General features: G+C 41.4%; 7 protein-coding genes across 10 annotated transcripts; 5 read left to right on the top strand and 2 right to left on the bottom strand.

Moving 5' to 3' along the window:
• The first annotated feature begins 6,723 nt into the window (after window positions 1-6,723).
• On the top strand, window positions 6,724-15,161 carry c1ql4a (complement component 1, q subcomponent-like 4). The gene is made up of 2 exons (XM_068733046.1): window positions 6,724-7,434; window positions 13,811-15,161. The coding sequence occupies exons 1-2, from the start codon at window positions 6,889-6,891 to the stop codon at window positions 13,988-13,990; spliced, it is 726 nt and encodes a 241-aa protein (XP_068589147.1). The 5' UTR covers window positions 6,724-6,888; the 3' UTR covers window positions 13,991-15,161.
• Window positions 15,162-17,828: 2,667 nt separating this feature from the next.
• Window positions 17,829-23,767, bottom strand: zgc:153867 (uncharacterized protein LOC337226 homolog). Of its 3 annotated transcripts, XM_068732621.1 has the most exons (7): window positions 23,684-23,766; window positions 23,247-23,274; window positions 20,894-21,037; window positions 20,563-20,736; window positions 20,122-20,199; window positions 19,432-19,467; window positions 17,829-18,454 (listed from the first exon to the last, which is right to left on the bottom strand). In XM_068732621.1, exons 1-6 carry the CDS (start codon window positions 23,684-23,686, stop codon window positions 19,439-19,441), a joined length of 456 nt encoding a protein of 151 aa, XP_068588722.1. In that variant the 5' UTR covers window positions 23,687-23,766; the 3' UTR covers window positions 17,829-18,454; window positions 19,432-19,438. The 3 variants fall into 3 exon arrangements, with proteins under 3 accessions (XP_068588722.1, XP_068588720.1, XP_068588721.1); XM_068732619.1 differs by lacking the exon at window positions 19,432-19,467 and having other exon boundaries at window positions 20,888-21,037; window positions 23,684-23,767; XM_068732620.1 differs by lacking the exon at window positions 19,432-19,467.
• A 12,526-nt stretch (window positions 23,768-36,293) lies between these two features.
• neurod4 (neuronal differentiation 4) lies at window positions 36,294-38,892 on the top strand. Its single transcript, XM_068733267.1, has 2 exons — window positions 36,294-36,399; window positions 37,295-38,892. The coding sequence occupies exon 2, from the start codon at window positions 37,301-37,303 to the stop codon at window positions 38,363-38,365; it is 1,065 nt and encodes a 354-aa protein (XP_068589368.1). The 5' UTR covers window positions 36,294-36,399; window positions 37,295-37,300; the 3' UTR covers window positions 38,366-38,892.
• A 16,639-nt stretch (window positions 38,893-55,531) lies between these two features.
• znf385a (zinc finger protein 385A) lies at window positions 55,532-106,262 on the top strand. Of its 2 annotated transcripts, XM_068733444.1 has the most exons (8): window positions 55,532-55,880; window positions 82,480-82,631; window positions 88,680-88,790; window positions 93,467-93,641; window positions 99,696-100,052; window positions 104,967-105,151; window positions 105,452-105,544; window positions 105,906-106,262. In XM_068733444.1, the coding sequence occupies exons 1-8, from the start codon at window positions 55,871-55,873 to the stop codon at window positions 106,161-106,163; spliced, it is 1,341 nt and encodes a 446-aa protein (XP_068589545.1). In that variant the 5' UTR covers window positions 55,532-55,870; the 3' UTR covers window positions 106,164-106,262. The 2 variants fall into 2 exon arrangements, with proteins under 2 accessions (XP_068589545.1, XP_068589546.1); XM_068733445.1 differs by lacking the exons at window positions 55,532-55,880; window positions 82,480-82,631 and adding an exon at window positions 85,440-85,926.
• A 21,988-nt stretch (window positions 106,263-128,250) lies between these two features.
• Window positions 128,251-130,486, top strand: tac3a (tachykinin precursor 3a). Its single transcript, XM_068733624.1, has 7 exons — window positions 128,251-128,463; window positions 128,853-128,968; window positions 129,250-129,349; window positions 129,558-129,587; window positions 129,669-129,722; window positions 129,853-129,919; window positions 130,188-130,486. Exons 2-7 carry the CDS (start codon window positions 128,867-128,869, stop codon window positions 130,204-130,206), a joined length of 372 nt encoding a protein of 123 aa, XP_068589725.1. The 5' UTR covers window positions 128,251-128,463; window positions 128,853-128,866; the 3' UTR covers window positions 130,207-130,486.
• Window positions 130,487-130,610: 124 nt separating this feature from the next.
• c1galt1la (core 1 synthase, glycoprotein-N-acetylgalactosamine 3-beta-galactosyltransferase 1, like a) lies at window positions 130,611-135,800 on the bottom strand. Its single transcript, XM_068733622.1, has 4 exons — window positions 135,461-135,800; window positions 134,383-134,644; window positions 133,235-133,899; window positions 130,611-131,926 (listed from the first exon to the last, which is right to left on the bottom strand). Exons 2-4 carry the CDS (start codon window positions 134,591-134,593, stop codon window positions 131,585-131,587), a joined length of 1,218 nt encoding a protein of 405 aa, XP_068589723.1. The 5' UTR covers window positions 134,594-134,644; window positions 135,461-135,800; the 3' UTR covers window positions 130,611-131,584.
• A 1,590-nt stretch (window positions 135,801-137,390) lies between these two features.
• On the top strand, window positions 137,391-143,942 carry b4galnt1a (beta-1,4-N-acetyl-galactosaminyl transferase 1a). The gene is made up of 11 exons (XM_068733671.1): window positions 137,391-137,488; window positions 139,514-139,725; window positions 139,815-139,997; window positions 140,720-140,826; window positions 140,965-141,002; window positions 141,116-141,296; window positions 141,636-141,728; window positions 141,823-142,010; window positions 142,111-142,251; window positions 142,687-142,924; window positions 143,077-143,942. The coding sequence occupies exons 2-11, from the start codon at window positions 139,514-139,516 to the stop codon at window positions 143,286-143,288; spliced, it is 1,593 nt and encodes a 530-aa protein (XP_068589772.1). The 5' UTR covers window positions 137,391-137,488; the 3' UTR covers window positions 143,289-143,942.
• Window positions 143,943-144,179: the final 237 nt, after the last annotated feature.

Below are 144,179 nucleotides of genomic sequence, written 5' to 3'. Positions count from 1 at the left end.
GGAAAAGCGCTGCGTGTTGCTCATTCCTCCCAGTGTTTCTTGTCGATCCTGCTTCTCACCGGCTGGACTAACAGGCTATCACAATTGACATCTCCATGGGAACGTCCCACTGCATCACTAATAAACAATTCACTGCTGTTTCCTTACATTCCAATAAAATCCTTCTGTACTGTGGAGACACTCAGAATCAGCCAATGCTGTTAAAGCGCCTTGGAATTCCACCTATTTCATAGAGAAATAAGCCCGCAGATCAATGCCAATTTTGCAAGTGGATAGGAATTATGCAGGATGAAAAGGTATCACAGATATAGAGGTAAATTATATATATGGGTGACATTAGAAATACAAGTTTTTGATTACACGATTTCTCGCCAAAAATACATGTGTGAAAGAACTGAAGGATAATTGAATGCAGGAACTGAAGGACTTGATCATGATTGAAAGAGATTATGAGGCAGATAAATGTATAATTTTCCCAACAGCATATGTCTTGGTTGGAATAGCTGGCCAGTCCATTCATCCTCGTCATGTTGCTGTCAAGGCCCCGCTGCATACGAGTGATGACCACTCTTGTCAAACCAAGTGCTGTCTGTCTCCCTTTGAATGACAGAAATGTAGAGTGTGTCTGTACTGAAGGACGGATCAATTTCTTTCACTCCGTCCTTTATGTCTCAGTGTTTTTCCATGTCATACCTTTAAAATCCCTGTAATATTTTCTACCCTGAAATTGAAGATATGGATGTTTTTTTTCCCATCACTATCTGAATCTTAATCCACACACCTTTCACACATCGGTAGGGTTTTAGCTCTGACATCTCTCCCTGCTGTGTGTCACTTGTCGACCTTTTCTCTGCGTGTCTGTCCATCATCTCTTTTGTCTGTGACTGCTGGCTTGGGTGATCATGTGTGCGGCGTGTGTTTATTTCACAGAGTGGCACAGGAGGGGATCGCCACCGACTTGGGGATGCTCTGAAAATGTCATTGTTTGGTTGTGCTCTCCTTTCTGACGCAGTTTATACAGCAGTGATGATTTCTCTTCCCCAGTGTGGCCTTCTGCTTTGTCTGCCTGGAATCAGGAATGGTAAATAAGTGGTAATGGGAGTGAATGGAAGGGGAAGTCAGCCAACGTCTTTCTGTCATCACTTTAGAAGGTTGCGACCCTAAAGCACTGTGGCACAGAGCTGCTAAATTATTCAGGCCGTGTCTCAAGCCCCGATCTCTGGAGAAGACGGGCCTGTGATTGCTTGGAGCGGACTGACTGACATTTGCACATGAAAATCGCCTCTGTTTCCCCCAAACACCCATTCTGCTCAAAGGAAACATTAGAGGGACCCTGGTTCTGTGTAATGGGGGCTCTGGGTTGTGGGATGGTTGGTGGCAAAGGAAGAATTGCATTTCAGATGTGCAACTGAGCATTGGACAATCAAACTCACTCAACTCCTGAAGAAACAAACTACAAGAAAAGTTCAGCTGAGGGGTGAAATTGCAGTTTAGGGTAAATGAATATCTAAAAAGTGTCAATATAATGAGCATAAATGCAGCTTGAAATTGGAGTGGCAGAGCAGGACCTAGGGGATTAGTTGACTCATAAATCATATTTCTGAGGTCAAGGGCCATTTGACTGAGACATGACCAGAAATGTGATTTTTAGTTTTCAGAACTTTCTCACCAATAATGCAATAATACATTATATCCCAGCACATTTATTGATTAAATGTCAACATTTTGTGTACATATAATTTCCAGATGCCTGGGATTTATGCAAAAAAAAAAAAAAAAAAAAAATAGAATCAATGTGTTCCAAAAGGCCATTGCAAGCGATTTCAGTGAGTGGTTGAATATCTCTATAATGATGCATTACACTGTACAAGGTTTATTCATGCTGCAAGGCTGGCAAAGAGCATTTATTATAATAAATCTTTAGTCGATTGTTACCAAAACAGTCTATACAATCCAAGTTGTTAACTGTTATTTAGCCAATTAAAGCTGAAGAGCTTTTAATTAATCAGACTCCTTCTAGAGTGCAGTTAAAGTGAGCAAGCAGGACAGTGTGTGTGTGTGTGTGTGTGTGTGTGTGTGTGTGTGTGTGTGTGTGTGTGTGTGTGTGTGTGTGTGTATGTGTGAGGGAAGAGAGTGAGAACATCCCTCTGTATGCTGGACCATGTCTCTGAGCTGATGGCGAACGGAGCTGGGGTGAGGGGTGGGAGGAGGAGAGGGTGGGGAGGTGCAGGGGATAACTGGCCCTGCTGGGAGGGAGGAGAACACAGCTAAAGAGAGGGAGGGTGGAAGAATGGGAGAAGGAGAGGGTGGAGCATCGGACAGATGACAAATTGTGATTAATAAATGTGGTTCAGGACAGCAGTGTGGAGGGTTGTTATTAATAGAGAGAATTAGAGTGGCTGTGCAACTCAATCTGCACACTGTCACTCTGCATCAGGCCCCATAATCAGAACTTAATGAAACAGCACAGCACCAGGATGTAGACACATCTGCTTACAAATCTACTGTACAGTAAACACACATTCCCAGGTAAGTCATGGAGAAAATATTACATGTATGTCAAGGTGCAAGTACAATGTAACGCATGGACTTGTGGGCCTGCATGAACAAACTTCATATTCATCTTTGAATTATCTTGCTAGAAACGTGGTATATTTTCCGTGAAGACCTTCATTTCTTTTGCTTTTACTCCATGATATACCCTACAGCACTCTTATTGTCAAGGGTCAAACCAAATACAATTAGCACATGTTTCTTCACAACTCTTCATGTACAGACATAAATGTAAATGCAGCAATGCAGATGCTTTATTCTTGCCTGAAATCACCTCTTTACTGTATATCCCTAATGACCTCTAAATTGTTTTACAAGAGATTGTCTTTCACAGCAAAGAATGGGAGCTTGATAGCTGGATTCTTGTCATTGTTAACTGTGGAAGACGTGAGCAGTGGTCCCCTGGGAGCGACGGCCCTCCGGCAGCAACGTGCCTCTTGGGGACTACATGTCATCATCCCTCAGAGCTGATGCTCAGTGTGTGTTGGTCACACTCCCTGCGCTGGTGTGGATTGTGTGACAGTGCCACAGTCTCAAAACAAAACAATATGTCACATATACCTATCACTGACTGAGATTGTTCCACCCATTACCACTGCGCTTGCAAGAAACATTTGTTTTGTTTTGTGCCAAAATCGTATAGAGTTATTTAAATGTTGCTGTGAATGGCTGAATTGAAGAATTAGTAGTGTCTTTAAAAAACTATGCAGACAAACCAGCCATAGCAGAAGAGAAATATAACATGAGTAATGTGGACATAAATAAGTTCCTGCTTCTCTCTTACTTGTTTACACAGAGCAGAAGAGAGCAAAGCTAGAGCTCGAATTATGCAGGCGTGAGCACAAAAGACAGAGATTTATTCTTGGTGTGTCATTATATATGAAATTAATTATTAAACAAACTGATTATTCAAAAAGCCCAGTACTGATTATCCTATGGCTCGTTTTCTATTGGTGACAGTGGAGACTGTGTGAGTCAAAGTAAAGTCAAGTGACACAATAAAGCAATTGCATTGAATTAAAAAAAAACAAACACATTTCATCAACATAATGCATAATGTTGAAATTTTGGCAAGTGTGAATACTAAGGGGAACAAATCAAGAAGAGAATAGGGAGAGAGGGAGACAGACAGCTGAAAGACATGCACATATTTCAATATTAATCACCTCAGTAATATTTTAACAGGCTTTAAAAATCCAATCCTGAGCATATTGCCTCTGACTGTTGGCAATGATTATCTGCCCCATGCTGCTTAGGACCTCTGAGCACTGTTCTAGTAAGACAGACTGACCGACCATGCAAACTGGGACTGACACAGCCTTCAACTCCCATCTACGCTGCTCAGCTATACCAACATTTCCCAAAGGAAATATCACAGGCCATCGCTCCCCAAACCTTCCCTCTGTGCTGGAAATTCTGTAATCAAGAAAAGATCTCTTTCAGAGTTTAATTCTTGAGAATCTTCTCACTTACAAGTGGGCAACAATCAACTTCAACAGTCACAGATACTGTCCAGGCATTGTGCAATGTTTTCATCTCAACAGTCCATCTTTATACACTCAGCAGTTGCTGAAACCTTATGATCGGTAATAAAGGACAGTGTGGAATTTTATGATCGTTCATTGGAAACTGATGAATTATGGCATTATGTTATTGCTGTTGAACTCACTATGTTTACAAAACTTTATACTACCCCTCACCAGGTAAATGTATGTCTCTAATACAATTAAAATAAAGTTTTTTGTTAACTTGTATTTTTCTACCCACACCAACTCATCCTTGGGAAATCACCTTAATGATTATCTGCCCCTCCATGTGCGGTGGGATCAGATTGGTTGATCCCTACATGGCCAGACAGTGGTCATCATATCTGAGGAGAGAGAGGTCGAAGAGGTGGTGGTTAATAAAAAGAGTGTCATCAAATATGTAGACCTATTCCCCTTGCTCCCAGTGCTTCAGTCATCAAACTTTAAACTCGCAGATTTGCGATTGAGCGTGTCAGACAGGTGACACAAAACTCTAAGGAAATGGTGATATGAGGTAAAAATCTGCCCAAGATGTAGCTGAAATGGAAGGTGATCAGGAAACATTTTAGCCCACATAGCATCACATTATTTCCCCACTGTCATTGCCACAGCAAGAAAACTGATACAAGAATACCAAACATTACTAATGGTGCAAAAACTGTTTTTCCATGTATACCTGTATATGTCTATGTGTGTGCATGCGTGTTTGTGTGTATACCAGAGTGCAAACATTGTATGTGTTTGTGTGTATGGTTTTAGGTTAAGGAAAAAGAGCAGCACAGCTTGTGGGGCAGGGTGTCTCACTAATGAGGCTTTATAGCTGTGGGATGCGAGTCACACACACATACAATGGTCAGGGGAACATTTAGTGTTTCCTCTCCATTCCTCACACATCATGCTGAGACATTTTTTACTTAGTCATCGTCCTCTGTCCTCCCTTCCACTGTGCACAGAAGATGAAAAACATCTGCCTCCATTCTGCAACACTTTATCAAACATTTTCTTCTAAGAGTTTGCCTCCAACAACAGGTGAATGTCAGGCTAACTAGATGCAGATGGGAGGCGTGTTGTCTATAGTCCACATTTGGCGGTTGCCAGTAAATGCCGACTTTGCTTGACACAACATAGCAAAATAAAAATGCTAGTATGATGTAAAGGAGAGAGCGAAAGACAGAGCGAGGGAGCGAGAGAGAGAGAGAGAGAGAGAGAGAGAGAGAGAGAGCGCGAAGGGGAGAGAGATCTAACAGGTGTCGACGAGGGCTGCCCATGGACCACACTGCGATAAGCGATACAGTCACAACCACTCTGGATGGGAGCGTCTGGTTGCCGTGCGCCCCTCATTTGGAATTGCGTCAAAGTGTTCTAACAGGTATTTTCTGGGCTTAATTTCCTCTGAAGTTAGCGGCATTTAAACTCTATTTTCTACCTGGAAGGAAAAGCGGGGATTAAGCGCTGATTAAGAAACTCTCATCACTTTCCTGGCATCTCCCGCGCGCCCGTCGGCTCTCCGGCTCTCCATTTAAAGTCCTTCAGTCATTTTGGTGGGACGTGGACTGAACGGATTCACAGAAAAATGTTATCTGCTTCAAAAATATTTGTGCATCATAAAGAGCAGATGGTGAGTTTTCTTTGTCTATTTCTGTTTCTTTTAACTGTTTCAAATGCAACCAGAAACATGTTCATTGTGCATTGTAGATGATCACGTATTTTATGTAATTTAAATCTTGGCTCAAAAGAAATACAATAAAACTAAATAAAATGATAATTTTCCTTATTTAAAAAAATTGAAAAAAGAATACCATTTTCATTTAAAACATACGTTTTTATTTTCATCTTTATCATTTGATTTTAATGATTCTTTGAATGACTGCAAATATATTACAGTTAAATGCTGTATATAACGATAAGGACAAATCAATTTAGGGTGTCTGTGCTCTCTTTGCTCTTTTTTTCCAGATGCAGATATAACCAGTGAAGGAATCTATTAAAAGGGTTATTGGCTTCCTGAAACGGCACATTTTTAATGTGGACAGTGACATGTGAATTGTGTCAGGAAAAGATATCTGATCTCTGAACTTTTGTCACTTACAGACATGGCATTAAGTGAGACATCCACATGAAGTGAAATCCTGTGCTTTGTAAGGAGGGGCTTGAAAGATGATTTTTCTTTGAAAAAACTTTAAATTACACTTCATCCAGCAAAACACAATACAACAATACCTCCACCCCCTCTTCAATGAGCTGAATTTGGCACCATCCCTTGTTTCAGCATACTTTTAATAAGCTTGGCTTCCACAACAACCCTCTCAGTGCCAGTCATGGTTTCTGTCTGATGCTGAAAAATAAATTGAACTGGAGGAAAACGAGGGAAGTCAAAACAATTTGACAAGACTTAATCAGTTAAATAGTTTTTTTTTGTAGTGTGTCACCACAAATCTGAGAAATCCAGATTTTTGTGCTTATTTCCTTGAATACGGGGATGTGTAAAGTTTTCATCTTTTTAGGCTTTGAAATATTGTGTTCCTGGTCCCTTGGACGTGTCTACCATTTTTCAAGGATCCTCTCATCCGCTTGTTTCCTTCCTGGCTGTCTTCCATTTTGCACTCTGTCTCATATAGCGCAGTGATATACAGTTTTCCTTCCACTCCTCTCAACATCCTTCTGCACCTCTTCACACCAAACTGGTTCTCTGAGAGGCTTCATCCTGGCCGGCACTATTCCAGCCAAGGGGGAAGAGGACTTCCTGACGCTGGCCGCTTCACGGCTCAGCCGCAGGAAACGCGTCATTGGAGCTGCTGTAGGTGTGGCCATGGTTCTAATTCTGTTGGTGGCCATTCCCCTGCTGGTCCATACAACCAAAGGGGGGAACGCCGAAAATGCGGGGAGCCATTTTGAAATGCTTGGAAGCTGCAGGATGGTTTGTGACCCCTACGCTACGTCTCAGCCTGGCCAGGAGCTGACAGCTGTGTCTCCACCACCCCAGGATTACTCGGGGAAGAAGATTAAGCCTGGGTTTCGTGGGTCTCCAGGGATCCCTGGCCCTCAAGGAGCACGTGGACCCCCTGGAGAGCCAGGCAAACCAGGGCCACAGGGGCCCCCAGGTCCAGGTCCTGGTGGCTATTCTCCCTCATTATACACTCCCAAAATCGCCTTTTACGCAGGGCTACGCAAGCAGCATGAGGGGAGTGAAATACTGAAGTTTGATGACGTGGTGACCAATGTAGGCAACTACTATGAGCCCAGCACCGGCAAGTTCACCTGTCCTCTGCCGGGCATCTACTTCTTCACCTACCATGTTCTAATGAGAGGTGGTGATGGGACCAGCATGTGGGCAGACTTGAAGAAGAACGGACTGGTAAGTAAATGTGTGTGTATGTGTGCATGCAAGAAGGTGTGTGTACAATAGAGGGTCTGCATGTATGTGTTTGTATGTATGCACACACACGACCATGCAACAGATTTTTTTTCACAGTTGACCATCCTGTGTAACCATTGACTCGCATTCACCTCAGCAACATTGAGCTCTTCAGATTCGGAGCACATTCCACTTAGCAGGTGGCAACATGACAGCCAAAGAATGAAAGAGCAATCTTTCTCCTCATTAAAGGAAATTCATGCTATACAGTCTAAAATCACAGCTACGAATATTTGCATTCTCATACACACTTTGGCTAAATGACAAGTGGCAGAATGCCACAGCCGCCAAAAGGAACAGTCTAATTAGTAAGTATCATACACAGAGCTTGATTATCGCCTAAACAGAAGTGCAAAAGAGCACAGGAGAAATGTCTGTCAGTATGTGGACCAGTCAGTTTACATCTCAGCTAAATAAATAATGAATGTAAAATTGACAGTCCACTCATCCACTCGCTCATTCCCCAGACACTAATTAAAGACACATGGGCTGATGGGGGGAAGAGGATAGGAGAGGTGGGATAAATCACAGGGATTTCATCAGAGGACTCCAAATTCAGGAAACATTCTTCAAGTTGTTTTTTTACATTCATTCATTCATCAAGGACTTCAAATGCAAATACTCTCTGCTCAGACCTCCTTTTCTAGACATGTAGTGCACCAAGGACTCTAAGGCCGTGCGCACGGTCTAATACACGCTCATACATACTGTATGGTTTAATTCAACAGTTGTAAATAAGGTTGATTTAGAATATTCCATTTAGATTTGGTGCCACAAAGGTGAATATGTTTAAGTCTGCCTACTTAATGTCTTGTATTATCATTCAAGTCATCTTAACCTGCTCAATAATTTTACATTTTAAATTAGATACCATGAACACGAGCTATACTTTCCTCTCCTCACTCCTCCCCAGCTTGTTCATTGATTCTCCATTAATTATCCTTTTACTCAACTCAATCATTTAACCCTGGTCTATCTGACACCCGTCAGGTGTCCTCCTTAAACAGTTGTGTTGTAAAGCGCTCTCCGAACAAGGATCTAAACAAACAGTGCTTCTGGTAGATGACAACGGAGTGTCTATAAAGCGTTGAGGCTTTCTTGGATATTTTTTCTGCCCACTGGGTATGTTTTAAACCCTATAAAGAAGGATTGCCATAGCCACAAATTGCCACCTTCCCTTTTGGCTTGAGTCGTAACTTTTACACCATAACAGATACGGCCGTTTGTAACGTTGGGTTTGTTAGGCAGCTGGTCCTGCTGCACGTCTCGGACAGGTTCAGCAAGAATGAATGAAACACAAGAGACTTGACATGACATAGACATGCCGAGGCGTCCACTCTGAGACGGTGAAAGTGAGTAGCAAAACAAGACAAGTGAGTTGATGGGAAGATCAGGGGTGGAGCAGAGGAAGATAGATGACTTAATGGAGGCGTGGAGACAGTGGGCTGGTAGACGAGGCATCAGGGAGGCTGGTGGTGAAGGCCGCGATGAGATCAGGCATGATGACCAATGGACACCCACTCAACATGTCTCGGCTTGACAAGTGGTCAAGGTCGGCCAGAGAAAGAGAGAAAATTGGTTTCCAAACTATATTTATGCACCAATTGTAGATAGGAAGTGTGAAGTGAAACAGTGAATTCATTAATTCTGGATACCAATAGATTTCCTCTAGGACTTGTTAGAATTCCTATATCTTTGCTAATGATGTTTAAATAGGCACACTGCCTTAGCGTTGGACTCATCTGACATGAGTGTGGTATAATGCGATGCCAGGATCTCAGGAGGATGCACTGACTGTGGCAGGGCTTCTATGGGATTCCTAGATCCAATACTTATTACCTTTACTAAATCCCCACTCTGTGAAGCCTACCTGCTCACACTTCAATCTAACTCTCACAAATCATTGCAGCATCATGACAGGGTTTCAGAGTTAGGGGATTTGTGATTGAAGAGGTTCACACTTAGTTGCTTCCATGTTTGTAATGCAATGGTAATTGACTTACAGTACAATTCCAATGTATGATGTATGACTGTTTGCTCAACAGTGTTAGACCCCATTCACCCCTTTTAAATGTTGAATGTATAGTTAGGAAACAGAGGGCACACAATGCCAAATTTGATAACCCAGTTTGGAAAGATGATGCATTCATATATCACAATAATACTCAATGATTGAATATTGATTTATCCTTACTCAAAACAAATAATTATAAATGTACTTCCCGATTGGTGCCTGTGTTATTATAAATGTGTTTAATCACTCTATTCCTAAATCACTGTCATGGATATATGCGTTGTATGCTACTTAATATTCCAGATAGGTGGCAAATGTTATTAAGACGGTCTATGCTAATGTGGGCATGCTGGATGCTATGAAGGTTGGTAATACGTCATGCGTTCCTTCTCAACAATCCCTTCCTTTCTCCTCATTAACTGGTTGGCTAAGCTGTTCACCTACTCATTTATATTCCCATAGTGCATCACTGTAAATCTATAATAAATAATGTATTATAATGTACAATGTAGACAAATAGATACTGGTTCGGCTCCCATTTAATTTTCCCTTCTTTTTTTTTTTCAACAGACTCTTTTAATAGCTCAGTTAAAGGTCAAGTTATTTCACACAGTATAGTGTTAAAATGTCATCACTTGCTGTAATGACCGGTACCTGTATTACCTTTCCCAGTACAGAGACATAGATATGCTACAGGTGAAAGATAATAAGCCTCAGAGTGTGGGAAAGTGTTAGCTATATATAACAGAATTTGCTCTAAGAAGATAATTCAGACAAGAGGATGTCTTTCAGTTCATTAGAGATCTAAATAAAATATACAAATGTGCCTCTGATGAAACACATAATTCAAATATATCAATCCCTTTCACACTGTCCAAAGGTTTTACCATCATAGCGCAGCAGACTACAGACTGTAACACTGAATGGCAGGTAATAGCAATCTAAGGTACGGTTCAATGCTACAGTCGCTTGTCACCGCGTAATCCCCAGGCTCCCAAAGGAGAGGGAAAACCTATTCAATAAATATTCTATTTCCACAACATCGCCCCCCACCACCCGTCACCAACCCTCCTGCCATGTGCTGGAGTCCCTTAGGTAAGTTTAACAGCTACTTTTCTATTGTCTCCACTCTAAGAGGTCAGTATATCACAGTGAATGAATCTTGTCAGTTTTATTACCAGTGGAGCACAGACCCACCGATAAAAACAAGGCTTCATATACCCCCACATCTCACCGGTCTCACAAAATAGCCTCGCTTGATCAGTCTGTTACTCTAGGCCCCCCCCCCTTTCCTCAACCCCTGGCCCTTGTTTTTGTTTCTTCCCCCTCTCCCTTCTTTTTGTCTATCCTTGTCTGTCTTCAGCGCTGCAGCTCCCCTTGTATAGACAATGACACTGCAGCTACTCCCCACACCTCCACCACCCCTCCCTACTCCCTCCTCCTTGCCTGTGGCCCCCTCTGCTCCCAGGCGTGTTTACTGGAGGCCCTATAATGAAAGGGCTAGGCAGAGACAGAGACAGCCACAGGCAAGCCCTGGGGGCCCCTGCCTCACGGCTCACAACCCTTCAAGCTCCAGGATCAGCACAGTGTGCTGCCTGGTTCACATGGATCAGGCTGTGTCCTCCAGCCGTATCCCTCTCCTCCGTCGGCTTCCTGTCCTAATCCCACCACGGCTCTCTCATGCCTGTCTGTCTGGCATCTGCATTAATGGACGCCTTGCATTATTCCTTCACGCACAGGAACATCAGCTGAAGCACCAATTCACATACTGTATATTGGCAAAATGACATCTATGCTGACTAATGAATATTATTCTCTTGTGTGAGTATTCAGCCGTCCATTCCTGCATTAAGTCGAGAGAATCTGAGAAGACCCGAGGAGGGAAAGATCTCCCTACATCTCCCTCGGTTACACTGTTTGGATAAAATAATGAGCAGGATGACATATGCCTTATGTCGATAGGAAGTCACAACAACAGCATAGCTGTCAGCTGCAGCTAAAGATGCAAATTTGATATTGGCTGTCACTACACATGTCAAGCAGAACAACAATATAACCTTTTCAGATGACAATGGATTGGTGTCGTTATTTGAGAGATGGTCCAGGGGGCTAAAAAAAAGAGTAGATTAAGTTCATTGTTTAGTTATATTAATTGGGCTGCCTGGGTAACACAAAGGCACCCAAAAAGCACTCAAAACCGCTTCAGTGGATTACTCAAAGATCACATTTTGCCGTGATGACACACATACAGACTCACAAGGGGAAAACGATACCAGACACACACTGTCATGGATATAAAGGATGTCAAATAACAGAAGTGATAAAATGATTCAACTGCCAGATTTATTGGTCAGCCTCTTAACCACAGGACGATGTAGTGTCTACACACAGCGTCATTTTTGTTCATTTTGTGACTCTACACCAGATAACCACTGGCACAAAACACAGAATATATTTATCTCTAGGACACGGGTGCATTGAGCATGTCTACATTCCATATACTGTATCTCATACTGGTTTTATATACAGATAACCATACCTTGCACTATATAAATTAATTATTTATGTGATTTGAATAATATACAGGTTTCTTGTTGTATGAACAGGTGCATGCACAGGCATGTCTTTCACTTCTCCACATCCCAGATACAGTATATCTAGACAGACAGGTAACTGTAACTAACTTTTACTTCCTCAACTTTTTCCCACTGAGGCAATGTTTATTCCAATTCTATTTTTGTTTAACTTTTACTACATGATACAGCTACAGTGTACACTTGTCCATTGAAACGATAAAAGCAGAGTAGCTCCGCAGGGAGAATTTAGGCAGAGGCAGCCTAGGATGCCTAAAAACACCCCTGTGGACTACAGAATCTTAAATCTAACAAAAAAAAGACTGTTGTAGTAGTGTAACGAAAGCTGTGGTGGGTTTTTATGTGTGGTTATTGAGCTGTGAAGCCTCAGCAGATTGACTTCTCTGCGCCCTTAATCAATCTGTTTTAGACTGAACAGGGAGATGCTTAACCACTGGTCACCAACATGCAGTATCTCGGATGTAACATCCATGACCTGCATTTAATTTAAGGAGAAGACCTACACATAGTGTCCATGAAATTTAACACAACACCAGGGTAGATAGATGGTGAACAATATGGCTGTCAGACAATGGCAAAATAGATAGGTGCACAGGGATAAGAGCATACTTTTTCTGTGACAGTAATTCAGGCTGTGTTGCTCAGTGATTGACTGTTTTCAAATTGATGCATGCTCGTTGGGGAGAAAGAGGCCCCAGTGATGGGAATGACATGATGGTAGTTGAGTTGCAGATCATATTCTTTGGCTGTCATGGAGATGTGAGTGTCTTGTCTGGCTGCTGACACGGATTGAGTGCTCCCACCGTAGATGGACAGTGAGCCAGACACAAGGCCACTGATGGCTGACATATGTCTGATGATTCGAGCTGCTACACCAGAATTATTGATACATCCTACTTAGGAAGTTTTTAGGAATGCAACTTTGTGTACAATTAGACTTTTTAATCTATTTATCTATACCTATTTACAGACACTATTTACACTAAGCCCCTTACATGTACGTGGCAGGTTAAAAAAAAAAAGACATGAAATAATGCAGTGATATATGCTTGGTAGGTTGCAATCCAAGCATGTGTATTTAAATTTCTACATGAGTAAACCCAATTAAATGTGTTAACAAACAAGTAAAGATCCACTTCTGCTGGGTCAATAACACCGAACCCACACACAGCATGCAAATGTGAAAATGTCTGGCTTCGGCATAGCCACTCAATATCATGCATATTGAACTGGCCCTAGGATCACAAGCAACAGGTCAATAGCTGATGTGGATAGTGATGCTGTTTCTCGGCTGAGCTGGTTTCCCCGTGGTCAACCTGTTGTCCCCAATGATTCCGCTTATCTCCACAACCCAATCAGATCTCCATCCTCCATTTAGCTGTGAGCCTCAGCCACAGCTGATCAATAACAGGCAGAGTGGTCGTGTTCTCATTTCACCTTTGGGGTCACAGGTCACAATCCCATCCATCTGTTTATCCAGCCTGAATGCAGAGGTGATGTCATACTCACAAGTGTCTCATCTGAAGGCTGTTAATAATTGATCATGACCCAGCCTGGAAAAAAAAATGTGATAAAGGAATGAGATAGTGGTTTTAAAGAGCTGCTGAGCTCCTGGAGCTGTTGAGAAAGTGGCTGTGACATTTGCAAGTGTTTGTTCAGTTTCCTCCATGTTCTAATTGTCAATGCGTATGTCCTCTGTGGGTGACAGGTAAGAGCCAGCGCCATCGCTCAGGACGCTGATCAGAATTACGACTACGCCTCCAACAGTGTGATCCTGCATTTGGACGTGGGTGATGAGGTGTGTGTGCAGCTGGATGGAGGGAAGGTCCACGGAGGGAACACAAACAAGTACAGCACCTTCTCCGGTTTCCTCATCTACCCAGACTGAATCTAATCCTTCCTCACGGAGAATGGACACCAACACACACTTAGACAGAATCATACTTACACAGACATGTACGTATGCAAATCAATGCACATATACAGACATGCACACGCTCGATAACTACATGGACAGACAAAAATATACACACACCAATGCAAGCAAACACCCATACACACACACACACATACAGACATGCTGAGATTACAAACAGACTACAAAAGCGCGGATCGAGCGAAAGTCAAATATAAGTGGAATTAAGTGGAGTTGCGTGATTTTGAGCCAGTCATAAGCAACTGCAATTAATGGGGCCCTTTGTGCAAATAAGACTAACAGAAGATGTACAGTATAGGTGCACATAACAATTGCACGTTGCGGCTCGGAAATATCTAAAATACTTTAATGTGTTCCATATTAACTGACATTGTGAAAACTAGAATATAACAATCACTATCAGCATAATTGTTTTTTAATGCAATAATGGTGTTGAGGGTGCCATTAATCACAATGACTAAGCTGAGGCAAATGCATAGACTGTATTCCGGTCTTTACCTTATACATTTCTGCTCTCCATTCCAGTGACCTCTGACCGAATGGCCTGCCTATGTTTTGCAACTCATCATTGTGAAATATTTCTTTCCCTAAAGTGAATTACACCAGTTGAAATGAAATCCCTGTTGTGATTCACCCTGCATTGAGGCCATACTGATCAAAATAAGGCCATCTGAATAAATACAGATGTTTGACCTCTCTTTCCTGTTTCCATCATAACGCAGAATATCGCAGCAAGACATATAAGGCATCGCATTTTATGGATGGCACTTGTGTGTGATGAAGTTTTAATTGCCAAGTGCATTATTGACAATATTGTGTGTGTGTGTGTGTGTGTGTGTGTGTGTGTGTGTGTGTGTGTGTGTGTGTGTGTGTGTGTGTGTGTGTGGGGTCAGTAGTATGAGTGGATACATAGATATTGTAATATGAGGCAGTGAAAATTAACAGCTGCAGTGTTTTACTTACATTAAATGTTGTACAATACATTACAGGCACGTTACTGTAATTACACTGCCATACCTACTTAGTACTTTATTTTTGAGAGACCCTGTCAAAGTATCATCATATGTATCAACACAGTAATCCTGGGATGGGCTAACTGCTATGTTGAAAAGGCCGAGTAGAGAACTGCTATTAAAAATATCTATACCTACCATGTCTGTGTTCTTGCATGTTGTTTTGGCATGGTGAAGGTCAAGGCTAAATAAAGGTATGCATGTTCAACATAAATCGTCAGAAATACATGCAGACCTTTGTTCAGTTTTAATTAGAGTGACCACTTGGACCGACTGTGGAGAATTGGATATATGACATGGCTTCGTGGACTTACAGCTGAGATCGAACCAATAGTGGCTGACCACAGCCTTGGTCTGCTACAACATGGATTTCCAATATGTCGTAAGACACTGTTAAGACACAAACATTAATACCGCTATATTGATCTCTGCTCATAATACACCCAGGATCTACAAAATCCAGCCGATGTATACAAGTTTAATCTTAGAATAAAGTCATCAATTGTACAAACAAACCAAATTGGTTCAGTGTTTGATGGATGAGGCTTGACATAGTTTATCAGACTTTGGACCCAAAATCATTTGTTGACGAACCCACTAACAATAACAAGAAATAAATCCAGGGAATCTGTGAAAACTTCCTTAAATAATATTGTACATAATATAGTACATTTCTCTCAATTTACTGATTATCCCACGCTGATTTTATGGAAGTCAAGCTGTGCTCGTGTTCTCTTACACACACACACACACACACACACACACACACACACACACACACGTATCCAGCCTCTTAGAGAAAGTATATTTTTGAATATATATATATATATATATATATATGTATATATATATATACAGGGCTAAAGAAAATGAAAAAAACAACTTTATCACTTCCTAAATTAATTGTCGATTAAAATGAATGACTTTCATTATTGATTCATCGAACAATCATTTTCTTGAATGATCTGCTTATTGTTTGGGCTATAAAATGTCAGAGAAAAAGTCAACCATGTGCATGACAATTTCCCAGTGCAAGGTGACTTTTTCAAATATCTTGTTTTATCTGAAGAACAGCCCAAAACCAAAAGACATTCAGTTTAATACCATTAGAAAGAAAATAAACAAATCCTTACATTTGAGAAGCTGGGACCTGTGGATGTTTGGATTTTTTTGCCAATGAAAATTAAATGTTTTGATAAATGATTCATTTTCTATCAATTATCTGACTGTTTTGACAATGTGCTAATAATCAGTATTATAGGTGTATTTTTTTCCAAATTAAAGAAGAAAGGCAATATGTATACAAGATAGGTTATTGTATATTTAATTAACTCACCATTAGCTCTTTATTTAAATTAAATATTTGTAATAAATTTAGTCTTTACGTTTATGAATGGTCTATAAATGCTACTTTGTTACACTTGGCATGAAAGAACTGATGAACACTGAGTATTGGAACTGTGGGTGTGACTTCCTATTTCACATACATGGGCAACATTCTCTATACTATGCGAGATACAAAAGGCAGTTGATGAAAATGTTGACACTATGCATTGTTTTCTAGTTAATGTCACCAGTTCATTCAAAGGATCCCAATATCACCACTTTAACAGCTCCTTAAAAACACACACACAGAGAGAGAGAGAGAGAGAGAGAGAGAGAGAGAGAGAGAGAGAGAGAGAGAGAGAGAGAGAGAGAGAGAGAGAGAGAGAGAGAGAGAGAGAGAGAGAGAGAGAGAGAGAGAGAGAGAGAGAGAGAGAGAGAGAGAGAGAGAGAGAGAGAGAGAGAGAGAGAGAGAGAGAGAGAGAGAGCTCCATGTTAAAGAAAATGAATCTTGAATACCTCTTAGATTACTGGCAAAAAGTAAAGTGTCTAATTAGAGAAGAGAGCTGACGGCATTCTAGACTTAAAGGATTTGGTGAAGCTGTTGCTCCTGAGCGGAGAAAGAGGGATGTAGCCCGAGCCATGCCTGGGCACAGCCTCCGGCTCTCTCTACTGGCAGATTCCAGTTGAAAGTTAATTGGACGGGGAGAGGTCTGAGACAGGCTGCGCTGAGGCCCATTAGTGATTCCCCTGTCGAATGCAGAGCCACGAGGATCACAGACTCACAAATAGGAGGATTAAAATAATCAATAGCCTTGACTTCCATCGACCACACACATACACACCGAGTAATTAGTGGACAACCTATTCAGCAGTGGACTATGACACCCTCCTGAACCATACCCCACACACACACGAGCTGCACACTCCAAACGATGTGCCGCCTAATGAGAGGAAATAGTTGTGGCTGCTTGTGAGGAAAATGAAGAAAAGGTCAGGAAGCCACCAAACAGCCTTCTACTGCCAATATCTTGGTGCTTCATCACCGAATCATTCCTTGGACAATTTACAGCATGGCCACGAAAAATGTTTTTGGTTGAAATTTGAATTTGTAATGTCCCCAAACAATGGCAACCAATTAAGAGATGCCATAAAATGTCTCAAACAGCTAATGAAAGAATATTGACTTGAGCCCCAAAGCTTACATTCATGATTTACTTAAAATTATTTATTTAGCAAAAAAAACCCAACAACAAAGCATTAAGAGCAGATCAAGATATACCTCTTGTACTATACGCTGAACAATAATTTGATCCGTCTGACTAGCCGATTCCAGCAGCAACACTGCCCTCTTGTGTTGATGGAAAGGCATCACTATCGTGCAGAACCTAAAAAGACGAGGCAGTAACAGAGCTCGCACCTTATTCCATCAAATCATCTCAAAACCACCCAAATTAGTTTTCAGGAAAAACATTTATTTAAATGCAGCAACAAAATTGGGGTGGATTAAAAACATGGGAACCCATTTGAAATGTTACTTTACTTCATGATAGTATGGTTTTGAATATATTGGTTTACCGCAGGATTAGAGGAACACATTCCTCAGCCAAAGAAATTCTTAGCCAATGATACAGTAGGTTGCTGACAGCTGTATACCGCACATGTACACATTTATATATTTATATATATATATATATATATATATATATATATATTAATGTCCCATCAGAAATTGACACGCTAGTATCAATATTTACAGTATATCATTATCAATTTATGTCATCTTAAATGCTGCATCTTGGAATGTTATTGCAAACAATGCAAGCATTAAGACTCTTGAATGCATATAAGTTGGTCACATTTGTGAATGTCTCTGGCAGCAATAGCCAGAACCATTTGTGGTCTTTGTAGGGAATGTAAAGGCACTTCTTAAATCAAATGAATGTGGAAAACCAATCCATGGAAAAGGTTGGTGGGGCAGGTGTTGTAAAAGCTATCTGAAAAAAGAGGGTACATGTGACAGGGTAGAAAAAGTTGGACGATCTTCGTCTTCACCCGTTCATGACCATCCTGACCAGTTCTGTAAAAGAAGACACAAGAGAGACAGGTGTGAGAGTCGTGCTCTAGATCCTGGAGGCAGATCCCCCATATTCTGTTCACCCGTAGGAGAGAAGGGTTGAAGACGGTACTGAGAGAAAGAGGTGAGATAATCGTCTCTATCTCCTATTTAGCCAAAGCATATGGCCATGTCTATGATCCAAGAAGAGCTGGTTAGAGAAGCCATCCTCGCTGTATGCTTTCCTCTAGTTGAGAAGCAGAGAAAAGGGGAGACGGTCAAGGGAGCTAAGTCCAGTCAGACAGCGGTCAGCTACAAATTCAGCTTCCATAAGTAGAGAGGAGAAAATAATCAGCACAAGAGCAACTCATTGCATTTCTCTGGTTAGTAGAAAAAAGGGACTGGTCCACTCTCCCAAAGCTGGTGGCTATATTCAAATGTAAAGAAAATGTCTGCAATGTAATGAACCGTTTATTTTATCTGTTTGATAAGAGCAGCACCTATAACACCAACAGAGGAAATGCCTATTTTAATAGCGTAAATTACATGCAAATGAGACTAGAAGAGCTTCCTTGTGACATCCACGCCCATCAGCTCAAATAACTCGACAGTGGCCACCAGGCTTTCCCCTGAATGAGACCAGTCACTTCCCTGTGTGTCCATCACATCCCCTTATAAACTGAGGGGAGTCTCAGACACATGCAGAGGGGCATGCGGCAGCCAGGGGCCAAGACAGAGGGCTGTAGGAGAGACAGAACAGCAGGAGGCTACACATGGGTCAAAGCCTCAGGACTAAATATGAGAAAGACCACAAGGCTTTCCCACAGGCACCTACAGGTCAAATCTACTTCACAATAGCACACTGTTCCTGTTTGCAAATTATGAAGAGCAAAACTACAGCCAACAAGCATTAGGGTGGCATAATGGGAGAGGATTATTTTAACAACTAAAATGCAGGAAAGCCTGGAGGTGCAATCTCATAGTATACCAAATGCCTTTACCGGCCCCTCAGCCTGACATGATGTGGCGGACAAATGCTGTGGAGGAAGAACAGTTAACACACCGTTATACACGGCCTCAATTAAGCGGTCAATTAACCACAAGTGTAAAGACAGTAAACAGGATGGATACCCACATCGTAAGACTAAATCAAGCATTAGCTTACTGTGGTGACAGTTTAGTAGTTAAGAAAGGTGCTTCCAATGACTGCCTTCAGATAACTAGGACAGTATTTTCCCTGGGCGACTGCTTTTAACACCACAGAAGAATGTCAGCCTGAAAGAACGTTTTTTCAGCCTAACATCATTGAAACAGAGCAGCTGATATTGGTAGTGGGGCAACAAGTTAGCGGGTAATGTTTAAATGCCATCTTCCTGCTCACATAAACACACGGGGTGTGTAGAGCCCCGTCCTCAGTGAAACAAGAGGGAATATAAATTATCTTTCAGGGGGGCAAGAGGACCCCTTGAGGGCAATGGTAGGGGAAACACTGTAGGTTTCATAGAAAACTGAAACCCATGATTCCCATGTAAACACACCGCACAGTATAATGCATGTGCTGACTGTAGTTTCATTACCAGATTGCTAAGCCTAGGTATGAGTATTCATTGACAGTAGCAGGTATGTGGCAACAGGATTGTCACACACCATCAGCCAAGTATCCCGTTGTTGTGTATTTCTTTCCCTCTCACCTTCATAATTGATGCAGCCATTGGCATCTTCGTGTCCCGCCAAGAGCGTCTCAACTTCCTCCTCTGACATTTTCTCACCTGAAAAAGAAAAACATTAATACATTTTACATGGGTGACATTACCATGATTTAAAAATTAACAAGTAATAAAAGATAAGTACACAGAGAAGTAAAAGATAAGTAAAAACTATGAAAACAACAACACTAAAAACACACTTACACACTTGATGATGCCAAATTAACATTATTAACATGCAATTAATTTACTCTTGATACCATGTATATTCAGTTTTCAGCAAATACATTTTGCATTGATACCATGCATCGTGGGGATTAAAGTATTTTTGTGTAAGTGAACATTTTTTAAAAAGTATGTATACATTAAATCAAAATAGTCTTCCCTTCCAGCTGTCTGTTCAAGGGTGAGAAAAATGCAACTTGCCTAGCGTGGTGAGGACGTGACGAAGCTCTGCTCCCATTACGGTGCCGTTGCCCTCCTTGTCAAAGACACGCAGTCCCTCCACAAAATCCTCCATGGAGCCCTGATCTTTATTCTTAGCGATGGCCTGGAACATGGGCAGGAACTGCTCAAAGTCTAGCATCTTGCAGTTCATCTCTGTGAAAATAAATAAACATACGAGGAAAGTCTCTTAGCCTCCAGCTGCAAAACACACTACTGCCACCGGAAGATTAAAATCATAAGAAGCACAGTGACAATGTTATCATGTATGCACAAGAGATAACTCTCATTAAGTTTATTTTATTACCCTCACCCTCAGCCTTGGGGTTGCCCAGGACCTTGAGCACCTCAGCATTGACAGGGTTCTGTCCCAGGGCCCGCATGACATCCCCACACTGGCTGAAGCTAATCTTTCCATCTCCTGTCCTGTCGAACAGCAAGAACGCCTCCTTAAACTCTGCAGGATACACAGACACAGAACGAGTTAGGGTAGGGATATGAGTTATTGTAAAAAATGAAGAGATCAGCAGACAGCTATGAAGGAATGATATGGAGATAGTAAGAGACCTGGAAATAGATGAAATTAGAAAAGCCAATAAATGACAACAGGCAGACAAGAAAAGCAAAGATTTTGACATGATCTGGTTTGCTGCCGGTAGGCCTACATTTAAAGTGAGCAGACAGGACACGCAGCACTACACTCACTAACCTGCGTATGTTTCATATACCACTCTAGGCACTCTTTCTGGTCTCTCCAGGATAAAAGATGTATTAATAAAACTGTACAAATCTATGGGCAAACCCAAACTCATGGCCACGCTTTTTTTCAAATGATCCAAAAAACTAAAAGTCTTTTATACATCTCATTACTATAACCGTTGCATGGTAGACTGTGGCACAACCATTGAAGAACAGCTTGCTCTCTAAACACTCTTCTAACTTCCTCAATTCAGCAAATACTGCATATCCACATTAGTCATCTGGTTGGTCTATGACTGTCACGACACCTTGACAAAAACAAGTTGAAACAGCTTTACCAGTGCAACACTACATGTTCTGTCATTGTTGTTGTAGTTTGAACATGCAAACACGTGTGCAATTAGTTTCCAAAGATATAAAATATGTCAGAATATCATGGAAATGGGTTAAAATTGTAATGTAAACTATGTATAGCATGCCTTCAATAAAGAACCAAAACAAACGGATAAGGATATAGTATGTTAGATTTAAAAAAAATAAAACTCTAAGATAATGGTTAACGGAAGGGAAATTGTAAATGCCAATAACCTCCTGCTTTAGAACTAAACAGAAGCACACATTTCCTGCAGAACATCAACATCAGATAAAAGCTTCAAATGTATATTTCAAACTCTTAGATTACAGTAAGGGGTGCAAACTCATGTTCAAAGTATTTTAAAAAGTTGCCTCAGATCTTAATGCATATTTTGTGTGACCAATGGTAAAAAAAAAAGAAAAGAAGAAAAGATATTTAAAATGTAAAAAGCAGGCAAATCTCAATTGAAAAGCTGTAAATAACTAAATATTTGACAATTTCACTTGATAAACATAAAATATTGAACGATTAAACTAATTGTTTTATGTTAATTGTTGTCTGCCAACGCCTTTACTCAAGTTACTATGTATTAATAAGAAATAGGCTAGGCTTTATCATCTGTAATGTTGTCAATGATCACACGGTTGATTAATGTAGCTTTGATCCAACATCAGGCATTCTAGTTAGACTCAACAGTCAAACAATAAGCTTAGCTAAAATATAGTAATCAGGGAGACATGGAGTCAGATTACACAATACCCAGGCAGCAGTCTTGTCCAAATGTTATGGGACAAGCAAGCTATTCCCCAAAAAGCTCAGGCACTGTTGTGGAGTTTTTTCCTGTTCTGAGGAATGTGACTCTTCCCTTCAGGCGTGTGAGAACTTTTCCCAACGCCATATTTGGTAATAGAGGAGTGGAGCAAAGTAGGTGGAGAGTGAGAGTAGCTATAGCCCATTATGTCAACTGCGATTAAACAAACCAGCCCGAGGACAAAAACATGCACCACTGTATCCAGCACCAAAAAAGGGCACACTGGAAGATGCGTAGCTGGGAAGATAACAGGCAAAGTTTATGGCAAACTGACACAACCAGGACTGACTTATAACAGATGTGAGCTTTGGCTACATATGTACCGCTAATGCATGATTGACCACATACAAAAACACTGCAGCACACGGTTAAAGTATTATAACGTTATATGCAAAATGTGACGGACCAAACAACAGTGCAAAGCGACTGTACTTCACGGTTGAAACAGGTTAACGTTAGGTTTACCCAAAAGTAACATGCAGATCACACCCTAAACACTCCGATCGAGATAGCCATCAATTCTGTGCTAAGGCGGTCCCCTTTTACTGACTTACCATGAATCTGATCCAGGTTAAACTCAATCTGGAAAGGACAAGCAGTTGCAAGTGGAAAGTGATGAAACAGTACAGAAATTAAGAAGGATAGCCTAAAGTTTAGCCTAAAAACCACGACATGACAGGCGGGCATAGAGCAGGGTGATAGTGGAGATACAGGGCAAAGTGTCATCTCAACCAAGCAAGAATGAAAGCATGCAAAACAAGAGAGATCTTCAAAATGTCACGACACAGAATCAAAACTCACCAAGAATTTGATCTTCCGAGAAGTCAGACTGTTCAAAGAGAAATTGGGCTACATGATTATGGTTCCTTTTGCTCTGCAGTAAGCTAGCTTGGGTTAACTTCAAAGGCGTTTGCACATATTTTCGGATAGTTAGATTTACTCAAACAATACATTCCATAACAGTAGCACATTCAGCAACAGGTAGTATACACGCGGGTATTTAGACGACATTAATTAGATTGTCGTGTGAATGTTAACTTTAATCCATCTACCGAGCGAGCTAATGTTAGCTTCTCAAAAGTTGCACTTCCGCTAGCAACCCGCGAGCCAATTCCGACATTCAAACTCAAATTATCATATTTGAAAAGCTAAACTATTTTCTTGAGACAAGAAGCTAATTACGCAAGAACAATGTCGTATGCGAGTCGAGTCGAATCGAGGAAAGGTAAAAAACCCACCATGGCTGTGTTGGCTGAGGTGTGTCCGTGGAGTCGACAAACCAAAGAATGTCTGACGGTTCTCAGAGAAGGGCTGGGTGGGAAGGAGAAAACCTAAACTATGGCAGCTGTGCGTCATGACGTAGGACGCACGACGTCAACGCATGAGGCGAACTACACTCCATATATAGGAATAGAGCTCAAGGTATGTTTTGTGATATACAGTACATTAATTAAATGCCTTAACGCATCTTGAACTGCTCACTTTATGGTTGAGGTAACAGGTAGGCTACATGGAATACGCAACTGTATACTTTAACTGTTTAATTCAATTTAAGACCTGAATTTACTCCTTAATAGACAAAGTCAAGAAGGCCTTGATATAACATATTCTGATCAACCTGCCCTTACATTAATAATGAACGGATTAAAATATGGATTTAAAAGCCTCCCTCCTCTCAGAAATACGTGTTGCTTTGCTTTTGTGTTGGCCTTAAATCTTAATCTTAAATCCAAGGCAAGTAAGATTTTGTGATATCACAACTGTGTTAATGAGAAATTTGAAGTCTCCAGTGCACATATGGAGTGAACTAGAGAACGAAATCGGTGAAGTAGGACACATCGTGTGTCAAGTAGGTAAACGCTTTAGCAATAGGCCAGTGCATATTCATGGTTTCAGGGTTAAGAGCTTTTATCAAAGGTTCACTGTTTTTGTTAAAAAAAACAAAAACATATCAGACACAAATAATCATTCCAAAGACAGTATTTTATCTCAGAGGGGATCTTAAATATATATATTACTTTTAAGCAGCCTGCCCTTAACCTTATAGGCAGAGAGGCAATGGACCCAATGTTAAGTGATGTGTGTTCTGATTAGGACATGATTTTAAAGATGTTTTAAAGAATCTTTGTCCCTTTGTGGTGTGTGTCTGATCCGACTTGGGTAAATTGATGCATGATTGCACTGGATGACCTTGCTAGGCTTTGCAATAAGGATGTGAGTGTCTGGCCGTACAGGAATGACAGATTACTTTAGGCCTGTGAGATCATGGACTGATGCCGTATCTCTTCAGAGCCTTGGCTAAAGCACTGTCTTTGTCCAGCAGGAACTCTGGCCTATATTGCCATGTCCGTGGTGCCACTGTGAGCAGAAGTGGATGTCTTAACATGACCCACAAATCCTCACAGGCTAAATGGAACAGTCTCGCTCCATAAAATCGTGCAGTAACAGCAACACAGTGTAACACTTAAAGCACTAGATGGCAGCAAAGCTGAAGCACGAACAAAGATAAAGCACATTAGTACAAAGTCTAACGTGGGCATCAGTATAGTTTGAGTTTCTTCAAGACATCTTTACATTCATGTTTTGTCTGATTGATCTATTCTTGCATTTTACCTGAGAACATCAATAGCTTGGACTTATGTAATGTTAACACTATTTATTTGGTCAAGGTACTTACTTAGTTCACAAAATTTCTGTATTTATTACTGTATTTATTTAATTTCCAGAGTATACAATATAAAGGACACAGTTTGTAAAGAATCACATTATCTTTGCTCAATGCCTTATTGCCTTATGTGTTGTATAACATAAGCAGCCAACATGTGTCACTACAAAGACAGACTGTACTATCTCTGTAATATGACAGTAGACAAAGTGCCACAGATTGGTCAAGTCATATCTGGGATGCATCTCACAAACTGTTATTTCAGTCAAAGGACAGAAGTATGAGGAGGTCCATTTTCTTTGCAGCCAGTTTTTAGCTTTGAAAAGTGGGGCAAGTAAAACCTCTCTAAATTATTAATCAAGTGAAGAATAAAAAATGTCCTGACTTTGAGTTTTGAATTAGTGATTTTCTCTTGTTATTTTGATTCTTGTAATAATGATAATATGAATAGGTGTGTAGGTCACATTCATTTGTTGGAATCTCCTTCTTGATGAAAGAAATAGCACAAACTGTGGCAGAAAACAGCCTCTTTCTCCCTAAGGAGGCCATTGACTGACATTTTCACTTTCAGTGCCCCATTTCTTTGCTTAGCTTAGATTCAGTCTTATTCCAGATTGAGTCTGACAGTTTATTAGCATCAGTATCGTAGAAAGCTACTTAGCAACTAATCAGCATATCATGTTTTTACAGAACTAAATGGCAAACAAATTACTATTTTGATTCACTATCTTGCTAAAGATGACTAAACACTGTTCATGAAATCATTGATGAGATATATAGTTCATGGTGTTTCTAAATATAGTCCTAATTTATGAATGCCCCACATTAGCTTTGTCATAAAAAGGTTACTGTAGTCTACTCCACTCACCTCCAAAGCAGTGGGGTCGAATGGTGAATCCGAAGGACGCAGCATCCTAGGTTTCTGCTCTGGAGCCGGTTTTGGATCTGCAGGAGGCACAGGAAGGCAGGGGTAAGGAGGACCCAGTCTGGGCTGGGTCACTGGTGAAGGAGACTTCTTAATGGAGGATTCTCTTTTCGGAGCCATTCCTAATGTCGTGGGCAGCCAAAAACTTAAAATCTCTGCACCAGCTGCTGGTGTGGCTGCTGAGAGGAGGTATCAAGCTATGAATAAAGTGTGTCAGTTGTGCATATCCTGTGGAGCTGTGGGGAGGGGAGGAGAAAAGCAGGTTGATGATGCCGATGATGCTCAGGGACTGGCAGTTGGATGAGGCAGAGGTGGACGTATCAGCATGGGAGTGAATTTGTCAAGCAAAGCGTAGGAGTAGGGATGAAAGCTCAAATGTATGAAGAAGGGGATCGATATATAGAAAGAAGTTGGCTCAGCTGTATGACTCCAAGCCCATGCTTTTATTTGGGGCAGAAATATGTGTTTGTGTGTTTGTGTGTGTTGAAGGGTTTCTTTGTCCAGCTCAATAGAAAGATTTTAGCCTATAGCCTATGTTCAGACATGTTATAAGGAGTGTCATATATTCTGTGTCTCATTACAAATCAGCATGCAGATAATAATAGATTGTTCTAGAATAAATAAATGTTCTCTTTGTTTCTGCTCCCAGATCTACTCTCTTCCTCCTGTTTTCTGCAGACTTGGTGACACTGATGCTACATGCTCATGAAAAAGAGAACCAGGACACTAGGTGTGAAACGGTTCCCAGCCTTACAGCCAAATTTAGACTCGAACATGTGCTTTTCTTTGTAAAGGTAGTAGATTTAATTCCAATGATTCATGCACAATATATTGCCGAGAAAGTGCACGATGAACTATGAGTGGCCGGTCATAATAAATGTCCACACATGGATCATTTGGAAATCAAAGCTTATATTTTTGCCACATAGAATGATTAGCAGTTATGTTTTATACCGAAATTAGCAAGCTACCATTTAGCTTGTTGCGAATGGATCAAAATGGATCAAAAATGTTGGAAGCATCTCAGGAAAAAAAGGTCATAAATATTTATATTTTTTTTGTCCTCTGATGTTTTTGTTTGGATTTCCTCATTAACCCCTTGTTTTATAAATGTTATGTTATGTGTATGTTGTTTATGACAGAATGATACACAATACACATTTATTGTTATTGTTTACATTTAGGCAACTGTATCCGTAACTGTAACTGTAGTCCCTTTAACTGTAACTGTAGTCCCTTTAATGGACTTGAGGATTTACATTTTATGCTATGTTATACTTCCACCTCACTTTATTTCAGAGGTAAATTATTATTTTTACTCCATTATATTTATTTGTCAGCTATATAATTACTCTGCAGATTAAGATTTAAAATGTGAATGATTATATATATGTCGATTATCTTTAAAGTATGATCCACAATTACAGTCTGATTAAACTGTATACAAAAATTGTATAAAAAAAGCTCCATCTTAAAAGTTGCAACATTACAATGCTGTTTACATAGTAATGCACATAAAACAATGTACAATTCATATATGTATACTAACACTGACAGTGTCATTCTGCTGCTTAACCCTCCTGTTATGTTCCGGGTCAAATTGACCCGTTTCAAAGTTTGAAAATCTAGAAAAAATAGTTTAAAGTACTTTTTCTGTATGAAACTTCTTCTGCTTGCCTTATTTAGTGTAATCAACGTTTAAAAAAATAAATAAAAAAATTCATGCATTTGCAACCACCCCCTGCAGGTTTCTATAACAGAGATGATGTTCGGGTCAATTTGACCCGGCAGTGAAAATGGAGGCTATAAGGGGTCAGAAGTGTCAAGTTTAGACCACTTCTTTCTTTGAAAACGTGAGACAAAGTATTTCTTACTCCCTCCCACCATGTTTCACCCCATTTATCTCTCTCACACACACACACACACACACGCACACACACACACACACACACACACACACACACACACACACACACACGCACACACACTCTTTCTCACTACCCCATCTGTGCGAGAAATACAGATACTATTTTGACGGGAACCTTTTATAAACTCTACCCACACTTAGCAGGGGAGGGTTGCTTGAGAATCCTACCAACATTACACTCTGCAGATGCATACAACACAGCAGAATACTGTAGGACAACATGAGCAACAGAAACAAAAGGATGACAGCCCTGGAGGCTCTGGAGCACATCTTTGATCACGACAGTGAAATAGAGGAGGATGTGTCTGAAGATGAAGACCATCTTGAGGTCAATTCAGATTATAATGGTACTGATTATGAACCATCAGATGAGGAAACAAGGAAATAAGGAAACACAATCACACACACACACACACACACACACACACACACACACACACACACACACACACACACACACACACACACACCTTGTTCATTGTTCTCATCTCTCATTCATTTTTGTAAATTTCTGTTTCTTAACACTATAAATGAACATAAATGAAGTTTACTTTCAATACAAATCATTTTGTATTAATTTGGCTTGATTTTGAGTGAGCGGGTCAATATGAACCTGAACAGCAGAGGTTTCTCATCTCTATTTATCTACATCACTCCATGAAAAAAAGAAAGTTTCAAAATGTACAAAAAATTTAGAAATAAATACATGTTATGGTAGACTAATGCAATTTATATCTAGGTTTTTCCAAAGTACCTAAAAAATTGTAAAACATGTGTTTTTCATGAAAACGAGTGGGTTATCCTAATTGAACTATGATCTATGGAGGGGTGAATAACTCCATTCCACTAAATACTGATTGAATTGTTAGTAAGGGAGTTGGTGATGAGGTACAAACTATATTTATTAGGATTTTTTGGTTTCTGACCACATTTGAATGATTAAACATGCACCGGGTCAATTTGACCCGCGAACATCATGGCTGTACCTAAAAAACGAACATAACAGGAGGGTTAATGAGTATATAATATTTTTTTAAGTAAACTTTTGAATGTATTATTATGGTTTATTTTCTACTGGTAATGGGGTATTTTGGACATGCTATTAGTCTACTAGTTCTTATTTCACCAGAGGTGGAATGCAGTACATTTACTCAAGTACTGTACTTTTGAATTTTAGGTTGTACTTTGCTTGAGCATTTTCTATTTTATGCAACTTTATACTTCTACTCAGAGAGGCAAATATTCTACTTTTTACTGCACTATTTGTCTGACAGCCTTATTTACTTCTCAGTTAATTTCTTTTTCATACCCTTTCTGTCCATTGAAAACCATGTATCTCCAATCGGTGATTTTGAATTTGTTTATATCTGATAAACTGAAAGATAGGGTGTTCCTTTATTGGTTGAGAAGATCTCCCTACTTCTTCAGATAAATAAACAATAAAACCCCTCTTGGACTGGCTGTAAAATGCATGGTCACAAAGCTGAAAACAGAGCTGCTTTCTGAGCTCATGAATAGTTGATTTTTTAGAGATACATGTTTTTTACCAGAGGGTGACACTACAAACATATGACGATCTTTTAGAATATAATGTGTCGCTGTAGATTTAACTGCTCAGTAGTGTATAATGGAGTTCAATTTCCCATAACCGTAAGCAGTAAAATGCAACAGATATATTAATGCAGCAGTAATATAAATCCAGAAACACTGCACAATATGTACAGCATGACACAGCCAAAAGGAGACAGTAGTTCAAAATAGTGCCACTAGATGTCCCTATTATACAGCAGGAACGATCACTAACGTTCTTGGCTCCAACTTGCTTCAACTCAATAAACACAAATCCGTTATTTAATTGAGTTGCAGATCTACCTCATGCATGTTTTGATATCAGAGACCCCGTGACTGAAAAATCGTATTTGTAACGATAATAACGATGATGATGCATTGCATTTCTATCTCTCTGTCTAGCCATCCAGTGGTTGAAAGTAACTAGGCTACATTTACTCAAGTATGTGCTTAATTAGAATTTTGAGGTACTTATACTTTACTTGAGTATTTATATTTTCTGCGACTTTATACTTTTGCACCACTCCATTTAGCGGGAAATATTGTACTTTTTACTCCACCATATTTTGACAGCTCTAGTTACTTCGCAGACTCAGATAATAATACAAAATATAAGCAACACATAACTTATTATGTATCGATTATAATACTATGATATAATATGACCTACATAATTAATAGAAATGGGCCATTATGCACAATCCTTTTTTACCTGTCCTTTTTCTTTTGTTATAGGACTAATTCAAGTTGACTATATTTCTATGGTAGCCTGATACTTTTGTACTTAACTTCAGTAAAATGGTCTAGGCATATATCTGTTAAAGAGTGACGCCCTATTTCGATGTTATATGATTGAATTTAACGTCACTGCAGAGTAAACAGATTTACAACTTCTGGCGTCACTCTACCGGTTCCTCCAATAATCAATGCTCCCCACTCCTCAGTGGATTTTGGGAACAATCCATCGCGCGCTCAATGGGCCTTGAAATTACCGTTTATGTGGGTCGAGCGTCAAAACAATAGCGACATAAGACCCTTGCTGCGAGACCAACGGCACTCCTGGCGCTTTAATAGCGGATCGAACATGCAAAATGAAGAGAAAAGACACCCTTAAAAAGTAATTCCGATTATCTACATAACGTTAAAAAAAACTAAAATATAGCTTTTTATTGTTTGGTTTTTGAAATGTTAATTAGATTCTGTCAGCCTGCAGCCCATTGCCAGCTGATTGCTGATGAGTCTGCCGAGCAGACAGCTCAGTGGCAAGCAGTTTAAGAAGATTAGCAGTGCCTCACGTTTTCCTCATCATTTGCAACAATAATCCACCACAAGAGGCTAATAATAACAATAGGAATATACTAAATGTCTGCTTTCAAATAGATTACCTACAATAGCATACCATAATTAGCAAATTGAAATATTATCCTATCCAGGTGTCTGCATAGTTCTTAACATGTCTGAAATTAATTTTCTAAATTATTAGACACTTAATTGGAAACATTACCATCATCGTTTTCCCTTTCTGTAATTTTGTGTGCAGTGTTGTGAAAGCAAATTCAATTACTCCAACTTAAAGGAAATGTTTCAAGAGATCCTTTGAGGGGCCCTACTGACTAATGAAATTATGGCAGTTCTCCCACTTTAATGTCATTCAAAGTCCCCCATGCTACAGCAAATCTCCAAACCACCTGATTTATTTTTAATGATATTACACCCCTCAGTCGGCTGTGTCATGGTAATAATCGGGGCTGCTCCAGCTGCCTCTAGATCACATTAGCCAGGCTTAATATTGACAGTGCTGGGCCCACTAAACAATGAGGCTATGGGGATAGGCGGCTTAGAGGCTGCCTAGCCAATGGGCATACTGCAGGAGGTAGAGGTGGTGCAGGCCAGGATGCTCCAGTTCCCTATGCCCTGGAGGACTGGCACCATCATTAGGCAGCATCTTCTATAGTCCTGTGGAGCTTTAAACCCACCACTACCAGATCCAGACCCCACCCAGACCCCAGACATCAAAACCATACTGACAAGGGACCATGAAACTAGTGGCAACTTGATTCCCTGCTATTCTTTTATCAGATGGAAAGACCTGCCAGTACAATAACTCAGCAGCTGCACCTTGTGTAGGTTCCTGCTGTTTCAAATGCTTTGGGCGGCTCAGGGAAAACTTTTCTGCAGGGTTCACCTTGTGACAACGTGAAACCAGCTGTTGGAGGTTCATCTTCAAGACTACAGACAAATGACAGCAATTTCTGATTCCTGTAAAGAAATGACAAATAAAGAAATGTGTGAAACACTCATGAAATGTTTTTACCATTTCTAATATTTTGTTATTTTGGGTCACGTCCGCCAAAAATGCAAGAAAAACCTTTTGCAATCTGATTTGATTAGAAAAGTGCTTTTATCCGTTAGACTAATTTATGTTGCAGGCTTGCCTAGTTTTTTGTATTTGCATAATGGTCACACTGGGAATCAGAGGCCACTTGTGGGACACTTGCACCTGATCACAGAGACACTATGGCTCTTTGCCAATCACACCTCCATCGTTGAGTCTCCCAATTAAAAATCACCTGGATTTGTCCTTGGATTTGTCAGGTTGTACGACATCAGTTAGATGCCCCTGTACGCTGAGGTTTTTTCTTCTGTCCCAAATTGTTATTTGGATCGGTGGGGATTTTGCACGGGGGCCCACAGATTACCGTCGTTGATTAGTGGTTGGGTGTAATCCTTTCAGCCCCTCTCTCTCCAAAACACCCTTGGGATATGCCCGTCTCCCTGAGGACCGGCAGCATGGCAGATGGATCCTCCTCCCCCTCTTCTGCCCCCTCTAACAGCACACCCAAAAACACTGTTGATGTCCTGGGACGGAGGTTGTAAAGTATCCTGAATATGAAACCACAGGCACCTTTGTTTAGTGGCTCTCTCCCCACTTAGTGAGAATTGCCCTCAGGCCTGATTCCCATTCTGTAGCTACATTTCTTCCCATTTGGAATGTTTTCCAAATCCATTAGCCCAAAGGAAAAGGAATAAGATGCACAAAATCTGCTCATATTGCCTGGATGAGATTCTGCTAGATCTTATCAAGACTCACTTTGTAAACCAGACAACTCTAAGTTGTTAACATCTTAGTTTTATGGCTATGGAAAGCCATTTGACAAAAAAATGCATATGCTGGTGTCAAGTCAAAACATGGGATTTTCTTCCTACAAAAGGATATAAAGATAATCGAGTCTATTGTGCATCTTGTGTGTGTAAAGATGAACACACCAATGTATTATATATATACATATATATTGGCTGCATATTGCACGGTGAAAAACCTGCCACCGTAAACTTCAATTTATGTTGTGATCTTAATGATTAATATAGTTTGATCTCCACATAGAGAAAAACGGATAACGTTATATTTAGGAAAAATAATTGGCTTGAGGTTTCACTTGTAAAAGGATTCAACATTCAGACTTATTTGAAATATCTCACTTAAATATGTTTTGCAATGAAAAATAAAAACAAACAAAGAATGATGGAAGAGTCAGTTAACATCAAGAGATTTAATTTAAGTATATATCATCAACTGTCTGTGTGTGTTTATGTGTGTGTTAGACCATTGATGTTCCCCTGTGTGCAGAAGAGTCAGTAGGCTGTCAGTCTCCCTCAGCAAAGTCTGCTACAACCATGTTCAGCCTCAGTGAGCAGCAAATGGAGAGAACTGAGCCCTGGGACTTCTTAACACACACACACGCACGCACGCACGCACGCACGCACGCACGCACGCACACACACACACACACACACACACAGTTTAGCATAAAAATGGAAAAACTTGAAAACAGTCAGGTAAAATGCATATGTTGAAGATAGACTTGCTCAAGAAACTTTTCTGTTACAGACAAAACTTGAAAAATGATTGACATGAGCAACTTTTATTTTTGGTTTATCAACAATGTCATCTCTCTCAGAGTCCCGTGCCACATGACCCCCACCCCTTACCACGCCAACCCCTCTTGCAAATCCACGCTCCCTCCATCTTTTATGATCACTACAAGGGGCTCAGCTTTCAGAAGCGGTCCAGGGAGCATGTGTGTAAAGCTTTAATTCCTATTGTATTCGTGCAGTCTTGGTGTGTGTGAGTGTGTCTGTGTTTTAGCGAAAGAGGGAGAGGGAGATAGAGATGAAGAAAAAGACAGGAACAAGGACCCATCTGTCAGTGCAGCACACGAATCCCTCCCATTCCACTCTGAGTCCCAGGGGAGCAGAGCGAGAGACAACTCACTTGTGGCAACGTTTTTTGGAAGGACGGAGGTTACCCCCATTAATAGCAACAACAGCACTGAAATAGCTAATGTAAGACAAGTGGGCCCACTCTTTTGGTCTTAGACTTATTTCGGACAGCTCATGCCTAAATGCAACATGCATCTTAGCAGTCTTTGCGTCAAAGACTCAAAACAAAATACTGGAAACATTTTCTTTGGAATCTTTTATTGGCTACACATCAAATATCGTAGCCAACATGTTAAGTCAGTAATTGGCTATACATAACTTTGAGAAAACTTAAATTTGTTCGATAAATATTTTGGAATACCCAGTTTATTAAAATCATGCAAACTCATCAAAAGTTGGTTCAGATCAGATGTGTCCACCGTGACCTCTTCCAGAAGGCTGGTTATCTATGTTACTGCTTAAATGGGAGCAGGAAGCAATTCCCTATCTGTTAGTCAGTCAGTCATTTGGGAAACCAATGGGGATTGTGGGAGACTGCGAGATTCCAATTCCCCATGCAGGCTGCAGGTGTGGTGGAGGCCATGCTCATACTCATGGGACAGAAAGTAGTGCATGTGTGTTGTGTGTTGTGAGGTGCATATACCTGGGGACCTTTAGACACATCACATTAGAGTTGTTGCTGTACACATCGCACACACACACACACACACACACACACACACACACACACACACAAACGGCAGGGCGGGCTCCTCTTTCTCTCTGTCCACATGCCTGTATGGCCAGTGCATTGACCAGGAGTGATTAGGGCCGTTAGCGAGGTGGATAAATGCTGTTTCAGCACGAGACATCATCTTGGACAAGCGGTGACGCGTGAGCATCCAAGCAACAGATGCCCCCCCACCCCCCACCCCCAACGCTTCCTATATCCAGCCATCTGTTCGGGTCTGTTCAATTAATCGTTGGATAAGTGCCTGTTTTTACGCGATGTTGCAGATTAGCCACGTGACCACCTCTTATTTCTCAGACATGCAAATACGTTGCACACTCAGAAACACGGAGAACCAACAGTGCAGTTGGCAAAGTTCAGTCTAAGTCTCGAACACAGCTGTGCGCAATCGCGCGCACAATGGTATCAATGCGGGGGCACGTGCGGCTCGCGAGACCCCGGCTGTCAATGCAGTGATGACAATAGACCCCCACTGCGCCGCGGCCCGCCACGCACGAGGACAGGCGGGCGTTTATTATGCCGCGGTATTTATAGTCAAAACTGGGGAAAATGCTCAATATTGAGAAACGAAACAACAAAAGCCATATAGTCGTTTCAATTGCATTCATTGTCTCTGTTATGCTTAACTTTTACAACAAAAACAATAAAAAAAGATAAAGAAAATACTAAATGAATAAATAAGCATATCCCGTATTGACAACTTATTTATAATTGACTGTATAGTAGAACATATGGAATTACTGTGTTTACAAAGTCCCCTGCCTGGGTCAGTTGTTGAGCCTACCATAAAGTACCTGTCTGTTCATTATTGCTCCAATCGATTCAATAATCAGATAGCCCTTGGGGACAGAATATGACGCTAAAAATGGAAGAAAACAATTGAATAAGTGGGTGAACAACGCACACACCTGCTCTCTGCACACTAAGCTGTCAACATCACTTAAATACGCACACATGGAAGAGCGTCTCTTTACTCAGCGAAGACCAGGCCTACACTGTGTTTAATTAAGTGGAAAATTCCAAATCCACGCGACTAATGAATAGATGGACAATCGATTAAGATGGTTAACACATAGACTTAAACCAGAATATGGGATTTTTGGGGTTAGTGCCACATTTCCAAGTGTGGAGATACATGGGCTAATAACGCATGGGGGGACATTTAATTCAAGTGCTGTGCAAGTGCCGTGAGTAAATACTGTCCCTCATTTCTGCTTTTTGCTAAAATTGCGTCCAAACACCTGCACGACTCAGCTAAACTTCTTAACCAGGTTACATTGTGTAGCCTAAATATTTTTGATTATATGTGTGATGAAGCTAAGCAAGTTGGCGTTTGTGCGACGATGGGCAAAAATCTGTGGCTGGTATAAAGTCCCATGAATATGGGTAGATATGTGCGTTTGTAGCCTACTGTAGGCTCCAATGAAAGATATACTATTTTACTCATCATTTATGATGGCCATATTTAGGTGTTTACTTAAGTGTTTTCCAATGTGTGCACATTTTCTGCACTGACCCAAACCCTCCCAATGTTTCAGGAACTCATTCTTTACTAATACAACTCTGTCTACACGTGCACACGGGCGCGCACTCTCTCTGTGTCTCTCACTCATTTGTTGGATGAAACTTCTGGCCACGAGCCCGCCACGCGCGTTTGGCTGAGTTGGTGGTGGGCAGGGCGCCTAGGGGAGGGGCTTACCCGGCTAAAGGCCACGATATCAGACCGGTCGTGTCATTTGTAGATGAAAGTTCCACGCGCACTCATGGTTATCTGAGAAAGCAGAGGAGTTTGGGACACTAGCGGATGATCGAAGAGAGAAACGCAATTACTCTGGACAAATCACTCAGCTGCTGATCTTTTTTAATTAGACCGGTGTTTCTTTTATTTTGCACAGAGCGAGCGGTAAATACAAACAGGTGAGTTTACAAATGTGTTCATCATCAGTTCAGTAGAAAGAAAAAGGTACCAAATGGATGTTATTAGTGATCAAAGGCTTGCTACTAAATTTATCTCATGCACTTACGCTGTCCTCTCAGGGGCAGAAAACAATCTACAGTTAATTTACTAAATGTGTTGTCGATTTCAATAAACTGAAAAAAAGTCTTATATTTGCTGTGTTCTAGCCTAATTATGTTTAGTAGCATATAGTCTAGACACAATTGCCTGTCAAAAGTTCTGATTTCATAAATTACAGTAATTTGTCCCACTTTTACGCATTAGTGCACAATAATTAACTAGGATAGTTTTTTCTTTCAAAACAATAGCAAATTATTTGTCTGAGGAATCTATTGAAACAATCTATTGCTTTTATTTCTTCTAGCGTTTGGGCTATATGCATTATTATTACATTATTCTTTAAGATGTTAAAAAAAACATGTGTGTTGACTTGTATGTTGCCTATTTAATCTTTGAGCTTTATGGTGAGTAAATCCCGTTGTGTCCCAGATTGACAGGGTCTCTAGAGATACAGATCTGTAGCGACTACAGTATAACAGCAGGGGGCCATTCATTCTTAAAACAGTCTTCCTTAATATCAGAATATCACACTATGATACATTTGAGATAATTATGGGGCTTTGGTATGTTGCCACCAGCTCTTGAAAAGAGGAATGAGCTGTTCAGAATTCAGTGCTGAAATGACAGTGCTCATTCTGTTATTCATTGGACAAGAGTTGTCAGTCACTATGTCAGGCACTGCTTCTTGTTCCTGTTCCATCACAATACAAAATATGATCATTAAATATGCATTTACATTTAGCCCTTAAGATATTACACACTTGAGGTTGACAGGCTTTTTGTGCTGTTTTTCAGATCAAAATGATGACCAAACAATTTGGAAAGGGTGGGGATGTGAGTGAGCTAGTGAGCTCCCTCGGCTGGCTGGAGGAGGATGACGGCAGCTCTCAGGATGGAGAGGAAAGCCATGGCCTGACTGTAGGTGGGCGAATCCGCTCCTGCACAGAACTGGGCAGTGAGGATATGGAGGAAGAAGAGGAGGAGGAGGAGGATGAGGAGCAGGAGATTGGACCAAACGGAGAACAGGCTCCCAAAAGGAGAGGCCCTAAAAAGAAGAAGATGACCAAAGGAAGACAAGAGAGGTGTCGTACCCGGCGAGTCAAAGCCAACGCCAGAGAACGTTCACGTATGCACGGGCTGAACGATGCCCTGGAAAATCTGCGCAGAGTGATGCCCTGCTTCTCCAAGACACAGAAGCTGTCAAAGATTGAGACTCTACGGCTGGCACGCAACTACATCTGGGCTCTGTCGGAGTCGCTTGAGAGTGGCCAGTCCCCTGAGAGTCATGGCTTTGTGGAGATGATGTGTAAAGGTCTGTCTCAGCCCACCAGTAACCTCGTGGCCGGCTGCTTGCAGCTGGGGCCCAGTCCAGTGATGCTCAGCAAGATGGACGATAAGTGTGGAGGCCCGGGGGTGGGTGGTATGGGAGGTCAGGCTAGCCATCCCCTCAGCTACCCATCTCCAGGCCTTCCCAGCCCCCCCTATGGCTCCCTGGAGGCTTCCCACCTCCTCCATATGAAGGGATTCAAGGGGCCTGTATATGACAACCCCTCCCCGAACGACTGCAGCAGTGGCACTCCACCATACGATGGACCCCTCACTCCCCCCCTGAGCATCAGTGGCAACTTTGCCCTGAAGCAGGAGCCTTCTCCCCGTGAGTCAGAGAGGAACTACACATCCCACCCTGGCCACCATGCCCACTACCTCTCGTCCCACCATTACCCCACTTCCACGACTGGCGGCCTACCAGGAGGGCCTCAGGGCCACCCACTTTTTCAAGCTTCACGCTATGAGCTGCCCCTGGACGTGGCCTTTGACCCCTACACTCCCTCTCACCTGGTCGCCTCTCAGATGGGCAGCATCTGAAATGTGACCATGAACAGTTAAGAGGCCCAGTGATTGACTCTGGTGTGAAATTGGCAGGGAGAGAAGCACTGCTCTTGAATGAAATGCTGTAAAAATGATGGTATAGATAAATGGTTTGCATTATGTTGTCTAGTACTCTGGGAGAGCAGTGAACGCTCAGAGAGTCTCACCACCTCAACTCAATCTACCTGATACACACACGCACCCATAACTTTTAATATTTTATTTATTATTTTTTGCTATGATTATATTTCATTTTGATTTTAATTATTTCTGAAGAAGTTGCCCCCTCAGTTGTTAGAGTGACTAAAGATTATTTGACCAAATCAGATATCCGCACTGAAGCATTACACAGATGTTTCAAGTGTAGAAAATGAACAAAAAGGGCTTTGTTAGATGTGCATGTCTGCATATCAAAAGAAATTGAACAAGTCATAACCTAAATTGTGTACTGAGGCCTACAGCCAATGTCCCCCTTGCCATAAGAAAACCCAATGCATTTATTTATATCTGTATTTAATATTTATTTTGATGTCTCGTCCTTTTTTATATTTTTTCAGCACTGTTTTTGTTTCACTGTTTTCTTGGTTTTGTTGTCAGTCACTAGCAGCTGTACTGTATTTAATTTATTTATTTGAGGTCTTTCAGGTACTTGTTCATTTGGTGTCACAGTTTTTGTCATATTGTACTGTTGTAAATATTTTACTGTTTCGCACTTAATTGAATAAATATTCTTATATTATATGCTATTTCCATAGTAACAATATTTGCCGTGTGTTTTCTTACGTATATGCTGTCATCCCGTACCTACATTTCAGTTTAACAGAAAGGGCACGTCTCCTAATATAGCTGAGGCTACCTATTTGCAGCTACATCAATTCAAGTGGACACCAGTTTAATATTAATAATGTAGTGAGGCTTCCATAAAAATAAAGCTCTTTTTGCATTTCACATTGAACTTATGTGATAAGTATTATGAAATACTTGGCAGCCCCCAAACTATACTTAAGGCACCACAAGTCAGCAAAGTAATTTCGATCATTTTCAATTCCACATAAAAAATCCAAATTAAGTAAATTAAGTTCTAAATATTGTAATCATATTAACAAGTAACTTAATGCCAGCTCATATATCACACTCCCCCTTCGAAAATTCCCTTTGCACACATTCAGTTTCAGGTGTTTTACTGAATTCACACAATAAGAGCAGCATATGATTAAGAGCAGGCTTCTAATGTTAACATATGTAAGAACATCTCTCAGTACTTTGATATGAAGGTATATCGTCTCCAATACATAAACACAACAATAAAAAACTAAAAATAGAATCTTGGACTAAAGAATATTAAATTTAAGTGGCCCAGATTCTTTTCACAATAACAAACACAAAACAAATCTCAAAAATGAAGACGAAGTTGCTGGAATAAAGGAGATCTTTGTGACAATAAGTCTGTTGCAGGATGTGTTTGTGTGTATGTGTGTGTGTGTGTGTGTGTGTGTGTGATGTCATTCAGGGGGCTTTCTCCGGGGTTTCTATCAGGTCAGGCGGGACACTGTTGTGGGCCATGGGAAAACAGCTCTGGGGAACAGGTGAATGTGTCACAGAGGCTTTTTTGAGTCTCTGCCTTTCGGTCTCTCTCACACATGTCCCATTTTCCCATCTAGTTCATGCCAAAACACTGCAGGGCAGAGCTCATTTTCAAAGAATTCATCTACATTAACCCAGAGAGAGAAAAACACCAAATGTCTGTTCAGAGACACAGCATATGAATATGGATGTTATAAATCAATTGGTCAGATCATTTTTGTATTATTATTATTTAGAAAATGTAACCTCAACGTGCAAAGTACATATCATTAAGTTGAAGAGTAAAGTTGCTACATTGATTCTGATGCCGATTTCCAGATCAGCTCAAACTGGCGAGGTCCATTTATATCACTCATCTAATGACAAAAGACTTCATTTTGACTGTAATGATTGTGCTGAAGGAAATGATTGTACTTGAAATAAACAAAGAGCGGGGTGGCAGAGTGTAAAGATGAAGAGGTGAGAGCAAGAGCTGGTGTGTTCGAGTGTGTTTGTCATTATGGTCCTTTAGGCAATTGTGAGAAGGGGAAGGTGCCTCGGAGGCTGTTGTCCAAGAGGACTTCCCTCCTCTTCAGCTAGCTCTCCAAAGGTTTGTCTTTTTCAGTCCTGGCAACAGGGGAGAAAGGCTGGAAGAGAAAAAGAGAATGATTGTTTTACTGGGCGCCACTGGTCCATTGTGAACGCAGCCTGTTCTTTCTCTTGACCTGTGACCTGTATTGTTGTGGGGTTTCTCGTTTGGGGCGGGCAGACAGCTGGGGGAACTGCGGGGGGGCTGATGGACAGCTGGGCCAATTTAGGGAGAGAGAGAGAGAGAAGAGAGTGAGAGCATGAGAGAGAGGGATGAGAGAGGGAACAGGGAATTAGTGTTGGGGGAAAAAGGAGAAGAGGAAAGAGAAGGAGAGGGCAGAAGAGGTGACCAAGGTCCTTGCTCCCCATTCACAAGTTTGTCCTCTCTGCTCCTGTGTGTCAGCCTTGGCATAGGAATGACACATAGCTTTGCACACAGGCAGACATTTGGCTTGTGAGAAAGTACTGGCAGAGTTAGCTGGCGTTCACCCTCTTTGTGTCTTTGCTGTTTTGTTATGGCAAAAACGGTGGGGGGCAGGGTATGGGGATTATCCTTCTGCGCCCAAATACATGAGTGGGTGGATATAGAAATAATCCACATAAATTAACTTTGGATACAAGATTACAAAACACAGAAATGCAGGACAGTCTCTGGAGATTTGGGCATAGTGCAGGAGAGGAAGTTTTATAGTTACATTCAGTTTAATACAATTCAGGAAGATATATGTATTTTTTTTAGCTCAGACATTTTTTTGTGTCAAATTTGTGATAATTTGTGAAAATGCTGAAAAAAATAATAAAACTATGTAAAATATCTTTGAAAAAGTGCAACCACTAATCCAGTCGTTATGTAAATTACAGTACAGGCCTCAAACACAGATTGAGTGTATCAAGTGGCTCTCATCTCTGATAAGGGCACAAGGTCTGGGAAGGGAACACATGCTCTGTCATGCCATCTTGGCCGAGACAGCATGCAGCAGAGCGCACGACCTGTGGCTGAATCCCCTGGGAGAGTGAGGTCATGTCAGATATCAGCCCACAGAGAATTAATGGTGCAGCACTCCAACTCTTGATTCCTAAACTACTGTGTTTTTTGTGGATTTTATCTTTATATACATTAAAAAGGTAGATGTCAATAGCACAAGCTCCAATGGCAACATAAAATGATGACGTTTAAGTAAATTCGCTTTGGCAGGGGAGGTTGGCATTACCAACAATAAAAGAAAAAAATAGTTCTGAGACAAGTTATTAAAGTGCAGATTGAAGCCTTCTCTTGGCCCCCTTCTCTTCATCTCTCTCTCTCCCTCGTGCTTATATTTTAGTTTCTTTGTGCAATACATTTAATCCACTGGCCAAACAAGAGTGTCCCCCACTAAAATGAAAAGGCCCTGATCCATAGGAGCTAGATAGAGGGATAAAGCATTGTGATTAGGATTGTATTAATGGGGCCATAGGATGCTGGAAGGCTTTAATCAGTGTCTGTGTGCCGGTAATCCCTCTGCCTTTAAACTGGGGCCGACACAGTGATCCCCCCACCCCCTCCCCCTTCTCGGGCAACAGTGCGCATGCACACATATGTACACACACAGGGACACACGAATGCCTCTGTGGGCAGCATACGAGAGCACAGGTTGAGAGGTGGAGCACCCCGAAACGGAGACGCCCTAGACTTAGAGGAGCAGCTGGTAGAAGAAAGACTGAGGAGATGGATGGAGAGAGAGAGATGTGGGAAAAGACTGAATCAAACAATAAAAGATGGCAAAGCTGGTGTTATGAGAAGATATAGAGACTGGATTGGTCACGGTCAACATGGTGGAAGTGATTAAATAAAAACAAATACAACTTTTTCTGAATTAACCTAGTTCCATCTATCACCACATCACATCAGACTAGACTATCATTTATAAACTGAACTCTAGTGAGACAGGAAAAGAATGAATCTATCCAAGCTCCATCAATAAAAACACCACGTCCCCGTGTAAACATATGATGGAGGTTTAAAATAATGTTGCTGTTACGGTAAGGAAAATAATGCATCGAAAAATGGCATAACTTGAAAGCTTGTTTTACCAATGCAAGACAGGAAAAGATGTATATGGGAGGGGGGGAAAGAGGGCCATTCACAGACTCATTACCAATAGGAGTGGGTGTAAAAGGTGACATTGTGTGTATGAGGATAAGGGGTGGTCCTTCTCCTCCCAGAGTTCTCTTAGAGCATTAGGGTATAGGAGTTAAAGAGCTTCTAATGGGATCTGGATGCTGTCGTGTTTACCCTGCCCCCCTCCCCCTCCTGCACGCCCACTGCATTGTGGAAGTTGCTGGGCTTTGGGACACCACAATGGGCTGAGTGTAGGGACAGATGGAGGTCCCTTTCGAACAGGGCACAAAAAACATCCAAGGTAGGAGGGCCGTGGTATCTGAGAGAACAAGCAGCCAGCATGCCTTACTGCCAGAGACGTGAGACAACATTAGAGGTGGAGGAGGAAGAGGAAAAACTGAAAAGGGGATTCGTAGTTATAATGCAGTAGAGTGCAACGCTGAGAGTCCATTTTCCCTGGTAATCTGTCGGTAAATTCAACGTGATCTAGACACATTCACATGGCTTTGGTACAGGTTCACAGTAGCTTCTCTGACAACTGGCTTTCAGTACCTTTCAAAGTGGAACAAGCTAGCAAACTAAAAAGATTTAGTGAGAGAATTGTTTTATTCTTGGTGCTAATATGTGATATGTCGTTGCTTTAAGCACTGTTTATTAAGGGTTAAACCAAGTCAGGCTGGAGGGTCAATGCTGATGTCATTCATTTAGAGCAGTGCAGTGTATGAAGCATCAGGGGAAAGGGTTTGGTGTTGGATGCTGATGAGAAGCATTGGAGGAGGGTAGAGGGAGGTACCAGGCACAGGAGCAACAGATGGGGTCTGATGGAAAGCTCAGGTTGTAAACTTTCTGTTGGGAACATCTGTCCACTTGTCCATCTGCTACACTCACTGTTTACAGTTTGTTTAGCAGAAACTCATTAATTAGAAAACTGCAGTCGAAGCCATTGTTGCCTTTGTCACAGTATATTAATTAGATCAGAAAACAACCAAATCCATGTGCAGTAGTGCAATGCAGATTCCTATTAACTTAATGCCTAATTTTAAATACATTTTAATTGGGTTTATACTTGTAACTGCTATAAAACTGGGGTTGGGTAAAACATATGAAGCCAAACTCCCACCCCAGTTATGATCCAATCAAATCAACAGTTTTGTACCATTCCCACAGATAAGCCCAGCCATCACATCTGTGCTGCTGTGGGATAGAAGTCATGCTGTTCATTTTCTGGAGCACACATAAAGTGGATTGATATGGGAAGTGGGTATAAAACCTGATTAGAGATACATTAGCAATTACTGTAAACACACCCCTTATAATCTATGTATTTATGCAAATACCACAACAGCTAAATGTCAAAACCAACATCTCCTCGGTAACTGCAATTAGTATCTGGTACATTTAGTGGACGTTCCTCTACATACAAGACAGCTACATGCATCTAAAATAAAAAATTCCACCCATGAAAGCAAAATGTGGATGACGGAATAAATAGCATTGATTTAAGACCATAAAAAGCACCCTGTAAAACAGAAGCATAAACAGTTTGATTAGAAATGTTGCATCACCTGAGTATTTTACTTTTTGGGGTAAAAATAGTCTTCAATTTGCTCTGCAGGGAGCGGATAAAGGAGAATTAAGCAGCTGATCTGGGCTCAGTGGCTAGAGTGTTACATTAGACAGTAATCCAGAACAGTGGATGGTTGGAGAAGGGATAGCATCTTTTAATCCTGCACTCCATCCAGCCAACCCTCCCATCACCCATCAAACTCAGGGAGAGACACACACAAACTGAGCCCAACATCTTCTCTTTCTATTACATAAGACATTCAAAATCTCAAGACTTTACACCAACTTTGGCAAATAATATTAGTTATAGTGAATTGCAAAATAAGAGCAGTATAGCTTTACAGTGTGACGGGCCTTTCTTGTAGTGTTTACTGCATGAGCACCTTTTCCACAATTTCCATTGTCAGCAGCAGCATCCTTAAGGTTTTCCTAAATTCAAGTCCTGGTCACAGGGTTAGGCAAGTGTCCTGGTGAGCCCTCTCAGTGCACACTGTCCCCCTATATGTAACAGATGTTACTGGGGCAACAGTTGGTATTAAAAGGGAGGGGCTTCAGGCCATCTGTCCAGGGTCAAGGTTTGAAAAGGGGTGGTAGAGATGGTGGCACGTTCAGGAAAATGGTAAGTATTCGCTTGAAAAGAGGGAATATAGACTACATTGTAATCCTGCTCAATGTGAGCTTTCATTTAAGATTGTCTTTGTGAAGGTTTTGAATGTGAAATGTGAAACTCCAGAAAGCACCTGAAAGGGGAAAACTGCAGCTTCAGTGCAAAGGCACCATCTTGTGGTGAAATACAATACTACAAACAAAGTGCAATATTCCTCACAACTTTATTGATATTTTAAATTGCTATTACATCAAACTATTATTTAGTCAAGAGTAAAGGCTGGTGCTACACCCTTATTATTAGTGTGGCAATAAAATCACAATATATAAACAGGAAGTTTGTTTTCAATCATATCACATAGTGTCCAACTGCGATGTAAGGCTCTCAAGCGTATGGTCTATGCCATCCCGCAAATATGCTATCTTCTTATGACAAACCTTTCAAAAAAAAAAAGAAGCAGGATTTGTGAACAACCACAAGTATTTAAACCTCACTTTATTAAATACAATCTACACAGATAGGAGGGACACTCACAAGGTAGACCTTTAGCCTCTCTTTTTTCATTAGACAGTAGTCAGCCACAGTCAGCTCGGTGAAGTCTTTCTTCATGGTTAAGAATCCACAGTTGGGGGAACGTTTTGAGAGTTCAGTCCTGGGCAGAGAAAATGTTATGGAAGAAATTAGTGGAAGGGACAACATCTGAATGTGGCACACGGAGCAGTGCAACATTATCATTAACCCCTAATTCCACGCAGAACCCAGAGGTATACCTTTTATCAATCCAATTTGTCATGACTTTCATAAATTTGTTCCAAATGACTTGATATCATTGTTTTCTGTTTTAATTAGTGCCTTTTAAATACCAAGGTATCAGGGTAGCGGGGGACCCCAATGTAAAACACCCATTTTCAGCCAATGCAGTTTTAATAGAATAGATCAAGGAGGTCTCATTTTACTAAATGCATGTTGCTTGAATCCTTTGAATCCGCTCACATCTCCAATGGGTAGGACTAAGATGTGAGGAGAGTAGACGAGGAAAGATGATGAGACACTTAATTAGCTTAACGAAAAGCACCCTCAAATTTCCTCATGGACACTGCCTATATTTTTGTTTTAATGTGAGCCCCCTTTAAATAAACCTATTTGAATCCAGGTAGTTATATAAAAAATACATATAATCAACTTCATGTGGCAGCCACCTTTTCTTTTCATTGTCAATGGTCTCATCTCATCTTCATCCGCTTATCCGGGATCGGGTCGCGGGGCAACAGCTCCAGCAGGGGACCCCAAACTTCCCTTTCCAATTTCCAATTGTCAATGGTGATGTACTGAAAATGAAGCGAGTCTTGCAAAGGGAACAGGCAGCACTGAGTATTAAAGACAAATACAATCTCAGATCTGAAGCTATACTATACCCACTTTACACTACTGGCATAACATTCTTCAGTGACTCAAAGATTACATGAATGTAAGTTAGATAAATGTCAAGGCCTGAGGAAGTTGACATGCTTTAATTACCGAGGTATGTCATCTGGCTCCCAGCCCTCAAGCTCAATCAGACAGAAGAAACAGCAAGCAACATCAGGCTCATTCTCACTAGGGCAGTGGACAAACCCAGACAAACCAAGTAGCAACAGATGTTTTAATGTCTGTAATAAAAAAACAAAAAACAAGCACTACATTAAGGAATTTTATGAGCTGACAACTTAATGATGAATATGACAAATGCAAGAACAAAAGATCATAGCTGCAGGGAGATTAGAGTCAGTGAGAGAAAAAAACCCAGCAGATGATCTCCTTTTGACTCTTAGGGGGTGAGGAGCTGGTAACATGGCATATAGTGTTGCTCATCAAGTAGGGTGTCGGCAGCCCATCCATCATGACAAGGGTGAGCAAAGGGAAGGCTCAGTGCACTGGACACCTGGTGGAATGAAACTGAGTCTGACACCTGCTTAACTGTATATCACAAGCTGTGACAGCCTTGGATAAAAGGCTGGAGTATAAGATTACGCAACTTGAAGTGTAAACATGGTTGGGTTAAATCAAGTTATTTTCAGCAGCCATAGTCATATAGGTTAACTGTAAGTTAACGTCAATGTTTTCTTTTCAAAGTGCTTAAGAGTTGTGTGAAAGAGCCTGAGTAAATTAAGAGGAAACATCCCTCACATTAACCCAGTCTGACCTCCTGCTGGCCCTGTCTCACCTATGATGTAGTTAGTGCCTTCCAGTAGTGGAATGTAAATAAGTACATTAACTCAATCACTGTACTTCGGTACAATTTTGGTGTACTTGTTTGTACTTATCTTGAGTATTTAATTTAATGCTACTTTACACTTCTATTCCACTACATTTTGGAAACCAACATATTAAGTTAAACTTAACTAATACAATATGATGTATTATCATAGATTAAGCTTCCCAGCAGTATATTAATTGTTAGCATGTTGAGTACTTTTTAATATATTTTGTTACTACAGTTTTGGCTGATTAAAGTGTGCGCAGGTTATAGGTGGGTGGGACTCTGATGGGTCACCGGACTACATCGGCAAAAGGTCAAATCAAGCGAAGTTCAGCAGGGCAGGGCCCCTACTGCAACCACATTTTTATTTCATTTATTTTTTGTAGATGTGCGTTTTGACACAAATTGCACCGAAAAACAGTTAAATACTTATATAACACACATTTTAAATCTTTAAAAATGCATCCATTATATGTTTGTTTTTTATTATTGTTACTGTGATTCTAATCATTCTTTATTGCACACTAACTTTAAAATAATAATATGTAGTCCTTATGAAACTCAAGGGAAAGTAGATGAACTTAACTCTCCCTGTTGGTATTGAGAGAAATTCAAGGATGTTGTTTACTGAAATGATTTTTGATGTTTTATTGTTTCTGTACTCCTGTCTTGTTATTTAGTTAAATTGTGAAACTAGGGTTTAAACAAAGGGTTTTACATGTGTGATGACATATTCCCTTTACTCTGCTCTTCCTTAATGTCATACAGTCTATATTAAAAGCCGTGCCACATCCCAGATGTGTATAAGTAGGCCACAAACACAATCAAGCGTTCTTATTAAAGAGTATTCTTATTCACTTTTCAGGCTGGAATTGCAGTTTCCAGCTAAATATTTCTATGAAATGTAAACATAGACATAATAGCCAGGAAGTCAACTGTCCGATTTAATGGTTTGTGTTTTAAACTTTACAAGCCTGTGAGAGACAGGGACAGTCCTGGTGAGCAGTGTGTCCCTGTAACACTACCCCTCGGCCCCTTGGTGCTGAAATGTGCTTACAACTGTAAACTGCTGTCCTTTTCCCCTTCTAACCTTATCTTCCAGCAGAGTGCATGGGGGAGAGCTGAGATGCAGTGTGCCTGCTTATAAGGCTGAGAGTGTGTGATTTTTATACTGCATACGGTGATGCAGTGTAAGGGCTTATTCAGCAGTAGGCCTAGACTAAGTTGGACAATACATTTGATGTCATGTTACTGTATAGCTCCAAGTGGCCTGTATGGTGGGTGGCTGCTTACTGCAGACAATGCGGAATAACATCTAGCTCTGAATTTACACATGTGTGTGTTACTGTCAAAATCTTTCCATATACGTTAAAATGTTTTTGTTGTTTTTGGACGTTTCTTTCCACACTGCTGCACCATAGGTGGAAGGTATACCAGTTTGTCCTGATTCCCAAATTTTGTGCAGAGAGGTCATCTATGTTGCCCCAGCGAAACGTTTGTGTAGTTGAGAGCTTCAGCAATAATAGCATTACAAAGGTTTAACATTTGTCTTTAATACTTTCCCTCTCCAACTGGGTGGTCCTTTATGACAGTTTTGCAACTGTTTTGACTGTTGGACAATTTGTGTAATATGTTATACCACAAATCATCTTTTCATACGTTGATATTTCTCTGAGTACTGCATCTCACTTTTGCTCCTCATGCTGTCGATGACGTTTATTTCTTCCCTGCTACTGCTTCTGCTCTTCCTTTCTTCTGATACAACTGCCCTCACTTATTAAGGTGCCACGATTAGCTACTTGACCCCCAGTTTTGTTTTCACACGGGGCTGAGAGTGAAAGAGAGGGAGGGAGGAGATGAGATGTAGAGAGGTGGAGGGAAGGCGATAGATGTGTTTGTGGTCGCTATTTCCACATGTCCATTACATTGCCAGGCATAGGGCTATGCTGTTTGCATAGACAGCTCTTGGAATCTTTTCGAATTAATAAAAACAGTTGAGAATCCTCTTGATATTTTCTTCCATCTGACCAGTTTCATGCTGGGAGGGATTTCACAGTGGAAATAGTTGTTTCTCAGTGTGACTGGATAGGAGATTGGACTCACTCACTAAGGAGCTGCAGGAGGACTAGAGGTGCAATGTGGAGCACAGGTAAGAATGGAGTTTATTACCATCTGATACTACGGTATCTGTCTGCTTCTATTACTGTCTCTGTGTGTAACAAGAAATACATCTTTTTTTTGGACACCATTAGTGTATATGTAGCTACATTGAGTTGATTATTGTGTGAGTTTTTGGTGATATAAAATGCCTGGATGCAGCACAAAACATTACAATTGTTTCAATGAATGATCGGACAAATGTGTGTAAGCAATTGATCTTCATACCGAGTCTTCATTCTTGACTCAAATATATGCATGTCCCCATGCAGCTGACAACTGTCCTGACAGCTCCACCTGTCCTCTGCTGCCCTCACACAGACTGAACACCCCACATTTGGGGTGAAGCTGATCTTAACTTGTGCATATGTGAGCACAATGTGTAGTTTGTTCTCCCAACAAAAAAGGAGACAAACCATTTAAGCAGGTATGTAGTTGGCTTTTGATTTCCATGGTGATTTTGTTCATCTGCCACATCACTCTCAGCTGAGGAATGTCTGAGCTTTAGAAATAGACCGTGATCTACTGAGAAGATAATTATTCGTTGTCCCTTAAAATACACACATCATTGTGTAAAAGGAATGTGTCAGCCTAAAGTATTTAGTCAAGTAGAAGCAACATAACAGAAATTACATAACAGAAATTGTAGTGAAGTTGCAACAAGTATGAACTGCAGTTATGTGTGGTTGGAAAGAAAGACGTCCTGTCCTCTGTGGCCGGTGTAAAAATGTCAGGGACGTGTGAGAGTGTATCAGTCAACATCAACATTCTTCATCTCTATAGGCAGGCGTGGATTCACAAGACAGTCACACCCACCTGCGTACACACATCACGAGTCCTCAAAAACCTGCAGGCTCTCTAAATCTTTTTACTTCTGTGAAGCTTTATGAATATGGCCTTTTCATCAAAAAACATGTTGTTAAGGCATAAACATAAAGTAAATGGGCTGCAACTTCTTTTCCGTGAAGATTCTTTTTGTGATCGGTGGATTAATCGGATGACTTAAAAAAATGTCACAAAGCAGTGAAAAATCACAATAGCTAGACCAAAACACTTTGAATGTTTTGTTTTGACCGACCTACATTCAAATAAAAAAATAAATAAAAAAATGTACTATAATGTAAGACCAAGAATTGCAACAAATTCTCACATTGGAGAGCCTGAAACCAACAAATGTTTAGCATTTGTGCTTTACAAAAAACTTAAATGAAAAATTGATTATCAAAATAGATAAATATACTTTTGATCGACTAATCAGTTAATCATTGAATTATTGTGTATCTTATACAACTTTAATAAAGTAAGAAACAATCAGAAATGTAGAGCTGGAAACATTTCCTGCATATGTCAACACCTGATCAATAGTCTAAATTTAGTGAGACGATTATTCCTCACAGTTGCAAACTGATATGCTCAACTGTCAGCCTTGCAGACTCAGGCCACTGCAAGGGGAATGCAGAGGTCTTTTTGATCATACTAAGCAGGCTTGTTGTGTGTGCTATGCATGCTCTTAATGAAGCCATTGAATAGACTGTGTGCCGCAACATTATTTGGTAGATAGAGAGTGATAATTCCTTTTATTAGACTTCATAGTATAATAATGTAATTTATTGTCTGGTTGCTTTCTTAAATGCTTTGCCACATTATGACGGACGTGCATGTATGCTGATACCCGGGGCTTACCTCACCCCCTCACCTTTGACATTCATAGGCAGCCTCTAAATTCACCACCACAGTGCCAGGAGACACCCAACGCATGATATACGACCAAGGGGCGGACTCTGTATCGACAGAAATCCTTTTCATGACGCCATGCAAACAAACTCTAGAAGAAGAAAAAGGATGAACTAACGTTTCTGGAAAGTCACATACTGTCTTTGGGCCCGGGGTCATGAAATATGACTGGAATTTATGATCAACAGAAGTTGCATTTTGATACTGCTTTTGAGCTGTTGTGAGGAAGTGAGTTACAGTCTGTCTGGCAGATTTCAGTGAGTGTAGATTTACTGTTTTTCCTTTGCAGGAAAGAATGACAACGATGGATCATAGCATTATATGAATGAAGGCATTTGATTTTGCTCTCTCTCAGGTTTGATGAATCTCTCACAGGCTGTCGCTGCACATCAGCAGACTGAGTATTTAGTCCTTCATACTTAGCAGTCGTTCCTGTCACATTTGACCTGCTACACTCAGGATATGTGCACTTCGCCTAATTCACCATTCTGCTCATAAAAACAGTTCCAGTAAGGAAGCTGGCCTCAGCAGCTTAGTCAAGTCTGTTGTACAGATAGCTGTCTGCATGAGTAAGGTATTTCTGATTCAGTCTGACAGTCCATCAATACTACCAGCTGTGCCTCATGTCTGTTTGATTCCCTTATTTAACTGTGTGTGTTCATAAGACTCTGGGAGCATATTAGCCTCTCAGTTTACGTGTCACGGTTTTCACTCCTCCAGACTGCTGTCTATTAGACTAAAGCTAAAGTAGCTAAAGATGGAATATTTAGACAGATTACCAGAGTCCTGTGTTTACAGCTTTACACCAGTAGAGGGCAGCATAAGTTAACTACCAATCACCATCCAGACTCAGCAGTGGTGTCCAGAATTAAGTCCCCTCTCTCTCTCTCTCTCTCTCTCTCTCTCTCTCTCTCTCTCTCTCTCTCTCTCTCTCTCTCTCTCTCTCTCTCTCTCTCTCTCTCTCTCTCTCTCTCTCTCTCTCTCTCTTTCTCTCGTTAAATTTAAAAATTAAAGAAAGGCCTTATGATACTTAAGGTCAAGGTGGGATAAGCCTCAAGAGGATGAATTTGTATCAATCCACAAATAACAAAAACAAGTTTGTCTGTGTGGAAGGGTGACTGACTGCAGAAGAGTGAGAAGTCATGTTTGAATCCACTGATCTTTCCCAACCTCACCATCATCGTGTACGGTGGCCCTGAGGTTCAGATCACAACAATATTTTATATAACACAACAAAAAAATAGAAAACACAACAACAGGAGTTAAAAGTAGACAATATTATGTCACTCACAGTTGGAGCACTTCTTATTCCTCTCTATTTTTTTTACTCTGATTTGTCTAGCGTTGTTGGGTTCTTCAATACATTCTCACACAAAAACAATCATAAAACTACGGTATAATAATACCAACATTGACTTGGTTCACACAGGACACAAACAGCGACCTCTTGGGTGAAAGGTCTGGGTTTGTTTGACCCATCCAACTTCCAAACATATGCAGACTTTCTCGCTCCTTATACTAACTCCGGTGCTATGACAGTTTAATAATGATGCGGATGGGTTTGAATTGGAGTTACTTGGAAGTCTGTTGCATCCCACACAGACGCTAAACGGTGCCTTAGTGCGTCGATGTCAGACCCCGAGAGGCACTGACCAAGCTGCAATACTTGGCGAGTTGAGAGTGAGAACGGGTTGTGTCCTATGTTGCTACAAAGCACTTCATTTATCTGGTCTGCAATGTCTGAAGAACATCTTAATAGTTGCCTAAATGGTTTCCTGAAAATAATTATGCAAGTTTGTACTTTTATATGGAAAATATAAATAGTTTTCAATTGCACACTTTCCCTTAATTTATTCCAATTAGTTGCTGGTGTATCCAACAGATTCTTTTGGCGAGAGAACAACAGTACAGCTGCAAAAATGGAAAATTTGTCTTTATCAATCATACAGTTCATATGAATGATAAGAAATGAATGGTTTCGCAGTTCCTTATGTTCCCTATAATTAGCACATTACACAGACATTTTTCAAGGAAATGACCTGTAAATTACAGACCTGTAAAATAAAGCTTTACCATATACTCTATTTCTCCCTTCACATAGAGGCATTTGTGAGTGAAGTACCTCTAGCAAGTCACGTAGATTGCAAAATAAACAATGTTAGTTCTTTATTCACTAAAGATATACCCCTAGTGGTCACTCAACACGTGCCCCATTATGCCCTTCCATCTAAAAGGTGATAGAGGTCATCCTAAGAATGATGGATCTGTAGCCAATGGCAAACAGAGGGACCTAATAGCCTATATTCCTTCCCTCTATCCTTTCTCTTCTTCCTGTTTCTCGACACCACCGCTCTACCCTCATACCTGCCATCTGTTTTCCCCCCAGTGGCCTTCAACCCTCCTCTGTGTCCTCACTCCTCTCCTCTGCCCTGTCCTCTCTCCTTCTTCTTACCTATGGATGACACAAGATCTCCGTGCTCCGATTTCCCCCTCTCATCATGACATCCATTAAAGTGGTGCTGGGCCCTGGGCCCCCGTTGGCCTGACAGCACATTAGCACTCGGCCCATTGAACGCCAACAAGGACCGGCTCTGAATTATTGATACCAACACAACTAATGAGGAAACCCTATCTTAGCTCTTTTGCTGACACACAAACACACACACACATACACACATAAATGCTCATGGAACGACTTGCGCGCATCGCCGTATTGATGATAACTATTGTTCCAGCTGCTGGTGTCCCATTTTCAAAAACTAATATCCTCGGCGCTCAGTCCATTTCCTGCAGACACTATGTGTGTTTGTGCGTTTGATCCAAGGAGCCACAGGCTAAAATTCCTTTTCTAACCTGTGTGTTTGTTCTTTTGCACTCTAAAATGTTTGTTCCACATATGTGAGTCAATTACTCTCTGTGTATAACTGCTTATTTTTATTACTGCTGCAGGTGCTAAATCTTGGTGGCGGTTGTGAAAGTGGGAGGATTTTTGTGCACCTTTGTTAAGAGCCACCATATGTTCCATAACACCAGTGTATTTTACCCAAATTTAAATTTACAATTCGTAAAAATTTGTGTGGGTCTACCAATGTATACTGTACATGCAATGGCTTAAATGTATGCAGTGGAGCTGCTGCGCAGAGAGGTACTGGAGGTGTCAGCCAGCCTCCTTAGTATTCACTCCAACACCCTGTGACTCACAGCCTCAGCCTGAGAGCCTGAGAAGGGGGGGGTTAGAGATAGAAAAGAAAAAGAGAAAGAGAGAGAGCAGGACAAGAGGAGGCAATATGAACATCAGGCAGCATTTTCTGTAGCCCCAGGCTCACGTGTTTGTATCTGTGTGTTTGCAAGCATACCCGCCCAAGGGGATTCATTTTTTGACAGCTTTGTTAAGCCTTCTCTTAAGCGCCGTGCTTCTCAACAACACCGTGATTTTCAAAAGTCTCACTCTGGCTATCTTGACTCTTCACAGGGGAAAGTGTAGACACACAGAGAGAGAGAATAGTGGTTAGACATGACAGGAGACGTTGTTTGAGTGGTTTCTTGGTGTGGAGGAAGTGGACCTGGCTGCATTGCTATGGTCCACACAGTTTAATTCTCTGCAGCCGTTCTCCTGTGTCCGACTGTCTTTGTCTATGTATTCCATCCTCCTGGTCATCTCCCCTTGTCACTCCACGTCTCTTCATCCCTCTGTCAGTTGTATTTAGTTTAATCTCTGCCCCTCCTTCTTCTGTTTCCTCCGCTCTGTCGCTTTCTATTTCATCTCTCCTTTTTGCTTGCCTCCCCCACTCCACTCCCAGTCTAAATTCCATCCCTTTGACAAAAAAACAGTGGTTGATAAAATGCGTAACCTTGCCTGGGCAAGTTAAGACATTGAAGGAGAAAAGGGAGAAGGACAGAGCCACAGAGATAAAAGGTTAATCCTTTAACAAGTCCTCATACACATGGAGTCAAAGGACAGAGAGAGAGGGGGAGGGGAACAAACACAATAAACAGTTTTGACAATCATGCTCTCCATAAGGGGGAGATGGGTGAGAAGAATTTGGGAAATGAAATGGAGAAACAGTGGTTGAGGGAGAAGGCATTTTCAGTCAAGCTCTGTCGCTCCTTCATGACTTCCACTCTGCATGATGACAAGTGTCTGCCGCTGTTTCCATTGGTCGAGGCTGCCACCAATCAGAGCAGAGGCATGTAAGGCGCCTTTAGGTTATACCCAACCCCAAAAACAAGAAGCATAGAGAGGGAGAGAAAGCCAGAGTGCGAGAGGGAGTGTGCGTTTTACTGGGAGAGACCAAAGCAAGCGCAGACTTTACAGTGCGTTGAAGTCCTACCCTCTGAAGCTCCCTGTGAGATGACACCGTTCAGAGGACATTGCTTGTCAGCTTTTTGTTGGAGACCACTACAATTCCTCCTGGCTGCTGTGGAGAAGATCTTTGCTCTGTAGCCTCCCCCTATGATTGTCTGTCACACTTTAGGCTCCCCCTCCTCTCTTTGACACCCCCCACCCCTATCTCTCTCTCTCTCTCTCTCTCTCTCTCTCTCTCTCTCTCTCTCTCCTCTCTCTCCCTCTCTGTGCTACTTACCCCCTCCATACAGTCCTCAGGCTTACCTGAGCCACAACTGCAGAAACGCTGGATCCCCCCTCCACCACACACACACACACACACTCACACATACACATACACCCTCGTGCTCTCTCTCTCTCTCTTGCTCTCTCATACTCATACTCAGCATTTTACCTGGAGAGGGCAGGCGCAAGGGACGGCATGTGCACAGCAGCAGCAGTCTCTCCTCACATCTAGTGCTGCCTATCTGAGTTGGCTCTTTCTGGAGAGTGGAGACGAACTCTGAAAAGAGATTTTGGAGCCATTGTCCCTTGGCGAAAGCAGGCAAGACGGGGGCAGTGAGGGAGCACTTGTCAACCCAGGGACACCAAAGGCAACGCACATCATGATTTTGGGTGAGTTGTCGCTTTTTGGTGCATGGGATTTTGGAGAGGTCAATCATGTTGTTGGATCACTAATCCCTACTTAAACTTGGCCGCCAGCAGCTCTTTATTAATAGTGTGCTCTGCTTGGTTTCCATTCCACTCAGACATCTGTCAATACTGACCGCTGGGATGAACCTTTAAATCTTGGTTAGTGCCTGTAATTACGATAATAGTGTGCCATAAATTCGCAGGTGTGAGCGATGACAGGGAAGGTCAAAGTGTTTGGACCTGGACTATATCATTATGGTTTGTTTGGTCACGTGACCAGGCTCCACCATTCTCACGTCCTGCGAGAAGAAGTGAAGTGACAAAGGTTGGTTTCATACCAACCTACTGATAACTGATGGAACGCTAATGTATATAAAGAGTCAAAACAGAATTCCTCAAGTATATATTTCTCTCAGGTATTGGCTACCCCACCACCTAGTTTCTACATAACATTTCCTTTTCTAACCCAGCTAACCAATGATGACCAAACAGGTTATCACACCAAATGGCATTTTTTAAACAAAAGATTCAGTCCTCAGTTTGCAGCACAGTATAGCTTTAAGTGATCATACAGGGCTGTTCTGTTCTGAGTCAGCCAGCACTTTCTCCTTTAGTATTCTGGTCTCATAGTTGCATGTCTGAGAGAGGGGATTCTGTGTGGTCTCTGTGCTCTACATAGTCAGCTTGCACATACATACAGAGGATGGGAGCTTGCCACTGTAAGTCCAGTGATGTGACCGATCCTGGTGTGCTGCTGTGGATAGGACAGAGTGTGTTTAATAAGCAACACAGTGCGTGTCAGCTTGTGAAAGTTTTCTGTCTTCTAATTTGTGTAAGTCTGTGGGACGATGTGAGGTTATTGTGCGTCCAATTGTTTTAAGTGTGTGTGTGAGTTGCTATGTTCTTTGCCGGAGAGGCCGCTTTGTTTTAACGCATGCCTGGGCTGATTCAGGAGCAGCTCTGCTCCTCTGCTCTCCCGGCAGGCATGTTTTTCAAGCAGACATCTCTAATGATTATAGGGAGTCATGTAGTCTGAGGTGTGCACATTGAGGGACATGTATTCCTGTGAGTTTAATGCTCCAAGCAAGACAGTAAAGTTCATGTCTGTGAGAATGACTGTTAAATGGGTAACTTTCTCACTCTCTCAAGTTTTTCTTTTTTGTGTTTTATATGGTCATTTTGTGTCTGTCTGTTTCGGCATTGGCTACATTTCCACTTTTATGCTCTGGTAAAAAGGGAGCAATTACCTGACTTTATTTAACAGTAAGACACACACTGTCTTGCAGCTCTAGTAAATGATATTTTACCACAGCCATACCACAGCTGTCTCACAATAACTAACAGTAGGTAGACTTGCTCATAAGAGCAATGGTTTGGGCTTAGGGTAGTTATTACATTGCATCTATTTTAACTGTTTAGCACTACAGTTGTGGTATGAATAATAAAACATGGAATGTGACTTCTGTGTGCTTCTGGAGGCAGTATCATGAATTCTGCATTTGCAGGAGCACTGAATGCTGCCACTATCAATTGACTGCATGTACTGCTGATTTTTTTACGGAAGACTAAATGGTGTTCAAACAATAATAATGCGCTGTAGCTCGGATATACCAAATCTGTGTGTTTTTCATCACATCATGGTCTATAAAATCTCCCCCCTTCATACCTGTCAAAAAAGCTTACCTAGACCTATCCTCATTAAATTGTCACTCAGATAGGTATCTTCCATTATTTTTGTCTGATCATTGAGATTTTCCAGTGCTTAACATTCTGCTCCATTTGTGTTATGATGTGGCTGCTGAGCGATTTGACATTTCTGGCTTTCCTCCTCTGAAAAGGGTAATGTCATTGTAATGACCTTTACAATTTTGACGCTGGCTGATCTGGACCTCCAATCAGCAAATTTCCTGATTTTGCCCACTGATATAAATCTGCAAGGTTGTGATAAGATATCTCTGACAAAAGGCAATATATACCATTAAAAGCAAATAGATAATAAAATTTGATATGTGGATGATGTGAGTGCGGCTGTGTAAACCACATTACCAGCCGTGTCTGTTTGGCTATTAGTCTTTTTCTATCCTTTGTTTTGTATGACCTTGAGCAAACAGCCGTTCCCAGTGTGGCTCTGTCCTTGACGTTGTATTCACAAGTCCATAGTAACTAGCTTCGTAGGCAATCCGGGCCCCTGGCACAGGTCTTTGGCCGCTGTGATAGCGATGACAGCCCTGATGCTGATAATGGCAATGGATGTGTGGTTGTGCTGTACAGTGAGCTCTTTACAAAGCCGCGGGCAGTCAGCTTAGCTCTCTGCCTGACATGGGCTCTGCACCAAGTTAGGGGTATGGGGCTGCTGCTGATGCTGTTTGTGTATTAAAATGTGTGTGTGTGTGTGTTATCTGGGCAGAGAGCAGAGCATGGCAGCAGGAGAACAATGGCAAGCTAATAGAGAACATGATCACCGTGCTCCCGTTGACGTACAGGCTCTCGATTCACTGTGTCGTCATTGTGATCAGCCACCATGTTGTCTAAAAAAAATCCTCCTACGCTTTCAGCACAGTGATGCCTGGAGGGAGTTCCTGGTATGGAATCTGCTTTTAGATAAGAAGTGTCTTTCCCGTCACTGTCACCCAAAATGCTGCATGATGACAAGCATTCCTGGGACATTCCACTCTGTTAGTTTTATCTCAAAGTTATTTTGGGGTAGCCTTAGCCATGTTCATCAGTTCATGTTCGGATGTTGTCTCATCCGTCCTGTCTGTTTGAGTCAGAGCTGACCTCCTGAGTGCAGGGCCATGCAGTCTATCTGTCTCTTTGTCTTTGTATTTGTGTGCCCACTCCGGCCTCATCTGTCTTCATGAAATCTGTCTCTATGTTGACCTGTCTGCATAGCTATTGCTCATTCCATTCAGCGAGCTCTCCACCCCCCTTCCTCTAACAGCCTGCACACACTCACCTGGTTACACAGGTCAGCTCAAAGAGACACCGGAGAATGCGTCTTTGAACACATCAGCAGTTTTCCCCCCATTTTCTCCATGACTGCTCTGCTCTCTTTGTTTATGTCAAAGTGACACTGTAATTATAACTCCTTAATGAGCCAGATATTTGGTATGCATGGCACAGTTTGTTCCGTTCGGCTTTTTTTGCATATCCAAGATATAACTGGAACGCTTTTATGCAGCAGCAACCTGAGAATTCTGCAGTTTAACATGCTGAACAAACTATGCATGGCTACTGCTTAATGCTTTGGCAACACTCTTCCATAAGTGATTAGCACCTGTGAAAGCTAAATCTCTATCTGCAAACTCATAGATAAACATTAGTTACAACTCAATGTGCCCTCTTTACATTTCTCTAGCCACTGGGCCACTGGCTTCAAATTTCATCAAGTTGTTTTGCAGAATATTCTTTTTCCATTCAGAGGGAATATTCTTTTCTGGCAAGTGGGGGATGGCTGTGACATAGTGCTGTATGATGATTAGATAGTTCACTTAACCCAGTTCACCTTTCTATTGCTCCTCTATGTGGCAAGGAAGACTTATTCCCATAATTGTAATTAGAATAGACCACATATTTTAGGAATGACCTAGGATAAAGGATTTATGTGACATTCATTTGAAGGGGGAATCTACTGTGTGTGTATGTGTGAGAGAGATGATGAGGGTCTATGTATGTGGACTATTTTCTCTTCTTCCTCTAAGTATTGCTCTTTCCTGGTTTGCGTAGGTGACTCCTCAGTCAAAAAGCTACTGTAACAGGTCTCTTCCCCTCCCTCCTTTGCTCTTCTCTACTGCTCCATTTGTTTATGCTGGAGTGACTGTGTGTCAGCAGGTTGTCAATACCGTCTGTAAGAGACTCTAATGAATAGGCCTGTTATTGGACTGGTGGGAAGGCAACCTATTGTGTTTTTGAGTGCATCTGTGTGTGTGTGTGTGTGTGTGTGTGTGTGTGTGTGTGTGTGTGTGTGTGTGTGTGTGTGTGTGTGTGTGTGTATGTGTGGCCCATCAGTGTGTGTAACACTGCAGAGCAGAGGGAGGTGGAGGTGTCTGTTCTGCTCTGACTCCCACTGCTTCATTGGCCTCACTGCAGTGCCCTCTATCAAAGACCATGCACTAAATAGTAAAGGCCAGAATGGCGCAGGAAGCATGCATGGTTTAATTTTGTGAGTTACATTGATGAGGGCTTTTCTTACTCTAAACACACACTGAATGTATACATGATGCAACACTTGCATACACTCGAATAAAACGCGCAGTTTATGCGACACACACAAGTGCCGACACCTGCCACCACCAACAGCCCACCGCTGTTGCTCCGTGAAGCAAAAAAATGCACCTGTCTGTGATTATGGTGTCACATTAGTGCATTCACCAAGGCAGCCTGGCTGAAAACTTACTGGGTATCCTCAGGCTACAATACACCTGGGAGATAAAGCCTGGAAAATGTTCTGTATGCTTCAACAGTCACTCTGATCACAAAGTGGAAAGAGGCACAGATGATTCTTCACACTGCAGCTCTCTACTGTTTGCACTGGTGCCTTTATCTAATTTCCTGATGCCTTTGCATTACTTACACACTTATAATTTAATTCTGATATATCTTATTGATATCTTGATAATCATTTGCTTTTTGTTTTGTTCATGTTTGGTGACATTGTTCTTTAGGACTTCCCATGGATTTCGATCTTGAGAACTATACAAATGAGTTTAAGTATATTTCCCATGTGTACTTCCATGAAGGTGCACTCTTTTGCCCACACAGGTGTTGGATTACCTGTTGACAAAAAATTGCTCTGACGAAGGTCTAGAGTCTGGCTTTATAAATGCGTGCATTATACTTAAGTGTGCACAACCTCTTGTCACTATAATAGAATGTCATTATACAGAGTGAGACAATTAGAATAGTGCAGTGACATAACTGATACTAAAATATCGCTCAAATACTGACTCAGATATAGACCAACAATGTACGAGTGGAGGTCCACTGAACGACGGATCGGCTATCTTCAAAGTACCCATGCTTGATCACTTTTATTTGTATGTTACACTGTCATTTTATGCAGTCACATTTTAACGTTTTAGTATTGAATGCAAAAATCTGCTGCTGCTGGGCTTGAAATGGCAAAGTGCTAAATCATTCCATGTCAGATTTGTGAAATAAGAGGTACATGTTCTGTCAATGTCATATCCAGCCCTTGTGTTTTCCTCTTTCCTGCTCATTAAATTTAAAAATTCAAACTGTTTTATTGATCAATTAAATGTGATAATTCAGTAACAGCGTTTGAAGGGGCATGAATAACAATTTCCCAAACAGCAGCAGAGCATAAAAAGGTTGAGCAAAGCTACCGTTTGGCGTCAATAGATGTTGCATTAATCATGCCTGCTCTATTTCTGTGTGCTCAGAAGAGAAGAGGGGTAGAAGAGGAGGGGGAAGAGAAAGAGAGCGAGAGAGAGAGAGAGAGAGAGAGAGAGAGAGAGAGAGAGAGAGAGAGAGAGAGAGAGAGAGAAAGAGAGAGAGGCAGACAGATAAAATGGAGTCAAAAGTGTCCTCATGAAAGAGAATTAGCTCCATCCAACTCTGGGAGGAAGAGGAAATTCCTCTGAGTGCCGTTGAGATATAGGTTTCATACAAAGACCAAAGAAAAATCAATTCTCCTTGAGATGCAGCAAGGTCAATTCATTGGGGCATGGCTAGAGGAGAGGCAGCTAAAGGAGGAGGAAGTTGATGAAGCAACCAAAGAATGGGAGAGCGGGATTGAGTGAGAAGTGTAGGAGGAGAGAGATTTAGGAGAGCATTGAAGGGATAAAAGCAGAGAGGAAATGAGCAAACAGGGTGACGTGCTTTCAGTTAAAGATGGCCGCCGGGGAGGAATAGATGCTTCCGTCCATCAGCAATGCATCTAGCTGTAGTCTCTCTGTATCATCTGACTCATGCAAAGGGGAAATGTGAGCAGTATATCTGACACACTGTTGGGAATGTCACCCTACAGCCCTGCATTAACTTTACTTATTGCCACAAGGACATCTCCTCACTCTGTGACCTCATCCATCCAAACAACTCTCACCTTACTACCACAGGGTTGCAGGCACACAGACTGAATGAGTAGTACTAGCGTTTGCTTCCAAGAAGCCTTGAGCTAGCGTTTAATCCTTAATGTTACATGAACAGCTCAAAATAGCCTAAATCTCCACCCCTAACGCCTTCCGCCTGCCAGCTAAATCTGTCCCAATGTGTTTTGATGGTGTGTGCATTGTGGCTGAATGGATGTAGACAAGCTTGGTGATATAAAGGTGGCAATAGTTTGAGCTCAGACCTGCCCTCTGTGGCATCTTTCCCACTGACAGCGACTGTATGCAGCTAGCAGGTGGGGTTTAGTTCAATGTTGGATAAGAGTTGGGGAAACCTCGCTAGCAGGTAGTTATAGGATCTGCGTGGCGCAGGGCCTAATACAGGCGTCTGGTATGCACACCTGTCTCCACACAAGTTCTTCCCTGAACAAGCAGCACTACCCCTCAGCGAGAGAAAGAGAGAAAGAAAGAGAGTGAGAGAGAAACAGGAGAAGGAGCTCTGCCAGGACCTGCACCACAGCTCCCTGCACCTGCCTGGAGGGAGTGGGGGAGGAGAAAGGGAGGATCGAGAGGGTGAGGTGCCAGAGGTGTGGATTAGCAGGCTGTAAGGGACACAGGGGTAATGTGGTATCTGAGCTCATCCATTAACAGTATGTTGCTATGTTTGTATCTTGTTGCTGGTTTGTCACATGTTGTATTTTGGGCTCTTGGTTTCCTTCAAGGTCAGTTCTTGCGTACATTTAGAGGAGAGATTTTTGTGCTTGTGGAATCTGAAAATCTAAGTGTGGAGATTGTAGCCTGGACTGACTTTTCAATCCCCCACTTTCAGTGTCTCCTAATGTAGTAGCAGTCTGTATGATACACGGGTGGATGAACTCCTGCTCCAACACAGCTCTCAGCTAACACTGAAACTCAGACAGTGGCTGGTAATGTGGTTCAAAAGAGCACTGATGAAATGGAACAAATCAGAGGCAGAGAAGAAGGATGGAAACAAGCATTTCCATAAAATTAGCATAGCCGGTATGTGCAATTGGTCCGATGAGACAGGAAAAACAGCATAAACATAAGCGACTTCACATTGAATTCTTCAGATCTGAATAATGTCGGTTAATGTTTGGGCTTGTAATGGGATTGCTTATTAAAGTAGCATCAGGAGTATGACAGCGTGTCAGAGCACAGCAGTAACATATACAATGGAACAGCAGTGGTTCTGCCTCCATCCTAAATTTTCTCATTTGTGCCAGTGATGGCTTGCGTAAATGTGAGAGATTGTATTTACAGTAGCACTGAAGATGGTTTTTGACTCTGTGCTGGACCAATAATCACCAGCCAAACAGCACCACAAATCTTCATTAGGGGATTAGCCGGCAGGGAGACAGCTTGTGTTCTTTTGCTTTTATTGGTGGCCCGGCGTCCAGTCCTTTCAGCCTCGGCTTCTCCTCTCCCTGTCTCCTCTGCTTAAAGCTGGGAACATAGCTGCTTGCTCACTTGAGAATCACACACTCACACCCCATGCACACTATACATACACTATTTCTTTGTCTCAATCTTTACCCTCCTCTTTCTATTTCATTCAATCTCTGTCTGTCTCTCACATATGCTCAAACCCACATGTACCTAATGCTCAAACATCCTGTCAGTTTGTTCCCTCGAGGTGCATCAGCAGCCCGGTGGGCACTCATACTCAAGACAGAACAAATTAAGGTCACAGCGGGAAAGCCGAGCCAGTAAAGGACAACGGGATCTGCCAAGTGTATCTGTGTGTATGTGCGTGCCTATAGTGTTTTGTCTCTTCTGACCTCTAAACAGTGGCATGACTCCAGAGAAAGCTGTTGTCAAATGGCTCCTGTCCCACTCAAAAAGAAAGTGACCCTCATTGCACCATTTTGCGTGATAAAAGGAGTCATGCCCTCTCTTTGAATTCTGGCTAGAAAACAAAGGGAAGAATGACTCTTTGATATCACCTGATGAAGACTATGGGATGAGATTCCCTTGTGTGTCTGCTGGGAGTGTTGTTGGCCCATCAAGGCTGCTATGATGTCTGAGGGTTTCTTTCTTTTCATACACTTTGGTGGTGAGCATACGGTACACAGCAGCCACGGACACTGAGATGGAAGACACTGAGATGGAAGATACTGATGTCTGTTCTTCTTTTCACCTGTACCACATATATAGAAAGATATATGGATAGATAGATAAACAAATAGATATAACGAAAATTATATTTGTATATGTCCTGTTGCTGTGCCTCTTCTGCTCCTTTCTACCCTTCTACCTTTCATCACTTGATGGTAGCTATACGTTATCATACTGGCTGGTCCCGGTGGGGTCCTGAAGTTCCATAGGGCTCATCTCTTCCAGTCTGGGCCTCAGACCTCCCCTCAAGGGCAATATCGTATTCTGCCTGACTGTGCTCGCCTGTGTAATCCATAGCTGCAGGGAGGGTGACCTTCACAGCAGGCAGCTTCATAGCAGGCTGCGACACACAGGCACTCAGGGAAAAGGACAGGTTGGGCAAAAAGGGTGCTGGGGGCAGGACATGGCAGTTCTTAGATAATTACCCTTTCATATTACACTCTCTACATGTGGCTGCACTCTCTTCCATGCCACAGCTAGGGTATGATGAATATTAAAGTGTTCTTTTCCAAAAGACTGTGTTTTGATTTCAAGAGCAAAGGAACATCTGCAGCCATTTAATGTCTTAATAGCGGATTCATTTTTTAGATATATTGTCATTATCACAAACATAGATTTAACTTGTATTTCATCCTTTAAAAAGTTTTCTATCTCAATCATTTTGTAATATTTCTAATGGAGTATAGCTCAATCTTGATGTAGTCTTGTTCGTCACCAACCACTGTTAAGAGAAAGAGAGCTATTTAATAATAATAATAATAATACATTTTATTTATAGAGCGCTTTTCATGGTACTCAAAGACACTTTACATTAAAATCATCATATATAAAAGCTATACACTAAAAAACATAAAACACACAACAATGGTCACACATTAAAAGCAGTTTTGAACAGTTTTATCATTGAACATGTGCTGTGCATCCAGTACGCCCGGTTGCTGGAGTAAAGGTAAAGTCGGAGACAGAAAAAAGTTATTGACAGTTAAGTGATGAGATGACGCAGCCAAATAAGTCCCTGCTCATGAATGATGCATCCACCGGCCCTGATGGAGAAAGAGAGCAAAGCTGGATGACAGCTGAGGTGCTGTGTGTGCATGGTGCAGAACAAGGTGAGACTCTTTATGGTAGAGCCCTGCTCTTGCTCACTCCCTCTCTTTCCTCTCCTCTCCTCTCCTATCTCTTTCCCTCCTCTCCTTTTCTCTTTCCCTCCTTTCCTTTCTCTTACCCTCTCATGCACAAATGTACACAGAATCAGGAGTTCTCAGTAGAGCTGTTACTCTCTACAAGTCTCCCCTGAGCCTGTATAGCCTTTAGAAATGGTTTACTCTAATGCGCTGTCTTTCTCTCTCCACCTTTCTTCTATCAACTCTATCATCCTTTGAATCCCTCTTTCTATTTTTTCTCTTTCTTTTAGCATCTCCTTCTCACTGAGCCCCTCTATTTTCGTCAAAAACAATCACTGTATTTTCCGTCTCACTGCCCTGCGCTGCCGCAGTCTGAGACTCTGATAGCAGGACGAAGAGAGAAGGAGGGAGATGAGAGTAAAGGGGGTGGGCGATGGACGTGTGCAGCACGCAGGGCAGAAACAGGAAGGGCTACATAATGGTTTGTTGTCGTCGTCACTGTAGCGTCACATCTGTCTGTCCTTTCAGCAGCAGTGGAGCAGCAGCTAACGCACACTGTCGGGCATCACCAAGGCTTTCCGCCACAGTGTCAGCGGTCTGTCCACATGTACAAGCATGCAAACTGAATACTACACCATTGCTTAGAGTTGCTGCCACAGTGCCTTTGGTTATTTGGCTACATATGCCATGCGTGAGAATAAAAACATCAAGACCATGCAAGCTGTACACAGACGTGGTCACATCTGGAATCCCTCCAAGAACTACCTTTGCAGCCTGTGATAGGGTATGAGCACAACATTTAAGCACAGTACACATTTTCAAAATCCTGACAACTGGGCAAAAAAAATGGGGAGTGAAATGAAAATGCTTGATTCCTGCGGCTGTTTGTATCATTGCAGATACAAACCAGTCTACCAGCTCCCCCTCTTTGTCCTCTTCTTTGGACACTTTCACAAACATATACACACACACACACACACACACACACACACACACACACATGACATCATTGGCTTTAGGGGCTGCATCAATATTCATTGAATCTGAAACTCTGACTTGTCCCATTTGCTTGGTCCGAGACGAGACGAGAGATGGTATATTACTTGGAGAATAATTGCTCGTGATAAACTCAGACGCGGCTAGATTGATTTGGATAGAGCATTTGTGTAAGGGAAAGTAACAGTGATAGATCTCAACACTTTACCAACGGACCCAGCAAGCATTTGAATAAAACATTGTGCATGGGAACAACATCGTTGGAGAAAGCCATTAAGTCTGAGATTAGTAGCAAGTGGTTAATGCAGTCAGTCGGTGTGTAAAGCTGTGTAGCTCTGCACCAATCAAACAAACACATCAATCTGACTAACAGTGTGTGTCAACATGCTCCATGATTACCATGCTAATCCCACAGCAACGCACGGGAGACCACAGGAGATCATTACAATCCAGTGAGGGGACTTGATGATAATCTCAATTTAAATGTAGAATTCATTCACTCACACACATTAATATTCTCCATTTTACGGGCCATTGGTAAAAGGATGTTTTTTGACAATCAGCACAATGTAAATGGGTGCTGAAACTCCTGTTGTGCTTTGCTATCACAAGTACGCACATGCACACAAACAATGCATCTCTGGAGTTGCTATTCAGGCACCAATTTTATAGCACTTCAGCATTAATGTCATGTAAATGTGTTGTGAGTGTTGGAGATTTCATGGTGTGTTAGTGGAGGAGGAGGTGCCTGCAGGGGTAGCGAGGAGGACTATGGTGTGTGCGCATGTGTGCATGAATGTGTGTTTGAATGCACGTAGTATATGATGATGATACGATGTGATGCTTATAATGGGAGCAATTATAAACTTATGAAAAAGAGAAAAGATGTATGATAGTGAGATGGGGGTTATCCCAAAGATGTTTGCATGAATCTAATGGATCTTTTTTAAACTAGTGTTTAAGGGCAGTGTGACCATGCTCCTCTGCGTTCTTCTTGTGTGAGACCAATATTGATATTGACTTGATAACCCTCCAGTTTTGGGAGCCAAAGTGAATTAGTGATGGTGTGATGGGTTAAGGTTTACTTCTGGTGTGTGGTTTAGTTTGTTTTTATCCTGTCATAAAATATATATCACATAGCCCACTTTCCTATCTGTTTCATACTTTGTATAATGCATTATGTACTTAATGAGTGAGTGGCTTTACTATGTTTGTCTTCCTCTGTCTTGTTTCAGTCAGATCACTAAGGCAAATGTCAGGCAATCACGTTGATATGGCAATAAATTATTAAATATTGAATTGAATCTGAATTACAGCATATAAAATATAGGAGTTATACATAAAATTGAGGCATGACACAGGATAAAAACCCTAAATGTCTGTCTATTTCCATAGTGGTCCTGCATTATCGTGTCAGGTTTTTATTATCTCTGCCATGATGAAAAGCGTATGGGGTCAAACAGTTGTCATTTTAAATCATGAGTATGTCTGACTAAATACTGCCATTCAATCCGCCTATACCTTTTCTTCTTGCTTTGATTACTTTTGCTTTGTTGGTGACCCTTTTTTGTCATTTGTCATTTTGTCAAGAGTACTTTTCTTGGTTTACTGCATGTGAAATTAATTGGCCTCAGCACAATATAAAATTAAACTTAGAAATCCATATTTACTCTCCAATGGCGCACTGGCTCTGACTGAAAACTCCAAAGAAGAACAAGATCGTTTTTAGTTTGTCAACTGAGCTGTATGTGTGTCAGAGAACCCTAAATTAAACAATACATTCTCATAGCAGGACTTGGCAAATAGACAAAAAATGATTATTATTGCAAAAAATATCTGCGAGAATGGCGATGGCTAGTGTTTGTCTACATAAAACACATTCGTATTAAAATGAATCTCTGATAGCAGCCTGTGGTGGATTCATTATGTCATTAGTAAATCTATCCAGTCTATTTCAAACTGACTTTGTGAAATAATGTGCTTTGTGCATTGTTGTTTCTGATGTGGAAGCCCTATTACTCCCACATGTCGCTGCACAATACTATATTTCATTCAAATGATATCTGGACAGTTCATGCAGCACCTAACATGAACTTCCCTTTTGCAGTGTTGGGCAGATTTGGGATATGAGTACTTCTATGTGCTTGACATCTTTCATTGTCACTAATGGAAATGTGCTGGCGCTGCACATCCCAGTTATACACACACACACACACACACACACACACACACCATGGTACCATTGGGCTGTCCTCCAATATTAATGCACAAGGCTGACAATGCTGTGGTACTGCATGCATGTAACAGTGTCACAGCAGAGCAGAGGAGGACAGATCGAGGGGGAGAGACAGAGAGAGAGAGAGAGCGAGGGAGGGGGCTAATTTTGGATGCATGGCATGTGGAGTTAGGATAACCATCTTTTCTGCAGCTCTCCACCACCACACTGTTTGTTCAATTACCATTTACTGCAGAGAGAAAGAGAGAGAGAGAGAGAGAGAGAGAGAGAGAGAGAGAGAGAGAGAGAGAGAGAGAGAGACACACACACAAAGAAAGAGGGAGATGAAGAGAGAGAATGGGAACAGAGGAAGAGAAGAGGAAGAGAAGAGCAAGGGCGACGGAGGTTGGGGGGGTGTTCACTGATGCAGGGATAAAGAAGTATATGTGAAAGAGTTTGTGAGAGTAAAGTGAGTTCAAAAACATAAAGGGGAAAAGAAAAAGAAAAAACATTATGTATACAGAGGTGGTGAGGGGTAGAGAACATGGGGTGAGATGTGCAGAGTTGACAAAAAGAGCAAAGTCACATAAAGGTGTCAGGCACAGTGTCACGTTGTTACAGTACAGCGGCATATACAACAGAATCTCTTGTGTGCTTTACTTGGGCCGGAACATTAATAAATAAAATATGTGCAACATAATTTCCTTGTATAACAGCTTCTGTACATGCAGGGTTTCTGTTACGAAACATTACTGTTGTTACTTTGATAAGTGGCATGGGCTGCAACTACAGCTTTAAAACAAATACGTATTCAAACAGAATATTCCCAGCTCTCTGCATGGGGTCCCATCCGTACCAAATTGAGATGTACAGAGATAGCTTGGTTCTTGCACCCCCCCCCCCCCCCCCCCCCTATTTTTTTTTTTTTTTTTGTAAATCCTAATCCCTCTCTCCCATATCTTTCCTCAACCCCCCCCCCCCTCTCTCTGTGGCTGGCTCTGGCTCCAGTATACCAAGCAATTACAGAGATGATATCCACTGTCAGTCAGCAGCTCACAGATGAAGCTGGGCCTCTTTAACATGCTAATGGAACGCCAGATTCAATCAGGCCTTTGTATGGCAGAGGGGAGGGCAACGCTGCTCATTAAAAAATAAATCATAATAACAATGAGGCCCAGGCTGCAAACGCAAGCAGCACCTAAGCCACAGCATTGAACTCTTCCTCTCTCCCCCTCTCTGAAAACACTCCTAGTCCGTCGACCCTCTTTTCTACCCGTCCTCCATCTTCTCTCCGATCTTCAGAAAAACCAAGCCGCCAAATATTGGTGCTGCTGGTGTGCAGGGTGGATGTTAGTGAGGAAGAGGAGGAGGTGGAGAACTGGCAGGATGCATGAGGGTGCAGACTCCCTGAATCATGATTATTTCAACTCAGCACTCTGTCCTATCCACCGTTCTCCCTCTGTTCTCAGTGTCCAATAAGGCTCCTGGCCACAAACCCTCCTCCATACAGGCTGACATGCACACACATTCTACAGAGCTAATTTGTATTCTTTCACTTCTCCATTTAGAGCACAAGGTCATCCACAGGTCTTACATGAGGTCAAAACCCCGATGCATTCCTGCATACGAATTTTAGGATTTACTTGCAGGAACAGTTATTTCTTCACCCACTGAAACACACTTAAATACTATAGTTACTGTGTGTCTGTAAACACTTAATTAGAGGGCACGGAACTCAGTGACAGCCATTTGCTTAAGGGTTAAAAGAAAAGTTTGACATTTTTGGATAATAGATTTATTTGCTTTTCAGCTGAGAGTTAGTGTTCATATCTGTTTAATGTAATGCTACTGCCAGTAGCCAGTTAGCTTGGCTTAGCTAGTCCAGCTAGCAAAGCTGACATGTTATATTTTGTTTGTTTAATAATCGGTACAAAAAACGACAATCCGCAACCACCATCTCCATAGAGTCTGTGCTGGTTGCCTGGCAACTGCTCAGAGCCAAGATATAATGAAGACTTAACTCCTGTAAAATGGCAAATTGACGTTTTTCACTTTCACATTTTCCTATGGATTAAAGTCACAAGATATAGCTTAATGTGCTTATTAGTAAGCTTTCAACGAGCTGATAGGTGGAATTTGTGACCACTTGACAGAGCAATGTTTCCCCTATTTCCAGTCTTTGCGCTAAGCTAACCCGCAGCTGACTGGAACAGATATAACAGACAAAATGGTATCGATTTTCTTGCCAAAAAGCAAACTCAAGTGTATTTTACAAAGTAACAAACTATTGTTTTAATTTCAGTATTTTGTTTAAAATAGCACTCCAGTGGTTTAATGTTTCACTTCCATGAAGTTGGGGGACTTAAATTAAAAAAGAATAGTCAAAATGTATGTAGTAGAGTCATCCTGACTTTTAGTCTTTAGTATCAGTCCAAAATATATTTCTCCCATAATGCAAATCAGTCATCCCTTCATTAGACCCTTTCATTATATCTTTCAAAGTCCATGCTCCAGTCTCTAATCTCGCCAAACCCAAAATGAGATCTCAGACTTCCTCCAGAACCAGAGAAAATAAGTTGTCTAGTCAACTTATTTTGATCCATGAATTCTGTGGAATTGTCCTCCCTTTGAAAATATGTGATCCTATGACTGCGGACAAGTCTTGCCTATCGCCAGGTGTGCCTGCTTCCCTTGTTGTAGGTTATGAGTGTGAACTCTTCTACAGTAAGGTTTCCTTAAATATCAGTGTGAGCTGAGGAAAGTTTCGGCCATGGGACAGAATATTCACTTCTGGGGTGAACCTCTGATGTAATTCAGCTGTCACATTTAACAAGCATATTGCACCATGCTCGTCTGATATCCTCATTACTCTCATTACCATGCTGCTTCAGATAGCTCTTCAAAAGCCCAGAGCTCCTTTCATCCACGGCACGCTTTGTTTAAGATCTCTCCATGGCGGTGTGATTCATAGATGCTCACTTCCTTTTTTATTCATCATGCATCAACACTGGAGAATGCAAGTTTGTTGTGTGTGTGAGTGTGTGCGAGTTTATGTCCACGTGTCTATAGACCACGGATTTATTGCAGCCAAGATCAACCAGAGCTCACTGAATAATGCATCACCTGCTATCATGGAAAAATACACTGAATACACTTCAGCTGAACTTGAAGGTGTGGGAGGAGGTGTGAAATAGCATAAAGCTTGCTCTTGACTTAGCTTCTATGTATGAGACAGGAGAGAGAAACATTGCTCTCTACTTTGACAAACGAGCTCAGGTCTGGTTCAAGGAGGTTTCCCTCTTTCATTTAATGAGCTAGGAGAATTAGCATCGGGTGGTACTTTGTGTGTGTGTGTTTCACTGACAAAGTCTCAATTACAATATGTGCACAATCTCAACACAGCATTTTGCATTTCAGATATTGTTTTAACCTTTAAAAATTCTCAATGGCTTGCCCTGATTCTCTGAGTGCGCACACCTCTCCAGCTGCCAGAGGTTCTTTGCAGGGGGAGGTGATGGATGCTGATTTAAGCAAAAGTGTCATTTGTGGTCACACCAATGACAAGTGACATTACAGAAGAGACCCCCAAGCACTTATAGAGATTGGGCTGTGGTTGGATTGCCCTGGGATGAACAAAGAGCACCGTGTTAGAGGACATGCTCATTTGTTGGGTTACTCCATATTCATAGACACACTGCAGGACTGAAATGAAAGCAGTGGCCGCCAACCACATAACGTCTCCTCCCCAACTCTATTAGGCTGATAGCATCTTGCCCTCTACCCTCCTTGGAGAATGGAAGTCAATGAAATAGACTGTCAAACACTGGGCAGCGGTACATTATGGTTGCTGTTCTTCAAAGAGCATGTATATTATTTTCTTACACCTCCTACAACCCCAGTTCACCAACCTCTCATGCTTCCTCCTTTTCTCTTCCCTTAGAGCGGCGGGTCTAATCTCAGAGAGAATCTGGTGCCTTTGTTGCCATCCCCTGAAGTGTATTTGGGTTGATCCACCTGATTGTGACTAAGTGATAGAATTCCATACCTGAGGGCACAGGTTTATGGGATGTGCGTGGGAATGAAGTTGCTGGCTATTGTTGCACATGGGTGTGACCACCGCCCTGAACAAGGGAAGAAGAGAGGAGATAGAAGAGAAATGTGGGTTTGGGAGGCGGCTGGGTGGCAGGGAACAAGTAGGAGTGGATTTGAACAGGCTGCAGAGAAGAACACAATGGACATCAGAGGATAGGTGGAGAGAAGCAGAAAGGGTACATGCTCTGCTGTGCTGCCTTCTCAGGCGAAGAATGTCACCTTGTCCTTTTTCTTTCCCTTTCTCGCTCTTTCCGGTTTTCTCCCTCCATCTCTTTATTCCTCTGTTCCCGGCTGCAGTGCACTGATATATAGACAGCATTTTCCCTGCTCTTTCTACCAGTGCCATAAGTCTAATGTCCCTCCGCTGCAGTGGATCACCGTCTTTCAACAGACACAACAAAGCAATGCTTTGGTTCCTCCTCATCCAACAATCTATCCATCACTGGCTCAGACATCGCCTACAGCCGGAGACATTCAGACACATCTCCACTGGACAACTCTGTGATCATCTTACACACCTGACTGGCCCTCGGCCAAGGGAGGAGCATTCATTACAAAAGGAAAATACATGAAAAGATAGAAACCTGAGAAAGAAAGAGAACAGACAGCCGGGGATTTAAAAGAAGACAGGGGAGAAGGAGTTGAAGTTGTTTACCATTTAGTGTTGTTAATTAAACCAGTTGCTTGATAGTTACAGTGAAACCAAACCATCAACATGTAATATAATATGTGAATATACAGTTTTTTGTTTTTTCATTTGTTTGTGTGTGGCCTCTACCTCAGTGCTCACTAGGTTGTCATAAGTGTGGAAATATAACAGACCTAAAGGAAAACTCCACCAAAAATAATTTGCATATCAAATACTTCCCACCTGTCACTTACTCCTGATGGCAGCTTATATTGTCGGCTTAAATTCACAGCAGCGACAATGTATTCCAGCAGTGAGTCACAGCAAAAAGTGTCAAATGTTCATAGAACCGTCTCATATCACTCAGCACCACAGCAAGATCCATTTTCCTGCCTCCTGCGGCTGCAGTCGTCTCGGAAAAAGAAAGCTACAATCTTTTCAGAGCTACCTTTCAAGCCTACAGAGAGTGAGTATTTATAAGAGAATCATAGCTTTTTGACAGAGAATTCCTTTAAAGGCCCAGGTTTACATTAGATTTAAGGTTACATAAAATAGGGTTAGGGTATGACTGCTAGTGCCCACACAGGGGTGTGTGTTTGCGCATATTTGTGTGTTTGCTTTATGCTCTCATTGTGACCCTTCTCTGTGTAAACACTGTAGCAGCGCTGTATGCCTTGTTTCCACAGTCGGACTGTGTCGAGCTGCGCCGTTCTCCGTGTTCCCATCATCCCTGGCTGTCCCCTCCCATTAGCCCTGACAGCTATTTGTCTGTCATTACTGACCTCAAAACAGCACAAACACTCTCCGTCAGCACACACACACACACACACACACACACACACACACACACACACACACACACACATGCACACTAGTGGAGCCTTGCAGTGCAAAATCATTTTGTGCCTGTGCTGTAGTTCAAAGTTAATTATATGGTCCGGTTTCATCACGTTAGGTGCTATGGAGATAAATATCACATTGGAATGTAATGACACTGAGGCCAATTCAGACATATTTCATTAGGTACAATAATCCTCTCCTGAATGGGCTGGTGCAAGTTGTAACATAACCCCAACACACGGCTACTCTCCCAAAGTATCATCATTATTAGAGCCGTCATTGATTTAAGGTGGACCCAGAGTCAAACAGGAGATCTGTCATGTGGGAGGGAATTTAGCTGTATCATTTTACCGGCCCACATTTACTCCTTGGATGGATAGATAATATAGATCCAGAGTAAAAAGAAAGGGGAAATTACTGAGTCATAGGATTGGGCTTCGCAAAGCTGATCCCAGTGCTGCAACATATCTACAGCATGAATCAGGAAGGTCACACAGAGAGATCAGCCCACTAGATCCGTGTGCATGTATGTGCATGTCTCTGCGTTTGTGTGTTCTACCAGCACACAATCCATAACCCCACAAGTAACAAAAGCCAACAGCCTCCAAAAGTTCAGTTGCTACCAGACGAGGAGCCAGCATGAGATTTATCTGAAAGATTAAAGGGGTGTGCATCTGCTTCTGTACCTCAAACACGTGCAGTGGCCCTGGTCTGTATTCTGGACACTGTCTATTGTGGAGTTGATGGTTGACAGCAAGGTAGGCGTGGGCATTAGAGGCAGGCTATCTTCACCGTCATTCCATCCCATTATTTCTGCATCATACCTCCTCCCTTAGCTCCCATCTTTCTTCTCGCCGTCTCTTTTGAAATCCCCAGTCAGCTCCGCTGTGTCTACCAAAGAGACCAACTGGCAATTAAATCTTCCCAGCCTTGATTTAAATACTTAGATGAGATCAAGTTAAGATCTTTTGGGGGGCTTTTTGGGGCCTACCACTGTCACATTATCTCACTAGGGTGTCATTACCACCTCATCTACTCTCTCATTATGCACAATACTCCCCTTTGGAATAGACAGAAGGTTTACCCTTATCTGTGTAGCGTGTATATGAAGAGCTGGTGCGTGTCTGGTGATGTTTGTTGTATGCAATATTTTTTGGAAGAGAAGCAGTTCTTAAAATGGACCTGTCTGGAAATAAGTTCTCTGATTGCAAAGGGCAACAAATTGAGTTTCTGGTGTGTGTGTGTGTGTGTGTGTGTGTGATGTGGAAGGATGGGGATGAAGAACTCACACTTGGTTGTCCCCCATGTGTGTGAGACTTCAGATTTGTGTGGCATTGATCATTCATTGGGAGCTTTTTCTTTAACTTTGTTTGACCCTCTGCTGCTTTAAAATCCCAGCCACACTCTGCAGTCTGTACTTTACTTGTACCTTAAAGTACAATTAAATTAGAAAAATTGCTGTTCTCCAAATTGTTAGGTTGGGTAAATTCTTAAGGACCTACAATTAGAGGGGAACGTTTAACACCCTCCTACTGATGCAGAAGCATGTACACAGACACAAACATGTTGCCTGTGCAGTAAGGCTACACTGACGCACACAAAAATGATTCAGAAACTGGCACAGCACTGTAGGGTTATTTGCATTTTTGTGAGTGAGTGTGTGTGTGTTCATAAATCTCACTATAGTGCGTATTTGGATCAAGGGCCGAGACATGTTCTGACTAATACCTAGCACTGTACCGTAGTCTTGAGCAACTCTCATAACCTTTTTACACTGCCTGGCATACACACACACACACACACACAGACACGCACACACACAAACAGACACGCACACACACAAACACACATACCTGACAGGCAACATGAATGCAGACAGAGAAGCCAACTGGCATTTGAAGCGAGGAAACAAGTTTCAGCTTTCCTTGCTTTCCCCTACATAATCCTCCCATTAAAGTGTAACACCAGCAGTTCCAGGCAGCAAATCAAACAGATCTTTATCTGCATCCTCCTACCTTGTTTGCATGTATTAACCTTCATAGGAAGCTAGGAATTAGCATACCATGATTAGAAAAGATGGGAACGATAAAGTTTAATAGGAATGTTCTTTTTTTATATTTCATATTCATTTTCTGGCTCCAAAAAAAGATCAAGAATTGACTGCTTTGAAGTTTACAAAGGGGGGGGGGGGGGGGGGGGGGGGTCTCAGCAGTGCACCCTTGTGGACAGTCCCACTTACTAAGGTTTTGTGTCTTTTTGCATGCATTTGTGCCTGTGTGACTCCTAACACTATGTGAGCCTTGTTGCACTCTGTGCTTTCTCTGATGAAGCACATTCATCATATACATAACATAACATACCTACGATTCAGAGGCTGTGAGTTCATAATTCATTCCTAGCAGAGGCTGAGGCAGCTATCTGGTGGAAGGCTGCTGCTGCCACAGCTGTTTGTAGGGAGCATCCAGGAAAGTAAGCAGCTGAGGATACATCCGCCAGACAAACACTCAGGGCTTATGACCTGCATAGCGTTCTGTTTTGCATCTTGAGGTGACAGGTGAGGCATTAGGCTGCTTTGAATGAATGTGAGAGAGTGTGTATATACAGTATGTGTGGGCAAGACTGCTTCACGGTGGACACAGGTAAAGGCAGAGAGACCTGTCAGAGGAATGTTGCCTTTCACTGGCCTGGCTGGATAATCCTCTGTGTGTGTGGAAAGTGGGTGCATTGAGGTGTAAGTGTTGGAGAAAAAGTGAATTAAATCTTTTCGAAAACGGTGTGTGTGTGTGTGTGTGTGTGTGTGTGTGTGTGTGTGTGTGTGTGTGTGTGACTGCTTTTTTTCTTTGTGCATTTGTGCAGGGCTTTTGGTTGGGCTTGTGATCCTGTTGATGGTGCTTGTGGTGAGGTGAAAGGGAGGCACACAGTCCTGCTGAGCCAGACTGGAAGGGAATACTGAATGACCAAATTTTCATTCTGTGTCTCCTTCTTGTACCCTGTGTCCAAATGCTGCCTCCACCGCTGAAATGAATTGGCTATTCCTGGAGGCCTGGGCACAGCTGTGTTCAGCGCAGAATACACACTGGGCTGATCATGAGGGAGGCAAGGAGCGAATGAGACCGAGATGAGAGAGAGATGGTTGGAGAAATGCAGACAGACAGACAGATGGCCAGTCATTCATCACACACTACAACCCATATGAAAAAGCACACCAGCAGGGACAAAACAAAGAAGTCCGACAGCTTCAGCTGACCACAAACAGTGTAATACTAATAATTCATGTAGGTCTCGGGAAGTCTCCTCCTCAGTGGTTATGAGATAGTGTGCATGGAAAAGAGAGAGAGAGAGAGAGAGAGAGACATAAAGAAAAAAAAGAGGTTTGATGAGGGAGAATATGTTGGGGAAGGTCTCTTAAAAGCATCTTACTGATTCAGAGTTCCCTCAATAATGTATACATAAGCCGAGGTCAGGTTTTCTCAGGATTTAGAGCCAGCAGTTATCTCAATCTTAATGTGCCGCACACTCTAGGTCGATAAAGTAAATTATGAACACTGCACAGATAATCACGAAAGCTGCTGCGTGGCCCAAAACTTTTGAGATGCCAAAAAATATATCTTAGTTGTCATTTGATTTTGTTTATCCCAGTTGGATCCTGTATTATCTAATGTATTCCATCTTCTGTCAGTAATATTCCCATACCAAACGTATCAGCAGCACTAACTATAAACTGATGTCACCCTCCCCTCTGGGCCATGTGGAGGACAGGTGCCTGCTTCACGGTCCGGCAGAAAGGCAAGTTGGCAGCCTGACTGTTACCTCCTCCTTCTCTCTGCCTCTGCTGCCAACAACCCTGGCACATCTGTGCCTGTCCAGCGTGCTTGGTGCCAACTACCCTGCTGCCATTGTTCTCCCCTGAATGCACCCAACGCCCATGGGAAAGAAGGCTGAACACAGTGTGGCACAACCTACACAGCCTGTTAGATAATCTCAAGACATGAAAAGATTCTCTTAGCCTAGATTCTGGAAACAGCTTTTTGTTCTGGACCGTAAACAAGGAAAACACCCGATGGAGATTTTTCCTCTATCGGCTTCAGTTTCTAGAGTTAGACATTCACTGGAGAGAACACAATCCTGAAAGAGCATAACAACTTCACATTGATGCAGTAATATACAAAACAGTACATTGCCTTTCATTTTAAAATCATCATGTGAAACCCCTTTGTTTGATTGATGAATAGATTTTGGTTGATGGATCATTAGGTTGATTCTTTGAAATAGTTCCTGAGCTTTGTTTGTTTTTTACAATCATCATGCTACATCATCAAATCATAATTATTGCATGAGGTGGGAAACACAGGTACAGGAAACACTTTGCTTATGTGTTATTTTCATCCATTTGTTCAAACTCAAACACACAAGAAAGAAAAGGACTGCAAGCACTGATTTGTGTGTATGTGCATATATATATATATATATATATATATATATATATATATATATATATATTAAATTTATATATTCCCAAGTGGAGACGGGGATGTGGCCAAAAGCAGATTTATCAGGACCATGCAGGCTGGAAAATTATTCCAAATAGGAGAACCAGTCACTCTCGCTTTTGATCTTTCTACTGCCTGCTCTCTAATTTTAACCCTCCTACTCCCCCCCCTATGCTCTGTCTATACTGCACCAGTTTTCATCTTTAATTCTCTCCCCTCTGCCTCTACCTGCAAATAGCCTGTTTTGTCCTTTGTCTCTCTTTCTTACTGTTCTAATTTCTCTGGACAGTGTGAACATGTATTTTTTATGCTCTCTTTATTGACTTTTATAGAGAGAATTAACAAAAACCATATAAGCATTAGTGCTTGTACACAAACACGTATAAATACTTCTATACTTGGGAGAGTCCTTAACATGCATTCCCTGGCCCTCAATGCTGACCATTACAAATAAAAGTCTAACGCAAACCCTTACTTTTACCAAAGAGCTCCTTATTTTCAAGGTCCAAACTCAAAATGGCCCTCACAAAGATAGAACCCTAAAAACTCACGCACAGGCACACTTAAAGCAAGCCACTGGCTGCAACACAAAGCTCTCTGGTGGTGTCCCGCAGGCCGTTTAAAAGCTCTGATTATGGCCCGTGCGAGTCTGGTAGGATTCCTGGCGTGTCAGAGGGTTTAACAACATCCAAATCACTGTCCGAGTCCTCTCAGCTCTTCCAGACTGGCCTGTCTGTCAATCTGTGGCACACAGACACTCACACATACCGGGCTTCATAAGCCCGTATAGGGTTGCCCGGGTCCAGACCTTTGAATCCGCCCTCTTCGCCAAGTTTTAGTGTAACGTGTTGACAATTCTATCTGAAATCAAGTATAGCGAGAAATGAAGAAGGGATTAGAGCAAAGACACTGTTATGTACCAGCTCATTTCTATGTGACAGTAATACATATCTGTTTGTAATTGTTTCGATCAGTGTTATCAAATAATAGAGAAAAGTGTCCATCATAGCGTCCTTAAGATCAAGGTTATGTCTTGAAATTGCTTGTTTTGTTTAACTGGAGGTTATTTAAATTACAATGATCTAAAAGAGAGAAATCCTCACATTTGAGAAACAAGAATCAGTGAATGTACAATTAATTATCTGTTGATTAATCAAAGAATTAATTCGGCACTGTTACAGATGTGCACGGTAGCAAACTTTGGCTGTGGTTTTATTGTGTCATGTGATTATCTTGTTCTGTTTTCAAAAATTTTTAAAAAATATAAGAAACACTTACAGCACATCATTTTATTAGCTCTAGCTCTAATGCAATATGTTGTCATTGTGCAGAGTGGAGTCTTGTGGGACCACATACAAGCATGCACTCACACACACACTGCTCCAACACACATATGCACAAAAACAGGTCACACAGGCAAACTCCGGCTCCACACAGCGATTTGTTTGATTTACAGTGTGGGAAGGTCCCCAAAGAGAGGTTTAAATTAATGGGGTAATTATACACTGGCAAAAGAAAGCAGTCACACTCTGATTTATGCCTCCATGCACACACACTCACACACACACACACACACACACACACACACACACACACACACACACACACACACACACACACACACACAGTGGCCCTGATGGGACAGATTGTGTCTTTGCCCCAAGGACGACCACTCCTCCCTGTTCTCTCTGGTCCTTCGCTCCAGTCACTTCCTCAGATCTCAGCTCCTCATGCTGCTGCAGAGACACGTTCTGTTCCATGGTCAGCCACTCTCTCTGCTTGTCTGCCTGCCAGAGGCTGGCTGACCCAGTGCCAGCATCAGTCTTCATGTTCAAGTGCAGACACACTGGGGAGCTGCAAACATTACTACTGTGCAACTTCAACAGAGGCACTCCTTCCAAACAAAATGCACACACACATTCCTGCACAAAGAGCCACGGAAACGAACGCAGGCCATGTATCAACATGTGGTATAGTGTCATGATAAATGCAGTCAAGAGGAAGTGTATTAGTCATGTTGTTAGTGGTGCAGCCCCAGAGGAGGAGCTGCCTTCATCAGTCATAGAGGTAGAGGAGGAGAGAGCAGCTACAGGACCTCCCGTCCTCCCTCATCACAACAAACAGCATTTAGGAGGAGCTCAGCTTAAAAGACTGCCTGAGGAAACTGGATGTTTGTAATTCTGAATTTCTTTTAGTGACATTTACTTAAAAATGAAGTTTAACATTTTCTAATTAGGAACAACACACAGAGATGCATTACTTTTCGATATTTATACGGATGTTTGACAGTGTTTAAGAGTGCTGAGTCAGCCTGAGATGATGAGACGAGTACAATCCACCAGCTGGAAAACCATCAAGCACTTGTTTTAAAAATGGTTGTGTTTGTGAGCATGTGTTTCTGCATTCATACATGTGCGTTCATATGTATATTTGTGGTTTGTTCAGTGGAAAAAAATGTAATGTCCAACTAGAGGTAATGATGCAATACTCTCCACCTCGAGGCCCACAGATGCGCAGCAGAAGGCAGCTGGGCTTCAGCTGAGACAGCACTTTCTCTCAGTCTGACAGCCAATCTCTTTCCCTCTATCTCTTTCTCTCCCGCTCTCTCTAATCCAAACTTTGGAAACTGCAAAGATCTGCTTACACCATATACACTGATGAAATTCAGTTGACATAAAGCTTGATGAAAATGCAGAGGTGTCAAATAATGCTCAAATTACTATGTGACAGTGTCGAAGCAGGTAGAAGCGAGTTTGAGCAGGAAGCAGAGCGAGGGACAGCAAGTAATGGAGCGAGAGAGTAGCTTAGAGCAATCCCAAAAAGGAGAGCGGCAAAGCTTTAAGTCTCGAGGGAATTTGAAAGCCACAGAAATCCAGTTGCGGATATTAAGAGGCTTAATCTAAGAGCTTGGTGAGGCTGAGTTTTGCTGTGTGGGCCCCATCACTATCATCCTTGACAGAGGTTAAAGAGGAGACGAGGAGGGATAAGGAAGAGAGGGAGAGAAGGCAGATTGGAGCAATGACGAGAATAGGGAGCCGTGTATCATTCGAACAGCCTTGCATGCTTTTATAGGAGAATTAAACACTGACATTGTGGCGCGGGTGTTTGTGTGTGTATACAGGTGGTAGGATACCCTTGCAGTGACTGTGTTTTTCAACTCCTTTGAAAATCTGCTCAAACAGCATGTTGGATGCAGTCAAAGCCAGGAGCGTGTGTCAGACGTGAGTAGGGGGATCACAGTCCATGATTCATTGATTCCATATTTGGAAACATCACTAAGTGATCCAACTCTAGTGCACAAGGCAGGATGACATAAAGCAACACACGCTGAGATGAAACTCATTATCATCAAGCTGCAGATGCCTCCCAGGAGAGGAGAGGAGAGGAGAGAGGCAGGTGGATAAGAGAAATCCCTTCAGCCTCTGTGGTATTCTTCTCTTCTCTGTGGCATTCCTGCTTCATTTGATGTGAATGTTTTAGTATAATGAAATGCTTCGTTGATGTGAATTCTACAAAACCCAGAAACCCCTCGGTATCACAGCATTTATGCACAGCAGTGCTGCTGCACTTTGGCATGACAATCTTTGCTAACTTGTCAGGATAAAACATAATGTGTGTCCACAGCAATCATTCAAACGTCCTTAACGGCTCAAATGCTGCTTTTTCTCTCAGTTTAGAGATTACATGTTCCACTGGGGGTGCCACATAGTTTTGCTTTGTATGCAGAGAAATAATTGCTTTGCAGGGCAATTATGGCTGATTGTTCATTTTGGAATTCAGTGGCAGATTCCAGGAAACATGTTGAAGGCTGTAATAAGCTATTCAATTCATTTAATTATCTCTGTCCGTCTATTTCTATTTTATACTTTATTTTATTTTATAGCCAGTAGTTATCAAAACATGCATGCATGCACGTACAGCATGGAAGCTGTTTTAATTCTGTTTCACACATATGAGCATGTATATTCATCTTCCTCTGTCTTTGTGTGCAGGAGGCATAAACCGGGCCGGGGCGGCAGTGCCAACATTCTTGCGGACCCCCACAATGATCCAGCCCCACATGGACATGAAACCCTTCCTGCAATTCCCCATGGATACTGCCCCTCCTCCGCACAGCATGAGCCTCTTCCACAACTTCAACACGGTGAGAGTTGATGCTGACACACAGACAGAAATAAATCCAGATGTCTGCAGTCATTTAACTCAGGAAAAACACACAAGAGGGGCCAATTTGTCCACAAAATCTGGGAAACCAGGAGACATGCCGGACATGGTGATGTCTGTGTATTTATCTCCATAATACAATGTGATAACTGCCCATGTGTAATAAATACTTTCAAATGCTTTAAATTGTCTTTACATTTTTTAGGTGCTGCTAACATCACAAATGCATGTTGTGTTAGACAGGCCTCACTACAAGGAAAGCAGTGTATTCCTAAGACTGTGTTATTTCATGTAAACACACTCTGTCCCATTCCTTAATTCAAAGCACAGAATGAAAGAGCAGTTCTAAGGCCATCCTTACAGCTGTGTACTTCAAACCCCAGTTTGTTTGATGTGGTGTTTAATTCAACGGAGGGGGCTGTTCCTCTTTCCCCAGGCCCTGACTAACATCTTATCATTTAGATTAGACCATAGAGACACTTTGCATTTCACCAACTCAGCATAATGTGCCGCCTGTTCCTCCAGACTCCATTAGGGAATGTCAACACATTTCTTGTCAGCAATACGTAAACTCTGTAAACTTGGTATATACTGTATGTGGGGCAATGCTATTCTTGGACAACGTCTGTTATTCTCTGCATGTGTCAGCCTGGTATTTTCGGCTGTGGTTCGTAAAGGTGCGACATAGCAATCCACTGTTACTAATTGGAAATATCTGGCAAGTGCTTTCACTACGTATGATACAGGGATAGTAACAGGAGTCCAGACACTGTTAAACACATTTTAACGATACATTTCTAATAGCCCTCCATGGGCCATTGCATAAGTGGAAGAATTCTCACTGATGTTAAAACTGCAGAGTACCCAGCAGACATGGATTAATAGAGATACTGAAATTACGCAGGCACTCAGTTTCCACTCTTGCGTCTGCTAGCGCAGCCCTGAAATCAGTCTTGCTTGCTCTTTCTTCAGTCTGCCTCTGAAGGACTCCCTCTAAACCTCTCTCTCTCGCCCTTATTCTGTAACATCCCTCTGCTCCCCATCTCCTTATCAGAACATTAGTTACGTCTGAAGGTCCACAGGGATGCTGTGAATGTTAATAGCTGTTGCTGCTGATGACTGCGAGCCAGCACTGAGTGGTGTTTTACAGCCCTGTGGCCAGGAGATGGGGCCATAGGAGAGGCTTGGAGGACAGTCTGACCTTATAGGTCCACTGCATATTGGCACGTAAACATGAGCAGTACTTTCATGCTTTTACTGCATTGCATTAAAAACAATGGATAAATGACTGACCATGATAGTACTGTTGATATTTAACTGAAAGGTCTAGGCGAAGAGCATGTGATGCCTGAAGTGTCGTGCACAGTCTCAGTTGTTTTATCTATGGCATGTATAGAATGCATCTATGATCTGTAAAACTGTTAAAAATCTAATACACAACTTTGGTTGATGCTAATGAGGGCTCTGCCTTGATGCTTTCCTACGGAGGCCCCTCAGGTTTTTCCTTAATTTAGTTTACAGGAAGACCTAGAGTAATCTGTTTATATTAGTGACAATACCTTATGACTTGTTGGGCTTTTAGGCAGAAGAATGTTTAAACAATCAGAGCATGACTGTGCTTGGGTCTCATCTCTTTCATTCAACTATGAATAGAGGGTGAACTAAGATGATATGACATTAAAAAGGTCCAGTGTCTTAGATGCCTCCTGGTGCCTTTCCGCACTAACACACTGATATAAATGTATGATTTGCACACTATGGAGACACAGCATTATAGCAGCAGTAACACTGAGAAATGTCCCTGCAAGAAGATAGCAGCATTCTCTCTTATTAAGTGATCTGTGCGGAGTAAGTCTTAATGAGACTCACATTGAGGATTATTAGCCTCATAGCAGGCGAATGGCCTCTTCTAAAGCCATATACAGCTTTAATGGTCAGCTAATGTGATTTGTCCTCTACCTTCCTGTCTCGCTCAATGTGCCTCTATACAGTGACACGGCTGAATTATTTAACTGCAGCAGCTGGTCCTGACATACACGCACCCGCATACACCTCTGAGCCGAGGTGCATGCCCTGACGTGGGCTTGCTCGGGCTGCAAAGGCAGGAATTTCCAATGAAAGTGTCCAATCATACAAAGTCGTGTGCAGACTTGTTGAATCTCACCTGCTGTCCCAGCTCCTCTTATCTCTTTTATCACTCTCCTCCTAAACAAACAACTCTTATTCTGTGTGTCTTATGCCAGCACTAATGTCACCCAGAACAACGACTGATATGTCGTCACACCTGTTGCCTCCTCGGGTTTCAGACTAATCAAAATAGTAAGTGTGTTTTGGGGCTTTATCAGATCTTCTGTGCCCCAATGTCTGGCTGCAAGGCATCACGCATGCCTTCAAACCGGTGTAGCAAAAAAACAGATAAAAGGGTAGTATGTGTGTGTGTGTGTGTGTGTGTGTGTGTGTGTGTGTGTGTGTGTGTGTGTGTGTGTGTGTGTGTGTGTGTGTGTGTGTGTGTGTGTGTAGTCATATGTGGTTTGGTTGGGGATTGATGGGGCAGGCAAAAGCTCTAGTAGCTGATGATGACATTTGGTAAATGATGTGAACTTGGTGAAGAGGGGGAGAGTCGAGCAGGAGGGGAGTGGGTCACCCGATCCTGGCTACATCTGGACAGATCTAGTATGCATGAAGAAGGGGGGGAGGGTTCAGAGGGAGAGACAGAATGAGAGAGAGAATGAGAGAGAGAGAGAGAGAGAGAGAGAGAGAGAGAGAGAGAGAGAGACAGAGAGAGAGAGAGACAGAGGGGAGGAGAAAACTGGAAGGCAAACTGAGGGAAATGCACTACAGGGAAGCGTGAGGCAGAGAGAGAGAAAGCAGCTGAGAGGAGGGGAGAAGGAGGCTGATCAAAGGGGACAGGCACTTGTTAGGTGATGTGTCAGTGAAAAAGAGAGTAAGGCAGAGATTTAAGAAAATCCTTAAAGCAGACACTTACTTCCTCTCATGCAGCATTTCAAAGAGATGCAGAGAGTGTGCCAAAAGGGGGAAAACAAAGAAATTGTAGCTTGCAATGCATCACTAGGAAAAAGTGAGGGTTTTTTTTCTTAGTGAGTTAGTTTGTATTCAGCATTGACAACCAACCAGGGGGCTGAATGAGTGAGGAAGGTGCACCACACACTCTCAATCTCACACATGCTGAGGCTCAAACTCACACCTCGGTCAGCAGCACACACACGGAAGGACCAATGCAGCTCCAAGCTTCATCAGACACAGAGGAGAAGACGGTAAGTACCTAAATGCTTGGAGTTCTTTTTTTCACCTAATTGTGTCTTCATGTGGGCACAACTCAAAAGTACTGTAGAATTCAAAGCTCCAAAGGCTGTTTTCATCTGACACAGTGCAGACTTTAGTGTGACTGCCAGAGTGGTCCCACCGAGAGTCACAGAACAGTGCATTCCTCGTTGCTGGAATTCAACCCTTCCAAACATTTTGTTGCAGAGAACTGATCAAACACACCAGAAGAAGAGAGCAAGCAGAAACAGAGAAAGGATGAAAGACTGAAAAATAAGCACTGGAGAGAAGTGAGAGTTAAAAGAAAAAGACTGTAAAATATGGGGATGTCGTGAATTTCGGTGCATGTCGTTGTGCAGTGCGCTGAGAGATGCTTGGTTGCTCTTTGGTCTGTTTCTCCTCAGAAGAAACTCTGTGTAAACAAAAGGCAGTAAGGGGTTTGGGTCTTAAGGCCTTGTGGAGTTGTTGATGTGACCGCTGAGTGATTCTTAAGTCAGTGGACTGTGTGCTTTACTAACATCTGTTGGAGCTCTCATCACATATATAAACAGCTCGAAATGACATGTTTCCAAAACTCACTCAGTCTAATTTTATCAAGGAAAATGAGAATATACTGGGCAGATTTTAGACATTGAAGGGATTTAAATCATGAATAACTGATACAGAAAACCCTGCCAATTTGAAAGACAATTGTTGATTTTCTCAAAATTGGTTAAAAGCGACTTGAGTGAGTTTTGGAAAATCCCTCTTCCGTTACATCACAAGGCTCAGCTCCTATTTCATGAGGTCATGTTTTGGAGAACAAATGGATAGAAGCCATGTGAGCTGCCATCCAAAAAGTCTTATTGGCAGCTGGGCGGTGTTTTTAACAGCTGAATAGACTGGATGGATCCTAGCTGACCCACACCCAGAGCACTGTATGACAGGCTGGGGAGAAGCCCATGATTCATGTGTACAGTTACACCACCAAGCCCTTGTTAAACTTGATGATGGGTCACAGTAATGACACTGACATGCAGTATTTAACATTTAGTATTTCAGTTATCTTTGCTTGTATTGTGGGAGTTGGGGTAACGTTGGGCAGGAGTTCGAAAAATTTCACAAAAAAGTTGAGATGACTTTTCTTCTCTTCAGCTTGCTATTGCAAAGTCACAGCTGAGGTATTCATGCAGTTGCTCAGGTAGTATTCATCCACCGATGTCATTGCTCAAAATCCACCCCTCCCCTTCCACCCATTTGAATTCACAGCAGCAGTAGAGCCTACTTTAGGCTGTTTCTGGGGAGAGAAATGCAGGGAGTCATGGAACGTGGAGTATGGGAAAGAGAGCCACATGAGATAAGAATGTGCAATGTGAGGATGTCCGGCCTGGGCCTCTTTCTCTCTCTCTATAGCTGGGTTCTATCCCATTTCTCCCTCCCTTTCTCCCTCTCTCTCTCTCTCTCTCTCTCTCTCTCTCTCTCTCTCTCTCTCTCTCTCTCTCTCTCTCTCTCTCTCTCTCTCTCTCTCTCTCTCTCTCAATCCATCTTCCTCTCCCACTCTCTCACTCATTCGCTCCTCCAGATGGTGTGTTTCTGTAACGTCGCGTCACCCAGCTAAATGTCTCGGGCCTCCTCCCCATTTCATTCTCTCTCTGTTTACCCTTTCCTTGGAGTTGCCGAGTAACATGCAGATATTGAAATTGTTAGTGCTTGAGTTATAAGAATATTCGTTTTAGCCGCTCTTTTGTCTCTGTCACGCCAGAGTCTTGAGACATTTGGCTTTTAGATGAGACTATGGTTCTGGGTGCAAGATAGCTTCAGGGAAAGTTTGGTAATTTGCCTAATTGCACGTAGAGATGAGCCAAATTGAGTCATTTACAATCTGCAGCCCTCTCCAAACCAAGAGGCTTGCATCAGACTTGGAGGACTGTCTGGAACATTCCCCGAGTGCCTTATGAATTCAAAACACATAGCATCATATCCATTGTGTTCTTCAGCCCAGGATTTTTCTTTCTCTTTATTCCTTTTGCATATTCATAAAGTGCCACATCATCTTATACGTTTTGCCTGCTTTAGCTGTCGACATAGTGCCAGACAATTGTTTGTGGTGGAAATCCTCACCATGGACTCCAGACTAATGCTAAGGTCAATTAACAATGGTCACTAGATAAATGGAGCTTCAAACAGATAAATAATTGGAATGGAGCCCTTTTAGATCGGTACAGGCAGGGTCTTTTGTGTCTGGGACAGAGTTTAAGTGGGTGGCTTAGCCACCAACCCCCTGCAGAGCTCCTAAAGCGAGTAAGTTAAATTTACACGAGGTGCTGAACACAATGTAGATGATGGACGTCCCAGCTGAAACAATTAACACAGGGTCAGTATGAACTACAACCTGGTCAGGATCAGAGAGCTGAGCTTGGGTAGGATGCAGCAGGTGTCTCAGTTGTAGCATTATAACGATAGTTGACCACTGTTTGCTGAACAAAAACACAGACATACAGCAAACATTGCATTGACACTATAAATACACATTGTATCCACCCATGCATGTGGTCAGTTAGACTTTCAAATTTAGTCTCTTGGGCAGAAAAACTGTGGGCCTCTCCAAGCTACACTGGTCTCTACCATCCAATGTAGAGGGCATGGGCAGGCCTGTTGACTTGTAGCACCGAGACTTCTGGAGCACAGGACTGTAGTAAAAGAGTATGAATTATAGCTCACAGATGCCGCTCTTCTTTGTCTCTTCCCTTGTTATTTTCTCTCGCAGATGGATCCGGTGCAGAAGGCCGTGATCAACCACACCTTTGGAGTTCCACTGGTCAAGACAAAGCGGCCAGTCATCTCCTGTAACGTTTGCCAGATCCGCTTCAACTCAGAGGTACAGAAAAATACAATAAATCCATCTCTCGGGATGTCTGCATTTCCCAAGTGTCATTAAATATGCCGTATCTTGCTGTGTATACGCATACACCTCTCACCTCATACGTCTGTTCTGTAGGAATGTGTTGGAAGGCTTTCTATCCTGTTTGCTCTCCCGAGAGTGGGTGTTGACTCAGAGTATGTAGTACATTTGTTTGGGCTGTGTTTTGGCAGTTGCGACCCCGTTGGAATTTAATTTATTTTAACTCGGTGTGGAGTTAGTAGCAATAATCACTGCAACACAAAGCCGAGAGAGCTGCTGTGGAAGCCTAGAGAGAGAAATAGGATTTTCTCTTTCGACCATCAACGTCGACAAAGCTTGAGTAAGAACTTCAACAATTAAAGTTAATTTCACTCAAGCAATTCTAATTCTAATTTAAACAGTATTTTCATCTCTTTGTTCATATGGTGTAGTTTATATCTAAACTCAGAATGGGAGTTTAATGGCACGTTATACCCCAGTGCAACTTGCATATACATGACTAATGATAAATTAAAGAAAACAAAAAATATGGAAGTATTTTATGTGTTGCCAACCCATTCTCAGACTTTTCTTCTTGCTGTGGACAAATAGGATAGACACATGCCAAAATCAATGCCAAATGTCATGTGTGCAGTGTATAATTTGGCTGTGATGCTCCCTATTCATTGGTACAGACTTCAGAGCCAGGGCGTAGATCCATCCACAATACACAACATTAAGGAGTGGACTGGTGCTATATATACTCCTCAGGTCTACAATTATGGTTTCCATGTGGTCAGGAAGCTGCAGGGCTGTAATCCTAAGCCTACTCTTTGCAGATTTCTCTGCTGTATATCTTCACAGGCACAAGAAACAAATATGTTTATATCATGAAATACTTTGAGCCCCACAGCTAGTGGTTAACAACATGTCCTAAAGTTAGGATATACAGTAAATCTGTGAAGAATTTAAATATCTAACCTAATGGTTAAACTGTTGTTTTAATTTGTCATTTTCAATATTTGGCCAGTCATGGACAGATCCGTCTTCCTCACAGTGCCATTAACACTATGAATTGTTTGGTAAACTCTAGGTATGACTGGCTTAATCTACATTTTTTCAATTTCAAGAGAGATTTGAGACAACAATAAACATACTAAGAAAACTGTCCCAAACTGTGACATGCATAAACAGCGAGGATTTTCCAAAACTATCGAAAATAAAGAAAGAAGAATAAATGTTAGAGCATTTATTTTCGGTTTCATGAGAATTTGATCTCTTCACTGAAACTCATGTTTATTTGTGGACATATGAAACCGGTAACAGCAGCTTTGTCTTCTTCTTCTAGCTCCTGAAAGGACATACACCTCACACATATACACTTGAATCCTCAGGATTATGAAATGCAGGACTACACCACCTCTCTGCTGTCATTGTCACTTTTGCTTCCGGTGTCCAGAAGAAAAAAGCGGACGCTGCAGTATACCAGCAATGTCAAACTTGAAGCAGGCTGTATGTAATTTGTGCTGTCCTACTTAGCTCGGCTGGAGACAAAATTGTCCTTTACATCACCATAGAATGACTCCCCACCCACACTGTTCTTTTACATAATGTCAAGTCAGGATGCATATTTCATGGGTGAAAATAATACAGCGGGAAACACTTCAAAGAATTCCCCTCCTCATTTCTCCAGTGCGGAGCTCTGTCTTGTGAGAGAACAATCATTTTGCCCTTGATGCTGACATTTCTCAGTTTTCATCTGCCATCTGTGAGTTAATTGGGTTGTTTAGGTCGAAGAAAGTGATGGGGCTTACCATGTAAAGTCATGACCAATGTATTTGTCTTCAAAAGCATCCAGTTATGCCTTCCTGCTCGCACCCCGTGCTGCCCTCATTTCACGCATCATTTTGCCATCATCCATGCGTCCCCATTTGATCTTTCTCTCTCTGTCTCTCTCTCTCTCTCTCTCTCTCTCTCAGCAACCTTCTCCCCCTCTTTCTATCTGTCTCCCTCTCTCATGCTACATTATTTACAGTGTGGAAATGCCTAAAATTGCCTGCCACTACTTATTATAAGATGCATTTGTCAAGGGCATGGATTAGTGTCTGGCTCTGACAGCCCCAGTGCATCTTGGGAAAGTGGGAGCGAGGAGACATGGAGGGGAAAGAGAGGAGAGGAGGAATGGATCAGGGGAGGGTTTGTGCCTCACTGGTGTGGTGGTGTGAGGTGTTAAACGGTGGTATATAATAACCTTGGTGGCATGCTGCATTAGTGACATCATAGGCTCTGTCCCACTGCATTGACCAACGTCACAGCTGCTGCAGCTAGACTATTGGCTGATATACATGCCTTATTCTATTCCTCTTCCTCTCTACTTCCCTGCCGCCTCCCCTCACTATGTTTTCTGCTTGTTTATCTTGCCAGTATATCCGTCATTTTTTTTTTACATTTAACTTCCTCTCCTTTTAATCTCCCATTTTGTCTCATCTGGAGCTGCAGCTGTAGCTATGCTGTAACATCACGGCTTTCCCCTCAGAATGATAGTCATGCTGGAAAGCACTTTCTCAGTTTGAATCCATTGCATAATGAAACACAGGCATCACAGGTTGATGTGACGCAGCTTTTGCTCTCGCTGAGATTTGTGTCTCTTTTATATCATTCCCAGAGTCCAGCTCTTAAAATAACCTTCTTTGTCTTGTAGTTCCCTGGCTGTGCACCATATCGCCTCCATGTCCCCTCCACGCTCTCTCTCTCTCTTCTCTTCATCCAGGATCTCACACTGATGCTCAGCTGCTCGGCAATTTATCCACTTGGCTTGGTGGGAGAGGTTAAGAGAGCCTCTGTGGCGGCTTCGCCGTGCACCATCATGTACCCTTCTATCTCCCCTTATTCCTTCTTTCATCTAAGAGATCACATCTCTGTCAGCATGCCCTACCATCCCCGCCCCCCTTTGCACCCACATCTCTCTCTACCTTGATCTGCAGGCTTTGCTAAAGCAGCTTCTTAAGACCCATTTGACAGGGTACAGTTACAGAGGGTCTGCTATATCTAGAGCCCAGTTTGTCATCATGATTTACAAGAAACATGTGATCATCTAAATCACTTCAGCCACAGCCCCCTGGTTTACCGTGCCAGCTCACGTCCCAGATGCCATCAGGCACACACATACAGTAAACATACACAACCGGGCTTACAAACATGAATCAACACCCTCTGCCCCCTGCCAGTCTATCCACAATCCTGAACCTGTGGTCAGTGATGTCCTAAGTTCTCCAAGCCTTTCAGTACCTATGGCAGCTGTCAGCCTCTCTTCAAGACCATGTCTCTCCATGGCAACTAACTGTAGCTACTTGATTATCATCTTTATCACTGGCCCCTCGATCCAAAGATTATTTAGCAATGTGACAGGACACATCTGTTCAGACAAAATACTTGTGGAAACAGCAGGGAGCTATCTGACTCAAGTGCTGCATTGATATAATGTGTCTGTATCAGTAAGGAGCCCTTTTTATTTTAATTGAGGGACACTTAAACCTTGATGGAGGGGAGATAAAGAATGGGCGAACAGATGGCAAACAGGGTTACGTGAATACACTCTGTCCCCCTATACGAATGTGTCTGAGTATTTGTGTGTGTTTTCTTTGACAGTCACCATACTGTGAAGCTAGAGGCCACTGGCAGCAACAGCTATAGCAACCCTGCATCTCATGCGCCATGTTGTTCCAGACGCACATACCTCTGTGAAGACGCACAAACATACACAGACTAGAGACAGTTGTTTACCCTCTGAACAAACACATTAGCTAGTAGCTAGCCTTTCATCATGAGATTAGCCAAACTAGCTTCTGTAGTAGATCTCTGCACCATTGTTTTTCTTTGTTGGAATGCAGGATGATCTCCACTCCCTGAAAACCTCCAGACTCAGTGTCCACATTGCATTTTATCTTTCTATAAGATATAACAGACAGGGTCTTAGCTACTGGGTTGCATGTATATATTGTACAAGAGCCTGAGCTGGTTCAGTGAGCAGCTGAAGGCGATCACAGTATTTATGTTTAGGAGCTTATGTATGCCAGCCTCCCACTGATAATGTTTACTTTAATAATGCGTGTGTGTGTTATAATAGGGTCGATAGTGTGGCATCTCACTGACCCCCAGTTCAACTCCCCTTGGCATGTCTGTCAGCATGGCTGCAGTAATAAAAGCTGGAGCCAAGACCTGTCAGGATGTATGTAGAGGTTTAGACTGCAGATGATGTACAGCATGTCAAAACTTTGAGCGGAGCAAATATGCCCTAAGTAGACTAACGGCTGATCCAGAAAACAGACGTATTCTTCGACTCAATACACTGCATGATAATTTATTGTTAATTTTAAAGCCGGACAAAAAGATGACTTGGGGGACAGATGGGTCTAGGTCTCAAATGTCTCCGTCACTGCATCTTTTTGTTTCCAAGCTTGTTATCAATTTATGCATCCAGTGTAACCCTGCCTGCTGTCGGTGGCTCAGAGTATAGGGCCTATTCAATAACATGCTATCATAATGGCAAGTGCATGTGTGTGCGGGTGTCACAGTGTGTCTAAATAGCCTGCAATGATTTATTCACCTGTTGGCATTGTTGTTCACTTACAACATAAACATGTTTTGTTTTCTTTGTCTGTCTTCTCCTATAGAGTCAGGCAGAAGCCCATTACAAAGGAAACCGACATGCCAGGAGAGTGAAAGGCATTGAGACCTCTAAGAGTCGCCCTCAGGAGGGGGACAAGCCTCATACTGTGCCCCCCACCTCCTCCCCGTCTCCGCCCGTCACCCCTGGCACTGCCCTAGACAGCATGCCAAACAAAGCGGGTGAGACAGTAAAAAATGATTACTACTAGAAACAGAAAAAAAGTGCTTGTGTGAGTTTTGTTGTCAAAATAATCATTTCAATCCAAGCGAGATGTTTGGAGGCTTATCATTTTGTTGAAGAATGAAATGGAAAATATGCAAGAATAACAAAGGCATGTAATCACAGTGGCTTTGCAGTGTGTTGTTCTTCTTGTGAGCATCTCAGCTCTCTGTGTGGTCCAATGCGGTTGCAGCAGAGCTTATGGCCAAAACAGTCACACAAGCCTAAGCAACTCACAGTGCTTCACATATTCACCCATATTCTTTCATGGAAGATAACTAATTTATAATGATATCAGAATACTAAGGGAGTTACTTTAAAAGTGGGACACAAATGAAGCAATGTGTCCCTTTCTGTAGCCCTAGACTCATTAAATTACATTAAGAAATGAACTTCAAAGCAGTGGGTCCAAGTCCGTCTGAATGCAGATACAGTTAGTAAAAATCTGGCTAATGCTTGATGAAAACAGCCTCTGATCAGATAACTGAGGAGAAAAAGGTCTATAGGGACATTTAAATAAAAACAGAAGAAGTCTGATCCTATTTTCCAACAAGGTCTTAATCAAATATATCATATTTAATACTTATTTATTACATAGAAAACTAATTATGAAGATAGTGTATGCAGCTCAAACAAATTATTATTTTTTTCAAACAAATCATAAAAGTATACTATTGCTTCATTAGTTCAGATCACAACTAACCAAACCAAAAGTCTTTATGACTGACAGGTTTAGACATCATTACTCTACTGCACACAAGCCCCTGTATTAGTCCAGTCTAACCACAGCAATGCTTTGTTTAGCTGTGCAATGTTAAACTGGTTTGGTGCCTGTCCATTTAGATTGTGAACAGGTGAGTAGGCATATGGTCACATGGCAGTTTCTTGGCATCTTTTCAAGGAACCTCACTGTGGTGTGCATATGTTTGTGTGTGTGTTTGCAGTGACTTATTGAGAAGTGCAACACCATTTGCCAAAGAGTCAAAATAGACCATGTTGCCTGAGCTCAGGGTGTAATGAGTGCTAAGACTTATTTAAGAAAAATAAAGATGACACCATTGTGGAAGAGTTTGACCAGAATCAAAGCCAGCATCTGAAAGGACAGAGACAGCAGCTGATCTGACTTTAATGAACAGTAATTCACCGTTGGAAGATTCTATCTATTAGTTGGTAAGGACGGAGGGCATGGTTGAGGAGTTGCAAGCTCTTTCTTTAGCAGTATCTCTTTTACCCTGACTCTGTTGTCTCAGTCTTAAATTCTCTCTCCCTGACTTTCTCATCTTCCTATTTGAAGCTGCAAATTCAGAGGCTGGTTGCTGTGTGCCTTTGCCCTTCTCCACCCTGAGTTTTCCATTCTCTCAGTGTCACTACTCTGTCCTTGGATGAAACACAAGGCAATGAATAGACCGCCCATGTTTTGGTGACATTTACAAAGGTGTCTGTAGCTGACGGTTTACCAGACGTTTCAACATCATTGACCGGGAGGCAAAGAGCAAATACAAAGAATGAAAATACAAAACACAGGTCCAATAAAAAGGTCAAAAGGCCACAACATACTAGCGCAAAGACCTTAGCAAATCAATGTCTCTCTTTTTATGCATACAAATAAAATGTAAGATTTTCTTTATGCTGATCCCAGAGTAGTAAGAGGGCCATTATTTTTCACTCTCACTCCAACGGGGATCTGAGATCAGCTCCAGGCCTGTCGCCATTAGTGAGAATTCCCGGGGCGAGCTCCAAAAGCATGAGGAGCCAAAACAAGCCTGCCATGACCGAAATCTGAAAGTAGTAACATGAGAAAGAATGCCTTTTTCCATCCAAGCCTCTTTCTCGTGACCCTGGAAGTTTGTCTCTTCCTGGTCTGCCTGCATGTTTGCTTGCTTGTGAGTGTGGACTGTTTGTGTGTATGCATGTCCTCAATGTGATCCTGTCCCTCTACTTTATAGTAGGGGAACAGATCTCAGGCAGCTGTGCATGGCCTCAACTGGGAAATCAGCGTCTGGAGGACGGACACTGTGATTTGGCTTGTGGACACCAACGTGGGTCACTATGGGGCAGTTACTCTGAAACTGACAAAGACACATAGGCCGAAAGCATAATGCATGCAAACACATGTACACACACATACACAAACATTGTGGGCAGGCACATGCAAGCGCACAGATAGAAGGACGACTTGAAGATTTCCCGCAGTGCAAATCTCCCACAACACATTTGTTGTTGATGTTGTGGCATTTTTTCTCTGAATGGTCTGTTTGTTGATCTGGGATTTTATGGTACATCCCTTCCGGGAGTTTCAGTTATGATACAGTCAAAGTATTGGCTACACATTGGTATAATGACCTTATAAAGCATCACTTCTCATTAGCGTATCAAATGCAGTCAGCAGTGTTGGCTTTAATCAGGACACATTGAGACCTTGCTGAGGGCTAAAACAGTGAAAGGTTAGTTATGGCAGTGCTGTTGGTCCCTTAACCTTACGGCTATCAGAACAGGTCACGAGTTGTATAGCCCTCAAAGGGTTTGTGGTCAAAGTTGCCCCCAAAGAGGAGGCCCTTGGCTTTGGGGAATTAGGCTTGGTGAGCTGAAGGTTTGGCTGTGCAACGGGGAGACAGCTGTTTACTTCCTCCCTCCTTCCCGTCCTCTTTATCCCTCTGCTGTCTGACACTCCCACTCTAATGAAGGGCCCTGTTAAAACCACACTGATATTGTGCCGCTCTTTAGTCCACACAAACACTCACAGGCGCACACACACACCCAAGGTCAATTAAACAGATGACTTTCATGTGAGGGCTTGGGTTGCATGGCTATGAGGTGACTATCGTATCGAGTTACACAGAGCTGATATGCCTTTCACGCTCTGTCTATATTTGTTGTTAGTCTTGGAGATTTCAGGGAATTCACCAGTTTATTTCTCTTTCTCTGAAGTGAGCCATTTGATTAAATCAACATAAAATAATCAACATAAGCATCTAATACACAGTTGCATGTGTCTTTGTGTGTGTGTGTGTGTGTGTGTGTGTGTGTGTGTGTGTGTGTGTGTGAGAGTGACTCAGAGTTCGGATGGAGGCCAGACTGGGAATAAGGCACCCAACTGCATTATGAATGAGGCTCAGCTCTCGTCGGGCCAGCATTGAGTTTCTTAGCTCGTTAATCATTAAGAACGGGCACACACACACACACACACACACACACACACACACACACACACACACACACACACACACACACACACCTACCAACAAACTATCTTGCCCACACAGTGAATATGCCCTCCTGTGTTAAACCTCCTGGTAAAAATAGCTGGAACAGTATCTCACAATAATCAAAGACGCATGCAAGCCTCTGTAATCCGTTTGCCTTGGTTTAAATTGCAAAACTTTCATTCAACATTTGAAATAAACAAAGTGTCTCATCACTGCACAATGTCCACCTACACCCAGGATCGATTACGACAGTAACTCTGTTGTTCTGCTTTCAACTTTACATTTTACATCACAACAAAACGCTTACTCATTGTCGGGTTCCCGACTCAATGGGATCACTTACATTCTTTGTACAATAAGGAACATTTGCTTTCATGGGCACTCCTTAATATTTTTCACACTAATTCTATTCATACTATTTTTTACATTTCAAAGAAGTTATCGCAGAGTTAATTTCACACTGAAACAGTCAGGATGAACTTTGACTCTTGCAGCAAACAACGGAAGTGGTTTGTTCTGAATTTGACTTAGTCTGTATTGAATCCCACGGCTTTATCAACCAAACCTCTCTCCATGGAGTGCATACTATACATAGCTTTAATTTCCTGAGGTGGATTAAGGCAATGCATACACACCAGACTATAGTGTAAAGCATCTGGACAGAGTTATCTCCCTCTGCTGACCTCTCCCAGTGAATAATGCCTTCTTCTGTTTGGCTATGAGGCGTGCTAGCAGGGAAGAAGGTCAGTTAACTGCCTTATCAATGTTTAATTAGGCTTAAAGCCTATCCCTAGTTTCTGGAGATTCAAATAACTCTGACAGTGGGATTCCCAGGGCAAGAAAAATAGAGCAATTTTTCTCAGCTACTCGGAGCGCATAGCAAATCTAGAATTCATCTTTTGTGCTTTTCATTTTAGTCAGTAAACATGACAGAAAAATATTTTGCTGCTCAGTGAGATTTGTAATTTTGGGTTGCTGAAACAGACAGTGAACTATTGTGGCTATGGAGGCCCTGAGGGGTTAGCCTCAAGCTGAACTTGTTCTAAGGGGGATGAGTGTTGAAGACATTCACTGTGGTATGAGGTGAAACAGTGACTGGATGTGATGGTTTGGTAAGGCAGACCTCCAGGCCATCATGGATCATGAAATCCCTCATTACTATTTGGCAAACCATCTCCATCCCTCCCCACTTGATTTTAACTCAGACCACATGTTATGGCCGCTGTGGATTCTGGGTTTGTTTCTTTGCATTGTAATAAAGTCATGTGTGTGCGTACGTACGTGCCTGTGTGTGGGCGAAATTCATCAACAATTATGGAGAGGACGATCAGCTTCTCTGTCATTTTGCCTTCCTGCACTTAGGTAGGTACAAGCTCTGCAATCAACTTAACCAGCTCAGGCAGCTTGTGGCAAAGTAAACACATTATGAGTCACAAAACTCTCCAAACATCACTTACCCTCACTCTGCACCTGGTTTATGGACTCCTAAATGTCATATAGAGTCAGATTTATTTTCCTTTTTAATAAAACATGTGTTTGAAGCTCTCTGTGCAGCTAGTAGCTTTGCAGCTGGAAACTTCCAATATGTAATAAAGGGGAGTTTTGAAATGGAATGAAAACCACTCACAATGGCATCTTCATCAGAGACAATGCAATGGAGTAGCCAGAGCAACTAAACATCACACAGATGATCATATAGTCACATAAGACTCACAGGGTGGGACAAAAACATAAATATATCACAACCCCTATGGACTCTGCCATGTGACAAAATTACAAAGCACATGGGAATCCTTAAAGAGAAATTTAAGTCAATATTTGTTTTCTTCCCAGAAATACTCCATGTTATCCCTTTAATACCATAATCCTGGGGGGTTTCCATTGCCTGTCCTCGGCGCTACAGTACATCCTGTGGAGTTTGGAGAAGGGCCTGCTAGTCCCCTCTGATGGGGGGAGTTCTGAATACCCCACCCACATTTAGGGGGTCTTTTTTCAGTCAACACCCATTGCTTAGAGAATACCAAAGGTATTGCGTATGGGAGTGGCTGACCAGAAACATGTGTCTGGCAATGTATGTATAAGCATTTTCCATGTTAAAAAAAAGACAGAGTAGCCGTCATGCAATCAAACACATGCAACAATAAGAAATTAAAACTACAGAGAGCGAGCAGAAGGAGAGTGAGCAGAGAGCGAGAGGAGAGCTCACTTAATGACAAAGCAAGTGCTATTTTGCTTCAAACCCAGCCAAAAACAACAAGTGTGTTGGAAAGAGTCGAAACATGCACATGCTGTGGTATCCGTTTCCTATTTCTCACTTCGGAAATATTTCAATAAGATGAGACCACATCAGTGAAAGACTGGCTCGAAAAACTTCAAAAAACCTAAAAACACATTAAATGCATGCCCATGCCTTGACACATATGGGACATACGTTTTTTTTCTCCTCTGATCCACTTTATATGAAACTTTAATTAAAAGGACCTCTTTTTCACCAATTATGTCCTATACACTGTATAGGAAATAAAAAGAACTTCCATCTGCAAGTGGTTTATGTTGGTTTGTCTGATCTACGCAAGAGAACGTGGCTTCCACTTTCAGCTGGGTGTGATAAGCGATGTGTTTTAACATAGCAGAGAGTTTATGTCATGGGCACTTTGCTTCACCGCTGAGTTTGTAGACAATGAAGTCAATAGTAAAACACTGAGTTATGTACTTTTTGGACCACAAAATCAGTTCCTTGATTTTTCTTTGCCCTGCGTTTGACATTTATTCTATTTCTTTCTTTGTTTCTCTCTTTGTTATTTTCAGATGAAACACAGCCTCTGTCACAATTAAACGGGCCCCTGCTGGCCCCGGGGCCCCTTCCCCCTCTTACCACCCCGCCTACCCCACCCATGGACTCCCCCATGCCCTCGGTGTGCCCCCTCTTGCCCACCCCCACTCCTCTCCTGAACCCCCCTTCTTCATCCTCCCCAGGCTGCGGCACTGGCAGCGCCAGCTCAGAGCAGCCTGGATCTGGACCCCCTGTTTCAGGAGCTGCCGGCACCACGGCCTCCAGCCCGTCCAATCCAGAGACAGAGGAGGACAAGGCCAAGAAGCTGCTGTACTGCTCATTGTGCAAGGTGGCTGTCAATTCCTTGTCACAGCTGGAGGCCCACAACAAAGGTGGGTTAATCTATGAGCTCTGATACGTTGAAATTGCTGTAGTGCTTCTGCACATTGCATAGATAAGTGATTTCCTTGACACTGTCTGGCTCAACATATGTAACCAAGCACTGATTTACTGGTTTCAGGAGCTCTGTCAAGGTGCCTCACCTGTGTGTCTGTGTGTGTGTGTGTGTGTGTGTGTGTGTGTGTGTGTGTGTGTGTGTGTGTGTGTGTGTGTGTGTGTGTGTGTGTGTGTGATGCAGCACTCTGCTAACACACAATACTTTCTTCACCCACCTGCCTCACTCAAACTTTCATGATTTGTCTTGTCATTTAGATAAAAAGCTGTTTCCCATAACCTGAAGCCTTCCACTTGAAACAGTTGCAGAGGAGGATGGTTAAGGCGGGTAACCACTGCATGAGGGAATAAGAGAAGAATATGTTTTGTGGCTGAGCTCACCACAATACCAGCTTCAACATTCTGTCAGACAACTTTCACACCTGACAACATGTTTGCCAAACACCCCTGAGGTGCCCGCTGCCTGCTTTAATCCGTTATGCTCTACCAATTTATCTCTCCCTGTGACCTCATGTCCCTGTGAGCATAGTTTGTGTCTGCTGACCTCCACTCTTTATTATTGATACACTCTCCTACACAATAATAACTACAGAGACACAACAGACGATGAGGGACTGACCCCACATCAGTGTAACTGTATCCCATTTGCCTTGAGTAATGTTTGGTGCAGCCAGCTCAGCCAGACATGAAAGCAGCCAACAAATACCTCTTAAGGTTGGAGGAAGTATTAATCAATACAATTGCAATCACATCAACCATTATGGTTAGATTAACCTCTGGAAGGCTTTTGCAGTTCATGCTTTATCTAGCGCTGATTAATTGTCAGTCTAACAACACAACAATAAATGTGTGTTACTGCACATCTGTCCGCCAGCATGTTTACGATGTACATCCACATGTAAGTGCAAAGAGATCACACACGCATTATACTACAGCTTCTAAACATGACCAGAGGCCACAGCTTGTTATCAACTAGTTGGCTCCAAAATTCAAACCCTGAATGGCAATCGAGTTGAAAAAGTTGAAACAATCTGGAAACAATCACCTTCACTCATTCTCAAATAAAAACTGTGCATGTTAGCGGGGTTCAAAAATCAAAACATATGTCATGCAGACTTGAGCAGCATGCGTGGCATTCTGTGTGAGAATGAACAGCAGAAAAGACAAAAATAGAGAAATGATGTGTATGTAATGTTATCTCTACAGTTTCCTGTCAACCCATTGCCTATTTGCGCGTTTTCAAATGTGCCTTGTATGCTTGTATGTTGGTTTACACAATGAGTCAACCATACAAAGACAAAAAATCCACTGGGCCATCCATTGTCAGACCAAAATAGAACAAAGGCAAAAACAGACAGCCCAGGAGCACACTTTCTGGCCTCGAGCGTAATCTATCATTCCATCCCCTCCTCCCCAGTGAAGCCCACAGCCTCCATGTTACCACCCCAACCAATTCTCTCTCTTCTGTAACTTTACCTCTGTTCAAAGGGATTTTAGAGAGTGACTCAAAGTCAGAACCAAAGACAGTGGGATGCTTTACTTTGTGAGTAGAGAGGCATAGGGGTCAATGGGGGGGCATGACAAATTTTTTTCAGCCAAGAACAAAATGTGTGATTATTTTACATTTTTAAATGAAGAAAACACAGCATATAGAAATTCTGAAACATGCATCAGTTTGGAATCTCTTGTAAATTTGTTTTATGTTCAGGTGGACATTTTTTATTGAACATCTCCAGGGAGCCATCACCTTAACGTGGTGGAGAGGTTTGAGTTCCCCCATGACCCTGAGAGCTATGTTGTCTGGAGCCTAGAGCTCCTGGTAGGGTCTCCCATGGCAAATTGGTCTCAGGCGAAGGGTCAGAATAAGAATGGTTCAAAAACCCCAATGAAAAAAACAAAGAAGAGTCAAGGAGACCCTGCCCGGAGGAAGCCCAGGGCCCACGTCTGGAGCCAGGCCCAGTCGGAGGACCCGACAGCGAGCGCCTGGTGGCCGGGTTTGCCACGGAGCCCGGCCGGGCACAGCCCGAAGCAGCAACGTGGCACCCCCCCTCCTCTCCATCCTGTGGGCTCACCACCTGCGGGAGGAACCGCTGGCGTCAGGTGCGCTGCCCCATGGGTGGCAGTGAAGGCCAGACTCTTTTCTTCTCTGGGGTTGCCCAGGGTGTGAGGCGCCAGGCGGGTGTGGGGATAATCACAAATCCCCGGCTGAGTGCCGCTGCGTCGGAGTTTACCCTGGGGGACGAGAGGGTCGCCTCCTTACGCCTGCGGGTTATGGGGGGGAAAACTGTGACTGTTGTCTGTGCATATGCACCGAACAACAGTTCAGAGTATTCGGCCTTCTTAGAGACCCTGACTGGAGTCCTGTATGGAGCTCCAGTGGGGGACTCCATAGTTCTGCTGGGGGATTTCAACGCGCACGTGGGCAACGATGGGGATACCTGGAGAGGCGTGATTGGGAGGAACGGCCTCCCTGATCTAAATCCGAGCAGTCGTTTGTTGTTGGACTTCTGACAACCGGGGTGGTGGTTCCCCCTGTTCAAAAAGGGGGACCAGAGGGTGTGTGCCAATTACTGCAGTATCACACTACTCAGTCTCCCTGGTAAAGTCTACTCCAAGGTGCTGGAAAGGAGGGTTCGGCCGATTGTCGAACCTCGGCTTGAAGAGGAACAATGCGGATTCCGTCCTGGCGGTGGAACAACGGACCAACTCTTCACTCTCGCAAGGATCCTGGAGGGGGCTTGGGAATACGCCCATCCGGTCTACATGTGTTTTGTGGACCTGGAGAAGGCGTATGACCGGGTCCCCCGGGAGATACTGTGGGAGGTGCTGCGGGAGTATGGGGTGAGGGGGCCACATCTGGGGGCCATCCAATCCCTGTACGCCCAAAGCGAGAGCTGTGTCCGGGTTCTCGGCAGTAAGTCGGACTCGTTTCCGGTGAGGGTTGGCCTCCGCCAGGGCTGCGCTTTGTCATCAATCCTGTTTGTGGTATTCATGGACAGGATATCGAGGCGTAGTCGTGGGGAGGAGTGTTTACAGTTCAGTGGGCTGAGGATTGCATCACTGCTGTTTGCAGATGATGTGGTCCTGATGTCTTCATCGGGCTGTGACCTCAAGCACTCACTGGATCGGTTCGCAGCCGAGTGTGAAGCGGTTGGGATGAGGATCAGCACCTCTAAATCTGAGGCCATGGTTCTCAGCAGGAAACCGGTGGATTGCCCACTCCGGGTAGGAAATGAGTCCTTACCCCAAGTGAAGGAGTTCAAGTACCTTGGGGTCTTGTTCGCAAGTGAGGGAACAATGGAACGTGAGATTGGCCGGAGAATCGGAGCAGCTGGGGTGGTATTGCAGTCGCTCTACCACACCGTTGTGACGAAAAGAGAGCTGAGCCGCAAGGCAAAGCTCTCTATCTACCGGGCAATCTTTGTTCCTACCCTCACCTATGGTCATGTGGACTGGGTCATGACCGACAGAATTAGATTGCGGGTACAAGCGGCCGAAATGGGTTTCCTCAGGAGGGTGGCTGGCATCTCCCTTAGAGATAGGGTGAGAAGTTCGGTCATCCGTGAGGGACTCTGAGTAGAGCCGCTGCTCCTTTGCGTGGAAAGGAGCCAGTTGAGGTGGTTCGGGCATCTAGTGAGGATACCACCTGGGCGCCTCCCTAGGGAGGTGTTCCAGGCACGACCAGCTGGGAGGAGACCCCGAGGGAGGCCCAGGACCATGTGGAGGGACTATATCTCCAAACTGGCCTGGGAGCGCCTCGGGATCCCCCAGTCAGAGCTGGCTGATGTGGCCCGGGAAAGGGAAGTTTGGGGTCCCCTGCTGGAGCTGTTGCCCCCGCGACCTGATCCCAGATAAGCGGTCGAAGATGAGATGAGATCTGACAGAATATCTTTTTTAATAGCTGAAAAAATTGCCGGGAAAAAAAAATGTTTTTTTAGGTTGGAATCATGATTGGATCAAAAGCAGGGTGTTGGGTGGACTCTGGGGGATCAGACCATTAAGAGGTCCGAGTTTACATGCAACAATGTATTACTTGGTTTCGCCAAGAATCTGTTGTGTTTTTAATGTAATTGTTATGTGTCTAATATAACACTCCCATCTGCAATGAAACAAGTCCAGTTTTAATTGCTCAGCAGTATGAATGAGGTGTTACACAGCATGATCCTCATTCAGAATCCAGTAACTAGTATCCCAGTATGACAAAAGACAGTGCTGCAGATTACATATAGCTTGTTTAGATAGGGGTATTTGAACCATTTCGTGAAACAGTACAGTCATGATCAGGGCAGCAAATGTCTGACGTCAAATCCATCCTCGAACCAGACAAATCTGCTTCTTATAATAACTCGGCCTTAAATTTCCAAATTTTGACATTTAGAGTCTAAATTATTGATCTCGACAGTGAGGGTTCAGTAGTCCAGAGCTGGTATCGATGTTGGCACAAGTGGTAATACAATTCACGACACTGCTTGAACGTATCTTACCCACTCCACTGATCAAATATTATCAACCGTTTACTGAAATGTTAACATTAGAGAGGGCTTTGAGGTCATCCTTCAACTGCACAGCTGTTTGACTGCAGCCCTCTAGTGGGAAAAACATACCACTACAACTTTATACAGCAACATGCTCTCTATGTTGTGCATATGTGGTAAATTATTGGAGAATCAAGCCAGTGGTACTTTATTTTACTTCAGACAGTTGGAAGAGGCATGACTCATATGTTATAAATAGTGATGCATCGCCACTGTATTATTTCATTCTATTCTATTAGCTTCTAAATATGTAATTTCATCCTGGCTTATGGCATTGTTGACCTGTGTTTTTGCTTGTGTGCGTCTGTCTGTCTGCAGGTACCAAACACAAAACTATCCTGGAGGCACGGAGCGGGCTGGGCCCCATCAAGGCGTATCCTCGCCTGGGCCCCAAGCCCATTGGAGAGCAGGGAGGGGGGCCGGTGGACCCCAACACTCAGGAACGAACCTTCCACTGTGAGATCTGCAATGTGCGGGTCAACTCTGAACTGCAACTCAAACAGGTAGGAAGAAGAAATAATGCATGTATTTTTATCTAATGATATTATGAATTAATTGGATTTATTAATAGTTACATACAATATAACTGGCTATTTGTCTTTTTTACTTACTTTTTCATACAACAAGCATTTTGTGAGCGCTTTTGTAATTACCATGATTACATAATTATGGAGCAAATTCTCTTTTCATTGGTGCATATTGTGAAATCCAGAGTCTCAAAATGATCTAGAGTCTCCAGAGTCCATTTTTGACAGTTAAATACTTGCCAAAATAAGTCATGTTCCTGTGTTCCTTTCTTTCAGCACATATCAAGTCGAAGGCACCGGGACGGCATGGCGGGCAAGCCTAACCCCCTCCTCAGCCGACACAAGAAGCACAGGGGAGCTGATCTGACGGTAATCTTTTAAGTTTCACTGTTGAATCCGGACTCCACTTGTGTGACACAGTCATCAAACCTGAGATCCAAAAATCAGACAGACAGTGATAATTAAGAACATGAGGTCTGTAAGTCCTGGGAGTGGTTAGAGCAAGTTTATTTGATCCCTACAAAAGCCGCCAGTTGTCCTGTTTTTGGCTGTGTCCTCTTCCTGAAAAATGTAATTCAATTGGACTGAAACCTCTGCATTATGATATATCATAAATCTCAAGAGGCAGATCTATATCTGTTTCCCCTCCATGTGTTCTTTCTTCTGGTACCAATCATTTTATGCCTCTCTCTCTCGTCTTGTCTCTTTGTGCACCCCCTTCTGTTTGCAGTCTTCATTGACCTTCTCCAAGGATCTTACCAAAGCTTTGGGTGCAGGGCTCTTGCACAACCCCTTGGCTGTTGCTGCAGCAATGGCCGCTGCAGCTTCCTCGAACCAGCTGGCTCTCCGTGCAGCAGCTCCTGCGCACCACCCGCACCACCCGCACCATCACCTATTGCAAGGCCCTACTCTCAGCCACGCCATCCTGAGACCTGCCCCTGGGCCCATCCGCACCACCCACGGGCCAATCCTTTTCTCCCCTTACTGACACATCACCCTCTGACTTCGGCCAGTCAGGAGCAGCCACTCCAAAAGCACACTGTGAAGATACAAACATGATCAACAAACAGCAATTGATAGGGGGGGGGGGGGGGATCCAACCATTTAAATACTGAACTGAGAGAAATGCAAGGGAAAGGAGCAGCAGAAAGGAGTAGATATGTCTTTCTTACCTTTACCTGACACTCTCCCTCCATTTCAAAGACTTCTTAATGATCCACAGATGGATTGAGCAGAGGAGAGACTTTCATTATGCATTGAACTTCCTTGTACATCTCTCACCTCCTGTGGTCCCTCACTCTTGCACTGTGGCCCTGTCATAGCCGCCTCGATAGCTACAGAAGAAACACATGCACATCTTTCTAGAAACATTAAACCACATCTAGTGATACATAATTATTCTGGGCCAGGTTGGTTTTCTCCTGTCATCACAGCTCAACGTGTTCTACTCATCCTATGCACCTCAAAAACAAAGACAATAATGTTATGTCAGTAGGGTAGCTGCTTCAATCGGTCTTTGCTCTTTGCGCCACATGTAGCTGTGGCGGCCTCTGTACTGTACATGTCCCTTTCAGCGCCGGAGGACAGCAACTCTTCAGTTTGTGACACTAGGTCCTCGCTACTTACGACATGACTTGGGCTGACAGGCAGGTGGTAGCAGCATCTGAACATGTCTGATGGTGGGGGGGTTTAAGAGAGCAGAAAAGGGACTGTGGGGAATTGCACTCTGCTGTCATTTCCTGAGACACTGAGGTGAGAGGAGGGTTGGAATGGGTCAGTGGATGAATTGACCCCAGGCAGCATGCAGACACACACAGGCCCAAACAAACGTGTTTTAAAATAGACTGCACCACAGGGCACATCTGCCAACCTCCATATCAGTCAGAGATTGGCCTCACTAAAGGGAAAAGAGGATGTGAGAAACAGCAGCAGTTGCACGTACTGTACTGCTGTATTTGACACATGATCCCTATCTCTAGCTTGGATTGTGTTTGATGGCAATAATCAATTATTTTACTTACAGTAATGAGAAATACTGGAGAGCATAGTTCATATGTATTTGGTCAGACATCCGTTCACACTAAGCCATCAAAAAGAAAGCGATCGACATCCTAACAACTCCCTGGTCTTTATTTGCAGGCCGATTCACTATGTAGGTGGGGAGGTATGATTTAGGTGCGACCCCGTGTATTGATGCATTTATGTTGTTTCTGCATGCAGCCTCTCAATATGATCGTGAAGGGTCAGGCTTCTGCATCATTGGGTTGAACTCTTCCATTGCTGCCCTTATCTCCTCCTCCTCACCTTCCCCTTATCTACAAAGGTTCATATCAGTCTATAGCAGAGGGCACATAAACACTTGCAAACATAATGCTCAAAGAGAAAAATTAGAGAGAGGAAGATGAAAGCCAAATATGTTCTTGGAGAAATGATCTTGAGCTGGAATGACAACCGAGCCAGAAGCCCGGCGAGGCCACCCAGGGCAAGGAGCCGAGACATCCAGCTCAAGGCATCTACCGATAGTTTCCATCTCACAACTGAAAGCCATGAAACGCACCATGATTTGTTTTCTTTTACAAAGACTGGTGAGCACTTTGTTTGGTTTGGATTTGTAGTTTGCTTTTATATCACACATAAAGAAGAGCAAAATAGGAGACACAATAAAATATTTTTGTAGGTAGGAAATGTTAATAACTGCATCCATGAAGAGATAAGAAGATGGTGGAATTATTCGACGGTGTTGACTCAGACAAACTGACATTCAAGCAGACCAACTGAACTTAGCGGGGAGCCACAAAAGTTAGCTAAGCAGCTGCAGACCTATCTTGCTCGACAGCTTGAAAACTTTCACCCTTTTCTGAACAAGATGTACACTGTGCCCTTTCATTGAGAAGCAATGAGCTCTAATGTCTTACCTTCATCTGAATATTGCAATGCAATGAGCAATTTTTATCAGAGTGACTTGTTATCATTGTGACATGTTGTGACATGTTGTCTGGAGTCATGTGTAAACTGGGAGCACGCCAGCTGACAGACTTTTCAGTTCTTCCATGAGGGGTAGGCTACAAGCCCTCGAAGGGATTGAGAGCGAGACAGAGGTGTAGCTGGGTTTAGGGACCGCCCTTCATATTAAAGGGCCTTTTTACTATGGTAATCTCTGCTTGGGGAACAGGGTACAACACCAGGTATCAAGGGATTAAAGTTAGAGTTGTTCAACGGGTTTATTTTCTTTTTGGACTTACATACATTTGTTTTCTTTGTGTGTGTGAGAAATGTGTTTAATAGAAAATCCTGAGGAACAATGTTAATGCCATTACTTGCAGAAGAAGCTGGCTTGGTGTCAGCTCCCACCGTTGTGCTCTTTTTGTTGCCGAACGAAACCTTCTTTGCAGAGTTCATTTTGTGAGTGAGATACTATTCCAGGATCCGTGCTCTCCTTCCTGTCTGTGTGTGTACCATGTATTCTAGTGTGTGTTGGGACCTGCTCTCTCCCTACTTTCCACCAATCCCAGACAGAAGCAACCTGGAGCTATAAAGTGGCCTAACAAAATAATGGAGACAGTAACCTGCACATGTTTGATTTCGGAATATTGATCAATCATTCTGGATTCTAGATTCTAGATTCTTGATCAATGACCCAATCAAAGTAGTGTAGTGATCTTGTCCCTGGTAGGTCAGTCAAGTAGCAGCACCACAGATATGTTCATACTGTGGTAATTCCAATTTATTCATCCTCATGATTCACATATGGGAAATAAATGTTAGATGCCTATTTTCTGGGCAGGTATTTCATGTTAGCTGTGTTTAGGCTAATAGCCTTAGCCTTATTCTGGCCTCAGCCTCTCCCGGAGCAGAGAGATGGAGAGGCTATGGTGTAATTTTGTCTTGCCAATAAAGTTATTTTTGAATTTCATTGTCAGAGGGGACACAGAGTTTGTATGGCGAATTGTAGCAATACCTGACTCATTCTGGCTACTCTTGTTTATTGCAATAAGAAAATTAAACAATAAATGTGTATGTGAGTAAATCATTATAAATGTAATTTAAATGAAATGAAACTTTATGGTAAATAGTATTGGTATCAAGAGAAACCATGGTGGGAAAAAAAGTAAATGTCAATAAATCATTAAATGAAACAAAGGTCTTCGTAGTTTTTTATGAATCAATCATTGTGTGGTCCACAACACCTTCTATTATGGCTTCCGTCATAATTCATAAAGAAAAATCTCTAAATATCTTTAATGCACCTACAGGATATCTCAGTTTATCACAAACCTAGTACATGTCACTACAGTAATGTTTCAAGAGAAAAGATACAAAATAAATAAATTACATCATCAGAAGAGCATTCAAGCAGTCCATCTGTTGACAGGGAATAACTGACACGTATATTTTGCTTTTAGAATAAAATACCGTAAATGCAGGGTTTCCAGTTGTAAATCACAAAATACTCCTCCCAGTTAGATCAGCATTGACACTCTCGTAAATTAGGACTTTTTCTATTACTGTCCATGGAGAAGCTCCAGGATGTATCCCATGATGACATCAACTCTACAATCTTGTCTCCGCTTTTTTTTGTCACCATTAATGCTCTGAATATTATAGAGAACCTTTAAAGCATAACTTAAGGTAAATATATATATAGATATATATATATCTATATATAGATATATATATATATATATTTGTCTCCCCACACTCGTTGACAGTATCACTATGTGCTTGTTACGATTGGAAATATTTTTTATCTATTTTGCACAATTTTACAGACATTTCCAATAATTCAACCTAACATATATGCACTTAATGGCCAAGTTATTGGCCACAGCTGCACAAAACAACTCCATGACACAAAAACTGAACATTATAGGCAACACAAAATTAAACATTATGGCAAAACAGTTTTCCCTAATAAACTTGATACTGAGTCTATTTTGGATCTATGGAAACTATGAATCTTTACAACAATTTAAAACATTTTTGAACAATACAGCATTTGTTCCATTTGAGTATATGACCATGCAACATGCATTTATAATTCATCCAGCAGAAACACGAGCATTCAGACATTGCTGAGTTTCGTTTGTGAGCAGCAAATGCAGCTAGCAGGACCAGTGGCTGACTGGTGCAGCATTGTACCGTCTGATGAAGAGCAGCATTGTGCTGATTTCCCGTAAGATGGCCCTCATATCGTTCCCCTGGGGGGGGGGGGGGGGGGTGTCCAAGCATTTCCTAATAGAGTGACAGCTGGCAAGATGTTCTCTACATCTTGTAACATTACACAACTCAGCCACTAGATGGTCCTACTGTCGTGACTGGGAAGCAAAGCCACTTGAAACAATGCAGTGTACTTCATTCTGCAAAGTATAAGCAGTCAAAAGTATTCACACATCAAGCTACAGCAATTTCGATGCAATAATGAAAACGAATGTTCAAGGTCGGCCTACTGATATAAACGGTATTCATAAGCACCTATTGTTCTGAAAATATAGTGTACATTATATATAGAGCTGCCCTTTAAACTCTGTGAGCATATAATAGTCATGTGGCAGAGAAAAAACCATGAGCAGATTGGACTGATGGTTGCTATGCTAGGCTTTCTGCCACGCTGGTCAAAGACATTTTAATGTGATCCGTATGAATTCTGCAGCACCTAAAAGAAGAAAAAAATAATGGTCATACTCAGAGATGGATCTTCAGTTAGTGCGTTATTTTCTGACGTGCTGCAGTCTCATGTATTTAGACAGTTACCACCGCTGAGATGGATACAGTAATTTATTTTAAAGTTAATGTTTAAATTTTTTTTCTTTATTTACACGTGCTTGGAAATTTGTGAACATAATGTTGTTGAGCAACAACTGTATTTATGTGGTGAGATAATTGCATTGCATTCGGAATATTTCTTTGACATCAACACTTTTATTTGACAATTTACAGTTGTATTGTATGCAAATAATGTTGTGAAGAAAGTCTATTAATATATTTAACTAACTAACCATGGATAGATAAAAGTTATACTGCCTTTTGTGTCATTTTGTCAATCAATTAACTTATTGCATAGAAACAAATTGTTCTTAATGTTGAAAGTGTAATTCTTTTATCATGGCATATTATTGTGCAAGATATTCATAGCATTAATTAGATTAGTTTTTTTCAGAACAAGATGAAAAGAGGACAGAACATCTTTGTTTGTTTTTGTGTTTCCATTTCTATACGTCACGATTCTTGAAAGCAAAAGCATAATGGCATGGAGCTAGTTTTGTACTAGAAGGCAGCTCTTCTCTTGAGAGCTCAATGCATTGAGATGGAGCAATAACACCGTGAGATGGTCAGACAGCGATCTTCAAATGGAATCTGAAGAGGTAGAGAGATACCAGCACTTTTCTCTAAATGGATGTCTGCACCTGAGAGGAGAGGGCATGTTCTGTCGTTTGCTTTTCTATCTCCCACTGGTTCTTCGCTCTTTACACTCTTTACTCTTTTTGCATCACACATCCAAAGTGAAGATATGAGACTTGTCTTATCTTATCTTTGGGATGGATTTGAAGGCAATAATGTATTTTTCTGCTTGGTAAAGTTTTCTACTGGAGCTGGACACATTTTTTTGTAGCCATGTACTGTAGCAATTGCAAAGCATGAGAGTTTACCACAATTCACATTGTTGACTCACTAAATGTTGAGAATTTATAAAGAATGATGTATTAATAAAGAATATTTAATATGAAATGTCTGAATATTAGGCCTTGAACAGAATTATTGAAAGAGATTGACACTGACAAAACCAAACCTTGTCTGCAAGAAGAATGAGTCATCTGCAGGATATTAGTCTGTAATCTGAATGCAGAACATGACGGCTCTGTGTTCAAATAGAGGAAGAGGTGAGCTGTTTTCATTTTTTTGTGATAGTTTTACTTCTAGGTCTCTAAAAGTTATTTACAAAGCTCTCAACTCAGATAGACAAATTCAAACTGAGGAACGGTTGCAACCAGACACTGCTTAATTTTAAGGGGTCACCAGCCAAAAATGTATCTCAAATGGAAGAGATGAGTTGTGCTATTCAAACTACATGAATTTTAATAGAAAAGGTTTAAAAAAGCTTTTATGGATTAGGGGGAAAAAAGAGAAATGATAGCAATTACTTTTTATGAGATATGGTCTGAGCAAATAGATGTCACTGAGTGAAAGTGTGTACACACAGTGCGCTGCATTTCAACTACAGAGTGATCACAATTCAAATTGTCAAAACCCACACATGGGCTGTGTCAGATGCAGAGTGAGACGGAACAGGAATATCATCAGCACCATGAAAACAGATTTATCTCAGTGTTACAGCCAAGGTTAATCCAGGCATGTGCTCTCCTGTCTCTCTCCACAAACACAAGTTGGCAGGTTCAGGTGCATCAGTGTGCGGATAATTAGTCCAGGCTCTGCAGACATTCTGTGAGTAGAGAGAGAGGGAGAGAAGACACAGCGGCGCAAACAAGTCTCTAATTTCATTCATTTCCTTAACTAGTCGCGAAATTATGTTGAGACCAACTGTAGCGCTTAGTCTTTTCAGTTCAGCTTGTTGGATGTCATTATCAATGTTTGTGCAGCTACTTGGGGTGTTACACCTGTGTATGTTCTCCAAAACTATACAATAGTGTATGCTCATCGTCTCAGAAGAAAACAGCTGCTTCTTATTAGCGTCTCAGACTTGACCTCCCTCTTTCATTCTATCCAACGCCTGTTGAATTTAATATCAATACCGATCGTTGTCTTTCTATACTCATACTATTTGGATTAATGGTAACATCGTGCCAGGACAGACATTTATCAATGCTGCCTCGATAGAGTTTTATAATATAGAGGGATCAGTCCTCCGACTAATGTCTTGTCCTCTTCAGGGAAATTAAGTCAATCCACGCAATAACCCATCTCCCACTCAGGGGTCACATAAAATAGTGACATACCCTCTAATCTCTGGATTCAAGGGGACAATGTCCTACAACATTCATTTAGGTGGATGGCAGTATAATTTGAGCATACTATGCTAATCATTAAGGGCTCTAAAGTGACAGTTTCCCCAAATGTTGCCCTCACAAGGCATTTTAGATGGCCGGGCTTGCAGTAGCTGGGTGGCTCAGTTGTGTTGGCATGGCAGCAGCCGAAGACAAAAGCCACAATTGTGAGAGAACGGTCTGCAGTCCTTCATGCCGTAGTAGGCGGTCAAGGAAAATTGCCCTTCTGCACAGGCCATGGCTGCACTGAATCTAGTTATCTGCTCTCAAGCAGTGAATGGATACCCTTCAAAAAAAATGAAAATGTACACAGTGTGCTTACACCATTTTTTGTCCATGAGCAAGAACATCACTTCATGAAAGGAATATAATGTGCTATATTTAGTATATTTATTTAATATCTGTCAGATATTAATAATTCAAGTTTTGTCCAAACTTACTAAATACTCTTCAGTTGATAGAAAACACTTCACTTAACTGTAATCTGAATGTACTTCATTAGGCTGTTAAAGTGGTGTGGCACCATTATAATAAAAGACAAATAGTTGCATTTGCAAACTGGCACTCATGATTATACATATTCAAAACAAGATTAGATAAGTTCCAAAGAGGCCGTATCATCTACGCTTGAATTGCAGGTGCATCAGTCAAAATACTGCAACATTATTTATTACACGGGAGAACTGTAAGAAAATATGATAAACCAATTACAAATAAAATGCATCAACAAAGAGGAAGAGCAGTCAGAACCTGACACGTTTATGAACAAGGTTAAGAGGGTTGTCATCTTATATTGAATCTTAGTCCACTTTAGTTTTTGCCATATCTAGTCAACCTCATCCTTTATCATTTTAGTCCATTTTAGAGTCAAAGAAAACCATGAACATTTTAGTCTAGTTTTAGTCAAGTCGATTGAGATGTTTTTCTCTGAATGGGTACCCGTTTAGCCCTGCTTTTGCATTTGCACCATTTGCACAGGACAGTGATAAGGCTAATGAACATGGATGTAAACACTACTGGATTTAAAATGCTTTCCAAATGTTTAATGTTGTATAAAACGTTTGCTTTTGGTGAGGGTAGAAAAGGACAGATGTTGTGCTATGCTTTACAATTTAGAAAGCCCCCTGAGGCAAATTTGTGATATTGGGCTCTATAAATACAATTTACTTGACTTGTTTATTTACAAGAAAAAAAAACTACTCAATGACATTGAAGGGCGCTTGTGCTTTTCATTTACATTTCCTCAGCATCACAAACTGACAAGGGTATGTGTCAAGAGAAGAGTCCACAAATTGGTTATTCTTAGAACAAGATGAACTACAGTAACACAAAATAAACAAAAGCAATGTCAGTATATAAATGCAGTGCATGGACATGTGGTTAATGTGCTACGGCGGTGAGTGACGCACAGTGGATGTCAGCTGTAAGGGAGAAACGGAGTGAATGCAGGGCCAGTTTTTATAGCATAAGGGCCCAGGTGAGTTTAATTAGCTGACGACCCTAATCAGCTAATTGCCTGCTGAGGTTGGCCAGGACAACCTCCAAAACAGTGGGAGGGGCATCACAGAATAGCTTATGTAGAGTATCTGATTTAACTATTTTGAAATAATGCAATCATTATTACACTGTTTACATTTGGTGAGGGATGGGGACTGAATTCAATTCTAACCTTCATCATGTTACCATTGCTTTCTTTATTGTGAACAAAACAGAAACATCCCTGACATATCTTATTTTTTGTATTAAAGACTAAATGCCCATTTTCTATGGGTTTTTTTAAACTACTGCCGCTGGCTCTGCTAATGTTGAATGTTGATTGTTTAGAAAATGTATTTGATGAGTTTAGTTAACTATTTGTAGGACATCCATTCAACTCATAATTTCAAGTAAAAAAAATGTATAGTCAAACGCACTCATGTTTTTAAGTTCTGAAGTGATGTGAAATTAAAACCTAGAAAAAGAATAGGTTGAATTAAGTTGATAATTTCACTAGAAAAGATTGATTGATTCCACTGAATCCTTGCATGATGTTTTAGAGTGGGATGAAATAGTCTTTGTTTAGCCAACACAGCAGACATTTTGACTCGCAGACGTGATATTTATTACATTAATAATCACTCTGTTCTATTCAAATGTCCCAGTAAAGCATGACAGTGATATCCTGGTATGTTTGCCATACTGCATTTGACATACTGCTATTGGGACATATTAAATCTTTTTCTGGCATATAGTATGGTAGTATGGGTAGTGGTCCGCACAGCAGGTGATAAGCAGCAGTGATTATCTTCAGACAGTCTGCAGGGAAAATTCAGAAAAAGGAGGAGCAGATACCTTATAGCTCAATATCATTGTTTTTTTATTCTGAAATGTCGTTCATTCTTATTTATATATAAAAAAAAGCACACACACACACACACACACACACACACCGATCCTCTGGCATTCAAGTTCCTGCCCATATCTACTGTCCATATGTACAGTTCCTCATTGATGTGGTACCCAGAAGGCACAGTGAGTCACAGATGTCCTCATGTTCTATTTAAATCTCTCACAATAAATGCATTGTAAACCCTGGAGCATTTCAGGAAATGATGGTGATGAAAACGATGGTGGGGCGAGTGGGACAAGGGGGAAACAGTGTCACTGAGACTTGATGGTCAGACACTGGATGTAATGTGAAAGATAGGGTGCCACCTTTAATTAGATGATGAGTTACTGGCGGAAGGAAACAAATAATGTTGTCATTCAACAGTATCCTGTTGTGACAGCGAGTCACTAATTATCTCTCTGTCCTCTGACGCCTGAGTCTCACTTTACTTATAGGTCCAAAGAAATATTTCACTTTCATACGCTAATCAGCATATTTGTTAATCAAATACACTAAATATCATAATTAAGGGAATTAATTGAATCTTGATTGACTGAAAATACCAACTTTTATGAACAAGTGTTTAACTTTGAGATGAAAGACAGGAAGGTTAACAGTGAGTGAATTCAATAGAAAAGTAAATGTGAAAGATGTATATTTTGCTGATTCATGCAATATGTACAAGCTTCAGCCTTAAGGATGATTTCCCAAAAATGTCCTTATTGTACTCATAGTGTCAGACATATTACACCCAGCTAAAACAAATTCTACCTAATCAGTGTTTTACCTTTCAGTGCTCTAGATAGATTTTAGATGCCATACTAACAAAAAATACAATATCATTTTTGTGTTCCCCAATTTACAGTTTGTGTATGTCATCACTATTTCTCTCTTACCTCCTTTCATTCTGTTTAACTAACACACCCACACAGGTGTTTTACTTGTTCTGGCTAATTGATTCTGCTCAGGCTGAAACTGACCAGAGTTATGCTGGGAATTGACCTTTTTCACATGAATTTTGTGTTGCAAACAATCTAGGAGTGATTTTTACTTAAATTTCTCTCACTGAGCAACACAGAGACTGATGCACACCTTTTGCATATGATGACTCAAACAATGAAAGAATGTTTAAAAGTTGTGAAGAGTCTGACAATTTCACTGGGAATCAACTCATCCGTTTTGATCAGTAAGCCATGTGCAAGTGGTTATTGTGCAAATCTAACACAATTATACTCTTTTGCACATAACATTTGCCAAAACACAGGCAATTGGCTTGAGTGAATGGGAAATTCAAATCTGTTGTGAACAACAAACTAATTGTTCATTTGAACTACTTGTTCTGAAAAAAAATTATTCTGATTCAAGAATTGAGCCAAAGTAAATGAGAAAAACTGTGAACAGACAAAAACAACCGTACACCTTTTGGAATTTAAATTCCTCTCTTTCACCGAACTAACTGTAAAACAGACTTCATTCAAACCCGTCTCGGTTAACCACTGAGTGGTGACTGAGCGGCTCTCATTTCTCAGACGCAGACAATTATATTAGCAAAATGAAATGACAAAAACAGTCCAAAAAACCCCCGACCGACAATAGCCCAGAGCTATGTAGCTCTCCTCCTACCGATGTAAGAAGACATGCTCTGTTGTAGACAGGACCTGGTTCAGTTTGACATTTGCTAAGCAATAGTTATACATACATGCAATTGTCTAACCTGGGCATGCAAATCAAGAGGAGCAATTCTGTCCAAACTGAAGTTGAAGTAAAATGTGTTGTCAACAAAATGTAAAAATTTGTGAATCACTGTAACCCCAAGAGGTCCTTAAGCAGACAGTTACAAATAAGCACAAAGAATATTAGGCTGATGGATCCAGCAATATTCAAATTTAGGCATGGACAGACAGACAGGCACAAACTCACATGGCCAAATACATTATCTGCTGGCGGAGATCATTTTTAATTTCAAAATTCTGCTGCATGAGTGCTGACTAAGATCAAAAGGAGAGCATAGCTACCTGTTCTTATTGAGTTTAAAATTCAAACCTAATGTAATGAATCCACCAGTGCTTTCCTACTGTTGTAAGCCAATTACAATCTGCAAGTCAAATACAACAGTTGCCTTCGACTCTGTATTTTCTACACATTGCATTATAATAAGCAAATCCATGTACATTCTCTATAATCAGGACATGGCACTCTGATAAGAATCTCATTATAGAGTCGTGTCAGATTTATAATGAATTATACTTCATGTAATTATCAGAGAGTGATGTATAACGAGTTTATAATGTGCTCCCTGTGCTAACAATAGACTTTAAGTGTCCTCCTCCTATCTTATCGATTTTTATCATACTTGGCCATCTCTGACATCCTCTGGCTCAGACAGTCACATTTTCTACAGTAAATGAGGTGAAATAAAGGTGTAGTCCAGCCCTCTGCCATGACGACGACAACCCTCTGTTAAGACAAACCTAAAACACAATCCATAATTTTGCATGGACGGAGCAATTTGACTTCCTGTCTAGTGTGACAGACGTGGGTGCCAGCTGTGTTTACCAAGACATCATGTGTTATGAACGTAATCACTTTACCAGCCCCTGCCTGCCTGTTATGGATGGCACTTGTCATTTACAGAGGAGAGCCCAGGGCCATCAGTCATCAGCGCGGAGTGAGTTTCTGTGTGAGAGTGTGTGTGTGTTTGTGAGTGTTGAGGGGTGGGGTTGGTGGAGTTTTTATCTGTGTTTGGCTCCATGGAAGACAACACAGTAAAAGCTCCTCACACATGGAAGTATGCACAATGACAAGCACATGTGAATGGTCAATTACATACATAACATAAACGAAACTGTTCTAGGATGTGACTAGCTGCAGCACGTTCAAACCTATCACAACTGTGATCTCAATGCTGTTCATTTCAATATGAATGCACAAGCCGCAAATCACCATACAGCTACAGGGACTTGGCAATATAACGTAAACACCTCATAAAGAGGATTGTTGAATTGCTTCATCACAATTACAAACACTGCTAAAAGTATAGGTCATATGCATATTAGTTAGCACCATTTGGCAACTGTGAAAATATTTGTTGTGTGAGTTTGCAAAGCATAAAACTACAGGTTTAAAAGGATCAGTCAGGAAGTAACCATAACATATTTCATGGCAGAGTAGGCTATGCCAAACACAAGTCAAAACCACGAAGTAACCCTTTTATCAAATTTTATCAATTTATGAAATTGATAAAACCAACGATCTGCCAGACGGTTTGTCACACGGAACCATCTAAGAAGCCACTATTGGAAACTTTTGGAAAGCGCAGGCACTTTAAAAAAAATACATGGCAGGTGATTGGATGAACCATGTGTCAAACTCTTACCAAGCCAGTTGAGAGAAGAGCAAAAACATAATTTGCACAGTGTTGTCAGATTGGGCTGATTTCCACCCACTTGGTCTATTTTTGATTAAGTTGGCCTTGGAAAAATAGTATTGGGCTGGGTTTATTTAATATTGTGAAAGCATTATTACCAAACAAGCTGTCATTTTATGGTCAAAAACAGAGATACAAATTTCAGTAAACTTCCACTTGTGTCCACTTACTCATATTATTGACTCATTTAATTTTTCTAAATATTTTATTTACATTAGTTTTATTCAATCATCTTTAAAGATAAGGGAAGACCTACTTACGTTGACGTCATCATCATTGGCACTGACATTAGATTTTCTGCATTTGGTTGTCTGACTCTTTCTGGGTTACAAAAGCCTATTTATCTAACATTTTATTTGTGGTTATTTGATGCTGATATGAAGCTTTTTATGCTTATGAGGGGGCCATCAAAGGGGCCATCAAAATCAAAACACGTCGCTGAACTCTTCTCCAGTGCTCCATACTTTACTCACCAAAAGTTGTTGGCTATTTTGCCTTCATCGGGGTGGTGTCCGAGCTTATTTTTGCTATCTTATAGATAGCAAATAACTTATAGATTATCATAGACACTTAGAATACAAAACAACAAAAAGCAGGTGATGATTCTTTTCTGGGTTCGTCACTACAGTTGATCCCTTTGACCAGTGGCGGGCCGTGCATTTTATACCTGGGCCTTCTGTGCCGTCCTCCTACACTTGAGCCATCTCCTAATAAGCTCATTATGAGCCACAGCTACGATTATTTGTTTCTAGGGGTGTAACAATACACGTATTCATATTAAACCGTTCGGTACGAGGCTTACGAACCGAACAATACGTTTGAATAATACTAGTGCATTTGGAAAATGCAGAAGGTTAAATTGAGGGAATTATAATATTTTCGGTGGACTGCGCTCACGTAACAGACAACAGGCTTTGCGACCTCTGAACACGTAACAATAACAAAAAAGAGCTGAGCACGTGTCTTCACTAGCTAACTAGCTTAGCGGGGAAACAACAGCCTGAAGGAATTCAATTGTCCGGACAATAACCCCGCGCATGACGGGATGCTTCGTAATTAACGGACAACGCATATTGTCCAAATCAATGTAATTAACACAATGACAAGAAAAACTCACAAGAACCAGTCACATATATTTACATGACAACAAAGCAACAAATCAATCCAGCAACACTGCAGCGCTAGAGCACGAGCCATTCATAATATTCATAAAAATGACAAGATAGACAAATGAACACAATAGAAAGCAGTTCACTTACCACAGCTGCTGTTCACTTAGCTTGTGCTGTCCTGTCATGTAGCTGCCTTGGTTAGCATAGCTCCAAACAGCTCCAAACACCAAGAGCTCAGTTGCAAATGAAACGCATTCTTAGCCATAAAATGTGCAACGCTTCCCCGCCACTGTCAGCCAGAAATACAGTTCATACAAATACTTTTCCATGCTGGGTCAGGGCTGCTAGCTGTGGGCTTGACCGACCCTTTGATACAATGTCCAGCTTTTCTGGAAATGTCCTTCTCCAGAAATCCGTTTCTCCTCCTTCTTCAGCCATTGGGTGTTAAAAAAACACAGCTAGGTAAAAAAATAAATAATCTACACCAAACAAAACGCTAAAAATGTCATAACTTCTCTTACATATGTTTCAACTTGAACTCTTACTAAACACTAGATCTGCTAGCTAGCTTTCTGTTTGACAAAAGTCACGCTGGCCCACTGACCAATCACGGCGCACCTTAATGCTGACGTACTTAGCAGGCTACCTGGGTAGCTCTGGCACGTCAAAGAATACGCCCAACATGTCAAACTAAAGATCTGATTGGTTGAAGACGATGACAATCAACAATATCGTCCCCATATACTTTAATCTGCAAAGTCTACCTAGAGAGCCTCGGGCCTCTCTCCTTACATAGAGAAATAGAGGCTGAATCTGATTGGATAAAAGCTCTACTTAAACAAGCTGTGCTGGAAGCAGTGCTGCAGGCTGGAAGCAGAGCAACAGAGGAAGACAGGAGCTGTGCAATGAGAAAATAAGCTAATGGGAAAAAAATGTAGAATACATGTAGTGTATTTGTGAAAAATTATTAAATTATAAAATAGCTATAACTTTGTGATTCTGTTTAGGCCAGCAGAGAAGGCTTAGCTGGCCCTGACGGCCCACCACTGAGTTTGACTCATAATAATTTTAATCATTTGTGTCATTTTTGATAAAAAATATTGATCGATGCAGCTATTACACCTTGTAAATGTTAAAATCCATATAATTTGAATATCTACCTCAAATTAAACTGAGACAACTTGAAACTATTCTAAAGTCATCTCAGCGAGGAGACCTCTTGTTTGTGTATCAACGGCAGCATGAGCTGGTGCTGTCAATGGCTGCTGCAGCTTTGTCTTAGAGCAAAGGTCTTCAACAGGAGGTCCACGACTCCTAGGGGGTCCGCAGAGGTACTGCAGGGGGTCCGTGAAATTTTTGGTTGATTAGACAATTTTTTTAATTATTTTTCCACAAATTTAAATGTCTTTAAATACACATTAACATGAATCCAACGAATGGATAAATGGAGGCAAAAGATGTTATCTTTCAGTCAGAAATGCACACATTCAGCGACACACAGGAGCTCTCTCAAGCTGGGCACCGGTTCACTCACAGCGCGAGACTAGCCTGGACCTGTTCCTCCAAGCCTCCTGTACACAAAGAGGAGGACACGCCCCTATCACGAGGCTGCATGTTACATGCTGGCTCTGTCAGGTTCCCCGTGATTGACCGAGAGCCTATTCAGTCCCCAGCTGACTAAGATCCCAGACACAAGGACGCACGCTGCAATATTATTTGAAAAGAAGATACCGTTGTAAAAATAGTTTTTTTTTTTATTAAAAAACAACATTTACTTCACCCACGAATCCTTGTGCAATTAATTTTGCAAGATATTCCTGGCTAAAACACTGCAGCTCCTATCCAAGTGTATGGACATTGTTATGAGCAAAAATAGATAGTTTTGTAACTCGACCAAAAAACATGAATCTGTCCATTATTTTAATAGTTCAGTATTCTATGCACGATAACAGGTATGTTTATGCATGGCACTGGCACTAATAGGCCATCACTCATTTTTTGTTTCCACATTTAGGTTTAAAATAAAAAATTCAATTTGAATAGCTTGTATGCATGATTATCATGCAATTGACAGACAATGTTGATATTGGCATTGGTATCAGTTGACAAGGTGTGTTTATAAATGTCAGTGGCACGGCCACCCTACTCACTGTACCTTGCACATGTTTAAAATTAAAACATGAATATATGAACCTGTGTATTATTTGAATAGCTTAGTATTGAATGCACAATAACAAGGTATGTTTATACATGGCACTAGGCCCAGTTTAATACAAAACACAATTTTATACAATATATATATAGTAGGGGGTCCCTGCTCCATCTCTCTATCAGTTTGGGGGTCCTTGGCCTGAAAAACGTTGAAGACCCCTGTCTTAGAGACAAACACAACTGTCTTTATGTGATGTGTCAGAGTTGATCAATAGCTGACCCCTCATACCATGAAAGCAATAACAGCTGTTTCTTGAAGGTAAATTAGGTGAGTGCTCCATGAATAATGTGTTTCATTGACTTGCTCTCCTGTGAAAAGAGACAAAGTGGAGCACAAAAATGCCAGCGGTTATTCATAGGCAGGTTTTTTATTGCCTCTGAAATAATCTTTATGCAGGACTCACCTTTGCTCTATTATCACTGTGGTAATCTGCAATATGTATTCTGTTTTGAAATACAGCAATCATGACCATAAAGTGGGCCAGTGGTTGTACATGCACACAAACTTATTTAAGCTTATTATGTATCATAAAACCTTTTGCCCATAATGGCAAATAAAGATCAAAGGACTGATACAACCTCTCAGGAAATGACTGATGTCATTGAAATAGAAAAGAACTGAGATCAGTGTGGCCCATAGCATTCCCAGCATTGCCATGGGAAATTTTACACATTGTCTCATGGGTTTTTGTTAGATCACAGCTGAATAAAACAAGTGAATTTATTTCAGTGTTTGTATGTTGATGTGTTTGTCTGTGCTTTCTCTTGAAGGTATAGTATGCTGACATGGACACTCACACAGCAGGAAGGGACAAATCACAAAATTCCAAATGTTCCATTTCGATCAGACGGTGAATAATGTGACCATAAAGGGTTTCATGGTTTCCAATATCTGTGTCAGTCCCGATGTTGCACACTTTGATCTCATGATTTAATAATTTCCCTTGACACAATTTTATGAGCAGGCGGGACAAAATGAAATAAGCAGCAAAGAGAGGTCAAGTCCGGGCACAGTCAGTCAGTGCAATATTTAGGTGTGATGTAAGCTCAGTTGCTATATTACTGGCTCTTCACACCACAGTAATGTGCTATAAAACCTATATCTCCATCATCTACCCACAGCTTCAAAAACAGACAACTCCGACATGGATTTAAAACAAAATATCAATTACGAGCCTGGTCTCCTGCTCTCAAGCCGATTACAACTCCTCGAAAAGCACAATATTCTTTCAGTTACAATGATGCCAAAGCTTTTGATTGTTGAGTATTGCAGCTCAGTGGCAAGACTTACAACTTAACACGATATGAACACAAACAAAAAACAGACAGACAAAACAGAGGTGGAAAATACAAATCACTTTGTTTCAAATTGTTTTGTTTAGTTCAGCTTAAAAACTTGTTGTCAACTGATCATGTACTTTGTTCACTTTTTTTCAAGCTAAGCCGTGTAAATACACATCAGGACACATGCTTATATCAATAAGCAACTGTATCACTGTTCATAATGTGGTGTTGGTCGCCACAGATCATGTCTGTCTTCAGTTCAGTACTAAGTTAAAGTTGCTGGTTCAAGCTGTTATGTTCAAATCAGTACAATAAGCTTATGCAAGCATTGTTTACAAGGTTAATAGAACATAAGCTAACTATTTACATTACAGTAACAGCTCTAAGAAACGGTAAAAAGCCACTGATTTCTGCAGTGTCAATGGTGATTCAGTAGAGTCAGATCAATATGAACAGTCGGTGTAAAACATTTGCTCGTAGTAACAGTGCCAATAGTGCAAGTAACCCCAAATTGCTGACAGAGCTAATAGTTTACTTGAGATGGAACCTGAGGGTTGGTTCTACACTTACGCTACGACGCAGTCGGTCAGGGTGGCGTTATCAGCTGTAACAGGTTTATGAAAGCAGTGTATCTTTACATAGATAATAGTTGTTTGCTTCCATTTTAATGTTCTGAATGTATAATAAAGATCCTTTAATATTGCTTTCCTAACTGTGTAAAATAAAATGTAACAAATAAATACATGTATATGTACTGAGTTGTTATTTATTAAAATAATGGTATCTGATATCAGATCGGCCTATTGTCGATCCAGCTATTTGAATAAGGTATTGAACTAATATCCAATATCAGTATCGGTATCTGTGCATATCTATTAAATTCAAATGTACAATATTCAAACTGAATGCAAAGACATCTTAGTTGTAACAGTATCCAATGTTTGGAAAAGTGTCAGCAGGTTAATGACCAAATGGCAGAGGAAATAAATTTAGCGTGAAGCAGCCATTACCAGCTCACCGTAGCAGAAAAATGGCAGCATTCAACACCCCTCTGCAAAGGAAATATCTTCATATCTTAGACATGTTTCATAATAAATTGTCAAATTAAAACACAAAACCCTTCAGCAACAAACAGACAATCTTCAACAAACTTCTTCACCTCTTCAGGATGGAAATCACATTGTTAGGGTTGAAAATCTCCATTTATCTGACTGTGTAACTGTGTAACGTTGTGTAACAGTTGGTAACCTCTGTGGTGAACAGGATGCTAATGTTTCTATCTTCGAGAGTATTGTCACTACATGAGCACAAAACAGAACAATTGTTACAAGACCACAACAGAGAGTCCGGAGCTCAAACAGCATCAGTCTTGTTTTCTCCCACAGGCCTCAGTGCCAACCATCGTCACTGAGAGAAGATTAAAGGGGACAAAAAGCTTTTGACAAGGAGAGGGCAGAAAAACACTTTCAGAAGCTCTTTGGAAAAAAAGAATGTGTTTTTGGTTTAGCAGCACCACAGCTCACAGTTTCACATACCCATCATGATCTAATGCAAATAGACTTTCAAAGCATATCAGCATCCATGCCAGTCTTAAAGAAACAGTCTTCAAATTAACATTTAGATGGAAGTGACACTTCAGGACCTCACAAGTCAGAGATCAGGGAGGAGTGGGTGGAATGAAAAAACTGTATCCATCAAAGTCATTTTGCATGCCCCAAGGAGAAGTATAAAGTGGACTCTAAGTTAAATTCCCTCATTAGATTAGAGCCCATTAACTCAATTATTGACAGGTGCATCCTATGATCTACCGTGGAGAGGCCTGGAATTGTCTAGATCTGCTTATTTTAGTCTGCATGTCGCCACAAGCAAGAACAAACAGCAGGGATGGCCACTGAGCGTGCAACAAACTGTTTTCCTGTTACTGAGTTCACACTTTCAGAATCCCCTTTGGACTTAATGGCCAGTGATTGCAAGCTGTGCATCCAAACCCAGCCTGTTTACAAATATAGCTTAATCTACACTCTCTGATTAATCTGTATTCACATGTCCTCACATGGAACTCCAAACACACTGAATTGGCAGATGGAGTTTTCCGTCTTGCATTATCAAATTTTTGGCCTTCTACAGTCGTAGCTATGTTGGAGAGTTGAATAAATTATGTGAGATAAAGATTTTTCTCTCTCTGTCCACCCTTTTAAAAATATGTTCCCTCTCTAATTCTCACTTCATGTGTTCCATGGCAAGGTTATCTCAATCTATTCAGCCTGTTTATTTAATAAGCGAGTACAGGAAAAGCAGGATCAATGGGCAAAATGATTTCATGAAAATGTTAAAGTAGGTATAGGGGTCTAACTAGATGAAATTCCATATGATACTGACATTCAGACAGCCTGCTCTTCAAACATATGCAGATAAATATTTCAGATAGACATCTGAATGGAAATATGATGAAGCCAGAAAACATTAATGAACTGTTTGCAACATTTAACTTTTGCAATGGAAGATTTTAATATTTTCAAGTGGCCAAATGACTATTTGAGTATTTGAGCTCACCACAAATTCTGAGAGACACATTCCTTCATACGCATATATGTCAAATGAAGCTGAGCTGTGTCTTTTCATTTTTGTCTTCACTGACCCACCTATAGCCACCTGCTATGAGTAAGCCAACCGTGAACATCCTGCCTACCTGTCAGCCCCTGAGCAGCTGTCAGCATAGCTCCAAGGGGAGCCCATACTAAGTCAGAGTTTTCATTGTGAGGTGTGCCAGTAATGAACTACATTTAAATGCAATACAGAAGAGGGTGTATCATGTCTAACTGTTCAGCAGCGCGCAGGGCATGTGACAACCTGTAATGTATTGCAGAATGTATAACTAGCCCTGCAACACATCCAACCCAAGCTTACATTTCCATGGCATGTTGTGGATAAACAGCCCCTGGCACTCTCTCACTGTGCACTCTGTTAGTCCAAAAACAGGGTCGCTTTGATTACCAAGGAGGATAAAAAAGCACTCATCAATAATGTACAAATGCAATTAATGACTTCCCACACCTCTGTCAGATCCTCCACCCCGAACCCCTGCACTGCTTCAATCCCCAACACTACTACATACAGGAACAGGACAAATATGGAAGTGGGAAGTCATTATTAAAACATAGGGGCATTAACCTTTTGTGAAATGCACTATCTGGATTCTTGCCTGGTGCTTTGTTGTGTCATACGCTCTTCTATCAGGGCTCAGTCTCCAGAGGTCCCAGCCATTGATAGCTGCATTAGTTCCCCATGCCTGTTTCACAGCTATGATCTCAAACTTTGCTTTGCTCAAATATTCATGCCTCTTTGCATTCTGAATGTGTGTGCAAACACTAACACAGTAATTGCTTGTGTAATTGCAAGAAAAATTATAGGTTTAGTATAATTTGAGTTGTTTTCAGTTGCTGATGATGAATGTTGTTTTCATGATACACGTAAATATTGTTTCAGGATTTAGATGAATAGCAAATAGTACTGTCCAGCTTGTGTTTATTTTTATAGGAAATGATACTGCATCTTTACAACTATGCAAGAACAACTAAATCATGTTTTTCTGCTTGGAGATAAAGTTATTTTTAAAAAGTGTCTCACAGGCTGTGCTTATACAAGTTGCAAGACAGACATTTTATCTTACCACCTGTCAGAGCCGTTTAAGAGAGAATTTAGCAGCCCTGGAAACAATTTCAAGTCACCCTCTGAATCACGTGGTACTCATTGTGTCAATGCTGTTATGATGATGATGTGTCTGCCCAATCAACAGATGTCTAGATTTTATTCATGACAACTCAGCCTGTCTATCTGTACTGATAATATTCACTTCTTGATTTGTGTTCATAACTCAGTGTGCTAGTGTTTTATTTTGTATGTAATATGAATATGAATAGTTCTTTTGAGCATTGTCAAAAACATATTTTCATTATCTTTTGAATTCAATTAAATTCATGTAGTATGGTTATGAATTCGTTAATCGCTTAACTAACCAAAACCCATGGAGATGGGTGGGGATGTTTGTTTTCATTTTAAATGTTCTGTAAATTCTCAGCTATGTAGCAGTCATATACATTACATTACAGTCATTTAGCAGATTCTTTTATCCAAAGCAACTTACAATTCAGATTCTATCACACCGTAGACGCAGCTACGGGAGCAATTTTGGGGTTAAGTGTCTTGCTCAAGGACACATCGACATGCGACTAGTAGAGTATACATCACCATCTTCTATAGTGACATGAAGAGGCAGCTGCTGTCTATATAATTACTTCCTAAAAAGATTAGTATCTTGTCAGTAACTACATGTCGACTGGTCAATGGAGTGGAAAGGCATAGAGGAGCATGTGAGGATGATGGAGGCTAAGAAGTGGATAAATGTACTTTCAACATACAAGTTCAGATTTTATCTCAGACAAAATTATCAGCTGCAATTTAAAAAAGTGTGATGTTGAAGCCAACTGCGATTTGAGAGTAAACTTTAAGAAAAATCCCAAATATGTTCATGTAAGGGCTTGAGTCCTCAAACCTATGTCCTCGTGACGTTGCCGAGACGGTTTTTTTTTTAGTAAAGGGGGGAGTTGGTGTGTATTGTGGGGAGGCAACAGCTCCCAGCAGCATCATGACCATCAATGATTATTCGTAGCCTTCAGCACAGCGTGATGTAAGTCCTGCTACTCCACCTACGCTCCAGTTGCTGATTGGCGTTACGCAGGTATCCTGCTATTATTTATTAACCCAAAGCGCGGATTCTTCATTTATCCTGACTGGATCTCACTGCAGGACCTCTCCGTTCCTACTTTACTCTGCACCAGGGCGCACGCAGCTGACACTTATACCACTACATAATCTATACCGAACAGGTAAAGAAAAAGATTCCTCTTAAATGTTTAAAGTAAAATGTGTATTATTGTTTATCGTTTATTTAATCTATTTTCAACAGTTCATTTATTTTTCTGCCACGAAGAAGTGGAAGGGTTTACCATGACTTTTTGGGGTCTACGTGACATTATTGTCGTCTTGTTTTTTTGTCTTTGCTGGATAATCACAAGATAATCAAAACAATCACTTACTAATTACACCAACGACACTATTATGATCTAAATCTTTGAAAATCTATGCGCACTTTTACGCACCAATTACGCAGCGGGTTATACACAACAGGTACAATTGGTTTCTGATTATAAGCTATATTTTTGCCAATATTGAAACAACTTAATACGACAGGATAACTGTAAATTTTGTCGCACAGGTGGTGCTGAGAAAATGAGGAGAGGTTTGCTGCTGGTGACTCTGTTTCTCATCATGAAACTTCGACACAGCCAGTCCAGATGCGAGGAGCCCGGATCGCGTAGAGCAACTTCAGATGTAGGTTTCCCAGAAAGAGATAGATAGATAGATAGATAGATAGATAGATAGATAGATAGATAGATAGATAGATAGATAGATATATACTAACTTTATTGATCCCGCGAGGGGAAATTATTTTGTTACAAGCAGCAATAGGTTCCAGAGCAGCAATAGGTTACAGGTGTAAAAATCTTAATATTATATATAAAGAAAAAAAAAAAAAAAAAGCAATGACAAAGCTGATTACCAGACCATATGTTAGCATGAACTAATTTATTTTTTGCTTCTCATAATTCCAGCATACCACAGGCTTGAACAGCCTCAAGCAGAACAGTGTGAAGAGGTTTAGCGATTTGGATTATGATAGCTTTGTGGGACTGATGGGAAGAAGAGACGCTGGTGAGTATCTCACTGATTATATTCAAATGTGTATAGTAGTAATAATAATAATAATAATAATAATAATACATTGAAAAAAACGGCAAAACCACAAGGCTCACTATAGGCTTTGTGGCGTAAATGTCCTTTCTTAAATTTGGATTTTATTTTCTCAAATGTTCACTTCAATTTCACAGTTTTTTTTCCTTTTTGATTTAATTTTGATCAGATGCAAACGCTGTACAGTCACCACAAAAAAGTAAGACCTTTGAGATTAGTAATTATATCTTTAATTTCTTTGAAAACATAAAAATTGAATAGTTCTCATTCTTCTTTGTAGGGGAAATGCATGACATCTTTGTTGGTCTTATGGGAAGGAGAAACTCAGAGCCTGGTGAGTGTGGCAATTCACAAGTGTCAAATATCTGTTAAAGCCCTGTTGGCTTTTGTGTGCATTCAGATTTCAGGTGTTCATCATGCAGATAACATATTATGATACTATATTGTAATGTCTGCTCTCACAGATAATGGTCCCTGGAGGAGAGAGTATGCAGAGAGGAGAGGCATTTTTCTCAACAAGTGCAGGCTGAGGTGAATGCCGTTTCTTTTTTACTAAGTAGATGGAATATCTTCACTAATAAAAAAACAAAGTCAACACTTAACAGTTAACCTGGCTAATAAATAAAACATATAGGACAGAGGTTTTGAAGATTTCTGCTGTCTTTAACACTGCTGACTCAAATTACTTTTCGATATTTCCTCTGTATGCTTTTTGTTTCTAAAAAGTAGATCTCAAATGCATGAATAACGAGTATGTATGTGTGTGTGCGCGCGCGTGTGTGTCCGTGTTTTGTTACAGGTTTCTACAGGGGCTGTAGACATTCACAATGAAGAAACTCCCTCATCTGGCAACAATGACAGAAGATCACAGAGAACACAAACAATGAACTAAACGTCTAATGGAAACAATTAAATGCCGTGATTCACACTGTATACCTGCCAGCTGGCTTATGAAAGTGACCATAACCTAAACAGATTGTATTTGTTTTATCTGAAGACAAAACATGATTAGTAGTGGGAGCCGATACATTCTATTTCTTCATCATGTTATTCTTTGTTCTTCAAAAGTTGAAAATAAACATCATTTTTTAAACATCATTTATTCATTTAAAACATAAGTGCATTTTCCTGAAGCCGTTTATGAGTGATTCTTCAAGCTTGATGCCTGAACAGACAGCAATGTTCAATCACACCTGCTACAATGTTTTCTGTTGGGTTATAAAAAATGACTTATGGGGTTCATTGCCGTTTTAGATTTACTGTTTTCATCAAAAGCTGCAGTGTTTTCAAAAAGTACAGGAGGTTTCAAGTACACAATTGGATCAGAGCATCTCATATCACTATAAAAAGAAGACATTTTTAACAGCACAGTTGTTGTCATTACTGAAACAAACATCGTATCGCTGCTGATAGATTCTGCTTTTACTATCAAACCACAGGGTTTAAAAGAAAAGCAAAGACAAACAACTGCAAACAGATGCAAAGGCAAAAAAAAAATTTAATTTGAAATGTTGCTTGTAGTTTCATAAAGTAAATAAATAAAATAATTAGATATAATTGAAATTTAACTTCAGAAAAGTAAAACCAGAACATCAGATTTAACACCAGAAAAACAAAGAGGCCATACATAAAGAGAAGTTGTGACACACACGCACACGCGCGCGCACACACACACACACACACACACACACACACACACACACACACACACACACACACACACACACACACACACACACACACACACACACACACACACACACACACACACACACACACACACACACACACACACACACAAAATGTAGTGCTGCGCTCCATTTCAAGACACAAATAATAATAAATGACAAATAAAATCTTTTCATACATCTGCTGCTGCATTATTGGCTCAGAACAGGTACTTTAAAATAATATTCTATGTGCCTCTTCCGGCATTCCCCCAAACACATATCTGTGACTGTGCATGTTTATTTCATTTACAAATTTAAATGACTATGTCAAACTAAACCAAAACTTTATCTTGATTAAAAATAGCCAAGCCATACAAAGCTGCCATTGAATCATATTCAGATTTTAACCACTGCGAGTGCTTACAGTGTCATACTGGCTGGAATTATACTGTGATTGGATCAAAGAAGGCCCATCAGAAGAGAACATTAGCCGACATACTGTGCAGGGAGATCAACCACAGCTGAATCAGCGGTGCCTGCCTTGAGTGACTGCAGTCCTGTTCTCAGTGACAAGATTGTCTTTCCCCCCTTTCTCTGACTCCATCTCTGCTTTAGTTTGATTTCCACTAACAGAAAGAGCTGAAGTTGTGTGACTCCTTCCATCTGTCACCTCCTGAACCCGTTTAAGTTCCTCCGTCACGGCTGTCTGCGACAGTGGGCCGAGGCTCAGACCCTGGCGTAAGGAGGGCCGGTAGCGTGGCCTGTAGCCGTACGCTCTCAGGTGATAGGTGTAGTACTCCAGTGTGTACATAAGCTCTGCCTCTACATAATGGAAAGATACTGCCAAGTCAGAGCAGCACTGTGGACCCTGAGGAAGAATAACACACAGACATACAAAAACACACACACACACACACGTTAGCACATAGGATTGCACAAAAAACACACATGTACAGATACTAAAAGTTAGGACATTAGAACACACTGGAAATATGCTACATTGCAATGTATTTTAGCATTAATAATTCTGACACATAAACAAACAGTGGCAGTCTCTATCATCCATCACTCTGCAATCAGATTTCACAGATTTTACTGCACGAATGTACCTTGTTCTCAAGCAAAAAGGAGAAATTGACTATTAATTATCCAGAATACTCACTTGCAGCAACTTTTTTTGCTGCTGCAACTACTACAGCATACAGGTTTAACCTCCAGCTTTTCTTCACAATGTTTTTAAGCTCTTAGCTTCTTTGGATAAAGCAGTTCAGCTTCCAACTCGGCTAGTTTTACATTTAAACTACCAGGATTTTCAGCAGTGCAGTTCAATGCTTTTGGGCTTTAACATTTTTCAGGAGAGTATCTGCATTTTCAGCAATGCTTTGCAATTAATTTCAGCTTTCACATGCATTTTCTAATTTGAATTGCAAAGTAGTTCCATCATTTGCACCAAATTGACCAATTTTCCCTTTGTTGACAGGACACTATCTCTGTTGCAATCATCTACTTTAAAATGAACTCATTTCTATTTCAATTCACTCAGGGGTCAAGAACGGCAGTTGAATGTGCTAGATAATTACATATTCATTTATTTAGTTATTATACTTTGGATTATAGCAACACTTAGATTTTGTTTTATTCATCAAAAGAAAAATAAACAGTATATTGCACACGACTTAGTCTCAGTTAGAGAATAGGTCCCTACTGTAAATTACAAAATGAAAGAATAATTCTTTCACTTGAAGTGCAGATGCACACTAATGATATTAAAGGATTTTCAACTAACAGGTTCACCCCCTCAACAACATGTCTACTAACCTGACTTGCCCCTTTCTAATAAGGCTTATCCACTCCACTGGATGTCCGTCTTATCTCTGAGCTATCTGTAAACCGCCTTGTGCTTTAATGGTGACTTTTTTATGCACTTTTGGACAGCTTGTAGAATAGATTTAGACAAGAAACATGGGGACTGAGGGTGGTATGACATGATGCAAACTGGGGATGTTGGGGTGATATGGTATGCGTCTTACCATTATTACACTGGACACCCTATTCTAAAGCATTTTCAGCATAGGTATGTTTTATATTTGTTTGCTTTTAGCATATCTACCAACTTGTACTAATGTGCATTTTCACCGCACTAGCTCACAAATAAAACATAAGTGAAGTGACTTGCCTCAACAATTGGGTAGTAGCAATAGCTCCAGTACCAGAAGCTCTTGGAGAACTTGCTAGTTAGATGGTGCTCTGGCACAAATGGGTGGAAAGTTTCTCGATGCAAAGTATCTCTGGAGTCCCCCGCCAAAACGCCCATCTTCTCTAAACACTGCCCCAACGCCAAGTCCTCTACGGGCGTGGTGTGTGAGCAAACTTTGGTTCGAAAACCTTCAACGAATCTCTTGAGGGCCTCTTTGCTAAGCACGTAGCCTGCCCCTCCGCTCATGTAGCCTTGCTTGGTGTACGGCTTGAAACGTTTGCCGAAGTAGATGGGCTCTTCAGGTGTGTGGTTGGACAGAATCCAGCGCAGGTTGTCCACCACCACATAGGTGTCATCATCAGCTTTAAGGAACCAATCTGCTTCACTCGCATGGTGCTCGTAGACATAATGGAAGGCTCGAATGGTCTTCCAGTAGAGCTGGTCACGGCCCTCCTTAGTGCCCAGGCCTACAGTGGGGAAGTCTGGGTCCTCCTCGGAGCTCATGAACACCACCACGTTGCAGTGGCGACTCCAGGTGGCCCTGACGTGGCGGGCCCTGCTCTGCAGGTTATAAGGTCCAGTCATCACCCAACAGAGAACACGAACCTTCTGGTACAACACGTCTGCCACCCGGCTGTCTTCATCTAGAGGGGCACAGCAAACAGTATAATACACAATGTCCACGCAATGAGCAACCGTACATGTGGTTCAATCAGGAACGCCACACTACAATGGCACTCCACACATGAGCATGAGCGCTCCATGTCCAATCACTTTATTTCTACTTGCTATGTTGTAGATGACACTTGAAATAATAACCTTGGTCAACTTTCCTGCAGTAGTACCTATAAGTGTAAATGCCTCAACAGATTAGAAAGTCATCAAAGACAGTTACCTGTTTAAGAGTAACTAAGGGTGGGCAGGTATCAGTCAATCAATTTTGGCCTCTGTGCATTTCCCTCTTTTACCAAGGCTACTTCCAAATATCAAAGCATCCATGCCAAATAATATACACCCCATCTGCTCTTTCAGTGTTTTTTAGTGAAATAAATAAACTCCATTTATCACCCTACACATAGTAAATGATTTATTTCTGTAGAGGACCAGTGTGGAAGACTGTAAATCACCTTCGTTGTGAGAGTGTTGCAGGTTGATGAGAGCAGCTCCCTCCTTCCTCCAGCTGGTTGGTCTCTCAGACACCGCTGTGGCTTTTTCCTGAGCCTCTGACAGCACGGGGTAGCTCCTCTCAAACCACACCTGGCGCAGGAAGAAGTAGATACTGCAGGCCCCCACCAAGAAGCCCAGGGAGAAGGCCCATCTGGAGCTGGAGCCCTTCATGGTGAGACCGACCCCCAGCACTGAAATGTCCCAGTTACAGCATGTCTACGTCTGAACACAACACACCAGGATCAGTTTGATGGACTGACAAACCTGAAATGTTATTAAAAATTATTTTGCAAATCATTGTGTCGGAAAAGGCGATGAACTCCAAAGGTATCTGCATGGGGAGACATGTTTTTGATGTGTGCATAAAAAATGAAAAGATGCAATGTGATTCGAGTCCACTCTGCTAGCTTTATATTATATTGGATGCACTTTTAAGGCCCAGACAACACATTAAAGTATTACAATGTCTTTAAGACACATTGATTGATACATATACATTTAAACTATAGGCTATAATATAAACACCTTAATTCGGTTTGTATTTTTGGCATGAAGACTTTTATAGAGTCCTTTGTGGACATGTACTTCGCACTTAACAGTGTTTGTGTCTCACTGCTAAATTGTAGCTGTTGCAAACCGTAGACTGATGTTAACAATTAACATGAGTCGTTTATTCTAAAAAAAAAATAAAAAGAACTCTCCATATATCATCCTTCCCTTCATTATCCGAACGATAAATAAAGTCGGAGATAATCCAGTCACCCTTGGCATTACATCAGTTTACCCAAAACACATGACAGAGTGCTGCGATAGCGAAATAAAGCCATGTGGTATCCATGACTATAACTGTAAATTTGCTGAAATGTTATTATACACAGTAGCAGCAATGTGTATATTTCCAGTCAGCAACAATGTGATCTACACCCGTAGGCCTGCGTGTGTTATTTACCTTTGCTGGGTTATCAGTCATTGATGTGCACGACATGGTTTAACCCATAAGCAGCGAAACATTGCCCGTTACTGAAAATCGGCACAAACCTGCTACACCTGTCAGTCGTGTCGTCACATGCTCACATGATCCGATGTGTTCTTTATAGTTGAAGTCGTCCCTATTTTGCGTCGCCAAATGAGATGATTAACGATGAGAAAAAGCCACTGTGCAGATCATTTCATTCTTCGGCATCACGGGCTAAAGCTCTGAAAAGGTGGCCTCTCATTGGCTGGCTGCTGGTGACGTGTAGAGGAAGCCGCCTTTCACGTCCTGAAATGCACTAACGAAAACTAACTGATAGTTTGATTTATATCTACATGTATGTATTATTAATTAAATGTGTGATTTGAAGATGCTGATAGATTTAAAAAAAAAAAAAAAAAAAAAAAAAAAGTAAGAGGGGTAAAGCTGTTGTTCAGTTTTAGCTTTGCCACTAGGTTTCACCCTAACAAAGCCTAAAGGATCTAAACAGCCTATGATCTACCATAAGACTTTATTATAGCTTTAAAACATCAAGTCTTGGAACCGGGCTACTCTTGGGTAGATGTAAAGTAGCTGCTGAGTGGGCAGGTGAGGTGAATTAATGTAATCAGGAGGGAGCCGGGAGTCAAAGCCTGTCATGACAATAACCGGCAACATAGAATGTTTATTAAGGTTGCTGTAAATTGTAAACAAATACAAATAGTTCAAAGTAATACATATTGAATGTATGACTATTGAATGGGTAATGTAATAGAATACTTTATATACAATAATTGGGTGGTTAAACATACACAGCATGCAGGATTTATATATTTCAATTAATAATGGAACACAAAGACACTCAAGCCATGTGCACAGTCATCTAAAGACAGGATGCATATTTAAGTCCATGACAAACCACAGAAGTGAGCCGGAAAAGAAACAGCAAAACAAGACAATAATAGAAATGGTTAATTTCAGCCACAAAATTAATGAAAAAAAAGATACCAGACAAAATACTGAAAGAACTCAGCATTAAGCGATGGAGTTGCATTATAGATCTGGTCAGAGAGAAGTGGTCAAATAGTCAGGAGGCTATAGAGACACCAATACTGTGGTATAGAAAAGTGGAACTAGCAGAATCCCTGAAGACACAAAGCTATAAGACATGGGATAAATAAAAAAGGCCTGAAGCACCAGAAGTGAGAATTTCCCAACCAAAGTAAGGTACTTTTTTTTTACCTAAATATGGCTACAGAAATAACATAGGTTTTTTTGAAAGTTGCATCTCATAAAACACTTTTTATTATATTTTTTTATGAAGTTTCAATAGAAAGTAATCAAAGCATCAGAAAACAGAATTGAAAGTAAAGATTTTGAAATAATCGCACACCCATCTTCAGTTAATTAAAGTGGGAATTAGAGCCCTGACAGACCAACAAATGCTCAGTTGGGTTCAATTTGTAAATCAGATCATCTTTTCATATAATTTAAAAGCCACTGTGTCTATACTTTAATATCAATGGGATAATAACTATATATAGTTAACTATAATAGTTGTAATTATTCTAAAAGTATGAAACATACTCTGATTGGGATAATAAGTTGTGTCTGATTAGTTTTCTTGTTTGTTTTCTTACACACAAGTTAAATTGGCCTACGTAGTTAAAACTTCTTCAAGTTACATGCTCTCTCTCTCTCATTTTAAAAATACAGAATCCATGACTGTGTGGGAGGAGTTGGATTGGTTGGATAGGAGATAGGAGTTGGAGTGTTTAGATCTTTAAGATCCAAACACTTCTAAACGTTTCTCACTTTCCGCAGCATGACAACGTGGTGCTTAAAAAGTCTATTGTGTTGACAGGATAATAAGATGCCTACACGATTCAACCAGTAAAACTGGCTCAACTACGAAACCATGCTTCTTAAATACAAACTTGTATATGCAAAGCATTTGGCCCACGGTGATAACGTGCGCTCCAAGAGGAGTGGCTCCAAACAGCTGCAGCTCCAGGACCCAGGACGCACTTGAACGCGTCTTGCAGGGTCACAAACCGCTTTCACACGACCGGAACAGGACTTGACTTGAAGGCGCTGGAAATATTTATCCTACGGTAACAACAACATTAAGAACAATGTCCATATCTCTTCTTTCTGAACTGTTTGGCATATCTCATTGAATTACTGCTTTCGTCGCTTGACAAATTGGGTATGGGAGGCTTTGGCACCATTGGTTGTTTTTTTTTATTACTTTAAGCTATCATGGATCGTTAGTGCTGGCACATAAAACCGTCCATCTGTAACTGACCATATATAGCCTTTACATTTGTCTCGCGTAATTTCAAATTAAATCGCATAAAGACAAATTTCCCCCTGGGGATGAATACAGTACATATCTATCTATCTAATCATAAACATGTACATAATATATAAAAAATATATTTGACATAATTATAAAATGTTTGAATAGCCCCACACAAAATATCGTATACACTCTTTCTTTTGTTAGACTTGTTTAATCTTGTACAATATTTTTGCATATACTTTTTTTTTTTTTTAATGCATGTTGAACATTTGCCTGAGTTATGTCATTTTGTGATAGTTATGGAAACGCATGAGGCTTCTTCAGTTGGGTGATTATACCGTATGTGAGCAGTTTTTTTGTTTGTGTTTTTTACTTATGTAGCTACTCTGTGGTCACGTTAACGTAAAGAAGTCAAACCTTGTGGTGGCTGTTTTGCATGGTAGCTTACTGTTTTGCATGGTAGCTGCAGGAACAGAAATTAAATATAATTTCATTATATTGCCTCAAAGCCAAAATGCATTCTGTTCTTGAAAAGAGAAAGAAGAAGAGATTTAGCTGTTTATTGTTGTTTAAGTGTTTCACTGTGAGCTGGTCTGTATAGTCGATTTCACAAAAACCAAGAGGAAGCATTTGGCATCATAGTTGGAATTTTACTTTGTTTGGAGTTGCCCTCAGTGTCTATTCACCTACTTCTCTTCCCTAGACCTGTACCAACAGGTTCTCATTCCAACTTGTCACATTCTGGTGCTTTGCCAAACCCCTTTCTAACGCACTGGTTAGCCCAGCGCTCAGTAAACGCGTAGTTAAATAAGTAAACTAAGAAAAAGTTAAACAATTTAGCATACACACACTTAAGGGTGCCATGACAAAGCATCGGTGATGCCCTGGGAATGACAATGGGGTGTCTGTACAGCCAAAAATGTGGTACGAGATCAAAACGAGGAAGCATGCTGATATGCCTGAGTGCTGTGTTAATCACACACATAATCATTATTCAGTCAAATGTATGGCATATTTTATTTTATTTTAGCATCTTAACACTGTTTTTGTGGTCTCACGGAGCTTCTACTTGGTCTTCTACCTGAGATTGGAAAGTCCCTGATTCTAGAGTTAAATGTATTTCAATCTTGTTATCTTTAAGATAGCAAACACTCAATTGGATGGAATGGAATTTCACACAACAATATGCATTGAATATGCATGAACCACCTTTAAACCAACACACCATCAACTGCAGTTTCAAAATGGGTGGTACCTGACAAAACATATCCGCAGGCTTCATCATGAACACTGCAGACCGCAATACTGCAAATGTAGCACACACATCCTGTTGACCTCATTAAGTTCTCATTGAATTTCACATGAGCTTAATTTTATTTCATAAAAGGCGGGAGAAGTTATTGATGCTGATTTATGAACAATAGTGCATTGCCTTCTTTACATGCCATGCAACCAATACGCTTGATGGTGCTTTGGGAGCATGATGCATGAATGGGATGCAGTTCTAGATTTGACAACCCAAATTTAGTTTAAATTCAGATGTCATAATTTCAAATGTTATAGTTCAGTGATCTTAAAGGTCTAATGATGTGCAATACATGAATACAATGAACCAGCTAATTTCAAATTCAGGACTTTTGACAACAGCTCCAAATAAATTGTAAACCAGCTATGAAGAACTGAAAAATCCAGGCTCATGTCAAATTATCAACAATCCAATCAAAGCCAGTTATTCCCATGTGAAAGACAGGACCTCTTTTGCATGCCCCGTTGTTTTCCTTATCCTGTGTCTATAAGTATACCATTTTGACATTTCCTTTCAACTTCATTCTAGATGCGTGCCAACTATAAGAAGCGTCTTGGACTGCTTTTGATCAGTGGACTATTGCTTTTCCTGTTTTGCACTTGGAGCCCTGGGACCAGCTCAGGAGTTGACATACAGCCAAGACAGTGGGGTCAAATTCAGAAACTCCTCGAAGGGAAAATCCAAGACACCACCAGTGGCTATCATGACATTGCCTACCATATAAAGAATGATGTAGCATGGTTAGTTGTAAGTCAGTATGTCTAAAATTCTGCTCTGAATTTTCATTTTTATCCTTAAAAACTCACTCAGTGCCATTTTTTTCTGACAGTCATTTGGCTCAAAATACATGTGTGTGCCGGGCTGATGAGGAGACCTTTCACCTGCCATTCTCCGATCTGCTGGTCTCACGTGTGTGGGCCCACAACATTGAGCTTGCGTTCTTAGAGTCCCATCCTGACCCAAGGGGTGTGAAGCGTCACAGAGCTCAGGAGTATAGCCGCTTTCAGAAGAGGTGAAGTTCAACTGATAAACCATGTGACTCAGTGAATCAGTGAACACACCCTTGTGTACTCATGTAATTGTCAGCTTGAATCACTTCTGTTTTAGAAGGCATAAGGTATTCATGAGGTATTATTTAGCCATGGAATAATATAAACAACTTTATATTAACTTAAAAGAAGACAGTTTAGGTGCAAACCTCAAACCTCAAATCATTCTCGTTAATGCTCTCTGGGTGTTGGCGAAAACAGCTGTCCTGTAGCCTGAGGAATCTGCCGGGTTTATATATCTCATTATTTTGTGTGCACATGGGTACTGTATACCTGCTGCATGTCTATGAAGATTCTCAGTATTAGTAGAGCTGATACTTATTTTGATTATTGATGTTAATAATAGTGAAAACTACCACAATGTTGCAGAGCCCAAAAGTACATCTTTAAATTGTTTGTTTTCTCTTCCAGCAGTCCAAAGTAAAACATATTTAATTTACAATTGCATCAAGCAAAGGAAAGAGGAAAACGTATTCTCAGACATACAGGACAAAGGAAATCTAACTAAAAGGCAACTAGATATCATTAGTTTAACTTATGAGCTACGTGATGCAGATTTTGATGTGCTTGAACCATAAAACAAATTTGCAATGTGTCTTCTCTGTGTGCAGTCTTCGATCAAAGTAACAAATAGGACTATGGTGTAGAAATACACTTTCCCCTCTAATATGTTCTGTTTGTAAAGATCCTACAATCCTGCAGATGTGCTTATTGTAGCTGAGGCCAACAATCCTCTTCAGTATCCTACCCAGGGCGTGGAGGTGCGACCCCTCAAAACGATCATCATTCCTGGTAAAAGCATATCTGACATTACACTATGATATCAAAGCTTGTACATGTACGTTTTCACCTACTTTTGGTCTGTTAGTTAAAATGCTTCACCATCATCACATCTTGATATTCCCAGTAGTAATTTCTGTCTTCTCATAGGTTTGGGTCTTAAAGAAGAAACAGGATCCAGCCATACGGTATTTTATTTACTTTGTGGTTTTCTTTGGGATAAACAAACCCACTTTTTTCTGTCTAAATGTTAAACTTGTTTGTTTATTTTTTCCTCAAAACCATGCAATTGGTGCACCAGGTTTATTTGACAGCAACATTGGGGACTTTTGATGTTGCTGCTACAGTGGACAGGGTCTCTATTAAAGGAGAAGGAGAGAAGCACATGATACTTTCTAGTCCTCTTCTGTCCGCTCTGAACAGGCAGCTGCAGTTCGTCACCTATACAAACACTGTTTTTCATCCCAAGACAGCAGATACAGGTAAAGTTATCATGTGGATACTATCTTGGTACTAAAAGTAGAACATTATGTTTACCTGTTCAACCTTATAGAGTTTCATCCAAATGATCAGAGGTAATACTCAACACTTTGAATCAATAATTAATGAACCAATAGACATTATGGTAATGGAGTAAGAACGCATTAATCAATACAAGGTTCTTTATATCTGTGAAATATATTACATTCAGATACAATTTCATAATTACTATTAAAGAAGTGACAAGGACTGCAGTGCATAGGCAATTACAGTTTGACAGTTATGTTAACAATGATAGAAATATGCACTGCTTCATCTCTTATCCCAATTCTGTTCTGCAGTTCAGTTTTCTACTGACGTTCACCAGTCATTTTTCACTATTAAAGTTGGACATGGAACCATACCTAAACTTTACAACTCTGGATATCAAAGAGGTTTGTGAGCAGTTATGTCATTATCAATTTATTTTTTATGCAAAGTGTTTAAATGCCCCATTGCAATGTTTTCTCTTGTTTTTCTTCTATTTAGAGTACAATATTAGTGCTCTTGTTACCATCGCCACCAAGACCTTTCTACGCTATGACAAACTCAAAGACCTCATTGACAGCATTCGGCAATATTATCCCACCGTCACCATAGTGATAGCAGATGATAATGAACACCCACAGTCAGTGACCGGGCCTCACATTGACCATTACATCATGCCATTTGGAAAGGTAAATAAGTTTTACTATGTCTCTTTGAAGTATCATGGATTGTAATTATTAACCAGCACAGTTTTCTATGTGTTGATCAACCTTCATCTACTATATACAGGGTTGGTTTGCAGGAAGAAACCTGGCAGTGTCTCAAGTGACAACCAAATATGTGCTCTGGGTGGATGATGATTTCATCTTCACTGCAAACACCAAGGTGGAGAGGATGGTGGACATCTTAGAAAAGACTACTCTGGATCTGGTGAGTTTCAAGCCCAGAGACAGTACTATGTGTGTGGACGATATCTGCTGTTCTGATGGTGACTGCATATTATTGTATGGATAAATACTCTGCTGACTTAAAAGTTTTTGAATTTGCACACAACTCTGCATATATACACTCATACCACACAGAACACATTTTCATAGGTAAAGCAGGCAGGAAATACATTAATTCTGCTCGTAGAAGTGCCCGTAGGTGTGAATGTAAGCGTGAATGGTTGTCTGTCTCTATGTGTCAGCCCTGTGATAATCTGACGACCAGTGTGTACCCTGTCTTCACCCAATGTCTCAATGTCAATGTACCCTGAAAGGATAAGCGGTTACAGATAATAGATGTATTACGTTAGCGTCATCCAGCGTGTGACTTGACTGTGTCTATCTTCACACATTTATTTCATTGTCTTAATGACTTCAGGTCGGTGGTGCAGTGAGAGAGGTGACAGGTTACACTGTAACTTTCCGTCACACCATTTCAGTGGAAGAAGGGGGAGAGGAGGGTGACTGTTTACATATCAGGAATGGCTATCACCATGTCATCGAGGGATTTCCCAACTGTGTGGTAGCTGATGCAGTCATCAACTTCTTCCTAGGGAGGACAGACAAGGTGCAGCAGGCGGGATTTAATCCCCGTCTGGCTCGGCACGGTCATCTAGGTGAGTCTATCCGTAACGTTGGCTGTCAAATGTATTAACATAGCAGTTTATATTAGCTATTTTCTTTACACACTGCAGTACAGCTGTGATGACAATGTTGAGTTGCTGCAGAGGAAGGATTGTTCAAACTAAATTTTCTTTTGGCACTGCAGAGTTTTTCATCGACGCTCTGGGCTCCCTCCACGTTGGCTCCTGTAGTGACGTCATTGTAAGCCACGCATCGAAGATCATTCTACCCTGGAGTAAAACAGACTCACAAAAGGCTTATGAGAAATTCCGCTATTCATCTTCCAGTGCTGATTCTGACGTTCATAAGGAAGACTTCTACTTCAAGAACAGGTTCAAGTGCATGACCAGTCATTGAAACTTGTGCTGAACATGTCTGTTTGCTGCCTAAATGTGAGGGGAAATGGGAAATTATTGTTTTCAGGTGAAGTGAAGACTGCAGAAAATTATATTGTTGTATTTTACAGTTTGTTTACTACCTTAGCACTTTCTGTTAAGATTGTGTGGACAGATTACAGTTCTTTGGTCAAGGTATCATGATATCTTTAATGCACTGTGTTGATGTCCATTTCTAATGTGACTTGAAAAAGATACAACGACACAATCTGTAGAGGTTTACCCAACCTTCACTAATCAAGCTGATTATGATGTAATCAATGATTCCCAATCTTTTTCGTTTAACAAAAGCCCACATCCCTGCCAGATTGGCTCAAGGTCTGTAAATCATTAAATTTCCTGTTCAGTAGATAGCAGGAATATCCTGGAATTGTTCATTAGTAATTCACCTCAGAGACAACAGTACGATGGGAACATATCTGTTGCTGCATCTACGAATGTCTGATTTTATTTTTATATACAAATTAAGTGAATATTAAATAATGCTATTTGTTTAGCTATTTGTGTCATGTTACATGTTGCACTGCACTGGCAACAACTCAATATGTATGGTATGCCACTCAAAGGCTTATTTATCATATTTGTTGTTTTCTCAATAAAAAACATGGCTCATGGATTTATCATGGTTTTTTTTACTCGGGTAACATGTATGTTTATAACATGCTTTGAATGTATTGTGACACTGTATTTGTGCACTTGGCTGTGAAGGTGTAAAAAATTAAAATGTGATAAATAATACAAATTACACTGTTGAACTATATTTTCAGTTATTGAATGTTTGACAAGCTTGTACTTTGTTCTTTAAATAATACAAGAGAGGAAGTCATCAAGGGAGGAAGTCATGAAGCTTATC

This window comes from Cebidichthys violaceus, unplaced genomic scaffold (assembly GCF_023349555.1).
Source record: "Cebidichthys violaceus isolate CVI_PGR_0920_01 unplaced genomic scaffold, fCebVio1.0.p SCAF_6, whole genome shotgun sequence".
Taxonomy (NCBI): Eukaryota; Metazoa; Chordata; class Actinopteri; order Perciformes; family Stichaeidae; genus Cebidichthys; species Cebidichthys violaceus.
The sequence above is the reverse complement of the archived record's forward strand: the minus strand, read 5'-3'. Positions and strand labels throughout refer to the sequence as shown.

Excerpts from the sequence above, each read along its gene's own strand:
- c1galt1la (XM_068733622.1), bottom strand. The coding sequence starts at position 134,593 with ATGAAGGGCTCCAGCTCCAGATGGGCCTTCTCCCTGGGCTTCTTGGTG. Across the intron at positions 133,900-134,382 it reads GCAACACTCTCACAACGAAG|ATGAAGACAGCCGGGTGGCA; the intron begins GTGATTTACAGT and ends GTGCCCCTCTAG. Across the intron at positions 131,927-133,234 it reads GCTACTACCCAATTGTTGAG|GGTCCACAGTGCTGCTCTGA; the intron begins GCAAGTCACTTC and ends ATTCTTCCTCAG.
- znf385a (XM_068733444.1), top strand. Across the intron at positions 93,642-99,695 it reads CAGCATGCCAAACAAAGCGG|ATGAAACACAGCCTCTGTCA; the intron begins GTGAGACAGTAA and ends TGTTATTTTCAG. Across the intron at positions 105,545-105,905 it reads ACAGGGGAGCTGATCTGACG|TCTTCATTGACCTTCTCCAA; the intron begins GTAATCTTTTAA and ends TTCTGTTTGCAG.
- tac3a (XM_068733624.1), top strand. The coding sequence starts at position 128,867 with ATGAGGAGAGGTTTGCTGCTGGTGACTCTGTTTCTCATCATGAAACTT. Across the intron at positions 129,588-129,668 it reads TGTACAGTCACCACAAAAAA|GGGAAATGCATGACATCTTT; the intron begins GTAAGACCTTTG and ends TCTTCTTTGTAG. Across the intron at positions 129,723-129,852 it reads AAGGAGAAACTCAGAGCCTG|ATAATGGTCCCTGGAGGAGA; the intron begins GTGAGTGTGGCA and ends CTGCTCTCACAG.
- zgc:153867 (XM_068732619.1), bottom strand. Across the intron at positions 21,038-23,246 it reads CTCGGAAGATCAAATTCTTG|AGTTTAAGGAGGCGTTCTTG; the intron begins GTGAGTTTTGAT and ends TGTATCCTGCAG. Across the intron at positions 18,455-20,121 it reads TGGCTGCATCAATTATGAAG|AACTGGTCAGGATGGTCATG; the intron begins GTGAGAGGGAAA and ends CTTCTTTTACAG.
- neurod4 (XM_068733267.1), top strand. The coding sequence starts at position 37,301 with ATGATGACCAAACAATTTGGAAAGGGTGGGGATGTGAGTGAGCTAGTG.
- c1ql4a (XM_068733046.1), top strand. The coding sequence starts at position 6,889 with ATGGTTCTAATTCTGTTGGTGGCCATTCCCCTGCTGGTCCATACAACC. Across the intron at positions 7,435-13,810 it reads ACTTGAAGAAGAACGGACTG|GTAAGAGCCAGCGCCATCGC; the intron begins GTAAGTAAATGT and ends TGTGGGTGACAG.
- b4galnt1a (XM_068733671.1), top strand. The coding sequence starts at position 139,514 with ATGCGTGCCAACTATAAGAAGCGTCTTGGACTGCTTTTGATCAGTGGA. Across the intron at positions 139,998-140,719 it reads TATAGCCGCTTTCAGAAGAG|ATCCTACAATCCTGCAGATG; the intron begins GTGAAGTTCAAC and ends CTGTTTGTAAAG. Across the intron at positions 141,297-141,635 it reads TCCCAAGACAGCAGATACAG|TTCAGTTTTCTACTGACGTT; the intron begins GTAAAGTTATCA and ends TCTGTTCTGCAG.